At 37.7% G+C, this 137,850-nt stretch overlaps 5 protein-coding genes and 2 long non-coding RNA genes across 12 annotated transcripts in view; 2 read left to right on the forward strand and 5 right to left on the reverse strand.

The window, feature by feature from the left end:
• LOC136848020 (uncharacterized) overlaps positions 1-24,988 on the reverse strand; it is a 27,636-nt gene extending 2,648 nt beyond the window's left edge. The window contains exons 1-19 of the mRNA XM_067120059.1: positions 24,894-24,988; positions 23,661-23,789; positions 22,609-22,766; positions 21,606-21,759; positions 20,667-20,951; positions 18,801-18,947; positions 17,169-17,268; positions 15,452-15,532; positions 15,192-15,252; positions 14,217-14,346; positions 12,337-12,559; positions 12,015-12,124; positions 11,387-11,500; positions 10,281-10,357; positions 8,833-9,055; positions 6,666-6,812; positions 4,144-4,312; positions 3,458-3,590; positions 2,038-2,150 (exon numbers count right to left, since the gene is read on the reverse strand). Of these exons, the coding sequence (XP_066976160.1) occupies positions 2,038-2,150; positions 3,458-3,590; positions 4,144-4,312; positions 6,666-6,812; positions 8,833-9,055; positions 10,281-10,357; positions 11,387-11,500; positions 12,015-12,124; positions 12,337-12,559; positions 14,217-14,346; positions 15,192-15,252; positions 15,452-15,532; positions 17,169-17,268; positions 18,801-18,947; positions 20,667-20,951; positions 21,606-21,759; positions 22,609-22,766; positions 23,661-23,789; positions 24,894-24,914 (2,575 nt within the window). The 5' untranslated portion in view covers positions 24,915-24,988. The remainder of the gene's footprint in view (positions 1-2,037; positions 2,151-3,457; positions 3,591-4,143; positions 4,313-6,665; positions 6,813-8,832; positions 9,056-10,280; positions 10,358-11,386; positions 11,501-12,014; positions 12,125-12,336; positions 12,560-14,216; positions 14,347-15,191; positions 15,253-15,451; positions 15,533-17,168; positions 17,269-18,800; positions 18,948-20,666; positions 20,952-21,605; positions 21,760-22,608; positions 22,767-23,660; positions 23,790-24,893) is intronic.
• An 8,798-nt stretch (positions 24,989-33,786) lies between these two features.
• pix (ATP-binding cassette sub-family E member 1 pix) lies at positions 33,787-41,645 on the forward strand. Its single transcript, XM_067120060.1, has 2 exons — positions 33,787-33,896; positions 38,375-41,645. Exon 2 carries the CDS (start codon positions 38,394-38,396, stop codon positions 40,257-40,259), a length of 1,866 nt encoding a protein of 621 aa, XP_066976161.1. The 5' UTR covers positions 33,787-33,896; positions 38,375-38,393; the 3' UTR covers positions 40,260-41,645.
• Positions 41,646-47,724: 6,079 nt separating this feature from the next.
• Positions 47,725-83,534, forward strand: LOC136848024 (uncharacterized). Of its 5 annotated transcripts, none has more exons than XR_010855907.1 (5): positions 47,752-47,842; positions 56,911-56,978; positions 68,439-68,518; positions 72,775-72,864; positions 82,780-83,534. It is a non-coding gene; the product is annotated as an uncharacterized lncRNA (long non-coding RNA). The 5 variants fall into 5 exon arrangements; XR_010855903.1 differs by lacking the exon at positions 82,780-83,534 and adding an exon at positions 74,523-74,841; XR_010855905.1 differs by lacking the exons at positions 56,911-56,978; positions 82,780-83,534 and adding an exon at positions 74,523-74,841 and having other exon boundaries at positions 47,725-47,842.
• mRpL13 (mitochondrial ribosomal protein L13) lies at positions 54,413-64,991 on the reverse strand. Its single transcript, XM_067120063.1, has 5 exons — positions 64,866-64,991; positions 64,085-64,208; positions 61,177-61,331; positions 57,879-57,968; positions 54,413-54,636 (listed from the first exon to the last, which is right to left on the reverse strand). Exons 1-5 carry the CDS (start codon positions 64,887-64,889, stop codon positions 54,493-54,495), a joined length of 537 nt encoding a protein of 178 aa, XP_066976164.1. The 5' UTR covers positions 64,890-64,991; the 3' UTR covers positions 54,413-54,492.
• Positions 69,198-72,550, reverse strand: LOC136848025 (uncharacterized). Its single transcript, XR_010855908.1, has 2 exons — positions 72,416-72,550; positions 69,198-72,339 (listed from the first exon to the last, which is right to left on the reverse strand). It is a non-coding gene; the product is annotated as an uncharacterized lncRNA (long non-coding RNA).
• Positions 75,144-119,453, reverse strand: LOC136848022 (uncharacterized). 2 transcript variants are annotated; one of them, XM_067120062.1, is made up of 16 exons: positions 119,278-119,453; positions 113,985-114,194; positions 111,950-112,086; positions 109,413-109,654; positions 106,344-106,547; positions 105,916-106,031; positions 103,077-103,205; positions 102,734-102,834; positions 97,073-97,190; positions 96,195-96,290; positions 85,344-85,516; positions 83,604-83,791; positions 82,829-82,885; positions 80,595-80,698; positions 78,287-78,393; positions 75,144-75,223 (listed from the first exon to the last, which is right to left on the reverse strand). In XM_067120062.1, the coding sequence occupies exons 2-15, from the start codon at positions 114,177-114,179 to the stop codon at positions 78,319-78,321; spliced, it is 1,935 nt and encodes a 644-aa protein (XP_066976163.1). In that variant the 5' UTR covers positions 114,180-114,194; positions 119,278-119,453; the 3' UTR covers positions 75,144-75,223; positions 78,287-78,318. The 2 variants fall into 2 exon arrangements, with proteins under 2 accessions (XP_066976163.1, XP_066976162.1); XM_067120061.1 differs by having other exon boundaries at positions 75,144-78,393; positions 119,278-119,428.
• An 11,168-nt stretch (positions 119,454-130,621) lies between these two features.
• Positions 130,622-137,850, reverse strand: part of LOC136847935 (rRNA-processing protein UTP23 homolog) — a 33,767-nt gene continuing 26,538 nt past the window's right edge. Inside the window, exons 4-7 of the mRNA XM_067119953.1 lie at positions 136,653-136,761; positions 136,364-136,490; positions 135,755-135,901; positions 130,622-130,980 (exon numbers count right to left, since the gene is read on the reverse strand). Of these exons, the coding sequence (XP_066976054.1) occupies positions 130,737-130,980; positions 135,755-135,901; positions 136,364-136,490; positions 136,653-136,761 (627 nt within the window). The 3' untranslated portion in view covers positions 130,622-130,736. The remainder of the gene's footprint in view (positions 130,981-135,754; positions 135,902-136,363; positions 136,491-136,652; positions 136,762-137,850) is intronic.

The following is a 137,850-nucleotide window of genomic DNA, read 5'->3' on the forward strand; positions in this document are numbered from 1 at the left end:
TAGGTAACAGTTCCAAACAAAGCGTCGGGGTTTTACTAGTAAACAATCTCGAATTGTTATGTAGTTTTGGTTCAAGTGAGTTGAAGTGATATCATAGTGCTTTGTGACGCATTTCCTTTTCGGATTTTCGTACCGTACAGTGCATTCAAGCAATTCCATTGCCATAAGCAAGAGAAGTACCACTCTTATGAGGGAGAAATTTGAACGATTGAGTCTCGTGAGTTTGTTACAAGAGAGGGACGAAAGCAAACGGGATAGCAACAACACCAGAACGCCCATATCTAAGTAAGGGATTTGTTTTCCTGTATTAGTGATATTCAGATTAGTGGCATTCTAATTAGTGATTGCTCTGTTTCATAATATATTAGGTAATTATAAAAGTCCACGAAGCTTGATTTTACTGCAGTGAGTTGTCGTCTGACTTGTGTAGGCTTGGTTGTCCAGCGTTTGTTTACTTTATCCTCGCGGATGTTTGTTTATTTGCCTCTCCAATATCTGAGCGGAAAACATGTACAGCAGTGGTAACTTATATAGGTTATGTAGAAAATGTGTATTGATAGCATATACTTTTATAGGTTATGAAGAAAACTTTAGGGTGAGTGTGAAACGATGAGAACAAACCTTGCCTAGAATACCATGTCCTGGCCTAACCTCGTTAGAGCATTTATTTTTATAATTTATTTATTACGAAAAAATTCGCAGTGATAGCATATAGCCTACAATTTTTTATAAGTAGCATATACTGTTTTTAATAGGTTATGGAGAAAACATTATATTGATAGCATATATTAATGAATTTTTTATTTTGATATGAAAAAACTTTTGCACTGATAAATATTATATATATATATATATATATATATATATATATATATATATATATATATATATATATATATATATATATAAAATACCATAATACAACAGTATAATATGAATATAAAAAGGGCCCATAAAACACTATTTGAACGTTACTACCATATATATCGAGCACTTCCTTCTGTGCCCCTGTTCACCGGTGAAATATGGGGAGGTGATACGTTACAAGAGTATATATACTGCCACACCTGCATACCTGTGTATATATACTCTTGTAACCCATCATGTGTCCATATTTTACCAGTGAATAGGGCCACAGAAGGAAGTGCTCAAAATATATGGTTGCAAAGTTCAAACAGTGTTTTATGGGCCTTTTTATCATATATATACATACATACATACATATACTGTACATATATATATTATATATATGTATATTATATATATATATTATATATATATATATATATATATATATATATATATATGTTTATATTATATATAGTATATATATATATATATATATATATATATATATGTTTATATTATATATATAATTTTATATATATTATATATATATATATATATATATATATATATATATATATATATATATATATATATATATATATATATATATATATATATATATATATATATATATATATTGTGTGTGTATGCAGATTTTGAGTAACATACAGTATAAATCAAGAGAGAGCACATTTCATTTGATTATATTGAAAATTTCAGGGCATATTTCTTATATGAAAAATAGTTGTTGTGCAAAAATCAGCCTTCTAACTGTCATAGTTTCAAAATAAAGTTATTTTTTCTTTGGCAAAAATAAAAATAAAAGCTTACAACTCCAAGAAGACTGAATCAAATTTGATCAAACTTTTACAGAGTGTAGTATAACTATAGGCTATATATATCTTGATTTTGTATACAGGAAATTTATTTTAGAGTGAAAAATTTTCTGTGCATATTATTTTTGCCAAATTAACTTAGAAGTCGAATTTCTAAATTTCCCACGTAGGAAATTTTAATTATTAGTTGAAGATTAAGTGGTAAAAATTTGAAGTAAATCCCTTCATTCATAAGGAAGCTATAAGCACTTACTTTATAATGGGGCCTTATGGAGTCAGCGCTCCCCTTAACAATGATAAACACTGATGAAATCAGCAGAGCGAAGCCTGCCCGGTAGATAATCTGACTTACGTTCGAAATGGTCGCAGAGTGCGAGGGAATGGTTGATCTTCTCATCCGGGATATCGATGGACCTTTCCTCGTAGAGGTAGCAGGTGACAGTATCATAACAAATGTCAAACGACCTGTACACATTTACACAGGAGCATTAGTATTAGTTTTTGTGCAGTGGCCAAGAGTTTATATTCCTGGTAATAAAGATACTTAATAAACACAAAAGCATAACAGTAACTAGATCAATATGCACGCGCAAATGTAGCAAGCAAAAGCAAGGTGAATGAAAACGTCCAACGCTTTCGGTCGTAAATCCTTTCCAGCCCTGGGAATTTACTCCCATCCAATCCTGCGACGAAGCGAGTTCAAATGAATTCCAGTAGGATTGGATAATTCTGGAAGTGCTTGTCGATATTCGCTTTCATAGGATAGTCTGCTTCTAAACGATGATTTGACATCCATTACTGATTTACTCACGTTTCTGTCAAGATGCATTTGATACGCACAACTTTTATCGTTCTTAAAGATAAGTTGTATTCTTTTAATCTGAATTTTAAAAAATACATCTTGAGCTCTGCTATATTGCTTTTGAGTTTGTTCATCGCTTATTCAAATTAATTTTTTGTCATAACAGAAATCACTTTTATCCACTATTAGAACACAGTGATTTTGGGTTTGGTGGTGATTATTTCTCGTTAATAAGAAATTATGCCATGGCTTTATGTATACAGTATAATATCCCAAACCCATCGTTTTTACTGTCAGACTCAGAATTTCTTTTTTTTTTTTTACTAAATGCCGAAGTGGCTAAATGAACTGAATTATTATAAGTTGTTTGGTGTTGCAAGCAAAGTGGTTGTTGTAGTGGTAGATGACGCAGAGGACAGTGCTCCTTGTCAGGGTCCATGGACCCCAAGCATGCCAAACTGAGGTCCAGAATGCTATTGAAAAGCTACAGAGCCCTTGGCGGACAAGGTGGTCGCCGCTTGCCGCCAGGTTTCCATTAAGGCCAAGTTCCTCATGTTCCCAAACACGGCCGGGAGTGTTAATGGACCGGTGTTTCACGTGTTCTGCAGCAGAGATCTGCCGCTCTCTTGAGGGCAGCAAGTTGAGAGTCAATGCAAAGATTGTTTCACTTTTCAAAGTGGACTGCTGCCACTGATGCGCCACTTCTGCTGAACTGCAGGGACATGTTTCTCTGTGCAGTGCTTTTGAGGGATTGCTTAGTCAAGAACTTGGTCAGTTTTCCTGTTGTGAAGTCTATCGACTTTGAATTTAACGTTACCCTTGGTGTGTTGCATCGTTTTTACTACAGTCACGTAGTATTAGTTATCTTTGACGTAAGACAAGGTAACGCTAAATAAAAAGGTTTTGTTTATTGTCATATGTATAACACCATATCTTTCACGCAAAGAGAGAGGGGGGAGTTAAGAATTACCTGCACATGAAATCAGTGGAATTATCGCAAAGGAAAGCACACTGTTCTCCACTTCTGACCTTCGGGATCGTTTGTTTCGGATCACTCTGGTAGAATGCGCCTTCCAGACGCGTGTAGTCAGAGGTGTGTTTACCTGAAAGAAAAGGAAAACTGTCAACTGGTTTTCTGTTACACACAGTCAGAATTAACGCGACAAAGAAAATATGGGAATCAAGCATACCACATTACTTTGTACAAACACAAAATTATCTTTAATGTACTAAAACGTTCATTATACATAGAATCCTGTTGCACAACAAAGGAAAAGAGATTGAAAATAAGGTCGATGTTCAACTCATCTCCTTCATAACTCAAATGACTGGCCAAAGTTATACAAAGTCGTGAATCAATTATGGAGAGTTTTCAAATGAAGAGAGAGAGAGAGAGAGAGAGAGAGAGAGAGAGAGAGAGAGAGAGAGAGAGAGAGAGAGAGAGAGAGAGAGAGACACTTATATTGCTACTCCGAATCGAGATATTTCATATATTAAAGTTACAAGGAAGGACAGGCATCCGAATCGGAAGGCGCACATGCACACAAATAGGCCTATAGGGAAACAAAGGAAAAGATGTGCTTATCCATTTTTTGTGTTGTTGTTCTAGCCTTTATTTTCCTCCTATTTTAAGAAGCACCGTCATATACAACTTACGAGCCACAACGACACAGTCCCCTTGAGCTACAACCTTGTGAAGGTCAATGGGGGAGTCCACAACCTCTCTGGACAGAAAACAGTTCTGAGAGCTGTAGCAGTAAGAGAAGGTCTGACAGTCGAATCCTCTGGCAGTGTCGCATCCCAGGAGGCATTCGTCGTAGCTTCCCTGAAAGGAGAAACGGGAGAAGAAGTCAACGGACAATTTCCTCCAATAGTTTTGAGCTCTGAAGACTTTCAACAATCACTGGTTCAGAAGGATACATTCTTACCGCTTCAGTTGGACTGAAAGAATTCGCGCTTCTAAGGAAAAGCTGGGTGCCATGTGTAATTTACGCGCAAGAAATCACAACCGTAGAACAGAGGAAGAGCGTGAACATTGCACCAAGAACCTCATTTTGCTTCAGTAAGGTCGTAACTCACCTAAACTTTCGCTATGCTTTCTACGAACTAGACGAACTGTAGGAGACCTCACTGCGAGTGGACCACAGACCACAGTTAGTAATCTATGAACGGACGGGATTTGAAATAACCATTGAAATACAAGTATTGAGGCTCAGTTTTCAGGTTGATAATTCAACGTTACTTTATAAGCCTACGTAGAGCTTCATTAACAAGATGTTTCATTATTATTATGCATTCAGTTTCTTCCTACAAATCAAAATCGCTCTCTGCCACCACTGATTTTCTGCCACTGCGGCCTTTTGCGGACCTCTTTGCTGACAACTGCTTGAACTTCAGGTTTAGTGAATGCTCCATTTTGACCCGCAAGACTTCTCTATCTTTTTTAACGACCAGGTCATGGTACGAGGTAAAACGTTATAATTTCCGGTTAACGTTATTATCATTATTCAGACGATGAACACTATTCATATGAAACAATTCCACGGGGGCCATTGACTTGAAATACAAGTTACCAATGAATATGGTGCTCAGTAGGAAGTAAGAAAAGTTAAAAGGAGATACACAGTGAGGATATCTCACTTATTAAAAAGAAAACAATACATTAATAGATTAATAAATAGATAAAAATGTATTAAAACGCAAGAAGAAGAGTATTAAGATAGTAGCGCATTGCATCTTCGCTTGAAATTCTGTAGTACCAATTGCCCGACATCTTCAATGACGCTGCTCCACAGAAGGACCTCTGGAACTGGGAAGTTCGACAGCGAGGCACATTTACCGCATAGGCTATTGGTGCTGCTGTTCAGCTAATCTGGTTGCTCTCTCTCGGCGGGAAACGGCGATCAGGGATCAGTCGTGAATATGAAAGATTTCTATTCAAATACAACTTATGAAAAAGTGATAAATAAGAGACCATCCGTCGATGGTCCAAGTTATAACTGGTGATATTAGGAAACAGAAACCTACCACCACGAACTCTATCTAAAAGAGATAAATCTCTGGCAGAAGCAGACAGCCACATCGGAGATCAGTATTCTAGTAAAGGAAGCACGAATGACCTAAAACAGGCGTCGACGACAAAGTTGAAGTTGAGGAAGTTTTGTTCTGGTGACTGTCGAGGTTACAGAGCTGTTTAGCTGATATATGATAATTAATTAACTGCATATTCTTGGAGAGAAAAAGATTTAAGATAGAGCGGTGTAAGTAACAGGCAATTCAGCCATGTGTAATGGTGAGGAAGTACAGTAGTTTAAATGTTTAAGGGAGATGACATTGATGCAAAGATTCTAAAAGGGAGATGACAGTTTCCTGATGTGAAGATTCTAAAAGGAGATGACAGTTTCCTGATATAAAGATTCTAAAAGGGAGATGACACTTTCTGATGTAAAGATTCTAAAAGAAGATGACGGTTTCCTGAAAGGCAAAAGTATGTGGTTTGAGAAAGTATCCTGAAATGATGGTATAGAATATTAGTTTTGAATGAATTTGAACTCTTTCCTATGGGTGAAAATTCTTCTAATTCCAAAGTGCAGTTAGCGCGATGACTGACACCCGTATGGGACTCGATGCGGACTTTCAGTAAGCGCTAAGTAGACTCGACATGATGGACAAGTATATCTATAAACACCATTACATAATGGTATAGACAAACATGCCATTTCAGAGGTGAATTTTGGGGATTAAACGTATGTCAAACATATTTTGACAAACTGATTTACAAAAGTTCAAAACACTTCCAAAACTACATGACTTCAAAAATAAAAAAGCAAGATTTAAGTTGTTAATTATATCACGTAGCAAGCCAAATCAAATCAAAACCTTTGTAGACGAAAAAAAGAATGGCATAGATTCCGGCAGTGACGAAATTTGCAAAACAAGTAGACAAAAAGGAGTTCTTTGAAAGATGTCCCTCTCCACGACGATTAGGGCCACTCATCGCAAGATACTGTAGTACTTCTGCTTGACATGTGAGCCTCTCAGTCTGATCTAGGCGAACGTTTATCTTGGCACTGGTTTTCTCTGGATCACATTCCGTTGAGATCTAATTCACTTGACTTGCAACGTGTTTAATTACCTAGTTTGTGTTGGATACGGGAGGAAAATTGGTAAATACTCACAACTATCGACAGCTGGGAGTAGCTGCTATCCAGCATCATATGGGTAGCGATGAGACGATATTGGTCGACTAGGAAATCGACGAAGACAGGATCGTCTGCGCTGATTTCATCCGTGACTTTGATTCCCTTGAAAGTGCCTTCTTGTTTCTGCGTAAGAACAAGTAACTTGTTATAAAGCTTCAAAAACCACTCCACTATACTCTAAGAAACTCGGGAGGACATGCAACGCACACGACACGGTAAAATAAACAAGTCATCCCATAAAATCATACATAGAATAATAGATATAAAATGAAAAGGTGAACAAATATAACGATGAATAGTGAAAGATAATCCGTATGATTTCCAATAGGTGTCAGAATACCCAGAGAATGACTATAAAACCCAGGTATTATTTGAAATTCCTTACATGCGCGAACGTGTTCACAGCAAGACGAGAAAATATCCTGTAAATGTTTTATCTTATACACTTTGTAAAAACCTTATCACGTATAAAATACCATGTAAATACCTTATTATATAAACATGTCATAAATATAATATATATATATATATATATATATATATATATATATATATATATATATATATATATATATATATATATATATATATATATATATATATATACTATATATATGTGGATGATAATTTTGCCTATTTAAACATTCGTGGCAATGTCAATCTTTTCTAGATTACGTTAACTCTAGACATCCCAACATTAGATTTACTATTGAGCAGGAGACTGAGAATACACTATTTTTAGACGTAAAAATCACCCGCTTTGACCATAATTTTAGTACATCAGTTTTAGAAAAAGTACTTATACAGGCCTTGGATAACTTTTTATAGTTCGTGTTTCTTTTCTTTTTAAAATTAATGCCATAACGACTCTAGTTTTTAGAGTGTTTAAAATCTAGCTGGGCAAATTTCCACTCCGAAATTTAATTTTTACTGGAATATTTTACCAAAAATTCATATCCACAAAGACTTTTTATAACATAGTTAACAAGATTGTATTCTAACTTTTCTGATTCTAGGAAATGTAATGTTCCTAAATTGACTATATACGCTACGATACCATTTACACTCCGACTTTCAGATGTCAAACAAATCATTGAAAAAGAGTTTGGGCAAAACTCAATTTAATACCTATGAATCCACTAAAGATTGGCGGCTTTTTTAATTATAAGGACAAGCTACAGACCTTTATGAAGTCCAATATTATTTACAAATTTGAATGCCAAGATGTCGTTCTCATCAAAGAAATCGCAGACTTATTATAATTAGGTCTGAGCTGAACTGGCTCAGTCAACTAATCCCGATTTTCTAGTATGTACCAATCATGCCGTTAAATGACAGTTAATATAGATAAAAACATTTTTCCATCCTGGGAACTACCAAACAATCGGTTTTAACGACCCTTGAGTCTTTGTTTATTAACTCACGAAACCTCTTTTAAACCCCAACGTTCAATTTCCTCTGCACTTGGCCTAAGTATACTCTGGGCATGCGTGAAGGTCTCCTTCAGGAACAGGTAGAGAAAAAAAAAATCTCCTTTCTTTTTATTTTTATGTATGTTGTAATTTTAAAGAATTTTTTTTTTAATTTAGCTTTTATTTTAAATTAGAGAATAATGTAACAATTTTACAGACAAATGTGTTTAAGTAAAACGAAACGTTTCTTAATAAATATGCAACTCATTTCATGATGTCGAAATGCGCCTTGTTCTTATATATATATATATTTATATAAACATTCGTATATATATTTCTTATATATATATATATATATATATACTCTGAAACCATCTTAGCCTATATGCTGTTGCGATATATATATCTTCATATATATATATATATATATCTCTATATCTCTATCTCTCTCTCTCTCTCTCTATCTCTCTATCTCTATATATCTATATATATATATATACCCCCTTTGGTGTCATATCTATATGATATATATATATATGTATATTATATATATACAGTATTCTTTTCCAGATAGTAATATCATATATATATTCCATAAATTAGTGTATGATAAATACCTCTGTCAAGTTACTAAGTTTTAATGCTGTTATTCTAACAGACATGAATCACGCAGCCATGTTTGGAACACATGAGAAGGGGATGAAGTTCGGCAGCCACTCAGGGAGACTTACCAGGCCAACTTCATCCTTGTACTCGAATTTGAAGAGGAACCTCCCGGCCAGTATATCGTTCTTCAAGAAATCGTAGACTTCGTAATTAGGAAACTGGAAGTAGTCACCATTGGTTGTCACCACGTAGTGCTGACAGTCTGTGATGTTTCGGGGGGGCGTTTTGACTTCTTTGTACGAACTCACAAAACAGTTCAATTTTTGGCCGGTGCACTTGTAGAAGGACCTTCAGGCAAAGAGAAAAATCGCGGTTATTCTGATGCATGTTTTAAAGATTTTTTGTTTTTATGTGTGATAAGACTGGAGTATGTAACAGTCATCAAACGACAAAAGTATAAGTAACTCATTTCATGATGTAGAAATGCGCCGCGCATAGATTTGCAAACATTCGTGCTGTTTCTTCTCGTGCCACACTCTGAAACCATCTTAGCCTGACGATGCTGTTGCGAGGGTCTTCACATAAAGTAGCACCTCTCTCTCTCTCTCTCTCTCTCTCTCTCTCTCTCTCTCTCTCTCTCTCTCTCTCTCTCTCTCTCTCCAACTTTGGTTTCAAATGTCTTACCCCACAGATGAATTTTCCAGATAGTAAGTCAGAAATATTCCGAAATTAGGTATGATAAATCGAACAAGTCTAACATCAGCCCCGCTCTGGCAGAACGCCCTTTTAAAGGGAAGCCCTGGTGCCAGTGATGTTACCCCACAGTGTTCTTTTTCAGATAGTAAAATGTTTACCAAGTTTGTTTGAAATTGATGCATTTCAGAGTGTATATGAAACATACGCACACACACACACACACATACATCCATTTACGAATAATATATATATATATATTATTGTCCCATATATATAAATATATAATGCGCCTATATATTCATTAATTCCGTATAAATATGTTTATGCAAATATATATTTTGCGTGGAACAGGTCAAATGCATCTGTCAGTTTCCTGGGCATTTGCAGGATTTTTTTTCGTATAAAACATGCATATTTTATATATATTGGATTTATAAGTCATTTTTATTTTATCGATAATGTAATTTTTATAAGCTTTTTTAAACAATTAATAAAAAGACTGTGTGGAAGAACCAACGAATATCTCATTCGAACAACTTTGTGAAACCATGATGAATTTCCAGCACAAAAATATAACAACGATAAAAAACGCAGTTTAGAGGGATGGTATAACGCTATCCAAAATTCAGTCACTAATCAAAACCCCCTTTGTTTGGCAAATTGATGCTCTGAAGAGGATATTTGTGCCACAAGAAAGAAAAGTGATTATAAGGCGGGATTATTGTCCCATCAGGAAATAAGAATGCGCCTTCGTTCATTAATTCCGTGTTACAATCCTATTTGACCGGGACACGGCTCTTGTCCACCGGAGCGCAAATGCCCTAGAACCATCGGCCGTATTTCAAGTATGATAGACGATGGAAGCCCATATACTCACAAACAATTAAAGCCAATATTGAAGTGGAAGAGACAAAGTGCTGCACAGCTCTCGGCGTCATTAATGCTGTATTCGATCTGAAAAATAAGTAAATAATTAAAACGGGGAAGAATCGATTACAGCAACCTTGTCTGTGCTTACCAAAAGGTGCACAATAAAGACAAACGATTCTTGGACCCGTCTTCATCAGATCACTGAACGTATCTTCAACTGATTTTGCCTGGGGTTTCAGCGCTATTTTCTAGACAAAGAAAATGCGAATTTTTTATATTTAATTCATTAATACAGGGGTTAATAGGTTTAATTAAGCACAAACTGAAACACATTCAAATGTTGAAGAATGTACAAATTGCGAAGAGGATCATTTTCAACCACTGACGAGTAAGGAATCTAAAAGAGACGGTCTTGAACCTGAGTGAAGATGAATAACATTTTTACTACATTTTGTTCGACGAATTTTACTCAACTATACTAGCTATCACCTAGAGACTACAGAAGTATTTGAAAAGTAAGAAAGATACTGAGTAGGAAAGGAATATTACTGAACGTGTTTACGTCATGTAATATTGTACACGATGCAAACGGAACGGGAAAACAGCTCAAGGGGATTTATAAGCACAACAACATTGAACTAAGTCCGAAACGAGTATTGTGAACCATGGCGCAGGTGCTGGACGTCGTTTCCCGTCTAATGCAAGACGGTGTTATATAAAAAAGCAGAGTGCTGGAGTGTAAAATTATCTTAAAGGGCAGGTACTGTATGCTTGAGGAGGTTTGTTTCTGAACGGACCAAGAAGCGTAGTTTCGATAGTAGCAGTAGAAATATTTGCATTCAGTTTTGTTAAAAAATATAAATATATATCTTCTTCTCCTTCTTCTTCTTTTAACGTGCTTTTTTCCCATTTGTATGGGGGTAAGCAAGCTGGGAAGAAGAAGAATGGGGCTAAGCACGATGCCTTCTTTTGAAGGACTTTGATTTGGCTTTGGGGTATATTAAGAACTATAAAACACAACGCATAAAAGTTACTTTGGCATCATGGCCATTGACAGAGTGAAACAAAGAGAGCTACCTGAAGGTGTGGCACGTACGCAAACACAACACAAACCTGGGTGTCTGATTTCCACGGGATCGCTGCTTCGGGTTGCTGGAACTGAAGAAGGTAGTCAGCTGGCTCAAGCACGAGGACGTGGGCATACACAAAGAGTTCGTCGTGACTTAGCTGCAAAGAAGAAACCCAAGAAAAGAGAAGCGTTGAAAGCGTGACCAGAAAGTAACTATCAGGGAGCTACGCGAGCAAGGAGAAATGTCAGTCAAAAGGAATCTAGTAAAATATGTGTATCAAGCAAAAAGAGCTTATCTGCAGTCCTGGCATGTTTCTTCCTCATCAAGTTTTCGTCTCAAGAAGTCACTGACTGAAATAAGGTATTCCGAAAGAAAAGCCCTGGATCTAAGTACAAAGAGCTGCTTCAGTGCTGGAAAACCCAGTTCTCAGCAAGATGTCATCCTGCGATTGAAACAACGGCGCCTTTAACAAGATAGCGTTTCACCACAAGTACGAATTGTACAAAAATCAATTGATACCAAATGTTTACAAAGACATTACTTACTCTGCGGACGAGGCACATTCCCCTGATGATTGTCTGGAAAGATTCAGGGCTTACCAAGTGCAATTCACATTTCAGGGTGTGATAGAAATATACATAGATATAGCTATACAGATAGAGAGAAATTACCTCTATTTTAGGCAGCCTGACATACGAGACCTTCCCGTCTTCGTTCATCTTCTGTAGGATCTGCCGCTTGAACTCGTCTTGATTTTGAGAGGCCCCTTTGTCCCAGCTACCTGGAGAAGTCAGTAAGAAAGGCAGCGCGTGATGAAACCCATTACCTGCACCCTTTAGTTAGGCTAACAGTCATTTAATTTTACAATGGTGGAGCAAATAACTCCAACAAGGGATACATCATTGCTCTTTACTTTACATTGTCGTTTTTTTAATATCAACAAAAAACTTTTTGGTAAATGCCGAGAACTCCCCCCCATAAGAAAAAGCTTACCTTCAAAGAAGATCTTATACCAATTCCTCGAAGTGGGCAGGTTGAAACACTCGCCGACGTCGAAAGGATTCAGTTCGTACGTTTCGAAGGAAGATTGGAACTGAAGGAGGTTCACTCTCTGCACCTCGTCGATCTCGTTCAGGTTTTTGTCGTTGTAGACGGTGATCTCAATCTTCACAGGAAGAGGGGTAGTCGTATACTCCCCTATGTCATCCACGTATTTCTGAAAGCGCAACGCCGGGGAAATAATAACCGAAGGATTTAGAGCAAAAGATGGCTTAAAATATTAAAAAAAAAGATTTAGTGATCTTACTATCCATATGGGAAATTTATCACGAAGCTACAACTGAAGTTTTAACCAAGAGTATAACTGCGCGTGAAGGCCTTTCTTCCCGCCAATTTTAACTGAAGTACTTTGCTTCAGGCGCGCATGAGTCGCGATGGCATCTTAAGTGACAGACACGCAGGCAGACAAACGAAATGAAAGACGATGATCCACTCACCCCCCCCCACCAGCTAGTTGTCGGTAGTTGACTAATAAATTAAGAAATTCGTTCCTAGACCACGAAGGCTTGAGTATCCTCACGCGCAGCACCTCCGATTTACTCGCCAGCAGAATAAGGAACGTTCAGAAAGGTAAAAATATGCACAAAAAGTTTAAATGTATGCTATGTAAGTGTACGTACATACCAATATAATCAACAAACAATGAGCAAAAGAAATTTTACATCACATGCGCATAACAAAGGGGAGGAATGCGTGTTAATACATAATACAATAGACAATAAAAATGCTGGTTTTATCTCGATATCGTGTAGAACGCCCCCACCCTTCCCTCCCAGGGTTTTACCTTTAGGAGAGTAGCATTAAACTGTCAACATCGTTTAGCCATTGCCTTTTCATCTTTTACATTTACAAAATACAGCCGCCACGTGCCCATACATACGCACGCGAGCACGCATGCGCAGACACAGGCGCGCTGGCTGGACCGACAGAGTGCCTTTAAAACGCCTGGAGGGGATGCACTGGCGACTGAGAATGCGGTAACGACCCCGTGACTTTTGTTATGATGGCCCCTTAATATATATATATATATATATATATATATATATATATATATATATATATATATATATATATATATATATATATATATATATATATATATATATATGTGTGTGTGTGTGTGTGTGTGTGTGTGTGTTGTTTATTCAGTTGTATTCCATATGGGAAAATTTAAGGTTTTGTCTGTTAGAATATGCCCAACAGTTTTGTTCTCCAATGGACCTCGTCTTGGACAGCCATTACGTCCGTACACATATGTGTGTGTGTGTATGAATTTGTGTTTTTGTATTTATCACAAACATGAAACTACCAGTGCCGTTTAACATAAAATTTACTCAACCTCTGAAGACCATACACCGAAGGGGAATTTATAAGTGATTATAAGTGATAAGCGATCTGTTCCCGGGGGGAATCAAACTACCGAATAGTTTGGGAACGACGACCGTTCAGTGACGATAGCGGAGAAAATCTACTTTATTTCGACCCAGAATTTCAACTTTTGTCAAATTTATTAAGGCAAGAATGTCAGTGTGCCGTTACGGACAGCCCCAGAAGCAAGAGCCCGTGGTGGCACGAGGCCCGCGCAATCTACAAAACACACATCTCACGAAAAACAGTCAGGCGGAAAGTTTCTCTTCAAACATTTATGCAAAAATCTTCCACCTTCGCACGGAGTTTGAAATCTGGATTCAGGATGACTAAGTAAGCGTGACGTTCGCACTGAACGACAGTCAGACAAACGGAGGGGAAAATTTGATACCAAGCTTGATTATAAAGTGGGCGCCTCAGAACTAAAGATAAAAAATTGAACTTACCGACAAAAAATGGTAATCCACGACCACTTTTCTGTGATTATGTCCTTCTGAATTGGGGATGTCATTGCGCGTAGCACTCCATCGGCTGGTCAGTAAACCACGCTCTTCATCATATCCAGTGAAGATATACCTTTGGAGATGACAAATACTTTTATATGCATATACACACGCAAACACACACGCACACATATAGGCCTATATGTGTGTATGTATGTATGTAAATGTTTGTGTGCATGTATGTCACATTCTTATTTCAACTGCTAAATAGTGGATGAAAACCCATGAAAAAAACTTACGCAGGATGAGCCATTTCATTCACCTTTTCAAAAAGTTCACAATTGCACATTAAACACCTTTCCAATACCCTCTCACGGCTTCGGTCCATTCGCCTATGCTAACCTTTTTGCCACCTCAGTGTATCTTCACATTTCTCAAATTTTCAATTTTTCTTGTGCTCCGTATACTACGTTAAACAGTTCACCTTAAGACCTCAAAGCATTCTTACCCTAGGCCCCATTCCATAAAAATGATGTTGGGTCAAAAAACCCTTCGTACATTCCAACCTTAGATTTCAGAGACTCTGGAAGTTAGTCTCTTCACAACCATTTACATACCATACCTGCTACCTTCTCTTCTCGCTCTATTATGTGACTCATCTTCTCTCTCATCCTAACAGCACCTGTTATATAGAATCCTTCATGGTGGATCAATTCCTTCCCCCGTTCCAACCGATGCATGCATCTCTAAAGCGCAATTCTGGTGCCTTCCTGAGGTCCGACAACAACGAAACTTCAGAAGCACCCCTAAGACAAACTTCACCATCCTGTTTTTAATTTTTCAAGTTAAACGATCTTGATTTAATGAAATAAGGTAGAGTGGAAGTTCGTCGATCATACTGGACAGAATCACAGAAATGTTGCTCACGGGAGTTACAGATACGGGCAAAGATTATCTTCCACTATAACAGCGACTTACTTGCTGTCCAACGCAAACAGGTGTGCAGGATCGGCTCGCATGACGCCAGCAATTTCAGGACCTGATAAGATGCAAAGAAAATGATGTATTTCTCATTCGTAAAACAATTATATTCAAACTTTCTCTCTCTCTTTTCAGTTATTAAATGAAGTAATGTTTGCATCACTGTCAATATAATACAGTAATTTTTAACCATTTGGTATTTGGTGAAGTCAAGTGTTTACTGGTCTTCGTTGATGTACTGACTCGAGAAGACTTACCAACCAGATTGCCCAAAGATTCCTGCGACCATCTGGTCGTCGTGCAGCTTCCTGTCCACTCGTCGATGGAGTACTGTATACCTAGAGCGCGTATTTATAGAGAGAGTTAGTACTGGGTTGAAAATCTGAAAATGCTATGTTATTCACGAAACGAAAAACGTCGACGTAACAAATATGATGCTGTGAAGTGATGTTGAGTTGAGTTTAAAAACATTTGCACTGAAAGATCAATGAATGATTGAAATGGGAGTTAAACCCAAAGAATTCTTGTCTCTCTTCCAGAACACTGTTAAAAGCACAAATGAATAAGAACTAAGGAGTAATAGGCGTTATATTTGCAAGAAAATCTCCGCAATTTGCTCTCACAGACTGAGGTTGCCCGCCCATTAGATTCGTATGCAAGCTTTTCGTTTGTTCTACTCACAAGAAGAAAAGTCTAGCGTAATCGTATATAATGACAGACTATAGGACTTGTATGCAACGGGAAAATAATTGTCGTCACTCATAGTTCTTTGGTTGGTATGCCTTAATGGTTTAATGGCTTGTGACGATAACCACAGATTGTTCAATCAACTCTTGCCCCCCAGTGCACAGTACAGCCAGTAACAGGACTGCTTCTGCAATATCTGTGACTTCCATCCTCTTCTGTTTGTTCTGCGGACGCATAAATATTTAATGAAGCCTCTTTGTATTCTTTTATGTCATTCTAACATTCTGAGTCTTCGTTTTTCAAATAACCTTTCCAGTTTCTCTGGATAATATTTTTTCTCCTTCATCATCGTCACCTTGCTCTTTCGAGGTCTAGACTTAACCTTACACTTGTTCTTCATCCAGAAGATAAACCGTGACAGATCATTTTCCCGCAGGAAAAAACTTGTTGGACGAAAGTTCATAAGAGCGAACGATAGCAGCGTCTTATCTGAGCTCATATGAGTTCATATTTGCAACTGCCCACGTCATTAGAAATTGATGACCAAGGTTCTTAACAAATTATAGAAAATAAAATATCATCCTCATCATCATTAGTCTGCTTATCATCGTAACTCCTAATACAGTGACAAGTTCTGTTGTTGTTATCACTACTAAAGATTAATATACCGATAGACACAGTAGGCCTGTTCTCATTTCTTCGACCTACGAAACATCGACTATTCGTGAGAAAAAACACTACTTCGAACGAAGTTCTGGTGTACTAGATTCATTGTTTCCTTAGGTCCAGTTTATTTATTAGGACTGCCTTTAGAGTAACAGACAAGAAATATGATTCTCCTTAGTACTTAGCCCTTGAATAACCTAGACATAAAAAAAAAATGTTTTAAACCTCGCAACCCGTTCCTAATTTCCGGTGCTAAAACCAAAATAAAATGTATCTCACTCCCCTCTAGTAAAAACCACTAAATTTTAAGTATACCGAGTTCTAGCTAAAAACAAAATAAAAATGTATCTCAAAATTTAAATAGCAAAGTCAGTTCTAGTAAAACAATCAGTCCTTTCCCCGCAGGCTTAGTCGAAGAAAACGCTTACCAAAACTCCTTCAGAAACTTTTAAATGTTCTTTAATTTCTGTTATCATCTCCTGGCCGTTACATATTCATTAAAATAAGAACTTTTTAGATTAATCAAGACTTTAAAACACTTGATACTAAGACTCTCTTTTTAAAAAGTGAAAAACAGCCCCAGGAATTAAGTGACCCCAAGGAATATAGAGAAGTTCTTACCAGCATACATATCTTGAATGTTCCTTACAGGGGCGATATGGTCCTCCTCGCTTCCGTCAATATCCATCCTCATGAGCTGACGAAACGCATCATAATACAGCTGAAAAAAAACAAAAAAAACTGTACACATCAGTTTTAACCGAGAGGATGCCCGGTCTGGAGGGAACATTGAAAAGTGAACGGAAAACCTGAGGAAATAACATTCTGTAACAGATAATGATTGATAAGACTGGTTGAATTAGCGGTCGTGATTCCATTACTAAGCTAGGGCCCTTTTTATTAACCTTCTGACTCTTGTATATGTAAAATTTAACATAGTAATTGGAAATAAAAAAAGCACCGACTGAGATCCCTCAGAATAGGCAAGTCACAATCGTACTGTATCAAACCTAAACGTCATTGGTTGGAATTGGAAGAAGAGAAGACAATACAATGACTTGAAGACATTTGCTGCTAGTTCTAGGAAACTGGATATGTGCTCAACTGAATGAATTCTATAGACCGAAAGCGTATTTTTACTCTTACCCGGACGGGACAGAAAGCTGCCATCTGAATGCAGCTTATACCTAAAAAAAAAAAAGTTAATAAAGAAGAAGGAATTGGTAAAAATGAGTAGGATCTGTCCACAGTGAAAGCAACAGTTCCATTTACGTAGAAATTCCAAATATCAGAGACAGTGAGAGGAGGAACGACAACCGCACATAGTGATCCTGACTGAGGAGGCAGGTGGACTCAAGGTCTAAAGACCGTGGGTGGGCTGACAGTCTTCCATTGTCTGAGAGGAGGCACAATAACCGAACGGAGAGAACAAAACCATCTTAAATTAGAGGAAAAGTCGGATTGGGTTTGAAGTGATTATAAGGTTCGTGGAACACACAAATCGCCTTTGCTTCGGCCATGTCTTGAACATAACAGAAGTTGGACCATACCAAATATTGAGGTTCTGCTCAAAACGTAGATACATGAGGCCAGTATGAAACTGATATTCTTGAGGAAATGACGTCAGACAAAGAAATACAACGTGTTTTTAATTAGAGTTAAGTCACCTCTTCAAGACAAATGCTGAAGGTTACTGTAATTCTTAGAAGAAAAGATAGATTCCATTAAATAAAATTCCCCAGTACTTCCGTAAATGTTTTTCAGTTTTTGTTGCGAGCAATTTGAAACAATCTTTTTGGCACCGTTATGGACGATGACTCATAAATTTAAAAGAAACCTATTTGGCTTTTGTATGGGAACGTGCGCACATAATAATAATAATAATAATAATAATAATAATAATAATAATAATAATAATAATAAGAAGAAGAAGAAGAAGAAGAAGAAGAATACCAATTGTAATTTTAAAGAGAATTAGATAATATCTTTCTTTTTTGTCTACATTTGCAATATATCAAATAAAATTAAGTATGGAATCAGTGTTGAACACTTCAAAGTCCTAGTTTTAGAATAAATTATAGAGACAAGTAGAATCCTGAAAGACAACGAAATGTGAATCTCCTCTGACAGTTCTCTGTCTTTTAAAAGAAAGCAAACACCACGACGTATCTAAAACCCAACACCACAGACTTCAATAGCATCGAAAAAGAAGGCCTCTGCAGTGCACTGGACCTACAGCCACCATCAACTTACCCAAGCGCTGAAAACAATTCCCAGATGACCCTCGGTCCTGTTTGTTATGGATTCCATGTAAACCTTGATGTCTGGTACTGGATCCGGTGGAGTGGTCTGCTTGGGGTCCATGGTCTTCCTTTTTGGGCAGTCAAGACCACCTTCAACCTTCAGGTGCAAAGAAGTTGATTTAAAGAATTGCAGGTGATGCAACATCGTATGATATGCACAGAGTAATGAAGGGCTTGCGAAAATGGTAATTGATGTGATTCAAAAACAACTACAAAGTCTCTCATTTTATTCAGCTAGAAATTTTAATGACACCAAATAATGGACAATTCACAGGTCGCAAATCAAGAAACATGTTCTTATAAATTGGTATAAATAAATAAAAAATAAATTTAGGTTCCTTGAAAACTTTTTTAGGCTGAAGCAGTTTCTTTCGGTAAGATTACGACTTTTGTGACATACGCCATGGAATTTTTTTATATTTACCAACAGTTGAATTTTGTAATAATCTGGGTTATGGGACTAAGGAGTTTAGAGGTTCCGTGTCGGTATCCGGATACGCGTTTTGCTTTTTCTTGCTTACTTAAGCATCAGAAAATGTACACTGGTTAACTACACCGCAGAATTTGTCACACTCAGGACCCACTAAGACTGTAAGCATAACCTCCGCCAGCGGAGACTGACTGACTGACTGACGGAGGTTACGCATTCTCTTGAAGGATGGCTCTTTCTCTTCAGGATAAAAACAACCCTTCGCAGATGCCGACATTCCGATATATATGTGTTAGGTCACGGCACTATTTTAAGATGCTTCAGCAATGGGCATGCAAAGAAAATGTCTAAAACCTTTCCAATAAAAAGATTATAACCATGCCAAAACCTATTTCTGAAGCGACACAATAGATTACTGATGTTTTGGACAACTCCCCGTGATAATACACTGCAGATCTCGTGCAACTCGAACACGCCTTCGTCCTTTTCCTGTTTCCTGCTTCTGGTACAGTACCTGAATGCGTACGACGATTGTTCTCTGTATGTGAACAAAAAGATCGGTAGACGTATTTTGTGAATTTAGAGGAAGGACCAAACTAGAGAAATGCTGGAATGATGCAGTTCTAAAAAGTAAAAAAAAAAAAAAAATAGAAGTGGCCTTAGGGTCCATAGAAAAGTAAAAATTTATATAAAAGAGAGTGACATAACCATGTAGCATGGTAACTTAACATACTATAAAGAGCTAAGAGTGTATACCTCCGCCAGAGGTAGACAACCCGAACATTAACTGTAGATCATCTTAAAACCCTAATTACTTCACTCTTAGGTAACAGCACACCCGTGCAGGCAGTCATGCAAACAAGCAAACAAGCAAACGCAGGTGGTACATTCGCTATCCGAGGTAGTAAGTCTACAGGATACCTGTATCTGGAACAGAATTTCAGCAGTGGATGTCTGTGCGTTGGAATTCAGTCCTTATTGCCGTTTTATTGACCTCTGACGCCAAACAATTTTCATGTGAAGCCCTTGTGCCCTAAAATTTCATATAACATGTGTATGTGTGTGTGTGTTTAGAGAGAGAGAGAGAGAGAGAGAGAGAGAGCAGTGGAGTTCCTGAGGGGGAGGGACCTGTTTGAAATCGCCCCCGGCCCCAAAGTGAGGCGGGGGGCCAAAATGCAAAATTCAACCATGACAGGACAAGCTAAACTTCTGAAATTTGCATTTACAAGTGCCTTTAAAATGATCCTACAATTGCTCATATTCTGAAAATTCCCCCAACCCCAGCTGCTTTGGCTCGCTTCGTTCGTCTCCCACCCCATAAGAGGAGCCCCAAGTGGGACTGTGCCCCTGAGAGAGAGAGAGAGAGAGAGAGAGAGGTTCACTTACCATGAAAGCCCTGAAGTCTTCTGGTAGGACATATGGTTTGAACTCCAGATAGTCGTAGTAAACAGACTGATTTTTCTTTTGTTCCTCTGGGTTCCAGGGATTTCCCTCCAGTCCAGTGACCACGACCTGAACTGGGTATTTCAAATCGACCCCTAAAATCTTTTGTCCATAAGGCATGACCCATTCATCGGCAGCAAAGTAATATTCAATCGTGTATCCATCGTCCATATACAGTTGCCAGTGATCGCAGGGAATGCTTCGAATGTTGCTTTGTCCTTGATATGTCTTTGGGGAAATACAGAAATTCATATTGTCAGAAAATAAGTGAAATTTTTCACTGGGTTCAGCAAAGTACATCTTCGTACACACACACATATATATATATCACTACATATGTATTTCATATAATCTCATAATCATTTCCTTGAATAGTTGTTGAGTAAACAACATTATCTGCCTTTGCAATCATGATTTGTACGAATGCATGTATGTCAGATAACACAACCCCTGGAGAAGGATGTGCAGGTTTTATAGCAAGTTTTTAGTCCTAAAGAAATCTTTTAAAAAAGATTTTCCTGTCTGTAATTCTTTTAAATGATTTTGTAAAGATAATGAAATGTTTCATCATTACGGTAAAAGAAAAAAAACAGCGTAGGTCCTTTAGAATTCTGTTTTCCAACAGTTTGCAAGTTTACACAGCAAAACGATCTGCACTTGACATGATTTGGGTCGGCATATGTGGCGCTACTTCGTGGTTCAGCTCAGTCTCTGAGTCTCAAGCGGGAAAATTCCTTCGACATGAGCTTACGTTCTGTTCAGTCCCTCGTCATGACTGCAGTCAGCTCCATATTTAGGCCCTGTTTCCTGTTAGGTATGAGTGATCGTTCATAACGCTGCACCCGATTTTCAATTGCCATCTTACAAGAGAAAGTGACTTACAATATCTTCACGGAATTCTTCAGTCATCTTGAGCAGAGCAGAAGGACCAAAGACAAAGTTGTCGATGGGTTCATCACGTAGCCTCTTCTTGTGGCCGCCATTGCCACTTGTGTAGTACCACCCGAAAAAGGAATATCCCGGGTGGTCCAGCAGACTGCAAAGAAACAGAAAATAGAAGTGAAAATGTCCAACTGGAATAAGACGGGTTTAAAGAGGAGGAAACGCACATTATGTAAAGCCCAGGTTAGATGAGAACAGCTGTCTACAAAATGGTTTGGCTTCAGAATCCTCTAGGCTGTCGTGATTAAAATGGCCCCGGCTTCAAACGATGTTTTTTTTACGTGATTTAAATTTTTTGATTCTCACTCTTTAATCAGCAGATAAACTGCAACTATGTCGATGAATATGATCAGCGTGACGAGCAAATGCTTTTAGAGTACTAGAAGATGGAGATGACTCCATGGAAATAAAATGGCAAACTCGACTTGAAAATCTCACAGAGCACTCAAAATTTTGCGCTTAAACTAGTCAGTGGATGCTAAGAAGAAAAGTTTCAACTTTTACCAAACCGTAAGGAAGAACCGTTTAGTTACCGTGACAAAGATGTTAAACTGTTGTTGTATTTCAAGAGGATTATGGGAACTGAATCATGATTACAAGCTTGAATTAGTGTTTTACTAGCAAGGAGTCTTACGCCCCCCCCACCCCAACACCTCCTTTAAGTAAAAGGGCTAGCCGATAAAGACTTGTAACAGCCTTGCTGCAGAGAAATAACAGATGAGATAGTCTTTTTAGTTAAGTAATAATTTTCAATAAAAAAAATTGTATGGAGTCGTCATCGCCTGTATGCAAGATAAACGACTTTACAACTACAACAACTGGTCCTGGATTCTTAACTACAACTAAAACAACTGATCTTGGATTCTTAACTATACAGAATATCCGTCTACAGCAGCCATTGTCCTATTAAATTCTTCAGAACTGTTCGCAATTATATACTCACGTGCCGACAGAGCATTTCGTCCCTTGTATCAAAAACGACTGGTCGGTGGCTGAATCATAAACAAACTTCATATACTGGCCGTGATCAAGTATTCCTAGTGATCCCATTTGGCCAGTTATTTTGTAGCGTTCATCGACAAGGAAGGCCGCTCCTGGATTCTAGAATATGTGAGAAATGAGTCTTTACAGACGAATAAATGTTGACAGATAGGCTTCTGAAAAATGGGTCTTTACAGACAAATAAATGTTGACAGATAGGCTTCTGAAAATTGGTTCTGTACAGACGAATAAATGTTGACAGATAGGCTTCTGAAAAAATAAATAAATGTTGACAGATATAGGCTTCTGAAAAATGAGTCTTTACAGACGAATAAATGTTGACAGATATAGGCTTCTGAAAAATGGGTCTTTACAGACAAATAAATGTTGACAGATAGGCTTCTGAAAAAATGAGTCTTTACAGACAAATAAATGTTGACAGATAGGCTTCTAAGAAATGCCAGATAGTAATTCTACAAATTATGAAAAACAAACACTTTAATAAAGTGTGTGGAACATTCCTCTCTCCTTTCAGCTGCACGCTATCATGCATAACACCAGAGGCATACTGCTGACCACGATTCTTTACAAATTCTTCCGAAACTCTGTGTGAAGTTGAGCTGAGTATTTTTTCTCCTGTGACCCTCATTTTCGTCAACAAATTCCATGACTCAAACATTCGTATTCTTTCGCATATCCTCAGGGTCCTTCCGCCACAGCGAGCGCCGTGCCATTCCTTATATATCTCTCTGCACACCTGACTCAGCTGCTCAGTCCGACCCACCCTTCACTTTCACTTGGCTTGACCAAAGTTACAGGCATGCAGCTTTCTTTCCTCAAACCCTCTTTCGGCCATTCTTTATTTTCAGTTGCAAAGCCACGCAATAGGAAAAAAAAAAACTCAAAACTTAAAATCTCCGTCAATCACTGTGTAATCCCGACAGCGGTGCAGTATCAGTATGTAGGGTGCGAAGATGCGCGATTCGGTTAAAATGAAGGACGAAACCAACTCACCAAATCTGGCATAGTGACCATGACGTCAGAGTCAAAAGAATCTTTCACAGCATTCCAGATCTCAGGAATTGGTGGATCATCCGCAGTTGCAGTTGATCCAACAGCTATGACAGAGAACCACCATAATTTCTGTTGGAAAGAGAAAATACGAGGAACGGGTAGTTGCATCAGATTATAATTAAAAACAACCTCTATACTTTTGCTTAAATTAATAAGAATGAGAAAAAAACTGTGGTTGCGGTGTAAAACGATAAATGCTGCTCCGTTAAATCGAAAATAACAACACAGATGTATGCATCGAATCTTACGTGAAGGTATTTTGATGGTCAGGAACAAAAGAAAATTCAACCCAGAGTGGTTATTACATACATTAAACACAATATATATATATATATATATATATATATATATATATATATATATATATATATATATATATATATATATATATATATATATATATATATATATATATACACACATATATATATATATATATATATATATATATATATATATATATATGTATATATATATATATATATATATATATATATATATATATATATATATATATATATATATATATATATATATATATATATATATATATATTATATATATATAAGCAGATTAAGGGCAGGAATACGATGAGATGCGGATTTTTACGGATAAGACGAAACTGAACTAATATTTCCACTTGATCAGTCATCTTCCTTTCCTCCTCTAAGAGGAAGAAGAAGAAGTTTTTCGGAAGGATAGCTTTAGAAAATACAAGAAAAGTAGGCGTCATGGCGGCAACTTAACCCCTGAAGTACAAGTTGGTAAAGGGAAAGACAGTAAGCGAGGGTTTCAATCTGGCTGGCCTGTACAGGAGGTCTTGGACTGAAGATAACTCAGGAATACTATGGAATCAGGGGCCTGTAGATTGATAATGTCAGACCTATTTCCTTTGGTCATCGATTAAGCGAACAACCAATCTGAGACTTGAATGTTTTCGATATTTCCTTCATTTTATAGAAAAGAGATTATTTTACAGGTTGGCTATACATAGAACAGACAGAGATTGCTTTAATAAACCGCTTTTTAGGCTGTGCATATGAGTTCCTTCGCCTGATTTGTTTGCTTAACATTGGAATCGATAAACAATTTACTCGATGTAAGAGGTAGTGTGATTTTGTTTCTTTTGCCTTATATGAAACGGATGTTGCCACAACAGATTCCAATACTCACGGTTACTGGCGACAGGACCATGTTGCGCGTTCAGAGGGTCGATTGGCACTGCTTGCAACGGAAGCCTTCAAAATCGATCCGGATCGCTGAGACTTTATCTGTCAAACCTTATCATCAACATTCGTCACTGCTTGGTGCCTTGCTCAGTCAGATTTCACGCACAGTTTATTTTGTCACAGAGCAGGACAAATGGCTGGACCTAAGAGCATCTGAACATCATATATTTTTTCTTAAGATTCCTTTAGTGTAGTTGTTGTTATAACCTTTATTTGAAAATTGTAAAGGACAGAGAAACTAAAAATGTATATATAACAAGCCAGTCTACCACTTAGTAGGTCTTCCCATAGTTTCCATATGCTGAATTTCTTCTGGAGTTCTGATAACGTTAGCGTACTATAAATATTTACTGTCACAATTCACATTCTTCATCCTGAATACTCAACTCAGGGAGGATTTTCGAGTGATTCTCCCAAAGTGTCAAGCTGCAGTTCTTCGTTGGATGAGTCGGTAGAGTTGTCGGCTAGCACTCTGCTAGGCCCGAGTTCGAGTCTCCGGCCGGCCAATGAAGAATTAGAGGAATTTATTTCTGGTGATAGAAATTCATTTCTCGGTACAATGTGGTTCGGATTCCACAATAAGCCGCAGGTCCCGTTGGTAGGTAACCAGTTGGTTCTTAACCACGTAAAATAAGTCTAATCCTTCGGGCCAGCCCTAGGAGAGCTGTTAACCAGCTCAGTGGTCTGGTTAAACCGAGGTGTACTTAACTTAGTGCCTTCCCTCGACTTTCTAGGAAAATAAACAGCAAGACACATTGACGAGTACTGCATTTTGCAATTGCATCCAAAAGATCTGTCCTCTCAATTTTTCTATCTCTTTGCCAATATCTGGGTAGGTAGCCCCACTAAGTCTAGCAGTTCGCTTGGAAATTAATAGTGAGACACAATATTCATTATCAATCTTTAATTTAGCTCTTTGGGGTGACAACCATGTTCTGGACCGAATAAGAATTTACCAATTTTGAGCAAACTCCGGTACACCACAGAAAGAAATACCGTATGATTTCAGTGTTATACTCCCTGCACAGTGAAATTAGTAAACTGCGCAAAGTTAATGAATTCTCTATATCCACTGTGTCTGTGTACTGCCTTCTGTCTGTGTCTGTTTCTGTAGACCTTGCTACCTTGAACTTTAGCATCATCACTTCACTATACTGTATTAAATATTTGTGAATTCAGGTTCCACCAATATACATATCTACGAAGGACATTTGCAATTCGTTTACGCTGGTCACTTTGAACAAAGGTTTGATCTACTGTGCTGTATTTTTTCTACCAAATAAATTGCAATCTCTTTCTGTAGACCTTGCTGCCTTGAACTTTAGCATCATCACTTCACTATACTGTATTAAATATTTGTGAATTCAGGTTCCATCAATACACGTATCTACGAAGGACATCTGCAGTTCGTTTACGCTGGTCACTTTGAACAAAGGTTTGATCTACTGTACTGTATTTTTACTACCAAATAAATTGCAATTCTTTTCAGATAAATCGAATACCCCAAATCGAATCAGGGATCTCGATAACGTGAGCGAGCCCAATGTCCTGCAACTGAGAGCGTTGCACTTTGGCCACTGAAAAGCTCAACATTTGCAAAATATAAAAATATAAAAAAAAAACACTTTTTTAACACGGTTTTATTAAAATTCTCTAAAAAGTAAAAAATAATTTTTTTTGAGACTCCAGGATTTTCTCACAATTAATCATGTCTACAAAAATGAACGTTGGCGCCAAACATGGAAGGAAATGCTACAAGAAATAAAAACATATTTTTTATTCTTGTGGCATTTTCTTCCATGTTTGGCGTCCACACTTTTATTTTTGTAGACATGATTAACTGTGAGAAAATCCTGGTGTGTCTCAAAAAATTATTTTTTTACTTTTTAGAGCATTTTAATAAAACCGTGTAAAAAAAGTGTTTTTTTATATTTTATTTTGTACTTTTAAATTTTAACAGAAACTGTCACCAGTTTGTGGTTGTAGCTAACGAAATTGAACGTAATATCCTGTCGAGCCAAAGAGGTTTTCAAAAATCCTTATTCTACCGACTCAAAGAAGGTATGAAAAATCCGGAGATTTTCATACAAATCTTGAGGTACTGGGAGAGGTCACTGTAGGGTCACTAGAGGTCACTGCTGACCTACTGATCATGTAAGGTTGTATTGTCACTGGGACTGAGTAACTATGCAAAAATTTCAACTCCACCGGACGAAGGGAACAGTTCAAAATTGGGTTACAAGTTTTGATCCAAACAGACAGAAGTTGAGTCAAATAAAAGCATTTAAAAAAAGGGGGTTACTTGAAGCAGAACTTTGGTCTTCATCGTGTTAGGAAGGCCCACCATACTTTCTTATTCTTATTGTTAAAGTAGAAAATGTTTCTCTCTCTCTCTCATATATATATATATATATATATATATATATATATATATATATATATATATATATATAATATATATATATATATATATATATATATATATATATATATATATATATATATATATATATATATATATATATATATATATATATATATATATATATATATATATATATATATAAACAATATATATATAAAACAACGGTAAAATAACAACGCTAGCAGCAAAGATAGCCAATTTAGCGACATAGCATCGAGTAGGGCCAGAGGAGCGTGGGTATCGCCCAGTCCACGGTAAAGAGTCGAGAAACTCCCAATGCCCATTTCGGAGGAGACTTCAAAATCCGATTAAAATGAGAAGCAACATTTATTTCTTTTTTTCGCAAGGCCGCAAATCTCTGCTGAGAATAATATATCTAATGGAAAGGTTAGTCCTGGAACAAAAAAAATTAATGTTGGACGTCTAGTTCCTTCATTGCGTGAAGATATCAAAAATCCACTCAATAATTTGAGTAAAACATTCCCGTAATTACACACACCGGATCAAAGAATGCTTCATGTAAAGCTTCTAAAAATAGCATTAAACAAACTGTTCTATAAGCAAAATAAGAAGGGGAAGACAGAGAGAGAAAGAGAGAGAGAGAGAGAGAGAGGGGGGTGTGATGGGAGAGGGAGATATAGCAAGTCCGTACCTCACGCTAACAAACAATAGCCTGTTATCAGAGCACAATGGGTGAGCTCATAGCGAAAGCTAATCGCGCAGAGATTAGGGTCAGTTTTCAAACACCATCGGTGATACAAAACAGAGATGACAATGGCTTAAACTTGATTATCTTCTATATAATAATCATTTCAGTCCGCATACTAGGAGGCGTAACCATCCATTGTTATTACTCTCCCTCTCTGAGCCTAGGTTATTGTTATTATTATTATTATTATTATTATTCTCTCTCTCTCTCTCTCTCTCTCTCTCTCTCTCTCTCTCTCTCTCTCATTAGCAAGTTTTGCCTATCAGTTATCATTTTTGTTTCCCAATTTCAGTATGCGCATGCATTTAATTCTGCACGACGACCCATATACTTTCTGCCACCAATTCAGTCCGGTGGTGTCTGCCTAGGCAAAAAGGCCTTCATCTGACCTTCCTGAACAAGGCTTTTACCTTTCAGTGATAACCATTCAAGCAGATCTAAGATCTTGTATTTTGATAATTTCTTCGGTGCTCTGTCCTTACCTTGCGACGTAATAGGCCTTCCATGTAAATCGTGATTGACAGACCAACTAGCAGACAGGGGCTTACCTTTTTTGGTCATAGTTTAAGTCTTTATAAGTGAATGTTACTACAAAGCATGGTTCCTACTTTACATTGTGCAATATGCGTTTACAACGCAAAGAATACAGGTAATAAAATCAAACTACAGAATAGGAACGCGTCAAGCAAATTAGTGCCAGGTTGCATTCAAAGAAAAACTGGTCTGTCTCGAGCAGTGCCGTATTGGTGATAACAAAATTAGGGATGAACTTCGGTCAGAACGTAATCTTTTCAATGCCTGAAAACAGACTACAAGTAAAGCGAGCAGTTACTACTCAGAAATATTGCTTTTATATCTATTGTTAGAGGGTTGAATGATGAGCAAATTGTAGGATTACTAACTTAAAGAAAAAAAGATGGGTAGAATGGACTAGCACTGATCAGGCGAGCAAAGGCCATGCTCCAAGTATTTTTCTTTTTAAACCTGCTAACGTATTAATTCATTTCTCGTCATAATGTGGTCCGGATTCCACAATAAGCTGTAGGTCCCGTTGCTAGGTAACCAGCTGGTTCTTAGCCACGTAAAATAAAGCTAATCCTTCGGGCCAGCCCTAGGAGAGCTGTTAATCAGCTCAGTGGTCTGGTTAAGCCATAAGGTATACTTAACTTTCTATGGTCAGTGCAATTTTTATATTTTATCCTTTGTTTTGTGTTCTCACTGTACCATTTTTAAAGTCAAAGGTTACTACCACCATAAAGCCCCCTTTCATAGCGGTGCAATATCTTTTAAAGAAAAACAAGTTGTTGAAATGATACCGGCTACCGCATACTGTAGCGCAGAAAAAAAAAGGACATGTGATTTCAAAAGCAGTCACCACTTAAAAAAGAGAAAGTTTTTCGAGAAAACCTGAGCCTCAACTGACGAATAAGATTCCTGCCAGATCAAACAGGGTTTCCAAAAATAATCGCTATTTATGCACAGTGAAGGAAGTGGTACTTTAGCAGAAAATCATTTTATATCTTCGAGCCTTCTGGACTTGACGCGTTTACCTTTCCGAAAGATCAGAAGTCTGAAGGCAAAACAATCTAGACAGTTTTAATATAATTTTGAGACCAGCTGCCAGTTTGCTCTAACTCAACTTCGGTCACATACCTTGACATCCTGGTATCAGAGATTAAATAATCATTCTATCCAAATCAGTGCTAATAAATGTTCTTTTTGATACGACGACATCAGAGGTGTTGCGAATATCCCGCCAAAGAAACCAAACACGAAGAAAAGTGACATGAAAGTTTCACTTTCCATTCCAGAGTCTACTGGCCTCTAGGCGGAATTAATAATAAGTTGACGTTTTTTATTGTTCTTTATTTGTTTTTATTGGGTTTCCTATGGGGTGTTTATAAAGCTCGATGGTTAGGTGGGAGATATCGCCTTTGCATCGGCACTATGTGCGCAATCCGCACTTTCTCACACATGTAGATATGAAAAATAAAACGTAAATAGCGATTCCCGCCACATTTCCCTCGGTTGTTACACATTGACTATCATACGTTTTCTACCATATGTCATGTACGTCGTTATTTTTACGAGCGCGGTTACTTGCGAGTTTTTATTACTTTTATATATATTTAAGGTAACCATAGTACTTGTCTCCCATGTGGTAGAGCTGCGGTTTATCTTTAAAATACTGAAATCAGACCATATAGTCCGGAACCTCCCTTCAAGCTTCCTGGTAATGGTTCCGAATGGCCGTGGATCAAGTCACTCAAATTAATAACCGGTAGCTCCATTTCTTCAAGTTTTATGCATTACCGAAGTGACTTGGTCCTCCTCAGCTAAGGAAAGTCACCCTGTTGTGCACTTTTCAGGGAATGAGTCACTGTTAACTTTTAGAACTCTTCAGTGGTAAACGCTGCTCTATAAATACATATTCTCTCTCTCTCTCTCTCTCTCAACACAAATTGCACCAGAGGATTGCGCGGAACGGTGATTTTACAAGGTATGAAAGGTTTTTTTTTTGCTGTGTTTTGTTAATAAAAGTTGTTCTAAATATTCATGAAATAATTCTTGAAAATCAACCAAAAATTTAATAAATTTGCTGGAATTAAAATCTACTTCAGAATGGTAATCGGTTCTATTCCATCCACTTTAATATATATATATATATATATATATATATATATATATATATATATATATATATATATATATATATATATATATATATATATATATATATATATATATATATATATATATATATATATATGGTATGCAAACTTTCCCTTTGCTTTCAAACGTTTCATTCATTTGTTTCAGACTAATTATACAAATCGAAAATTCTCTTCTCGTATGAATGCTCACTGATTTCGTGTTGTCGTAAAAAAATGTGATCTTATCAGTTTGGAATTGCAACATTTTTTAATAATAATGATTAGATTTTTAGTTGTATATAGTAACCTTAGGATTTCTGTTGTCTGTGTCCGTGTGTATTTAAATAACAGGATGAAGTCAAAACAGGAATAATCATGAAGTTGCATCTCCGTTGGTGGTCCGAGTACCCATGTCAGCGGCATGCTTCTTATTCACTCCAAAACGTGCGAGGGATCGTCGATGGTTGACAAAAGACCGGCTCGGTCTCCGCCACCAACTGAAAGTTGTGCTGTGTAGAGACTTGGCATCAAGTAATGAGATTAGAGGTCTAAATGCTCTTGGCGCCTTCTACGGCTTTGAAGAAGAGGAAGACAAACTTTTGACGGATCTGTGGGTATCACTCATTCTACTCAGTACCAAAAAATTCTTTGACCCGCCCTCAGTTACTTAAAGTGAAAACGATGCCTATCTAGTCTTCCCAGTTATGAATGAGTTCTGAAATTATGTGCCTATACTTTTCAGGCAACATCAGGATAATGCAATGTTCCTCTTCCAAGCTCCAGTTAGTGCGGAGCCTACTTGGGAAATGGAGAATGGTCTCATGCTGTTTTTCGTCAAACTATATGTTAAACTATTTGATTCCCCAGAGGCTAGTAATAAACAAGGCGAAACAGTGACTCACCTACACTGTTTTGCCGTGTTTAGTACTAGCCCCTGAGGGGTCAAATGTAGAAAATGTATGGTAGATATCATACTATAGTAGCATATTATAATATACATATATATATATGTATATATATATGTGTATATATATATTATACACACACACACACACACACACACACATATATATATATATATATATATATATATATATATATATATATATATATATATATAAGTGAATGTCTGTATATTTGTTTAGATTCTATAGAGATCCGAACCGCTTGACAGACCCAGACAAAATTTTGCACACGGCTTCTGTGTCACCCCGGAAAGGTTTATAACTCGAAATTAAACCCTTACCGCATGACAAACATACAAACACAGACAAAACAAATGAAATTTTTGTTTTTACAGCACCTTTTCCTTCAGTTTTCTGGGTTGATTCTCATTTTCCACTGCCCCTCCACCTTTTATTCCAGGCACTGTCAGACGTATGATTTAATTAAACTCCTCCTGCTGCAAACCCCATCATCAGTTTAGTGAATCCAAAAAATTAAAAAGATGTGTTTGACTGTATTAGGATTACTTTCATTCAGTCATAAAACAACGAAATTCAAAATATAACTTCCACCACCACACCAGTCAAACCTTACAATTCTCGTACGGAAAAAGTACTAACAGACCAGATGTTGCTGTCACAGGCTTACCCGTAATTGAAAAACTACTCGCATCGAAATTACAATATTTTTTACAATGTTCATCTAAAGCCAAACGTATCTTAATCATAACCTGCCAATAAAATACAAATTCTTAAGTACCTTGTGGTATTACCATCATCATATCTAAGTACTTAATCCATGAAAACAAAAATTGTAGTTATTGGGCATAACTTTTGAGATCAGAACTAATTCAATGCCATCCGCGCAAGCGTATTGGCAGACTAAATGCTTCTGTGACAAACCCCCATTAAAAATTTACTCACAATGGAATCACCATATTTTTTTCAGTGTTCATCTTAAGCCAAATTTATCTTAATTATACCTTGCCAGTAAAATACAAATTCTTAAGTACCTTGAGGTACCACCATCATCATATCTAAGTACTTAATCCGCTTAAAAATCACCATACATCGACAACTTCTGTCAGGGCTGGTGCTAGGAACTGCGTGGCCCAATTAGAAAATTCAAACTCAGCGATATTCCGTTTTCTTTAACCTGAAACGGCAACAACTGCTATGGTATATGTTTCACAATTGTAATCATTATTTAGAAACTAAGACTTTTTTATGTAATATAAATATTATTTTCCAAATGATAATTTTCTGTTAATATAGTATGCATAATAATGTGGGGAATAATGCTTCCTCATTCTTCATTTTCCCTTGGCCTCCCCCTACCTCTATCTCTTCCTTCTTCCTTGCCCTGCCCCCTACCCTCTCCTCCCATTCACCCTTCCATACGCCTCCCCTCCCCTCCACCTTACTCTTCAGCTTCCTCAACCTTTCCCCTTCCCCATTCTCCCTCCGCCTCTGTCTTCTTACTTCTTTCCCCTTTCAGAGTTTTTCCAGGCAGTGCTGGGTTGATCAGCTAGTATATATATATATATATATATATATATATATATATATATATATATATATATATATATATATATATATATATATATATCTTATGGTAAAGCAGATTCAATTCACTAAAGGTGTTAGAGTGCCTTATTTTTGTTTTCTGTTCATAATGTACTTGCCTTTTAAAAATCAGTGCAAGGCACTGAGTGAGAGAGAAGAGGCTTTCTTATGGTACATAATACGCATGTAACGTTTTTATCTAACCTGTATATCACTAGAAATTATAGAAAGTGAGAAGTCCGGTACACCAGTACACCAACATTTTGGATTCCATTAGAAGAAGATCATCACCAAATTTATAAGATAGTACAGTGTTTAGATATTAAATCACATTCTACACATGCATTAAATGACACGGTAATTTGAACATTCCCATAGGTTTGTTTTTACGAACGCTTTAAACGTAAAGGAAGACAGTAATCAATAGCATTCGTGGAATAAACAAAAAATAATTTTTAAATGTAAATTTAAACCTCAAAAACTGATTGAGTACATAGGAGTTACTCAATAATACCACTTTCACATTTTACTTAGGAAAAGTCACAGCAAACGACTCCAGCAAACAGCTTTTAATGCAGGTACAAGAACCCGTTCCTTTCGCTGGCGGCTTAGTGACGAAATAGCCAACCAGATCACACAACAGTCAAAGGTGCGAATTTCTAACTAAAAGTGACTATTTTCAGTGCGTGATCGTTTTGCAACTGCATTATGAATTAACCAGGTACAGGTATTGGCGATGAACGAGGTCGCCGAGTGGCTGGGTAACCAGATGTGAGGCGTCATGTGGAATGGCCGATGACAGCTGCTGTAGGTGGAAGTGTAAAGTGGGTTCTGCTGCAGAAGAGGATGGAATTTAACCTTCGTGCGTCTGTGCAGCTTCGGTGACTGGATTGCGAGTCAGTCCTCGCCAAGAATTGTGTTTCCATTCAGGGGCAATGGCCCCCACTTTAGCCACTACCCTACGATGGTTAGGTTAACGAAGGCTAAACCACTTTCTTCTTTTTTTTCTGCTCGTATGCTACGTATTATCGTAAAATTTTACTTTAAACGATTATTACTCTTTGGACTCGAAGATATTTTCCTGTGCTTTAGTGTCTGTGCGCTTTGAACATTTCTGACGTTTCGTTTCGTTGGCAAAAAACCTAACCACTTGCATGTAACCTAACCTGGTGTATAAGGTTATTACTCAATGATATCAGTTTGAAAGAATTCCATGAACTTCTTTCCTCAGTCTGAGTGAGAGTTGCCTGGGGGGTTATTCTGAGGAAGAGCTCTGCTAAAAAAAAAAAAAAAGTTTGTTCCTACATGATTTACAAACCATCAGTCCTCTAGGTATTTCTAAGTATTAGCTCTGCGCCTGTTTTTACCTTGGAAATTGGTTTTTCCTATACTTTTAGGGCCGTTGATAGAGGAGACGCATTTGTTTTTGTCGGCCATTGGTTATTTGCCCCCTAACTCTACCCAACAGCAAAGGGGGACTGGGAATTCGGGGTTTTTCTGACACGATATACAAACTGTCGGTCCTTTACATTAGGAATTAATTTTAGCGTAGGCTGGAAATGGCCGTTAAACTCTTAAGCTAGGTGGTTAGGCAGTAACTACCGCCAGGTAGGCGGGAATACCCGTCTGCCCGGGTGTAAATATTCCAGTTTGCTTTTGGCTGTCATGCGTTTTAGATGTGGTTTCAGATCTCTTTGCCTGACTGTCGTTAAGCCCTTTATTATCCCGGTGGGATTTTAATGTATTTTTGTTTATATATTACGTGTTTTTGGTATTTATTGATACAAACCTGCAATTTGTGATAACCTTGCATAAGCCATCGTGCCCCTGCGCTGTGTCTTGGGTTTGACAGCCAAGGGCGTATATAGAGGGACGTAACCGAGTGGTAATGCTTCTCTTCCAGTAGCCCTTTATTTAGTTACTGAAGGCATTCCCCTACATTGATCGGGACGTAAGATTTCGCTTCCTTTCTTGGGCTCCCGCCTCCGTGTACAAGGGCATGACTACTTCCTTCCTGGATGAAATGATACTTATCGAGTCTCTGGAGCTGGCAGCGACATTGCTGAGACCTGGGAATGGATTCCTTCAGGAGAAGTATCTATTTCCTTAGGGCCTTGGCAATTCTTTTCATCAAACTTCCATCCTGCTTCCTCTCCTGTGCTCCCAATTTGGGAAATGCCAGCCCGGCTAGAGCTAATTGTCTCGGTATTCTGTCATCTTGCAGAAGCTTCCCCATGGTGGAGAATGGAGGTCTGCTTCCATTCCTCTGTCCTTCTTTCCTCTTCGAAGTATGTGAAAAGAGTTAGGCTAATGCGTGATTGAAGGAACCTTCAAATATGCTTGCATATTCCCCTCACATCGTGTGTCTACTTACGATTCACCAATTGAGGAATAAGTGCACACTGGTAAGACTGTGTCTTGAAGGTGGGTGACCAAGACGATTAGTACCTTCTCGTCACCATCCTGGACTCAAGGCAGCCTTTTGGCCTTCCGAGAATTCAGAATGAGTTTTGCGACACTCAGTGGTTTTGTTGAACAACAAAAGCACTGTAGTGGCATTTGTCAACAAACAAGAGGGAATCTTTTTTTCCTCCTGTTCCATCTGTCGACATTTGCAGGTACTTGAGTGTTCTATAGCACGCTCAACAGCTCAATTAGCCAGATACAGTAAATCCCCTGTATTCGCAGGGGATGCATACCGCACCCTCCTGCGAATAGCTAAAATCCATGAATACAGGCAGTCCCCAGTTTACGACAGGTCCGGCTTACGGCATTCCGAGGTTACAACACTTTTCGAATATATTCATCAGAAATTATTTCCCGGTTTACAACACATGTTCCGGGGTTACGATGCGTCGTACACCGATCCCACGGAAGAAATATGGCTCCAAAATGCAGAATAATCAAAATTTGGAGGCTCTTTTGATGAAAAACTCAATAAAAATGCAGGTTACAACGTTTTCAATGCACCCAAAGCATTAAAAGTAAGGTTTTCTTAGGATTTTTGACGATTTTCGACGAATTTTCGGTTTACGACAATTTTCAGTTTACGACGCGGCGCAAAAACAGAACCCCATCGTAAATCAGGGACTGCCTGTACTTAAAACCCTTCTAAAAACACTTAGAACTGCCTATTTTGATAGTGTAAACACAAGAAAAACCCTTTAAAAATGCTTATACCTGTTTGTTCATGAAAAAGCATTTCAGAACAAAGAGAAAGAGACATAGAATAAAGAAGTTATTAAAAAGAGGTTGAGAACACTTCTAAAAATAGATCAGTCAGAAGGGGAGAGAGACAGAAATTCTCTTCCAGCTCTATTTTTATGTCAACCATTTACTTCTTTTTTTAAGGGTAATGTATTCAAGCTAACTTTTAAGTGAAATTACAGTAACTTTAATTTCATTTAAAAGTTAACTTAATAATTTGGGAGCATGATTTGGATCATATTTAGTGTTTAAACTTTAGAAATAAGCATTTGTTAGCATTTTTAGAGACCGTGCCAAACTTACGCGAAAATTCACCTTGCGCTAGGTTTTCTGGAACCTAACCTCGCGTAAGTTCAGGGTATGACTGTATAAGCTAACTTTAACGGTAGGTAAGTATCCAGATAATTAATTTTTATCATGAAAATTCTCATATTATATTAAAATGTATTATTTTTGTCCATTAAAGGTTTTATACTGACATCATTACTAGGATCCACGTAAATACTGTTCATTGCTTTGTATTATCTTTTTGTTTCCTGGTCTAGCATGTCATCTTGTTGGGCTTGAAGACAAATCAGTCTGTTTCTCATAGTTTGTTCCGACACAATTTACAAACCGTCAGTTCTTTACATTAGGAATTACTTTCAGCGAAGCTGGAAACTGCTGTTGAACTTTGGAACAAGGTGGTTAGGCAGCTAACTACCGTCCAGTAAGCGCCTGCCTGGATGTAAACATTCCAATTTGCTTTCAGCCGTCTTGTTGGTTCCTCAGGTATTGAAAGCAGGGGTGTGGTCCCAACAGACCACTTTCACTTCTTTCTACCTTCGGGTTATTGCCTACAAGTCCTTGGACACTTTTTCTTGGGACCTGTGGTGACTGCTCAACAAGTTGTGTAGCTTATCCGGCTCCTTTAACAGGACAAGGTTGCATCTCGCCTAAGGTGTGCGGTTGTGGATGTGAGAATGAGTGTGGCAGTGACTGGCGGCCTCTCCTTCTCTTCCCCTGGCTCTCTTCTTGCGAGCAGAGAGCGAATGTGCTGTTACATAATGGATCTGGCGGTTGATGCAGGTAAGCATCCTCTTTGAGCTTCCGTTCTATTTCCTTTCAGGATCATAGAAGCGAACCCATTCCTTCCTCTAGCAAGGGGAGGAAGAAGACCATGACACTAAGACAAACCCAATAGTGCTTGTATTTGCCTTACTGTGGCTGACTTTTTATAGTTCATCTTAGCATGTTTCTTATGAAACAACGTGTTCCTCATTCATACGGAAAAAAAAACCAGAAGTCTGACAATTGATCTCGTGTTTCCTACAACCTGACCACTTTGTCAGAGGCAGGTTTTCCCTTCCTCGCTGTATCGACCAGGAAGGGAATACAAGGTGTAGCAAACTCCTGTCAGTTCATAGAGACTCACTCAGATTCCTCCCTCCACCCAGCGAGTCTTCCTAATGTAAAGGACTGATGGTTTGTGCATCGTGTTGGAACAAATCACAATTTTTTGAAGTAAGTTGAATTTTTCCTAACTATACAAACCTGAGGGCCTTTACATTACATTTTCATGCCCACCTCATGCCACCCCTCAATCTGAAACCTGAGCCGAAAAGCAAATTGGAACATTTACATCCGGGCAGGCGGGACTCCTGCCCACCGGACAGTAGTTAACTGCCTAACCACCTTGTTCGAAAGTTCAATGGTCGTTTCCAGCTTTGCTGAAAGTAGTTCCTAATGTAAAGGACCTCAGGTTTGTATATTGGGAAAAATATAATTTACTTTAAAAAATTATGATTTCAATGCTCCAGTCATGAAAGTATGCTTTTTCAATGTTTAATGAAACTCTAATTTTTAAAACCTTTATGTTCTGTAATGTGGTTTTATTTATGTCAAAACTTTTTTTAATTACTGTACTTTCATCTCTTTCAGTGACTGAATTTTTGCCAAGATGCCTCCAAGGAAGAAGCAAGAAGATACTGATAAGCAGACAAGGATTGCTATTGTCAATTCAGAAAAATGCAAACCTAAGCGTTGCCGTCAGGAGTGTAAAAAATCATGCCCCGTCGTACGCATGGGTAAACTGTGCATCGAAGTGACACCTAATGATCGTATGGCTGCAATAAGTGAGGAGCTTTGTATAGGGTGTGGTATTTGTGTTAAAAAATGTCCATTTGAAGCCATTATGATCATCAATTTACCCAGCAATCTGGAGAAGGAAACTGTACACAGATACAACAAGAATTCGTTCAAATTGCATCGTCTCCCAGTACCAAGAAGAGGTGAAGTTTTAGGTCTGGTTGGAACCAATGGAATTGGGAAGTCAACAGCTTTAAAGATCCTTGCTGGTAAAGTCAAACCAAATCTTGGCCGTTTTGCTGATCCTCCTGATTGGACAGAAATTCTTGCCTACTTCCGAGGAAATGAACTGCAGAATTATTTCACTCGCATTTTAGAGGATGATTTAAAAGCCATTGTTAAACCTCAGTATGTAGATCAGTTTCCCAAGGCTGTTAAGGGTTCAGTGCAAGATCTTCTCAAAAAGAAAAGTGACCTTGACAACTTTGAGGAAATGTTGGATATATTGGACTTGCGAAATGTTCTTGGACGCAACATTGAGGACCTGTCTGGAGGAGAGCTCCAGCGGTTTGCAATTGCAATGGTTTGCATTCAGCGTGCCAATATCTACATGTATGATGAACCTTCTTCTTACCTTGATGTGAAGCAGCGCCTCAATGCCTCAAGGGCAATTCGTTCAATGGTCATGGCAGACAACTATGTGGTTGTTGTAGAGCATGACTTGGCCGTATTGGATTATCTGTCAGACTTTATCTGTTGCCTGTACGGACAGCCAGGTGCCTATGGGGTGGTCACTGTCCCATTCTCAGTTAGGGAAGGTATTAATGTGTTCTTGGATGGCTTTGTTCCCACTGAGAACTTGAGGTTTAGAGAAGAGTCTTTAACTTTCAAAGTCTCTGAAACGCTGAGTGAAGAGGAAATCAAGAGAATGTGCCGATTCAAGTACCCACAGATGACCAAAAAAATGGGTGAGTTTACTCTAACTGTGAATGGAGGCAATTTCACAGATTCTGAGATAATGGTGTTGCTTGGAGAAAATGGTACTGGCAAGACTACCTTCATCAGGATGCTTGCTGGTCGATTAGAGCCAGATGAAGGGAAATCTGAGCTGCCTGAACTTCATATATCCTACAAGCCGCAGAAGATCAGTCCTAAAAGTCAGACCACAGTTCGCCAACTACTACATGACAAGATCCGTGATGCATACGTTCATCCCCAGTTTCTCTCGGATGTAATAAAACCACTGAAAATTGAGGAACTGTATGATCAGGAGGTTCAGCATTTATCTGGAGGAGAATTACAGCGTGTGGCACTCACCATTTGCTTGGGCTTACCTGCCGAGGTGTATCTCATTGATGAACCTTCAGCCTACCTAGATTCTGAACAGCGTCTTGCTGCTGCAAAGGTTATTAAACGGTTCATCATGCACGCCAAGAAGACCGCATTTGTCGTGGAGCATGACTTCATAATGGCCACATATTTAGCAGACAGAGTGATTGTATTTGAAGGATCTCCATCTGTGAAAACCACTGCCAACGCTCCTCAGACATTAGTCTCTGGAATGAATAAATTCTTGGAAATGCTCGGCATCACCTTCAGACGTGATCCTAACAACTTCAGACCAAGGATAAACAAGGATAGTAGTCAGAAAGATAATGAACAAAAGAGCTCTGGCAACTATTTCTTCTTAGACACGGAGGGAAAAACGGATGGAAAGCCAGAGAAAAAACAGAACTGAAGTTACCTCGGTGGTGATTGTTGAAAAATCTGAATTGCAGCTCCGGCCCCGGACCATAAATTTTGAGCCACTTTGGCCCAGTGCTTTAGAATATGAACAAGGAGGAGAAGGAGGAAGGTTCTTTAGGTGCATGAAACTACTGTTCATCTATCTCATATTGGTTAGGCTGGGAGGAAAAATGTTGGGGTTCAGAAAATCAGCTGCTGCATCTTTCTGCATATTAACCTGCAGACATATTGACCTATCATGCATTCTATTTTTTTATTACAAAGTAGATCAGATATCTTGTACAGTACTTGTATGATTGTGTCATTAAAAAAGCTAGAGCATTTGTGGAAATTACATTGCTTACTAACGTGTGAAATTGGAAGTACTGTCATTTAAAGTGATTTTCAGGTGCTTGTTTTGAATTATTCTTAAACGATCACAGTGGAATTGTTTATAATTTTGATCTCCTATGTGCATTAGTTTAAAGGCTCAGCTTGGTCAGGGGACCAATGGTGCAGCAGCTGAAAGATCAACTGTGCCCTCCCAGCTAAAGCCATCTTCAACTCCATCGCAACCTGTGGCTGTACTGTGTGTGTTGCATGCCTAATATAGCCATGACAAAGGATACACAGTTGGTATTGAACATTGTTACTTTTCAGTGGGTTAATTGTTATTTTTGTTTAATTTGGCATAAGGTGTACCAGCTTAATGAGTATTCAAATTTGAGAAAGTGACTTATTGCTTGCTTTTTGGTGAATATCAGAATCTCATGCAGGGTTCCAAAGTAAAGTACTGTATTGTATACAAAAGATATTTATGCAGCAGTGGGTTCAAAAGTTAATGATGTAGATTTACACCTAAGGTACAAACAAACATTTCACCAGCAGAAATTACAAAACCTTGTTGATTGTCATTTTTACCAATTATATGTAAATATGTAACTGACTTGTATTCAGTATTTTTTAATTTTTTTTATTTTGCCTCATTCCTAAAAGTACACATTAAGAAAAAATTTTGTGATTCTGTAATATAGTGTACAGTTGAATTATAGTAATATTGTATGATTGCCTACATTTTTATACAAAATTGGATTTTGTCAACCATTGCTACCATTGGTTGACAATGTACAGTCTTTGTCCCAGTTTTAATAGCACAATTGAGAAAACAGTACTACATCTTTTATAATCTGATTTAATACCATTCTTTGTTATCACAGTACCTGTGGTTCCTAGTTATGTTTATGGATAGGGTATCTGATGCACGTTATAGCAGTCAGGGGCACAGAGGGCTGCATCATTTTCTCATCTCATCACAGTCGAACATCATTTATTTTTTATGTGGTCCAAACCTTGTTGTTATATTTATACTGAGAGGTCAATATGAAGTATGCAGTTAAAAGATTTTTTTTATTCCCCCTTTTATACTGTTCAAAACTGCTTTCACTAAGCATTATAGTTATGCAACACACTGTAAACCCCCCGTATTCGCGATCTCACTCTGTGGAACATATCTACCCATTATTTGCGGAAAATTCGAAAATTCGCCAATTCGCAGTATTTTTCACTGAGAAATATTCACTAATTACTGTATTTTCATCATTTTCATGAATAAATGCACTTTTTGTGATAAAACTATTAAAATACTCAGGTGTAAGCATTTTTACAGGGTTTTTCTTGTCTTTAAACTATCAAAATGGGCTGTTTTTAGAGGGGTTTTAAGTATTCGTGGATTTTAACTATTGGTTGGGGGGTGTGGTATGCATCCCCTGCGAATACAGGGGGTTCACTGTACCTTAAAAATTTTAACACATGAATATCATGGACGTAGTGATAGTTTTGTATGTGCAAAGGTGATGAAGCATCATGTTTTAATCTGATGCAAGACTACTGGAAGAGGCTGGATTATTTTGTGCTTTTATGGCATGATAACAGCATTCAATCTTAAGGTAGAACTTTTCTCAGAAACCAAAATGAATTCAAAGCTAATCTTTCTTGCCATCAGCATTGAAACAATTACAGCATTATATTTGACAATGTAAGGGGCTCTTTAAACTGTGCAAAATGAGCTCAGATCATGTATAAAGGTGAGCTATCTGTTTTATGTCCATACATTATGCCGACCTCTTGATTTTTTATGTTCTGCCAATAACGTGTTGCTAGCCGAGAGAGTTGTCAATAGACAAAAATAGTGAGTCGTTTGTGGAGTATCCCATATCACTCAATTGTGGGAGCCCACTCATCTGTCCATTATGTCAATATGCCATAATTGGCACAGTATTCTTTGTTGCTTTAGGGGTAAAGGCAATGTTCATTATCATTAATGCTTTCAGGTCAGTTTTCGTATCACTAATGCGTTCAGGTCAGTTTTCCCAACTACAGTGTTAGACATTTAAGAGTTGTCTTCATTCTGGCACGAATGCTGTTTACTTTGTCTATGCCATTTTTCCATATTTCTTATACCTTTGTACAGATTTCTGTCCTGCTGCTTCCTTATCAACATTTGTAACTATTTCTCATCCATTCTTACTGCATACCCAAACTATCTTGAGTGTTTGAGATCTATATTTTCCAGTCACTGTGTACTACAACTGTAACACTCATTTACAATGTGATATTCCCACCACATTCTGGCTGTGAATCTTGGCATTCCCTACTCACAATTGTTCAAGATCATTTTTGTCAGCATCCATTTCCTTGCAAAATAAGGTAGTACAGATTGTTTGAGTGTATACAGCCACTAGTACTGTAGTAGTTATAAAATTATCTTTTAGAGCCACAAAATTTTGTGTATCAGCACCCTATGTTGTTTGGGATAATTTTACATTTGTCTTTTACTGGACTGAGGTATATGAGTTGTAAAAGATGTATCAAATATCATACCTAAAAACTTTGCAGTGCAGTTGATGGCTATCAAATTCCCAATCATTATTAGTTTGATTTCATAGTTTTACTTCCATCTAATATCTTCATAGAACTTGATGTCTTTTGTTTTCAGTACTGAGAATTGAAAGCATAATAAGGAAGTGCATGCAACAACTTCCAGATGAGGCAGTGTTCATAATTCTGTAGGCATGCTGTGTAAAATGTACAAAAAGTCTTCCTGTCAGCCAATATTTAACAAAAGTAGATAATTTTTAGGTACAGTAATATCAAAACAGTTTGATACAAAGAACGCTACTGTGAACTCCATATTCCCACTCATATGCCTTAAATAAATCATTATTAATGACGACACCTCTCCCATTAATGCACAGTTGGGATAGCTGTTTTTATGAGCTTACTTTAGCTGTTTCTGTCATAAACAGCTTATTTCATAAATGTATTTGACAATTGTTTTACAGACATATTCCCTTGCTGATTCTACCCTCCATATGTATCCAGGCTTGGGACCAGCACGGAGTTAGGCTGGCTTGCCCCAGTGGCTAGGATAGAGTAACCATTGTCATGATGTTCCTAGAGATTATCATTCTTGTCTTGACGACAAAGAAAGTGGTGTAGCTACCACTATTGTAAAAGCTTGTGCGCCATTGACAGTAGATAGTGACTTATCACATTATTGCATCATGCCTCAGGACTGTAAACATCAGTGCAACATCATCTCCAGCCTTACTTGGCAGTTTGGATACTAAGATTTCTTTTGTGATTACCTGTAATTCTTTTCAACTCTTTCATTGTTTATTGTATGTAAAGTATTAGTGTACTGTACTTTTTTCTTTGACTTTGCATAGTTTTCAGTTCATTTTGTACAGTCTTAATTTGACCCAAATGTCAATTCCGGTTCCTTGTTACCTGCAATGTTTTGATATTTGGATGCAGAATAACAGCCATTGTGGATGTCATAAGAATAACCAATATGCCAAGGTTTCCCTGGTAGTATGCTACATCATGCCCTTGCTCGAGATGGACCTTCACCTGCTGCACTTATGTGCTGAGGCCAACACTACTTCCCTAGCCTTATCTGTGCTGTTTGTCAGGGTTGGTATGCCAGTCGATGGACTCATTACAAAACTGGTGATCATACTGGGCAAGAAAGAAATATCCTGCTTCTTAATCTTCACTCTTGCCTGCTTTGGAGTCCTGATCAGCTTCTGCATCTTTGGCCACTCTTGCCAAGTAATGGAGAGCTTGTCCTTGAGTTATATGCCACTGGCTGCTATTTGGCATGTCTGCTTTGGCTGATGACTGGCCCATTCCTTCTGTAACTGGATATCTCAAGCACTTGCTCTGCCTGCTGTTTCAGTACAGCTTCTTGCATACTAGGTTCCTGTTACTTCATTCAGTTACCAATGTCAGATTCAGCCTATGCTCATTTGCAGGAGAATATTCGTGCCAATGAAGTATACAAATCTTCATCTTTTATACAACAGTATTCTTTAGCATAAATCTGGTTTGATCGTTAAGTTTTAGCACCAGAGTAGCTACAGGTGGAAGCTAGTGGGTGAATGGTGAATACCACCACTTGCCTGACCAATATAGACTGACTTTTGCTTTGATGGCTGCTGAAGAAATATGTGACTGTTCTGCAGTCACTTTTTAAACCTTAGGTTGAATGTTTCTTCACTTTGGTGATATGTTCCTCTTGTTTTTTAATACCTCTTGCAAGTACACATAGTCCAGTACAGGTGAAAGAACTGACTTGTTGATTCCAAAGTTGTGTTTCATTTGTGCAAGTGGTTCATGTTCCCAGTGATGTTGATCCTCTCCTGATTTGTGCTCTTTACAGGGGTCACAATCATACCAAGGGTTTGCCTTGTAAAGAGTGCAGATAATGAGAGTCAACTCTGTGAAAAAGATATTTGTTAAAAAGGGGGTGAGTACCAAGAAGACTTCTTTGGTGTTGTTTACAGGCAACACACCTCCCTTCACCCCCAAGGTCCTTTTGGTACAGAACCTACTGTGGATGTCACTGCTCTTCCTGGGACCATTCTATAATTAAAAGAACTATCAGTTTAACTTAAAAGTAAAATACTGCCCTGATTCCTTAGTCTTCCTGTCCCCGAGTCCATTGTGTCAAGATTGCCAGCTGGAATGATTTTTTATCAAGAAGTTAGTGGTGTTTCAGAATCTCATTGATACCTTAGAGTTAGTAATGGAATGGCAGGTTAGTGAGCAGAGTAAGCTTTTTGAGGCTTTGTTCAGCAGTTCCTGAAGAAAGACAACTATTTAGGGTTCTAGTTGAGAAAAACTGGTAAGAACTAGGTCAAAACAATGCAGCTTCCAGGTAGGGTTACAGCTTTCGAGTTGTTGGCAGCTTCTAAACTGCTCTAAATGGAAATCTGAGTGCATTTTGGTGCCATTTAATAGTACAGTAGTGTATTGTAATCCATCACTGACTTGTCCTCAAAGAATTCACTGCCAGAGCCTGCCTGAAGTACATTTTAACCCGCTATTAGAGCTCAGGAATTATTACATTCTGCCAACAGTTGTACAACAATTGTTGCTTGTAAGTCTGGTGCAGAAGGCCCAGCCAGTGATCTTAAGGAAATGTTGATTGATGAGCCAGTAGTTCAGTACTTGCTAAAGCTACACCTTTAGTGCCCAGCTGCCTGCCTACATGTCAACATCCTGCAGTGGGCCCTGTAATTTTGGTTAGTGAATCTATGTTAGCTTGGAAGAGTCTGATGCCAGGGTAAGGGGGCAGTTCGTGGGGCAAGGTAACTGTTGTGTGTGCCCCAATACCTTCCTCTCATCTTTAGACCTTGCTGTCACCTGTCTCGATCGGTTAATTGTTTGGCGCACTTGTCAAAAGATCGGTTTGGAAGTGTAATGCCCGCATCACACATCGGCGATTCAAGACCACAATCATCGTAATTTGCTCATTACAACGCGGTTGGCGACTGATCGGCATCAGTCATGGGCCTCAAAAAAAAAAAAAGAAAAGAAAAATCAGCTGATTACAACACCACGACGTCATATACAATGAACATTTATGACAGCAGTGCGCACGTTGAGATGAGATTGCGAACGTGCATAGTTGTACACAACAGTCGCCAATGATTCAGGCCATGCCCACGTTTAATGGTTTTGACAGAAGAGCGATGTCCATGAATGACGATGAACAGTTACGTCCCGTGCCGACAGACGCAGCGCCATGTGTTGTGCACATGGATGCCACCATATTTAAACTGCCAGGTGAACTGGCACCCACCATTCTTGTTCCAGCTGCAGGCAGAGCAAGATGAACGACACGGATTTGTTGAGCCTCATACCAAGAACCTGTATGATCTGGAATCACAGTATTAGAATGTAATCTGGATTAGCACGATGCCTTGTTGCAGTTAAGAATTGTTAAGTGCCTGCAGGAACGAAAATGCAAGAAGAAAAGCAAGAAGGTGCTGGGTTTGGCCTTACTTATAAAGAAGAGAGAAGAAAGGTTATTATGAGAACTTGATGAGAGAATTGGCAAATGAAACTGCAGAACTATACCGGAATTTTAACAGGATTATGGAGGAGCTTTTCAATGAAATTCTGGAAAGGGACACTCCCTACATAAAGAAGACCCTCACATTCTGGAGAAGACCCATTGAACCAGGCCTGTGCCTTACATTTCCTTGCGACTGGAGGATCCTACAAGAGCCTGTCCTACCAATGCTGAGTAGCTCCCAACACGATCAGGGGTATTGTGGGACTTATTGGGCCATTAGACTTACGGAGATGAGGTCATGCAGGTACCCAGAACCAAGCAATGGTTAACCCTTTTGAGCAACGGGACCTACAGCCCTTGGAGCAATAGATGGGAAACACATTAAATCCAGAAATGAATTTCTGTCACCAGAAATAAATTCCTCCGATTTTCATTAGCCAGCTGGAGACTGATTAACAGCTCTGGTGAGTGCTAGCCCACAACTCTACCGACGTGGCTAAGAACCAATGAGGAACTCATCCTTTGGAGGAACTCAATTTTAATTATATAAGAAATGTTCTACTCACCAGAAATAATTCTACTAGGAGTTGATAACGCTGAGTACGTGGATGTAGGTGTCTTTCCCAAGACAAAGCTGTGCAAAATGCTTGATTGACATGAAACGAGGCACTCATCCTTTACAAAATTATGCAAAATGCTTGTATCATGTCCCAAAAAAAGCATGTTAACATTGATAGCTCTGTGGAATATGCTGATTTACTGTATATATATATATATATATATATATATATATATATATATCATGTCCCCAACAATATATATATATTAATATTGATAGCTCTGAAATATGCGCCATTTACTGTATATATATATATATATATATATATATATATATATATATATATATATATATATATATATATATATATATATATATATATATATACACACAGTATATATAAATATGCATATATACATCTTTTAATGTGCTTTCGTTCCGACACGATATACAAACCGTCGGTCCTTTACATTAGGAATTACTTTCAGCGTAGGCTGGAAACGGCCGTTTAACTCTGGACAAGGTGGTTAGGCAGTAACTACTACCAGGTAGGAGAGAATGCCTGCCTGGCGCCTGCCCGTATGCAAACATTCCAGTTTCCTTTCGGCCGCCATGCGTGCGCGACAGGTTTCCGGATCTCTCTGCCTGACTTCGTTAAGCTGTTATCACCCCGGTGGGTTCTTAATGTATTTTTCTGTATATATTACGTGTGTTTGTTATTTATTAATACAAACCCACGATTTGTGATAACCTTGCATAAGCCTTCCTTCGTTTCCCCTGCGCTGTCTTGGGTTTGACGGCCAAGGGCGTATTTAGAGAAGCGTAACAGCGTGGCAATGCTTCTCTGCCAGTAGCCCTTATTTAGATAATGAAGGCATTCCTCCGTACAAGCAGAAATATTAGGTTGGGACGTAATATCATCGCTCCCCTACACTGATCGGGACGTAAGAGATCGCTTCCCTTATTGGGCTCCCGCTCCGTGTACGATCGGGAGTTCGCGTCCCTTCTTGGGCTCCCGCCCTCCGTGTACAAGGGGCATGACTACTTCCTTCATACTTATCTCCGACTGCGCTCAGAGAGCTGCGGGGCAGGTGGGAAATTGCGGTCGTCGTCTGTAAGTTCCGCTTCCACGGCGCCCTTGGTGGCCTCCCCGCCGTCCTTTTCTCTCCCTGTAGGTTCTTCCTCATCCCTCCTTCGGTAGAGATCTCTCTCCATCGCTCGCTCGTCGGGCGAAGACCGCGAGGCCGGGACGGTTGGGCGACCTTTTCTAGGGTACCTCAGCCCAAACTCCAAAGTCTAATAAAAGACTTATCTTTCATTAGACTTTGTGTTCGATGGTTTGTGACGTAAGCAACGGTAGTCCGAGCGAGGACTACCTTACCAGACGAAAGAAATGTAAACAAAACGTCACTAAAATAGACCATTTGTTGTTTACCAGTCATGGTAATAATTAATTTCCTTATTTTTCTCGTCTACACTAATTTGTGTACACAAAATAACACTAACTCGAAACACAGGTTATGAGGTTAATATAAAGTACTGAAACAAAACAATTAATTTACATTTACAATAAAGTATATAACGAAGTACCAACATCTTTATCGTTATCTTACAAAAATATTTATACGTAAATAGTGTTAACGTGAAATTACATCACGGCAGTGCGAAAAATGGTTTAATTTAATATATGTGAATGAAATAACTCTATTATCATTTACATTTAGCCATTATTTCGTGGTTAGTTTCTAACTTTCCCAGTTTAGTGAGTTTTTTTGTTGGCAACAATGGTGTTATTTTCTTCCGAACAATAATTATTCAATAAAACGTTAGTTGACGCCCATATTATTAATTTTGCTATCTTTTCTGTACCACGACCTTCATCGCAAAAATAATTTTGAAATAAGGCTTCGTCATCAGCAAGAGCATTATATATTACCGTCGATGCCAAATTTCTCTGATCACTTGATGTTTTGAATTTAGGCGTTTGTGTTAATTTATTAATGATGATATAACTATACGTTACCATATTTGCTGATGTTTTGAATTTAGGCGTTTGTGTTAATTTATTAATGATGATATAACTATACGTTACCATATTTTCTGTAATATCATCTGGGCATAATAACGAACCCCTACTGATACCAACAAGGTAATTGTGGTTCTCTGATAAATTCTCATTATCTGGACATATCAAATTTTTACAAGCGGTGCATTTTTCTTTTTCTGAAAACTGCGTAACAACAATAGCCCGCCAAATAAATTATTATAGGAAAAACCTCCTTGCAAGTATCATTATTATTTTGTGTTACTTTCAAAGATATATCATATATACAAAACTCCTCCTGTCTATAACTGGTACTCTCTAAATCGTTCCACTTCAAATTATCAAAACTTCTCAGCCTTACATTTTTATTGTGGAAAGGTAATTCTTGCTTAACACAGACATCATCCTAAGCTTGCTTGTCACATTCAAACACGACGTACGGAAATATTGTACTGACCACCTGCAGGTTGACGGTATTGACCAAACCTTGCCTCTAGATTATCTGTTTGAAATTTTCCTGTCAACACGTAACTCATTTTCGATTCAGATATACAATGTTCCGTTATTTTTAATACTGCACAAGTTGTATGTTTCAGTGCTGTGAATATTTCCTTTGTTAGCGTTCCACCAAATTCTTTCACGTCGTCCCACTTTTGTAGCCATTCGTAGAAATAGTTGAGAAATTGACATTTTAACATTTTATGTCATGAGCGTTATTACTTATTGGAGTAGCATATTTATTATTTAACCTCTGACCTTTTTAGGGGGATTTAACATACATTATTATCCACCAAATGTAAAAGAAAATTGATATTCTGCAACTTCTGAATTAAAAGGCACACTGATTTTTTCCAAGAGTTAATAAATCTTGGATGAGATACTCATTGAATGTTTGTGAAGCCAAATGACCATTTTGTTTCTCAAAGGTGGAGGGGATAACGCTTTTAATGACAGTTTATAAGAATGTCTCAAAAGTAAACCATCTTCTATCTCATGAATTTTTTTTACAAAGAGCTGAATGGTGCATGAAGAATTTCAATTTCTAAAATATTACTTTCATCAAAGGAGAATCGAGGGAACTTCATTGTTTTATTTACATCTCGCTGACCAAGCCAATTAATCCTGATACATTTCAGCAAGTATATTGAATCATACACGAAAAATAGGGGCCTGATACTCTGAAATGGGCGGGGATACACTATAGGCAGTTATGGAGGACTGGCAAAATAAGACACTGCTTTCCCATTGATAGCATTGTTATGTTACAACGCAAAACACGGTGAAACCTATTTATTCTAAGCCTATAATTATCTTCTTCAGTGTGCAGTGCAGAACATCAGCTTTCATGCATTTAGTGGGAATGGTATGCGCTACTTTGAATTTGGACTTTACATTGTTCAACATAAAAACGAAAGCACTTGTTGCAGCTTCACTACTGTCAAAGGCTGAACCGACAATATTTCCCCCTTTATAGTCAAAATATGGTTTCAAGTTAATCTCATCCACCATTAATATCACTGTTTTGTCGTTGGATAGTAACGATCTGCATTTATTCTTGATGTACATCAGAAAATTTGAGTCATTTTGTAATGCTGATGGGCTGAACTGTTTGGAAAAACACTCTCTCCTGATGGTAGAGTAACTAGGCAATATTAGGAATCGCTTATCTCTCAAGAGTCTGTAACTTTGAGGGGAACAATAATATAAGAAGACAATATTACCAGCTCTGATAAATAATCAAATTTATTCAGAGTCATTAACTGCAGTTGTTCAAATACGAATTTCAACACAGGCAAGTGTTTGAATGACTGATCATCTAAAATTATTGCCAAAAATGAAATAAATAATTTTATAACAGCAATACTATTGCAGGTTTTAGAAATACATTCAGCAATGTCGGCTTTCTGCAAGTTCTCCAATACCTGCTCAGTGATATTCGTATCATGAGCCTCTGTAGGAATGTTGAAATCTCCTAAGCAACGTAGCCTACTTGAACGTCATGAACAAATGTACTGCGCCGTTAGTCTTAATCATTAATGGCACTATTATTCTAGGACAAGGGGATTGTACATCACGACAAATTAAGAGAGATTCATCTTGTACTACTGTCCAACATTGTCTGTCAAGAAACTGAAGCTTTTCCAATAGTTCTGTGACAGAATTAAATTAGTACAACATTGTCTGTCAAGAAACTGAAGCTTTTCCAATAGTTCTGTGACAGAATTAAATTCTCGCGCTTCTCTATATGAAATATCTTCTTCGAAGCTTGCTACTAATGCAGCCTGCATTGCTGACTCTTCTCTCCGGCCTTTCTTCATCAAATCTTCGATATGATGAAGTAGATAAGTACGAAGGACAATTAGGAAACTGGGATGGAATGTCCCCATCACGAAGCTGCACCACTGTCAGCTTTGCCTGAAGAGTCGTCCCTGTTTTTTCATCAAAATACGGAGTTTCCCACCAAATGTCCTCGGGTACAAAATGCAGGCAGCAAACCTGATAAAAGATTTGCAAAATTTCAACTAGTGCCCAGTGGCAAGTGTTATAATAACACAATTATATTCATACAGCGGTTATAGTGATGAAAATTAAAGGAGCAGATTATGAAGTTCTCTCCCTTGAAATCCAGTGAACTTCCCCAACATTTTAACCACTAAAGATATGTCGCACATAAAACTACATGATATATGATACTCACTCTGCTGTATTTTGTTGGCGGGTATTATTATTATTATTATTATTATTATTATTATTATTATTATTATTATTATTATTATTATTATTATTGTTTAATCTTATTTGAAAATTAGTATGTACTTATTATTAGGTAAATCATTTATATATCAACAAAAATAAACATACATGTAACCATAACAATTCTCTCATGTCAGTAAGAGACGAGAGAATTTTTATGGTTACAAGTACAGTATGTTTATTTGTTTTGTATAAAAAATTGACTTATCTAATAATAAGTATTAATTTTCAGATATTAATTAGATTAAGTAATAATAATAATAATATAACTAATTACAGAATTTATATATTTCTATAGTAAGTTATGTGATATTTTAAACATCATTTCCCGATCTTTAGTGAAACTGCATATCAAAGTTCTGGAGTTCAAAGCAACCTTCCTGGCACTTCAGGAGTTTCAAGGAAGGGTGACAGGGCACTCAGTAGTTCTAATATCGGACAACACTACAGTGGTAGCCTACATAAACAAATGGGCAGCTAGTGTCGCACCAACTTCACTCACTGACGGTACTCCTGCACCTGTGGATGACAGATCACAGTAGACTTCTCAGCCAGGTATATCCAAGGCAAGAGGAATGTATGGCTGACAAGCTAAGTCGTCAGGGTCAGGTCTTTAGGGAAGATCGGTCTCTGCATCAGGACATAGCAGACAGGCTCTTCCAACTATGTATGGGGAAGGCCCATGATAGACCCACTCACTACAAGGTTCAACAGGAAACTAGAGGTGTATGTTCAGTGGTTCCAAACTCCTTCACTGTGGCGGAGGATGCCATTCAACATCTTTGGGACAATCTGGAAGTTTACGCCTTTCCCCACTTTTGCCAGATCTGTCAAGTCTTGAACAGGTTAATGATTTCCAAGAATCTCAGGATGACCTTCGTGGCTCCCATGTGGCCCCATGCAGAGCGGTTCCCAGATTTGCTGACCTTTCTGTCAGCAGTCCAGAGAGAAATTCCCCCATGGCACAGTCTTCTCTGGCAGCTTCACATTGAGAGATTTTACCAGTTGGTAGGATCCCTATCTCTTCATGGTTGGAGACTATCCAGCATCTTCTGTGAGCAAGAGGGATTTCTCGCAGAGTAGCAACAGAGATACCTGGCTATCTCAGATCTTCCTCAGCCGTGTACTGGGGAAAATGGGCGGTCTACTGTGATTTGTGTTGCTGACGGGGTTTCTCTCTGGTTGGAACTTCTATTCAGCAGGTAGCTGACTTCCTTATTTTTCTCTGTAGGGAGAAACGCCTTTCTGTGTCTGCCATCAAAGACTACAGAGCTGCTTCGGGTATCGTCCTGTGTTTGAAAGATGTAGACCTGTCTTCATGGGAAATCTCAATGCTGCTCAAAAGTTTTGAACAGTCTTGTTCTCCTGGAGAACTTAAACCACCTAACTGGGACGTGACTGATACTAAGCAGTCTCACTCGTGATCCATATAAACCTTTACAATGATCATCAGACAGGAACTTGACCCTCAAGACAGTCCTCTTACTGGCCTTGGCTTCATCAAAGAGAGTGGGTGAACTTTATGGTCTCTCTTTTAGTGTTAAAACACATGAGGGGTTTGGGGGTCAGTAGCCTTCAGATGTCCTGGAATTCGTAGCTAAGACTCAAAATCCCTCACCTCTTGAGTCTATCCTTACGTTAAGACCCAGGTTTGTTCTGCATATGAACAAATGGACAAATTTTTTATTAATTTGTATTTTCATCGCTAACAAACCTTGAACAAATGGACAAATTTTTTATTAATTTGTATTTTTCATAGCTAACAAACCTGCAGTCTTACTGCAGACTGCCCACCTCTGCCACCCCTCAATCTGGTTACCTGGGCTGGAAGAAACAAAGCGTCATGGCATCATGAGGTGAGAGGAGTTCGACGTTGCCTCTGCTCTCATCCCATTGCCACCAATTCCTTGTTCTAAAATTTTATATGATTTTTACCGGTTTCCAGCTAGCGCTAGAAGAATTTATCTTTATGTCAAGACTGCAGGTTTGTTAGTTATGAAAAACACAAATTAATTCAAAATTTGTCTTTATTTTTATACTTTTATGTTGCATGAAATTATTTCTGGCAAAATGTATAGTAAACAAGAACAGAGTTGAGAAAGTAGCTAGAACACAATACTGTAATTTTATCGTGAAATTTAGCACACGCCAAAATGAAAATAAGCATGGAAGTTTTAAACTTCACAAAAATCAAGAAATAAGAACAAAAACACCTCGGGAAAATGTGACAAATTGATTAGAAGAATCTATAAAAAAATGTACATGAGCACCTCAGTATGTGAGATAAGGATGTCAAGCAACTTGAGGGGACTCTCTTGCCATCAAGGTTGCTTGTTGTAGAGATATCTATTGGTCTGCAAAATGACAGTACTCTATTGAAGAGATTTTCAAAACTGTTCAACAACATACCAGTGTTAAACCCTTAAAGGCACTTAAAATAAGGAATAATCAAAAGTAAATTTATTATTATTGCATACTGATACAATATTTACAATGCTGCATTGTGACAGAAAAGGTGGTGAAAATTACTGAATTACATAATCTTCAGGCCAATCAAAAACGCGTGGAAAACTCTTTACTTCTTCCTCAGGGATATGATCTAGACGTGTTGGTACTTGACGTAACTGACGAATCTGGCCAGATATATTTTCCAGTATGCTGTCAGGAATCTGGAACAAATACAAGTGTAATTAAATTAACCTAGTTAACTTTTATATTCATGTTACTAAATTTGAATATATCCATTGCCTCAATTTCTATTTTAAGAAGCATTATGAACAACCAGTGGCATCATTTCAGAAGCCACAGAGAAAAGAAGCAACTGCCAAGTCATACACATAATACTGTATTGTGAGTTTAGACATTTCCACAAAAGTTAATAAATTTTGACATTTTCATGCTTTCCTACAAACAATCTCTTCTATGGACTTTTACCTGCTCATGGCAGACAATTTACATTTAAAATCTGCCTCAAGCTACCACTAATTGTTACTGAGTGTGGGTGTGATACCATTCTTAGCCATGTAGTGAATTTAAGATGAAAGTTTGGTAAAATTAATTTTTTTCATACACAACCATCAATTGTACTGGGTCCAGGCATGCAAATTTTGAACTCATGGACAAAAGAAGCAGACTAGCTAAGAGCAACTGGACATGCACGTGCCTCTAAATCACCTCATAAACAGGATGGGCGGTGACCTGGGACAGACTGAGACAAGAACTGAAGTGTCTCATTTTCATGGGTTGTTGTAATTGTCTAAATAGCCTAGCAAGTAATGCAGACAGTTTGTACTTTTTCCATGGCATTTGGTTACAGATGTGGTCAGAAACCAAGTGTCCAAGTACCCCAAAAGTACAAGAGCATATGTACTTTGGCATGTAAAAGAAGAAGCATTTAATCTTTGAAAGTTACATCTTCTCAGACAATGGCAGATGAAAAAGAGATAAGATAACTAACAGCGCCAACGACCATCCCTTGTGCATAATATCCCAAGGGTACAAAGGTGGCAAAAGTTGAGTGCCATCATGTTCTTGCATAATCATGGTGGCCTAAATCATTGTGTTTTTGAAAGTTATTGAAATTAAGAGGGCTCACTTAAACCTGACCAGCCTTGCCTCTGAAACTGACATTATACCTCTTTCCTCCATTGTCCCAGATTTCAAAGGCTGTAACAATCTACTTACTTCCAAGGGAACCGAATTGGCCAAACAATCATTTTGCTTCAACAACTGCCAAGAGAATAGATTCCATTACCACCCACTGTTCTATCCTAGACTAAAGAGGGAAAGTTGACTACACATCCTCCTTTCTGAGCCATGACATTCACATGTTGATTCTTAAAATCTATTCTACCGTAAAGATTATCTACCTAACATTGCTAGATGCCTAGTGCAAAAAACTACGGGCTTCATCTTTCCAAAATACCAGTCTTTATGGAAAATGCAGTTAGATTACTTCCAAGCTGAGAGTTCAGTTCAAATCTGTTGAAACAGTTTTACATTTTATTATTTATCATTTGAGGACAAATGCCTTGCTATTACAACAATCATGGCATGCAAAGCAACATTGTTGGAACCCTTGCCTTATGGTTTTGGAATTGAGTTTAATATGGATATTGTTAATTCCATTTTCCAGTCCTTTAGAGGAGGAGTTCTGTTTACTTCAACATGTCCATTACACCAAAACAAACAATCATATACACAAAAAAATCAAGCAGAGAGTTTCAATGGAAACTCAAATCAGGAACCGGGCAGCAGGATGTCTGTACTTGACAGCAGCTACAGAAAAAGTGCTGGATAATGGCAGGTGATTTGGGAATTCTGGCCACTCGCCCACGTACCACCAGTTAAACTACTGTGTAACTCCAGCTTGTGCTGAGTACTCCTCCTGAATAAAAGGTGATGGTTTGTAATTCCCATAAGAACAAACACTTTCTCACTACATAGGCTACCAGTGCAATAAGTGCACCTCACCAATGACTGTGAGAGGCAATGATCCCTTAGTTTGCAATGATGACCACCTGGTTTGTATAACATCATCATGTAAGCACCTTGCCGCAGGAAGCTAATTGTTACCAGGAGCACAGAGTTGATAGTCAACCTTATGCAATGATAACTGTAAAATATATGAATGTGTGATGACTAAACAACCTTGGGTGTGATTTAGTGACTTTAGTCTGCTTTTGGAAATGATGGCTAATTGGAGAATTGTCACTGTAATGTTTATGCACCCAAATTTTCAACTTGCTTTTTCCATTCATGGAGTTTGCAACTCCCAATTTTATTCTCATTAGTTCACAAAAACATATAATGAAAGGTTGTACATACTTCCTATTACAAAAATGTTAGCCAGCTAGAAGTAAGATAGTAGCTTCTATGATACAGGATGTGGATATTTACTGTCAGCTCTCAAAAACATACTATAATTGATGGTTCTTCCACAGGGCTGGTTGATGCATCATCCAAGTTCTCCTAGGGATCACATTCTACTCCACCTATCATGCATGCTATGGTGAGATATTTGTGGTCTGGTTCATTATTAAATGTGTAGCATATAGTTGCCCAGCTTGAATGCATAGTAGACAAGTTATTACGCTGCCACAGAGTCACAATGATGCTCCTTCCTGAGTACTGGACCGATGTCTTTAGGTGATATACAGTAATACAAAAGTCTGTATTACTTTAGCATGTTCAGTAGAAAGAACCACATCCAACAATGATGGTTTAGCATGGAACAACTGGGGTTTAATGAAGGAGAAAATTTATTACACAATTTTGTGCCATAAATCTGCTTCACTAATTGGGGCAGGCCTTACCACATCTCTCATAACCAAACCACTGACATTTTAAGTGTAAACTCCTTATCCATGCACCATGATAGGCTACTGGGCTTCCTGCGCAGAGTACACTTACCTCAATGAAGGCTATCATTCCTTGCCTTCTGTTCCTCCCAGCTGGCTGGAATCCAAAGTGTAGGCAAACGAACTGCCGAACATTTTCACTGGATATCAAGCTCTTGACGAGTGTAGTTCTTGAAATGAAAAGGCAGAAGCTGGCAACATGACTTGAACATCAGGACCAGTATTTTAGCTTTTTCTGTCAGGTACACTTATAACTGTCTGCACAAATCACTCACATGATATTGGAGTAAGCATTTATTAATGCTGCACAGTATGTTAATACTGCAGAGCAGAGCAAAACATGTGAAGGCAGTGGATGCTGAGATATGCACTAGTTCATGTCACTTTCAACTTGTGGACACATGAGATCAGTACACTGTACAAACTCATAAAGATTTGTATCTAGGTAGGAACAAACACATTAATAAAGCAAATTTTGAACTATAGTAAAGGATTTATTACTTGAACGTATACTTTGCACTCGACCCAATATCTAATTTTAATTACATTACCTTATCATCAGGAAATATATGAAGTCTGGCCATAGCTCCTCGCCTCAAGAGATTTTTGTCTAGTTTGTTGTAAACAGTTTTACGCAGAAGCTGAAATGGCAGATAAATCTCTGTTAAAATGGAGTAACATACCAAATAAGGCATAATATGCAGTGTGTAGCACCTAATTTTCTTAACTGTACTGAAACTGACTGGACAAGCTCACGTTAACCAAAATGATTCCCAACTCTCTACAATAGTGGGTCTTAACCTTTTTTATTACCATGCCCCCTCCAAGAGTTGGTCCTTCCCTCCACGCCCCCCCTTGCATCTATGAGTAAAATTCCCTCACAGATTTCAAGAAAAATAAAAAAAAAGAGAAAGAAGAGGGGTGTTTTTATTCTTTTGGGAATGAATTAGTGAGATACTTGACACTGCCTGCTTCTCAGCAACTCTTGTTAAAAGAATAACAAATACAATTAAAGTTTCTTATTTTTCCATAGGGCGACAACCGAAAATCTGCGATAATAGCGCCGATCCTCTGTTATCGGCGCCAGTATACGGTTATCAGCATCGATGACCAGGGATCAGCGCCACCGATAACCGAAGATCAGCGCCGATAACCAGAGATTGGCGCCGATAACTGGGAACTGGTGTTAAAAATCCAGTTATCGTCGTCGCTAGACAAGCGCCATAAAACCAGATCGCCGATACCTGAGGCAGCCGATAACCGGGGACTGCCTGTACTAATTTTCAAATAATAATAATATAATAATAATAATATAATAATGATAATATAATAATAATAATAATATACTGTACTGTAATTACAATATTTATGCACTTCTATAGTAAGTTATGAAAGAAAAGTTTTAATCAAACAAATTTCAACCACATCTTTCCTGAGATTTTGAGCTTGGGGCGAGGGTGAACTGTCAAATATGTCAAATTGCTCTAGATGTTGCCACAACATCATCAAATCAATTTCTTTTTTTTTCCCTTCCTTTCTCTCTCTCTCTCTCGCCAAAGGGTAGAATGTGAGAAATAAATAGATAAATAGATACTTGGTTCAGCCTCTTCCGCTCTCAGGAAAAGATAACATGCAAATTCAGTAAAGAGAAATGTATTAACATTCTCAAGAGATTAAAGAGGCTGGCTGAATTTGTCGTAGTCATAACACTCTCTTTCTGATTTGGCTGGAAGGCTTAGAAGTATGTATGTATATATTTTTAAGGGTATTAATGTTTAAGATAATTTTGAAATTATATTAATATAATTTCAAAGATAATACAGTAATAAGATAATAATTTAAGGTATATTTGATGTAGGATGATACTTTAAGTATACATTTGGTATTTGAACTTTTAAGATAGGCAGCTATAAGCATTTTTAGAGGGGTTCAAGTTTCTAAGTTTTAACCACTGTATGGGGGGGAGGTCTGGAACACATCCCCCACAAATATGGGGGTTTACTGTACAGCTATATAAAATAAATTATCAAAACCATATCATCTATAAGTCTTTCAAGTACTCTAAGAGAAGGAATTTGTGAGTTATCAAATGTCTCATTGTTTTGATTAAAGTTTTGACTTGGTAGAGCCTTCTCAAGTGGAATCTTATAAAAAATATATTTATTCACTTAAAGTTAAAATAAAAAACATCTCTGATTTCACACATTTCCATCACTAACAATTATTTTCATAGAAACAAAAGAGATATGGCAAATTTTTGCTGTCAAGAAGTTGTAAACACATGGTGCTGCCCTCGTGGCCGTGCAATGAATTAATGGCAGGCGATTCAAAATCAAACCGAACCACAGGAGTTCCCGGACCACAGAATGCCAGTTTTAAGAGGTTCAACAGTACCACTAACAAATCTTACTTTAATATATCGCTTAGATAAGAATGAATTTATGAATAATAACATTCTCCTCTTATAAAGAACGAATTTATGAACGATAACATTTCTCCTCTGAGACCTATTTTGTGGAGTTGCCTGAAAATGCCAAAACACCAAGCAGTATCATATACCTTCTCAAGGTCAAAGGAGACTCCAATAGTTTGACACTGCTTGGCACAACCCTGCTGGATTCAACTGGTAACTTCATCATGGGATCAAGGGTACTCATAATTTTATGGAGACTAAACTGATTAGGAGAAGAAAGGTTATTGCTTCCCAAGAGTCATACCAATGATTTATGAATCCTTGTTTTCATTAGTTTATAGCTAGTTTTCTGAAAGGCATCCTTATCTGGTTTCTTGATAGGAATAACTAATACTGCCTTCCAACTCTGCAGAAGAATCCTATTTTCCCATATTTAATTCATTACTTCCAGTAAGAATTCTTTAGCTGTTTCAGAAAGGTTTTTTAACGTGGGCTGGGACCCAGCAGAAACGTGGCATTGAACATAGTCTTTCTGGAATTTCAGGCTTCCACTCCTCAATTATCCAAAAATACAGTGGAGATCATGTCAACAATCCTACCATGGTGGTTTATCTGCAAAACGAGGGAGGGTCTAGTCTCTGTTTATGATTCTTAGGCATTAAGATCTTTCAATGGAAAGAAAAACAAATGTGATGTTAGCACCCACAGAGATTCAATACAGAAGCAAACACCTGCAGCATTAGAAACAGAATCCTTGCTACCATGTGGTCACTAAATCGAAAGATTTTCAAGAAAATGTGGAGGTTGAAAGGCACTCCTCTGGTGGACCTGTTCATGACCAACTTGAACCACACTCATTCACCAAAACCCAGCAGACTGAGGAACCAAAGCCTCCATGATCATCTGAGAAAATCTAAAAGTATCCTCCTTTCTTCCTCATTTGGAAAGTCACCGACAAGCTGCTCTAGTCTCTTAACATGTCACCGAGCTTAATAGCACCTCTCAGACCATAGAAATAATACTGCAGCTGGTAATTCTAAAGGACTTGTTCAGGCATCTTCCAAACTGGAAGGCCTTACGCCACCACACTCATTTTCATTGGTTTCATAACCTGAGCCTCCTCAATGTGCATGCTTAAAGGCTATTAAGTGATGCCTCATTAGGAGTGGCTTTCTAAGTAGGTCACCACTCACCCTGGAAAGGAATTGACTTACAGACTATGCCATTCACAGTGGCATGCTTTTCATACTTAGTACAGTAGGAGGGGTTTCAAACCGAAGTATTAAGACTATCTAAAGAAATGGTCTGCCTACAGTACAAATATGCAGTATTTTGCAAAGGTTAGATAGGAGCAAAATTTTAACCATTAATTTATAAGCATTTACAAAAGTCATGATAGATTACATTACCTATACCAAGAGTAAAACTATACATACCAGGGTGGGATCTTTCTGATGTAGCTGCCAGGCTAAAGTCCACGATGCACCGCCTGGGTAGCCAGTGTGGTGGAAATACACACGTTTCTCCCACTCTACACCAGGTAGAGCAATGTCTCTTGAATTCATAATTACTACATGATCACCACAATTACCTGAAAATAAAAAACACTAATAATTTTGGCATTAAAACTCACCACTGTGTGTCAGCTCCTTTTCCAGACATACTCATAAAAAGAGTGTTATCTGGATTTATCATAAGTGCAATCATGACTTTTTCTTACCTAACTTTATATCTTCATGGAATTTTTGTGACAGAATTATGATGCAGTACTATATTTGATTTTGAACTGTAGTTTAGTAACTTGAGCCCTCATAAAGTGAATAGTTAAGCATTTGTAATAACACTTCAATTGAATTAACTGACTTATTGGACTCATCACAGTCAGGTAAAAGTGGAAATAATATTTTGTGCTAAAACAGAAAAATACAGTAGGTATACTACATTCATCAGATGCTGAAATGAATGTGAGTCATGTTTCATGCCTGACTGAATAATCTAGTGATTCCAGTAAGTAGGGTACATTTATCAGATGCTAAAATAAACCCATTACTCTCTCGGAGGAAGTTAGAGAGGATTTAGACTGGTGGATAGATGACAGGAACCTCTTAATAGGTGTATCCCTGCACACACCCCCTCCCGACATGCTTCTGTTCTCAGGTGCACCGATCGAGGGATGGGGCGTACACCTGGAGGAGTTGGGGACTTCGGGAGTGTGGAACTGAGATGACAAGTACCTCCACATCAGTATCCTGGAACTCAAGGCGGCCTTTCTGGCCCTGGCCCTCCAAGAGTTTCAGGGTTGAGTGATGGGACACTGTGGTGTTGATGAGCGAAAACATCACAATAGTTGCATATGTCAACAAGCAGGGGGATCCTGTGTCCTTTCTGCTTCACCAGTTGACAATGTGGGTGCAGGAGTGGGCGGTAGCTCACCTGGTAGAGCTGTCAGCCAGATGCATCCCAGGCAAGAGGGATGTAGTGGCAGACAAGCTCAGCCACCAGAATCAAGTGGTCCCCTCACTCGGACATCACGGAGAGGTTGTTCGAACTGTGGGGGCACCCAGCCATCGATCTTTTCGCCATCTGGCACAACAGAAAACTTCAGGTCTTCTGTTCCGTTGTGCCAGAACCATGAGCCGCTGCAGAGAACACATTCCAACACCCGTGGGACAACCTCGACGTCTGTTAGGTATGTATTGGTACTAATAACCAATTATCAGCGCCGATAAACGGAAATCAGCAATTATTGGCGCCAAAAATTGCCGATTTTTGTCGCTAGACAAGAGCCGTAAAACCGGATCACCATTAACCGAACCCGCCATTAACCAAGGACTGCCTGTACTGGCTCGTCCAAGAAAGAAGTGTCCAAGAACAAGATTTCTTTCTGGCTTCCTGAGACAATCAGGAGGGCTCACTCTGCTGCTGGCGAAGACAACACCAGTACCTTCTGCCCGAGAGCTCATGAAGTTGGGCATTGGTCCAACCCTTGCATTCCAGAAGAATCTGTCGGTTCCTCAGGTGCTAAAAGCAGGGGTGTGGTCTCGTCAGACCACCTTCACCACCTCCTACCTTGCAAAGCATTGCAGTCACAAATGGAGTATGGCAGTGACCTTTGCCTAGGAGCGTCGGTGGGATGGGTAGCCACGCCCTCCACAAACACATCACTCGAACACTTTGCACTGAATTTGTCCACGAGGATATGCATTGAATCACCCAACTGTGCCACTGTGTTAGCAAGAAAATCAAACTTCTTATCAAGTTTTGATTCAAGACTGGCATAGCGATCCGCGTCGGGAGCAAGGGAACCAGGAGCAGAGATTGTTGGTGCAGGAGGGAGGCTGGAAGTACAGTAGGAGGAATCACTTTAACAGGAGAAGGGAGAGAAGGAATATTAACCTCACTAGATTCCTGAGTCATGTCTCGAGTTGCTAATTTAACCTCAGCTATAGCAGCTGCTTTTCTCTTACGATCCCTTTCTAACTTGGATAGGTGAGAAGCTTAAGTCTTCCATTTTCTTTCGTCCCATTCACAGCATTCCTCAAAAGTCAAGTCAACTGAACAAATTTGTCCTCTGCATGTCGTACATAAAGTGTGTGAATTGTAACATTCCTTGGTCATGCAAGTATTGCAGCCTCTGCTGCAATACCTAATATTCAATGCGCTTGTGTCTGACATCGCTGCTAGCTAACAGAGTCAAAAAAATAAGTAAATCTCCTAAGAGAACAATAGCCAAAATCAGGGAAAAAACAATAAATGTCAGTTAAACAGTACAAATCCGAAGGCTACCGAGCCAAAAATACATCACCAAAAGGTAAGAATCTCAAACCGAAAACCAAAATCAAGCTGCTTTCTTAACACAGTGTTGCTGTTAAGCCAGAAGAAACAAAAGTAAAACTCTTGGCTTAGTTGTTTCTCTCTCTCACCCCAAAAGTGGGCGGGGTTAGTCACCGACATAAACAGAAGACTAACACTACCGCAAATTTCAAAATTGAAGCTGCCGTCGAGTTAGAAACTCTTGGCTAAGTAATTACTGGGTAAGTTGCTTACATAAAATTTGATATTTCTTGTATTGATGCATTATTACTTGAAAGTTTCACTGAAAATACAGTAGCAAATTTATACAGCTTGGATTTTAACAATAATTTTTTTTTATCTCACTATCTTCTCTTTTACTTAAACTTTGATTCTTACTTATTATATAAAAAGAAACTATTATTTGGGTATGTACATTATCCTATTTCTTAAGACTTCTACATTACAGTGCAAACTGATTTTGCAAAATTTGATTGCATGGAAGTCTGAAACACAAAAGTCTGTAATCTTCACAGATCACTCACTACTTACTTAATGGATGATATATTGGTTTGTGAGATCCTGACAAATATATCTTAACCTTGTCAGCACTGTCCAGTGGATTTTGCCATTTTGCATCATACAAATACCACATTCTCCCAAATGTTGCCCATTGCTGAAAAGGAAAAATAAGAAATATGGTATTTTCATGATAAAATTAAGTTTCATATATACTTAACAAGTAATTACATAGCTATAATTTCTATGCAATCTGCAGTTAAAAATTTGAAGTTCATAGTAGCGATTCACTTGTTATAAGTGTAGGTAACGACCCCGCCCTCTCGGGGAACGATAGGTGCAACAAAACGGAGAAAATCAATTCTTTTGTCCTTAATGCCCATCAGAGAGGAGGAGGGAGGACTCTGATCTGTAACTTCTTGGGTTCCTCATCAGCTAGCAATCTGACGGGTGGGTAATCAGTCCTCAGCTAGCAATCTGTTGGCCCAATGCTTCCCGATAATCAATAACTCTGCCAGCCCTGGGAGAGCTGTTAATCAGCTCCTCAGTGGTCTGGTTAGACTAAGGTATACATAACATTACACTGTGTATGTGATATATATATATTATATATATATTACTCTATGTAATTTATATTAATTAATAAATAAAAAAAATAGGAAAACACGAAAAATAGTCTCGAGATTTACCCAGCCTCAGCCTGGCTACGGTAGCTTAGCCTACTCTTAGCTTTCCATGGGTAAGATAAGCTGTTATATTATCCTAGCCCTGTCACAATACAATGAAAATAAGTATATGCATTTAACAGCATTACCTGTGCCCGTCTTGCAACCGACATTATTTAGTGGAAACACCTTTTGCACTCTGGCCAGTTGTGGTCGTAGTAGTAGTAGTAGTAGTGAGGGGAATGTACCTTTGAAACGGCTCCCTTGCTTGTTTTATTCCTCCTTTAAGATTTTGTTTCTGCAAAATCACAATTTTTAAAAGTGTATTTTTCCTAACTATACAAACCTGAGGTCCTTTACATTAGGAATTACTTACGGGGATGCTGGACATGTCGTGAAAAAATGGGATCCGTTTTTTCTTGACAATCCTTCACAACGTTTAGGACAAGCGAGGCGGCAGAGTTTGTGGTTCACTTTTTTTTGTAAATATGTTCGAGTGTTATTTGTGTCAGGCGAATTTTTTTTTTTTTTTTTTTTACATTTAATAATTTTTTATTCAGGTCTTTTATTTAGTGCTTATCCTCATCACTTTCATCACTGCTGCTGAGTGGCTCAGTTCAATTGAAAATGACGCAAACATCTGTTCAAAGGCAATGTCTTTTTTAATGTTCTTTGCACATTATCAATAGCTTTTAGTGTCAGTTCTTCAACCTTTTTCATGAATTGTTTGTCATTTGAATTTTTTTATTTCTTGTTTGATTTGAGCCTGTATTAGTTCAACTGAGTTAAACTGGCAATAGTATGGTGGTAGTCGGTGTATTTCATGACCTGCAACAGCAGGAAGTTCTTCGATTTCACAGCGCAGCTTGGTTTTCTTTGAAGCTGTACAAGTTGATATAGTTGTACTTAAAGACGTTAAGGACAATGTTCCTAGCTTGGCTGAAGAGTCTGGCTGTTCCCGCTGTTTGAGTACTTTTTCCTCTCACTGGAAGATCTATATTTCGTTGAGTACTTATTCCTTTTTACTGGAAAATCTCTACTTCGTTGAGTACTTATTCCTTTTCACTGGAAAATGTCTGTTTCGTTGAGTACTTATTCCTTTTCACTGGAAAATCTCTATTTCGTTGAGTACTTGTTCCTTTTCACTGGAAAATCTCTATTTAGTTGAGTACTTTTGCCTTTTACTGGAAAATCTCTCATTTCGTTGAGTACTTTTTTCTTTCACTGGAAAATCTCTATTTCGTTGAGTACTTGTTCCTTTTCACTGGAAAATCTCCATTTCGTTGAGTACTTATTTCTTATTGCTGGAAAACCTCTGTTTCCTTCTTACTGGAAAATCTCTCTTTAGTTGAGTACTTATTCCTTTTCACAGGAAAATCTCAATTTCGTTGATTTCTTATTCCTTTTCAATGTAAAATCTCTATTTCATGAAGTACTGATTGCTTTTCAATGAAAAATCTGTATTTCGTTGAATACTTATTTCTTTTCGCTGGAAAATCTGTTTCCTTCTCATTGGAAAATCTCGGTTTCGTTGAGTACTTACTCCGTTTCATTGGCAAATCTCTATTTCGTTGAGCACTTATTCTTTTTTACTGGAAAATCTCTCTTTCTTTTGCTATTCTTGGTGCCCATGTCCTACTCGATTGTAATGCCAGTTGATTAACCAGTAAATCAATGAATTTCAATGCTACTAATCTAGAGATTTGAGGCATTATGGAGGGTGATGCGTCACAAGAAAGTCTGCTTCATAGGATTCCACTGTAGAAATACTCACAACTAAAAATTTGTATGTTGTCAGAAATCTTCTATATGCCAGACAGCTTGTCGACCAGCTGCTTTCACAAGATATATAAAGGTGCTACCACATTGCAATGTCACAAACACATGTCAGCAACTTGTCACACACACACACAAAGAAAAGATTAATTACAAATCAACGACTTCATGGTTGCTCTGTCCAGTGCTTCATACGGCTACCCCCAACAGTTGCCTAGGTTAGTTCTCTACTTACGGTCATTGGCTTGTTTTTAACCTGTTTGTGATATGCAATCAGATGTCGACTTGTGTTTATGACGTGTTATACTGTAGTGATGACCCACCTTAATATTGCCTTAATTTAGAAACCCTTTCGATAAAATGTACCTTTTCAAAGACCATTTTTGGTGTTATGGTGTTGCTTTGATAACATCCGAGTGCATAACCATACTAGAGACAGATTCCGGGTTAGCAGCCTGCATAATATTATAAAAAAAATCTGGGTAAGCAGACATTCCACATATATTATTGCATGGTTTTTTTATATACTTTATAAATCAAGTTTATAGAATGCTATTTTAGTCTTTTCTAGGCTGGGATTTTTAATTAGAACAATTGGAATTATCCAAGTTGATATCATTCGGAGTTTTTATGTAGGTGCTTAGCTTGGAGTAAAAAGTGGAATAGAAATTAACCAGCCACACTACTCCACATTTCTACGATCATATCAGTCTGGATTTTCTTCGAGTAGTCAGTTAATTGGTGTGTGGATTTTGTTTTTTTCTTGCTTGTTAGGGCAGTGATCACAGAGTTCTCATTATATTTCTAATCTGGCAACCCATTCTTATATACTTCCAGTGGAGGTATGGCTGTATCTCATCATCAGCCAGTAGGCTCCATTTTTCTGTTTCAGGGAAAAGTCCATTTGACCCCCAAAAAACACTCAAGGCTATAACCTTTTTGGGAACCCCTGCATTAGCATTCAGTTGTGCAAATGTGGCCAATTTCCATGCATAATGATCAATTGCTTGCCATTAGGCAACATTTTTCTGTTTCAGGGAAAAGTCCGTTTGACCCCCAAAAATCACTCAAGGGTATAACCTTACCTTTCGGGCCATTTTTGGGCTCCCCTGCAATATGACTGAATTGTATTTATTTGTGCAAATGTGGCCATTTTCCATGCATAGTGATCAATTGCTTGCCAATAGGCTGCATTTTTCTCCGTTTCAGGTTATTCATTGCTGGAATGAAGTATGCTTAGTAGATAAAAGTTTTTAATTAATTACTAATAAGCTAGCAAAAGATCAAAATGGTTGAGTATAATAAAAAGTGTCAATTATTTTTAAAAAGTCCATGATGTTAAGATCATTGTCATCATTAACAACCCCTTCTATGGGACCTGAAATTTGAGGTTGCCTCCACTCATCTACATATTTGGAATAGTCCACCAATATGTGCTCCATAGTGAGGGGGATGTCACCAAGTCCAAACATTGGTGGCCTGTCGTCCTCTATGATGATTTTGTGGGTTAAATGGGTATGACTTATCTTTAGTCTACTCAGCCTGCCGATAGACAGATTTTTTGATATTGTTAATTCTCAGGGAAAGAATTCTATTTCTTTTTCCATTATTGTTTGTTGATAGGTTATTTCACGTCATTACAAGTTGTTTACATCAAAGTCTGACACCTCTGCAGTCCCACTGCAAAATGTCTGCCAGTATTGGTAGGAGAAAATTTGAGTTTCCATTCTGACCTTTGACTGAGAAGTTCTACTTACTGTTCCTCTAGCTAACTTACTTTCCGATATAAGCATACAGGGCTGCTCTGGAGACACTGGAATGCTGCACTGACTTTATCTGTATTCATTTGTCTGATTGGAGAGTGTGAATGGGCCCAATTTGAATTATTTTGATATCTTGAAGCTCTTAACAGAGGTGTAACTCATTTACAACTTTCTTATTTTCAGGGGTTGGCGTCCCCAGCGGGGAGAGCATAAGCCATTATTGCCTTTGGAAGAAACTGGACATGCTCTCTTGTACCCCTGTGGTAAGCAAAAACCATCTTTATCAATTAATGAATGTTGGTGAGGTTTATATTGCACTCTATATTCACATAATATTGTATTATACAAACATCAACATAACAAATATGCATCTTTTCCATTGATCTTTTAAAATGTTATGCTTTAATTCACTGTGTCCAATAATATTGTATAATTGCTTTTGTATCATACATTGCAATCATAGCGATCAATGTTTTGGCTTGGAAATCGATTACTCGGTTATTTAGAGGACAGATGAAACCCTCTTTGAGGATCATCAGTCTGTTTAGATAGGACCCAGCTTTAGGAGCAGAACTTGACATCAAACTTTCCCCTTACTCAACCCCTTTGGCTACTTGAATTTTACAAGGAAGGAGGTATACCTTCCAACCTCATCCTCCTCCATGCTTTGTGAGCGACCAAAAACTTCCAAAGCTGTGTGACAGGTAAAAAAATTTGATCTAATTTAGTTCAGTGAAACTACTTAAGACCAATTTAAGAGCTGATTCCAAGTAGTTGCTCTCCAAAGTCCCTACATAACAAGATGCTAGGAGTCTGGGGGAGTTGCTCTCTCAAGTCCCCATGTAACAAGATGCTAAGAATACGGGGGAGTTTTATCCGAAGTCCTGACCAAACCACACGGGAAGAGGAGTCTGGGGATTTGCAATAAATCAAACAATACAATAACAAAGTCAACTTTAATCATGCAAAAAATAAAGGCACTAATATTTATCAGCAACACTTATTTTTAAAATTAAAATGCTGGGAAAAAAGTAATAAAGTGGTCTTTTATATAAAAGTTTATATAATGGTAACAGAAATGTAACTGAATGCTTGTTTAATTTGTTACACTGGTCACTTCACAATATTTTTTTAAAATCTTCATGCTAAAACACTATGAAGTACCAAAGTCAAGTAAAACAAAAGTTCATCATAAATATCCATATTATGCAGCATTCAGAATTTGATTACCCAACAAAAATAAAAGTAAAAAATCTCCTACTTATGTTTAAACATAACCGCTAGAAGAATGCTGATTTAATGTATGCAAATGCCATTCAAACAGCATTTAATTACATTATCCAGATAAGCAAACACTGGTCTAGCATAAATCTTATTTACTATACTAGGCTCTTCCCATCAACAGCAATACAATGATTGTTTTAAGATACTAAATACTATGATAAACAGTCTTGCCTGGAATGTCAGGTAAAATTAATGAAAAATACATTTTTTCCCAATATGATTTGGAAAACTGGTGAATTAACAGTATTTCTCCACATTCACTTACATTGTAAGATCAACTGAAATACATTTATCTATCTGAATAAGACAGATCAAAATGTTAGCTATAATTGTACATTCTAATACAAATACTGTTTTTTTTTATACATTATCACAGGTCAAAAATTAAAATAAGTGTAGGAAACGAACCCAAAATCCCAAAGGAAAAATCTAATCTATAACTCAATCATTTTCAACATCACTTGTTGTGCTATATAGTAAAATAACTTAGCACTCAAACCGCCATTCTTATCAAGGTATTAACGTTTCTAAATGAAGGTAGTAGTCACGATAAAAGTATAACTTGAAATCCAAATGGTGAGGATGAAGAAAAATGGCACACACATGTAGCACAATACAAAATAAGAATAAAAACCTGGCTTGAAGTTTGAAAAACTTTTTCAAAAAGTTCACAGTCCTGTACATCAAATATTCCGAGTGACTATAATGCAATCAGAGACCCGAGTAAAGGCTACCATGGTTGTGAAAGTTTCGGCTCTGAGATTGAGATGAAAGATTCTGTGCATGAAAAAAAAAAAAAAAAAAAAAAAAAAGGAACTGGTAATTGTAACTATGTCCCTGAAGGTCAGTGGAAATCAGCAGGTCCTTTCTGATGTCTGAGAGACTACAGAGACCATTTCCCTTTAGATTGGTGTTGCCTGGTCAATGACTGGTCTTCACCTACACAAGGACTTTTATACCATGCACATCCAACTGCAGGCAACCCGATTCTATTGCAAATTTCTCCAACATGACAATACAATATAAAATTTTTTTTATACAAGACCCCAGAAAAAGCAAAAGTCTTTCACAGAGGATATCCTACACTGGCACTACTGTTTATGATTTGAACTACCCAAGAGGCTAGAACTTCAGTAGAGACATCTTACAAGGAGTTGCAAAAACTGCAGTGGTCTTTTGATGTCACTTTCTAGATGATACCATCACTGCTGAGGGCTCCTTTCTTCTGTTTGGGAAACTTTGCTCAAATCAAGTAAGAGACTTGACTTCTACAAGTGAGAGGCAAGTACTTTCGGTGCCTTAACTAACAATGAAGGCGGAATCTGAAGAGAGCAAATTGTGAATATGACAACTTGTGACAAAGAGAGGAACCATGATTTTCATGAGATCAGGTTTTCTTACCATGTCACATCCAATTATAATAAAGAGTATTACTGGCTGGGACAGTGCTCTCTGGATGAAGGCAGCCATCAGTCTCAAACAGGGAGTAGCGAGCCTGAGATTACTGCTTCCATAAATAAAAAGTTTGACCAGACCTCTGCTGACTTGAAGGGTTTGTTCTTGTTACATACATCAGATATTATTCAATATAAATATATTATGACCCCTAACAATGTAATGCTTAGATAAAATGAAAATGTCTAAGATTCTGAAAGTTTCTTTTTAGGATTTGTTTCCAATTATAACACACACTGTGAGTTGAAGCCTGACAGTTGCAAAAAAAGACAAAAAAAGTTTTAGTGCATTATTCCTCAAATACCCTCATGTCAATCATAAGTATGACCAATTACATAAGACATTAATTCAATGTGACATTCATTTTGGAATGAGCAACACCATAACCCATCATTGGTTTAAACTGTTTTAATGGTTACTACTATAGTCATTATTCCACAGCACATGCAATTTATTAATGATGATGGTTTTTACAGAAAGTAAATCACAAGAATAGGTATATTTAGTCTTGTCATAGTGGCAGGTTTGGATGATTTATCATCTTCATATTCTTTAAAGGTTATATGGAGAGAGACACCATATAACATTGTACCATCTTCATAAAATTTGTCATTAATGAAATCTTACTGTCTGAAAAAAATAATTGTAAGATGTGATAATTCTGAAAGGCTTCTATAACAAGATTACAATCATTACAGATTTGTTATATTTTAAATAATTTTATCTATTGACCATGCTCCTGTCAGTTCTGCCGTAAATAAAGAAGCATAGTTATAATAAAAATGGGTTTGTTCATTACATAACATTGCAGCAAAGCTTACCCCATAAGGAGATTTTGTCTTCAGTAAATATTACACAGCATTGAGCCTTTATGTCTTAATATGTTCTGGCGGGTGAAGCTTATGATTGTCAAGGATGTAAACAATTTTTATATATAGTAAAAATGTTTACAGATTTGTTCTTGACGAATAATCCAAGTACAGGCAGTCCCCGGTTAACGGCGGGGGTTCCGTTCCTGGGCGAGCGCCGATTACCAAAAATCGTCATTAAAGGGAACATCACAACAATTACTGTAATAAATGGCGCTTACGATGCTGCAAGTGCCAATAAACCACTTATTGGCGCCATTAGCTGGTTATTGGCACCGACTAACCGCTTACTGATGCCGATAAACTGCTGACCAGTGGCGAAAATCTGGTTAACAATGTTGTTAGCTGAAACACATTTTTGGCTTCCATAATCAATTCAATTCAGTTTGTCATCTTCAACAAAAATGAGAACTATACAAGGCTGTTTGAGAAAGAATCAGATGTTTTAACCAAACTGTCTGAACACCACCTGAGACCTGCAACAGTAGGACTTCCTAATCAATGGAAATATCTGTTCACTAAGCAATTTTATACCAAGACACCTCCTGAGACCTGCAACAGTAGGACTTCCTAATCAATGGAAATATCTGTTCACTAAGCAATTTTATACCAAGACAAGATATTATGGTAGGTTATTCCCACAAGTCTTGGAAACCCAGGGTTGAAATATTTCTGCTAGATTATTCAAGAGCCTTTTGATAGAAGGTAATTACTGCATGGAGAATGTTACCTATATGACCAAAAGATGAAAATCCAAATTTTGACAAAGCCAAGATGAGAATTAATGTAAGGGAAAAGGGTGGGAAAATGAGGAGGAAGTCAAAGAAGAGCAAAAGAAAACTCTTGATTGGTAATTAGGAAAGAATTAGTAGGAGCAGAAGTATAGAAATAATGTTTCTCTCTCACAACAGTCTGACTAAATGGAAGTGAGCTCAATTCAAAGAGGGGAGATGAAAAACACTGCTTCAAAACACTTCCTTCTTTCTGCTGTGATGACTGTAGTAAGTATATGTAGATTAAGGTTACATTTACTTATCTGTTTCATCATTCCATATTTTGCCATTTACTTCTTGTAACAGACTACAGTGACATATGAATAACTTATGAACATTTTTAAGTTTGATCTAGTAATGTCTGTTGCAGACTCGGTTCCTTTATCTGCATCGTCATTTCCTTTTATGCCTATGTGAGCAAGGACTCAGGATAGTCAAAATTTTTGCCAGCCTCATGAACAAGGACCTATTTTAAAGTAATTTTCATGGTTTCTATAGCACATGCTGAATTACTGACACAAACATATTGGAGGGTATAGTTCCAATAATCTCAACAGCAGACTACTGGAGGGATTGTTCCAATTAGTACTTCAACAGCAGAAAAGATTGCAGACAATTCTGGTGTGAAAACACTATATATTAATTAAAATTGAGTTTTACATAGGGAAATTTGCAGCAAATATCACACCCATGTGAAATTTGGAGACATCTGTGTTTTCTTTATAGTGAGAATTTTTTTTTACAAGTCATGTTCCAATGTATGTTGTTTATGATGTGCTGGCTTTAAGTGAGATTACATTAGGATGTCAAGCATCACCCAAAGACAAGTTTTATTGTCAGAGTGATGGTTACATTTAGATTCTGTCTTAATTAGACAATTGCCTCATATGGGACACAGTGAGGAATGATTATATATGAAAACATCCTGACATCCCTCTTAAAATAATTAACATTAACTTTCTGGTATGCAAATTAAACAGTAAATTGTAAAAACAGAACAAAAACAAAATGCACTACAAATATCCTTCATGAATATCTTTCCTCAATTTGTTCAGAACCAAAGTAAATGAGAAAAGAAAAAAAAATAAAGATTAAAAAATAAAGATTTTAAGAGAAAAGATTAGCTTATTCGAATTTTATCAGCAAAAGATTTTCAGCATGTTCTTGACCAAGATATGAAGATCCTGATGGGACATAAGATGTCAAAAAAAGCAAGAACTAATTAAAGAATAAGGTGACATGAACACTATTATAAAACAAAGGTGGTAGAAAGACAGGCACGAATAAGGTGACATGAACACTGTTATAAAACATAAGTGGTCAGAAAGACTGACATGTACATAAAAAAAAAGGTAAATTAAATGTTAGCAAATAAAAAAACAAGCCTTCATCACATACTACAGTTCTGTAATTAATAGGGGGCCAGAGAATTCAAGGGTTACCTTGCAAAAGCAAGATAAGAATCTCATCTCGGGATAGCAAGATCTTGGTATGGAGTTTAGTCGTTGTCCCTTCATATTGACAGAGTAAGTTATAATAATCCAATGGTTTAGAAATCTGCAGTAAACATCACTTAACAATTTGTCAAAAACACTTGCTTAAACAAACCCAATTTTACTCGGAAGTAACCATTTAGAGAAACATTCCATAGCCATTTACAAAGAACAGGAAGATCTAGCATCCACATAAGTAACAATACAAACACTCTTCACTTAATGACATACCTGTCTAACGACCGTACAGACTTACGGACAGTTATTATAGTACACAAGAACATTGCATAAGGTCAAGCAGTTTACAGTGAGTTTGAATGGTGTAAGGATTTTATAAATTTTCATATGCTGTACCACATAAATATATTTCTTTTGTTTTTCCATGGAGAGCAGCCAATTCTACTACCCCTCCTGTATGAGTAGATTAAGTTGACCTTAAGCCCACATGGGCTCATGATAACAGCGTCACCTCAGCCACTGAAATCTCCTCAACCTTCAACCTCCACTACTCAAGAGTCCTTCCACTATGATGACAATGATTTTACAAGAGCTTAATTTTGCACACAAAATGGAAGCAAAAAATCAAATAGCCAGTTAATAAGAAAATTTTCAAGTTTGTGTTTAAAAATATTTAGAAAGTTAAATTAGATAATTCTGTACATGATTGTGTTTTAAATCAATATTAAGTCACATCAAATTGTTCTGTAAATGACCAGGTCTTTGTATCAAGCCTATATGTAGGCCTAGCCTACATGTGCACATGCACTGCATTAAGATGAACTATGCACTTACTTGCAGTTGCTTGCTCAAAATTCTTAAATGAAAATATAAAAAATATAAAAGATTTCTGAGAGACAGAGTGCGAGTGAGTTAGCAAAGGCACAGGAAGTACACAATGTCAGTGTCTATAGCATCAATGTATGGATTTACACACTCTTTATAATACCATTGGAGTTAGGTGTGCAAAGGATGTTCAGTTTAAGATGCTAGGAATTATTCAATAATAAAACTGACAAATAAGTATCGTTTATTGATGAACGACGAAATATTGGTCGGGGAGGCTCCTCACTTATCAACACAATTTGCTTCATGACCTAGTTGGAGGAACAAAACTAAAGTCATTAAATGAAGAATGTCTGTATAAACTTAGCAATACACAATGAAAAGACATTTGTTTTAATAAGAAATGACTATGGTCAACTTTATAGAAAGAAAGAAATGTTGAGATTAAAACAAGTCCTTCCACGAATTTACTTCTGATTTACAAATAGCTGTTTGGTGAAACTGCAATGGTCACACAAAATATAAGTTAGCTCTGGGAATTTAGTCTTTCCTTTCTACTTGGGAATTTTGTATGGAGAATGTTCATCAAATAATCCTCAGTTAAGCAAGCATGAAAAAGTTTCATTTATACCGAAGCTGAATGGATGTAACATCTGATTTCCTCCATTCCTCAGTGGTCTGAAACACTTTCTTGTTACAGCCTCATCATATTTCATGAAATGAGTAACCTCAAGGCCCAATTCCCCAAAATGAAAATCCAAGCCACACCTCCTCCTCTCTACCTTAATTAATTACACCGAATAGAATATCAAGGACCAAAATACAAAAAATAATATAAGGGAACCAACTAATATTAGAACAAATCAGAAAAGACCTAAGTAGGTATGACATGTGGCAACATAAAAATGAAGTAAAGTGTGCCAAAACTTTTTGAAGCTTTGAGGGACACCCCACAACTCCCACAGACTGAAGTGTATGATTTGTATTTGGTCAGTACAATATACTTTGTTAAAATACATTAAAATATACTTTATTGAAAAAATATCAAAATTCAGAAATGGCACCTTTTCTCCACTGATACTACACAGTAAAGACAGAAGCAAGCTCCTTAGCCTTAAAACCTTGGTCAGTCAAGATAACACTATGAAACATCAGCCCATAGTCAGGCAGCTCCAATATTTGAAGTCATCTCAAAACATAATTTACGGTAAATAATTTTTTTTACTGTGACAGTAAAATACTCCAATGAAAAAATGACTTTCTGGCATCACAATAACTATAATAATGACATTCATTTGCATATCACAATATCTTTGTACCATATTAATTTTATTCATGGAGATAAATTAAGATAGTTGGGGTAGGCATTTAGTTTTTTGAAACGGCAAAAACTGGACTTTTTTTTGGCTAAAACTGATGCATGTAACATATCCAAATAAATATGAAGACTTTAACCGCCCTGCCCCAGCAGGCCCCTTAAGTTTGGAAAAATAATTATTAAGATTATATAAATAGAAAAACTTTTTTATATCACTTGCAGTCAAGAACATCCAACAGAATGAATGTGACAAACCAACTACTATTATTTTAGGGTTACTCTTTGTACTTGTTTTCATACTGAAGAATACTGAAAATATACAATTAAAACAATATACATTCTTGCAGTTATATGTTCTACAGTAATTAATCTGATGGTGAAAGAGAGCAAAGTTAAATGAATTTTAAAAACCAAGTTTTACCATTCAAGGACAATAACAAACATTAAATGGAAGTCAACTAATGAAATTCCCAGTAACTGGCACTAATTGATCATTAATGACATCAGAATATTATTACCGTATTTTCTGCCTTTAAATGTGAAATGGTCCCTGTGATCATGAAATAATTTAGAGCCAACAGCAGCTTAACTTACACTTTCTTTTCTTACCATACCAAGAATTAAACTCAAATTTTTGTCACATTTTGTCAAGCATAAGAAGCTACTTTAGTATGGTATATTATAAAATAAAAAATGTAGAAATAAATTTGAAACAGAATGAACCTTCAGGGCAGACAACAGCCACCACTGCACAACCCACAGCCTATTTGATTACCAATACCTAAACCAAGGTCATTACAGAACACAACTGCATTATTTTTCTACTAAGTTTGCAAGAAAATAATTTTTATTCTTTTAAAATATAGATAAAAGTACACAGTTTGATGGAAATAATGATTTTGTTAGTATGCATATATCAAAATAATTATTTTCTATGTATGCACGTATCTTCTGTTTTATGTAGAAAAAAATATTTCTAAACTGACAAATATTTCAGTAATATCATGCTTGAAACTCGGCTACATGCTTCTTTACGCATATTTTCCACCAATAAGGTAATATTAAAAGAAATTCCACTGAATATAATGTACAACTCTGAGAAATTATTTGCCACATGCAAAAAGATGAAAAAAATATATAACCTGATTATTTAGAAAATGCACATTAACAGAGAGAAAATCTCACCACTTAAAAGTTAGCTCTTCATATAAACTTCATTCATATACTTTCACTGCAATACATCACACTGCACTTCAATCAGTAGTTTTATTTTCTAGAATACGTGTTGGAAAATCCACTCCAACCCAATAAATTCAATCTTTCTTCTCATGCCTCAGTATGGTACTGCACTTGAGATATGCTTGCATATACAGTATAAGTGCACTTAAGAATCAAATATTAAAGTTCAAAATGGAGATGTAAAAAATATACCAAACCTCTGAATCCCTTGTACAAAATAAAACGTCCTAGTCATTGCTTTTCAAACCAGTGTTTGAATTTATCTGGCACAGAAAATTTCTTTACATTTGCTGAAAAGCTGTTGACGCAAGTGTCAAATAGTTCTGCTATTTTTCTTGACAAACAAAAATTATTCCATAAGCTGTACTAAACAAGTGATTAATCATATCGGTACAGTACTGGAGCTTGGAGATTTTATTTAATCAATAGAATTGAAAAAGTGAATAAAAATAAAAATCTATTTCAAGTGCTATTTATAATTACTCCCTCCGAACCAAAATCATGTTACAGTTGTGAAAAACCGCCTTCAATATCCAGAATGCAAGAGATTCATGTAAAATACTTGACATCCCACAAAAGTTTTATATTGCTCTCGAGACATTCCAAACAATATAAAAAATGACAAAGTTTTCTAATAAACAATCGACAACTTATGATCTTCGATACACATTTTTTTTATACAAGAGATCTGTAAAATCTATAAATTCCATTAAATCATCCATTCTAAAAACATAAAAAAACCACTTTCAGAGGAACTGATGACATGGGTGACTTGAGAAAGATAGAGTAAAATGTTCCTGAGTGCAGCCAAACTTACCAAAAGAACATTTCCCTTTTTATTTAAATGATTCAATCAAATAAATAAGGGTAAAAATCTTCATCCAAACCAAGTTCAAATACACCAAGGTGACGTTCAAGGAAATCCTGAAAAAACAACATTAACATTAATGAATGTGTTAAATTACATATTTCACAACTACAGTATTCAAAATGAGCAAACTGGAGGAGATCTACAGTATAAGGCAATTGCCTTAACAGAAACAACCAAGTAGATAATTAACTAATCAACAATAAGAGTTATGAATTATTTTTAATGCTACTTTACTATTTTTAATGTTATAATCAATAGCAACCACTAATATTATTAAAAACATTTCATTTGAATATTTACTTCTCAATTAATTCTAAGGTCCCATGCAACTTTAATTTTTTTTCTTAGTGGAAAAGGTATCATGCAAATATAATTCTATATAGCTATAATACAAGAATGTGAAATTTAATTAATAAATGGAACTGTAAAATAGTACAAAAATAAAAACTAATGATTAGTACAAAAATAAATGATACATAACTATAGTAATAACAAAAAGTGAATGTTTCACTGATCACAAAAAAATTAAATCTCAAATCACTACTGATAACAAACATGCAAACTCCTACAAATCAAGGAGTTACAATTATCCCTCTATACTGCTCCCACCCCTCCCCCCTCCAGGAGATGTGAGGAATAACCAGTCCTGTTACTACAACATACATCACCTGGAGACCAAGCGCTCACAGAGTGGACGGGTAGCGCATGCTCGCTCCCTTGCAACTCCTCAGTGATGCAGGAGGGGGTGCTACCTGAGCTGCAACAGGCACCTAGTCAAAAACAAACCTGGTGGGGGTAGAGTAAGGGGGATGTGCAGATCCATCCCAGTGTGAGCCCAAGGCTGCCCAGGGGGAAGGGGAGTGAGCAATCCTCTCGTCTAAGTGGGTAAGTGAGTAGGCGACGGCTTTGTTCAAAGGTGCAATGATCATGGGCCACTGATCTAGTACCTATGGTCACCTTCAATGAGGAAGAGTGTTTTGGGGGAAGTCTTCTTGGACGTCTTACATGAAGCCTTGAACTTCCCCCTTTTTTCTCCTGAGCGGAGGAAGCAAGTCCGGGGACACAAACAACAGAGATGAGTTCAAAGGTGACAACAATAATGAGGAAGGGGGTAAAGAGGAAGACGGTGTCTTCCTTTTTCCCCAGAATGCCTTGCTTATCTCCAACTGGAGGATACCCTTTCTTGAAGCAGATGGAGAAGCTAAGGAGTTACAGAAACTGCAGAAATAGCAGCTTTATCAGAAGAAGGGTTGGTCATCTTATTTTCTGCTAAGATTTTGAGGAATACAACCAACAGTGGACTAACTTGGTATATTAAAAAGTATAACATCTTTTACAGATGCTAATATGACGACAACTGCTGTATGTCATAATTCCTTGTCTTGTTGCTGAGATATAAAAAGGTTTGCTACATTTTTGGTTAGAAAGAGAACTGGAGGGGCCTGGTAACACATCAGAAGCTGGTGAATGCCCTCTGTCCTTCCTCCTCTTACCAAACTACCAAACTTCTTCCACAGGAGAGAGGACCAGGTTACATGTACATCAGAAAAGAAATATCGAGTACATTCTTAATAAAGAAAAAAAAAAGCAATATTTAAGTGGGTGTACTGACAGGGAGACTTGAAACAACCAGGTGACTGCCCAAATCCCTCACATTGGCCTTGGTAATGATTTTTCTCCAAGAGAAACTAGACCATTTTGAAATAAATTATAAAATAAGTATATGGCACAAAGAGAACCCAAAGCAATCGTAAAGAAACAAGGGTGGCAAGCTACTCGTTTGTCTGGTTCAATGAGCACACAGGAAGAATGCAGGGAATCATGTCCTCACTGTCTGATGGCCAAAGAAAAAGTTGCTAGTGTTAGTAGCTGAGTGAGGGATATTACCCATTCACCTCTCTTGACCATGAGTTAACAAGTTCAAAGACCATTCCAGCTCATGCCAAAGGATACTTCTATTATAATAGGCAATGGTTTGTATTCCTGTAGGAACAAAAAGTTACAAAAGACAGACGGAACTGAATGTTGTCTCCTAACCTGAACTGCATACTACAAAAGGGAACTGACTAAATGGCTCCCACACTAATTATTCCTTGCCACTTGCACAAAATTTCTACATCAATGTTACCTTATTATATCCAGGACACAGTATGCTTGAGGTTCAGGAATTTTTCTGTTAAGCATGCACGATAGAGCTGCTCGGAAGAATCACAAAGAGAAGAATACTGAAATAAATTGTATCAAGTATACTTACAAAATGGTCTTGATAGACAAAGTCATCCTGAAGACTGTTGTCACTGCCATAACCATACATCCAGTATTCATCATCTAAACTATCTCCAGAGAAAATTGAATCAGCTGAAAAGAAACCTATGCGTTAGGAAAGTAAAATATTTAAAGGTCAAATCTTGAAAAATAATAAAACTTATAAAACAAACATTGCCACCAACTACTGAAACAGGACACATTTTTAAAGTAACTTTGATGAGTGTGTCACACTACCTAGATAAATACATAACACTGTAGCAAAACATAATCTTGAGGGTTAATTAAAGAAATAAAGGTGTATGGCTAAAACATCATACTCCTATGACACCCAATTTTCAAAAACAAACTGCAACCGCAAAGCCCTACGAAGCATTAAATATACAGTTTCTTCTCATCTTACCAGTCATGAGCATATAAAATGGGAAGAGAATAAAGAATGTAAATTGACTGTGAATGCATAGCTTTTTCACCACATCCTCATAACATATGTATCAAAGCCTATTTCAATACATTTAAAGGGCCTGCTAACACCCTGAGACCTTGGTAATCTAACCTCGGAGTCATACGGATCTGCTTCAAAATTTTACATCATTACTCTACCACAGTAGTCACTCAAGCTTGGATTATTCTTAGAATAATCCTTATCATATTTGTCATGACTAGTTTGGCAACAAATGGTCACACATGACACATAAAGGTGAGGAAAAGCTGACAAAGCCCTTACTAATTTTGTTTAGAGCAACTACTTGCATCCATACAGTAATAATCAAATATGATCAAGAAAATGTTAAGTCAGTATTGACAGAATGGCAATATGCAGAAGGCAGAAACATCAGTGGCAATCCCACTGGACTACTATTTATATGAAGTATCATGTGGCAACTATTCCTAATACCACCATTATCTAGAGAATTCTTGACACAAACATAATAGATATAAAACAAATCCAACATTACAACAAGTGGGCCGTAAAAAGAGCACTATATCAGTTATGTCTTTTTCATATATACAGTAAACCCCCCGTATTCGTGGGGATGTGTTCCAGACAACCCCCGGAACAGTTAAAATCTGCATGAATACTTAGGACCCCCTCTAAAATGCTTGTAACTGCCTATCTTGGAAGTTCAAATACCAAATGTATACTTATAGTATCATCCTACATCAAATATACCTTAAATTATTATCCTATTACTGCATTAATCTTTGAAATTATATTATTAATATAATTTCAAAGTCATCTTTAACATTAGTAACCTTGAAAATATATACACATGACTTATAACCCTTCCAGCCAAATCAGAGAGAGAGAGTTTATCTCTTTAATCTCTTGAGGAATGTTAATCCATTTCTCTTTACAAAATTTATGTTTGTTTTTATCTTCCAAAGATGTATTAAATACACATTTTTTAAACATTATGAACACACACACACTGTGCATAACATATGTTTTAATACCAATTGGTTAAATAGACTCAAATTAGCAGTATCTTTTCCTGAGAGAGAGAGAGAGATTTTTGACCACTTAATTAGCAACACTGACCACCCAACCCTTGCTGTCAGGTTACATGACATATCAGACAGGATCACCCTTCCCCTCCTCTCTCCCAGTCTTAAGCAAAAGATTAGGGGTCGGTACGTATTCCTTTAAAATTTTACATAATTTATTATTTTATAAACTAAAATCTTACTAATTCACTATATTATTTTCTTTAATGAATTGATATTATTGCTGTTTACATTAATATCATTTATTTATCATACAAAATAAATAAACATACATCTCAGTAAAAGAGAGAGAGAGAAATTATTTATATTTGTTATTATTTAATCTTAATATTAACATTCAAAAATTAGTATTGTAAATCTTTATTTTATTATAAAATGTATATGTAGATACAGTACAGTATTGAGTCATGAAAATAATATAAAAATACAGAATACTGCTCGACGAAAAAATCTGCGAATGGGTGAATGTCCTGCGAATAATTTATAGATAGGTTCCACAGAAAATTCTGTGAATTCCCAAGTCCACGAATTGTGAGAACGGAAAAAATTATTAGGCAGTCAAAACAAACAACCAACTAGCATCAAAGAGAATAGAGATACCTTTCTGATAATAAAAATACATAATTATATAACTAACCCAAAGTATTCTGTCCTTATTTTTACAGATACATGAACTCAAAACTAATGAAGAACAACTGAACTCATCATACTCACTATCATAGTCATCGAGGTCATCGTAATCACTCTCTTCTGACAGCTGAAGGAAGTGAGCTATCAAAGAGATAAAAAAATGTTAGTCTGGGAAGTAATAAATTTATAATATCAAATAATTACAATAATGCATTTCATTAAAACAACTTGACATACTGTGTACAACTTTTTAAAATATTTATGCATAACAATATTTTTTAGGCCAAGGGCACCATGAATGTTGTATATTTAAATCTTGAAACTAAAACAAAACCTGTTGCCACTTGATCTTCTACAAACTGCAGCTCCCACTGGCCTCTTTTTGCATCCCTTTGTTATTTCTGTTACTTGCTTAGTGTTGATCCTTAATGAAAATTCTATATTTATCTAGATTTTGTCAGTCAAATATTACTTGACAGTCTTTTCAATCTAAAATCTGTGTTATAGTCACTTCAATAGGTTGATTAATCTTTTTTGGTAATTCAGATTCTATGATATCCATCTACTTGCTGTCCCTGACTTGTATTCTCGAATACCTTATCACAATTTATAAAGAGCATTTTCTTCTTGATTTCTTTGGCATTTCCAAATTGAGAATATTTTCATACTTTAAAAATTGGTTTTTAAACTCTTATTACCAATTAAATTCCTTTACTGTTTTTAAATATTCTGTTCACCTTAACAATGACTGGTTTTTAGTTGGTTTTAGCAAATTATACTGGAAAATATGATGAAGTAAAAATAAAACAAATTACAACAGCATTTGATTAAACTTATATATATATATACTGTAACTTACTCAGGCGCTCCAATTTTATTTTTTGGCTGTCGTATGAGTCTGCTTCAATACCCCAGTCTAAATACATTGCCAGTGTTATTGGGCCTGCTCTCCCTTTCATTATGTCATTGACAGATTTAACAATATCTGAAGTCAATGTCATACTTAAAGATGAAAAGACCTTGAGTTCTGGGCATCCACGAAGCATACTGAAATGAAAATATTGAACAGAAAGATAGCAAAATAATTTTTATCAATGTACTTTTTTAATTTTTTAAAGGAAGCACAGATGAACCATGACCACATAGCTTATGAGTTCCTGAAAGTCTTCTAAAACTATTTTTCACAAAGTTTTTCAAGATGAAAACTAACAGATACATGAATAGAGTTTCTTTATTTTAGAGTTGCTTTTCTTAAAAGTCCTAAAACCTACAGGAACTTTGTTAGAAATAAAAAAGGGAAGACTAGTTTTCATTTTTCCTGCTATTAATGGAATTATTGTGAAATTTAGCTGATTAAGAGTTATTCAACAATACTACTACACAAAGTTTTTCCATTACAAAACTATCAAAAGTGAAACATGAATCTCCTAGAGTTTCATAGTTTAAAATCCTATCTCCTACAGATTTCCAGAGATCACAAACCTTTTTTAATGGAATGGGAAAAATTATACAGTCACCACCTTACTTATGAACATTCAGAACAAACTGTTCACATTAACTCAAATTTTGATTATGCGCCTATTCTGCTGGTAAAAATCTTTGCAAAAAACATAACACAAGGAAGAAGAACCTGTTCCTTTAACTCCTTCCCTGATTATCCCAAGTATTTTTGTGATTAACTACCATATATTCTTCCAACAATCACAAAGATACTCATTTATACTAGTAAAATATTCCTACTCAATTCTATCTTCCCGATTTAACTCATTCTTTGATGAATTCCCATTTTCTATATTTCCTCTCCCCAAAAGGAAACATGTAGTATGTATTTCTGTCAATAGATGGCAGTACTTTGTGAACTTCAAATGTCAGATGCTGCTCCAGTGAAATTCTCTACAATATCATAACTTTCCAAACATGGAAAGAGACTGCTGAACTACTCATGAATATGAACATCCCATTAGTAAAAAGAGCAAAATTTGTGATGACTGTCTAAGAACTAAACTACTAGTCTACACAGCAGAACCATATGCTGAAAAAGCAGGAGATTTTTGTGTAATGCAACTACAGAATGCTATGATTCACAGTCAGAGTGCATGAGAATATCACAATATGAAAGAGGAAGTGACCTTGTGATGAGGTATCCAGCAATTGAAAATTAGGCCAAGATCTCAAAGAATGAGATGGTCTATACAGGTGATGAGAGAGGCTGAAGAATAGTTAATCAGAATACATAAGATATGGAAGACACAAAGGTCACGAAATCATGAGGAAATGGCAGACACGGATATTTATCAGAGGGGAATTTAGGCACAAAATGCACAAGAGAGAAGACAGATAAACAATTCTTATTTAATATTCAACCCTGTAAAGGGAAAATCTGGCAGCATTAATGATGATGATGATGATAACTCGCCCTATAAAATATTATTAGTAGGGCAGTGCTTGTAAATTGCAAACAAATTGAACATTTTATCTAAACACAAACATGTGGAAGGAAAACCTCATATTACAAGTCAACTAACAAACAACATTAAGCCAAAAACTTATATCAAGATAAAGAATCTGACTTAAAACAAGAATGCAAAGAAAAACTTACTTCAAAAACATGTCCGTTTCTAAATGGATACCATTCAGTAAATGTATAACTTTGAGTTTGTTGCACTTGGATAGGGTCTTCAGAGATTCTGCACTAATGCCTATACGCGACAAGCTCACTTCCCTCAGGTTTTTGAATGCATTAAAATTAAATTTTGTCTCCTGAGTAAGATTCTGAAACAATAAATTTGTCTTAAAATGTATTTTGGATTAACAGTAAATTACAACAATTACTCGATTTAATTTCTTCATAAACATTTCATCAGGATGAAAGTTTTCAATTAACTTGTAAATACATGTACACTTTACCTAAAATATTTGCACTACATAAATCAATTGGTTGGGGTTATTACCATCACTAAGTAGCTTCCCCCTACCATGAAGCCAGAATACTTTAGACTCACATATGGTTGGCCTTACTGGTGGTGACATCATCATATTTGATGACTGGGAAAACCTCTATCCCTATCACAATAATCCGACTATAGAAACTTTACACAATACAAATTACATTTGCAGACTTCATATGAAGATGTTCCTCTCTTCATTATGTTTCAACATGATTTTTCACCATGTCAATTTTATGATTAACTGTAAAAGGTACATACTGCATACTCTTCCTTACTGTTTAAGAACTTATAATTCAAGTCAAGAAAACTGCCTGTTCAAAAAGTCATGGTTAATTCTAATCACTAAGATGTGAGATAAATACTTTGAAGCTTTATTGTTACCCATACTAAAATAGATATTACATATGAACAAAATACATTTTTTTTTTACTAATTTAACTGCACCTAGGCTACTACCTGAGATTTCTTAGGTCTAATACTATAAAACTTCAACTGTTATTACCCATACTACAATTGATATTACGTATGAACAAAATGCTGTTCCATGTTAATTTAACTCCACTTAAGCCACTATCTGACATTTCTTAGGTCTGAAGTAGATCTCTCAGCTGAGAGTACTACTAAATACTATACGGTAATCACCATATCCCATTATTTGCACCTATTTAGGCTACTATCTTCAGTGTGCAATTCCCTTAAGTATTATGGAGGGCAACCTTTCATGACAAATGGAACTCTGAAAAAGCTACAAAGTTAAAATATGATATATTTTAGATAAATAAAGTCATACATACACTTACTCCTGGCAGATATACTTAGCTATAGTCTCCGACGCTCCCGACAGAAATTCAAATTTCAGCGCACATACAGGTAGGTCAGTGATCTACCATACCCGCTGGGTGGCGGGAATAGGAAATCACCCTGCTATATCAGATTTTCTTCCACCTGTCTCCTGAGGGAGATGGAGGGTTATTATCAGATATATCTGTTGGCATGTACAACTTTATTTTATCATAAAATATCATTTTGTACACAACTTCACTGCTGATATACTTATTGATTGGCACCCTGAGAGGGCAAGACACACAACTAAAAACGGGAAACAAATATATGTTTTGTAGGAATAAACAAAAACCATGGTTCTTACCTGATTGGGCAGAAGACTTCATGGATACTGTCTATGGTGCCCGTATGCCCCAAAGGTTTCCAGCGTAGAAGTGACCTACACTGACAGCCCTTCTGGATCATATCAATGGGAAAACCGAATTTGGTTGGGCTGACAGAGCCTGTTATGGATTGTGTCAATGGGGATTAACCCACTTACAAGACAGAGCCTCTACCTGGAATCATATCAATGGGGCTATCCCTCTTAAGACAGAGCTAGGTAATAAAACTACAAGGAGCTAACAATCAAAACCCGATCACTCCAGAGACCAAGCCTAACCTTGTTAGGTATTGTGTGATGAAAGAGAGGACTCCAACACTTTTCAGCCTAATATAAAAATACACAACAAATCATTAAAAGTAACAAACTAAAACTAGATTAAAAATAGATTAGCTTCAGCCTTTGACCCAGCAATCGAACCAGATACGCAAGCTCCTAAAGGCAGCTAACTTCTCATATGTAACACTTAACATCTCTAAATAATGAGAAGCAACACTGAGTTACATCTCCAGTAACGAGTCCACACAGACTGGAGGGACCAGAGACTCAGGAAAGCCAGAGAAGCAAGCTATGGCTCACCTCATGAGCATTCACTCCAGGAGCTGGAAACAAACCGTCCTGTGCTATGATGTATTCCTGATAGGTAACATCCTTAATGCAAGGAAAGCCTGGGCATTCTTGAAATTGCTCTGAATAGGATCCATTAGAGCACCAAAGACTTTCAGTGTTACCCAGCTAGTTTCTTTCTCCAGATAATATCTAAGACTTCTTACTGACAGAGTGTGTGTTCTAGCCCTGTCCTGAAAGATCGAGAGTCCTTGACCTCAAACTCCTAGGCCAAGATTTTGAAGGGTTCTGTTTCTTTGCCAAGAAGAGAGGCTGGAAAGGAGCAGATCGTATCCTTCTAAAGCCTACAGAACCTCCAAAGCCCAGACTGTTAGCTTCACTTTAAGAGAAAGAGAGCTTAAAAAAGAAACAACGATTTTCTGGTTAAATCCCCCGGAAAGAGGCAGATCGAGGAGGCTCAAACTTATCAGACATTAAGAGAATTTTAGGACCACGCCCAAAATCTCCAGCTGGGAGGTCTAGGGACTTGTTTTAGAAGTTTCTAAAAGACCTATGAAATAAAGAAGGCCTTATTATCAGAGATAAACTAGATTCCTCTGTGTTCAAACACTGAGGACAAAGATGCCCTATACCCCTTGATGGTGGAAACCAAGCAGGTTACACTTGCCCTTTACATAAGAAAGGAAATCACTATCTCATTATAGAGGTACTGAAGAGTGACACTTTCTTAGTTCGACCATCTCCTAAAAGACTTCCCACTCGACTGGTAGAGGCATGCAAAGGTAGAAGATCTTCTGCTCATGAGAATCCCTTGGCCTTATGCTGAATCCTCGTCAACTGTCCTTCACAGTCTGAAGGCAGTTAGGTTTAGAGTGGGAAGGTTCTGTGATATCTGTCGGCGTGGGGCTGTTTGGAGGAAGATCATTTCCTGAGAGGGAGAGACTGGGAAAGTCTATCACTATTCTGGTACCTCTGTGAACTAAACTGGATGCCAAAGGGAGCGATCAGGTGAGCTTGGTGCCCGAAGAAACGAACTCTTATTACTTCCCTAGAATCTTGAATAAACGGAGAAAAGTATATATTGGTTTGCTAGACCATCTCCAACTAGAGAAGGTCATTGCTACTGCTCTGGGGTCCAAGATTGGGGAGCAGTAGTTCTCCAACCTCTGTTCCAATGGGGTGGCGAAGAGGTCGATAAGGAGGTCTCCCACAGGAACCACAGCCTTCTCGCAGAAACCTCTGAGCGCGAAGAGACCATTCGTAAAGGAACCTGGTCTTTCCTGGGTTGAGCAGATCCGCCTCCTCACATCTCTTTTCTCCTGAACAAATCTGGTGAGAGTAGTTCATGTTCTCTCTCTCCGCTCACAAATAGAAGGCTCCTTGCTGGCTGCAGAGAAGGAATGAAACCTCCTGCTTCCCAGACATGCTTGCAGCTGTGGTGTTGTCGGAATTGATAAGAACTACTGATCCCTGACCAGAACTGACCGGGCAAGAGTTGATGAATGTATTACTAGCTCTTTCATGTTGATGCCAGGACCTCTGATCCGAACCAGGCCTGACACTTCTTCCGAGCCCAGTGTCGCCTCCCTTAACCCGATCCGACGCTGCCTGAGAACAACACCAGCGAGGGTCTGGCAAGTTGCAGAGGGAATTCCTAGACCCAGCTCTCTGTGGTCTAATCCACCAACGGAGATGTTCCTTTACTGACATGAGATCTGGTGTGAGTCTTACACAACTCTTGGGAATTTCCGATCCCAAGATCTTCAGGAAGAACTGTAGAGAGGTCTGAGGTGAAGCCTTCCTAGAGAAACAACTGTTCCAGCGAGGGAAATGGTCCCCAGACTCCATCCATTCCTCGCCTAACATCTGTCTTTCTAGAAAGTCTGTCACTCTGAAGGCAGCGCTCCTTCTTTCCAGGAGGGAAACGCTCAAAACCCCGAGAATCCATCCAATCTCTCAGGTGACAATTTCCTGCTGAGGAATCATCTGAGACTTCTCGAGGTTCACAAGAAGTCCTAGAGACTGACCAGGTTTAACGACGAAAGGTCCTCTGTAGACAACGGTTCTTCCGACTAACCACCAGCCAGTCGCCGAGATATGCGAAATCCTCACCCCCTCCAAATGGCAAACTGAGTGAGCTACATTCCTGAGAATGGTCAGAACACTTGGGGAGCTGTAAAGTCCAAGCACAGAGCCCTGAACTGAAAGTTCTGCCTTACCATGAACCTTAGAATCGAGAGGGATGGATGGGGACGTGGGAAGTAAGCATCCTGAAGGTCCAGGGGAACACCATCTGACCTCCTGACGAAGAGACGACAGAACTGGAAGACGCCACCGACAGAGAACTTTCGCGACGAACGAGTTCAGGAGCTCACGCCCAAGACGTCTCCACCTCCCAAGATTTTGGCACAAGAAAAAGCCGCTGTAAAATCCCGGGAGAAGATCTTGTAAATCGTTCTATGGCAGCCTTTTTCAGCATTTGTTCGATTTGCTAGCAGAAGGGCTTGCTCTCCGCACAGGATCCTTAGAGCGCCGATAATCCCTCGGAGTTGTTGTCAAGGGAGGTTTGAAGAAGGGAATGAGGTACCCCTTCCTCAAAACAGGAGGGGACTATCTGGCCCGCTCTCTTCAGCCCAGGCTCATAACTTTGTGAAGTCTGCACCTACTGGAGTCTGGAGGACTGTTTCACTCTGAGGCCCCTGAAGGAGTCCCAAGGTCTGATCTTCTTCAGGCCTGTCGCCTGATAGACCTGGATCCTCTAAAGGCTCCTGAAAGGGGGCTCCTCCTTCTTAGCAAGTGATAGTAGGTCTCATCCTCTTAGACGACTGAGGCCAGCAGATCCTGAGCAGTTTTCTCAGACAAAGAACGACCCCTTCACAGTCTCTTGCGGGAAAGATGGCGACATTAAAGGAGCTGCAGAAAGAGGGAAGACCTCTGGATAGGTGGAGAGACCATTTGAGAGAGGAAAGCACTGAATACTGACCTCTTCTTAAGCAGGCCAGTGCCGACAGGGAAGCTGATCATGAGGTTGTTTGGTCAGCCTTGTTCAAGCAAGACAACACTGCTGAGGTCTCTGCTGATTGAATCCTCTTCAAGACTTTAGCTAAGGCCCCGAGAATTCGTAGTCCATGAAGTTAAAAACTTCCAGCACGCCGGAAAAGGCCCTGAGGGGAAATGGTCCACCTACAAAGTCCCCAAGAAGCCTTGGCCGACTAAGGGAGAGTCTTCTGAAGAATCAATGCTGTACAGGTCTGAGCTTAGCTGGAAGATGGGAGAGGCTGACCGCTATCTGGCCTTAGTCTCGCATCACATTCCCGCTCTTCCCAAAAGCCTAGAGGGAGGCAAGGAAGACAGTCTTACTGCATCCTTCTCGAAGAGACACCAAACCTTTAAGCGCTTTCTGGAGATCGAGGACGATCTAACTGTAAAGAGGAAGATTTCGAGGCCTTGGTGCTCGAGAGCATGGAACCAGGAGAAGAGAGAAGCAGGTCGAGGGACACCCCATACCCTGAACCAGTAAAGCTAAGCCAACCTCTTGTGGATCAGAAATGGTGATATGTCTAGGGATCTGTCTCCGCAGTCTTCTCCAGGCCAGAAGGAGGAGGAAAGAACGCCTGAAGAGAAGGTCACTTGCCAGAAGAAGAGCGCTCTAGAAAGAGAGGATTTTTTGTCCTGGAGAACGCATTTGATCCGGAGAGCAGCGCCTAAAAGATGACTGGCGCCTGACAGGAGAAGAGGCCTGAACGGAAGAGAGCCTTTGCTGGGAGAGGGGCCAACAGACGAGGGAGGCTGGAGGAACTTCTACGAGGCGGGTGAACAGAGTGATCGAGCAGAGTTGATCAGGAGAAAGTATTCCACAGAAGACCGATGATTTAACGAGGGAAGCGCAGCGCCTAGTGGAGGCGCATCCCTCTGACGAAGAGCGCCATGGAGAGAAGCGCCATAAAGGGGGAGAGAGCTCACCAGAGAGTAGGTTTCTTCTCAGTCAGAGAGCGCTGCAAGGAGGAGCGCTACCAGGAGAGTGGAGCGCCTGACGAGAGGAGCGCCTGGATCAGAGAGGAGCGCCTGCAAGAGAGAGAGAGCGCCTACCAGAGAGAGGAGAGCCTGAAGGAGAGGATGCCTGCTGCTGAGGGGCGCTTAACAGGAGAAGAACGCCTACAGAAGACGATTTGCTGGGAGAAGATAGAGTGCCTCGGAGGACTGACTGGAAGAGTAGGCATCCTTCCGACGCAGAGGAGCTTTGATAAAAGAGCCAAAAAGAGCAGCGCAGCTGAGCCTGAGGCCTACCAGATCTGCTTTGTACCCTGACCACTCAGAAGTAGCAGGAGGAGATCTTCTAGTTTCTTTGCAACAGGAGAACTCTTCTGTGGAAGCAGCCACGGCTAGAATCCAAAAGGTCTCTCTAGGGGGAGCCTTCACACGCCCCTCTTCAAAGGCGAATCTCAGCAGAACTCCAACCACGCTTTAGGAGAAGAAGAGAAGACGAAACACTTCTTAAGATCCCTTCATACGGCACCCAGCCTGGGATTACAACAGGAGCTGCCAAGGGACGCCGACCTGGGAGCTCATCCCCTTATGCTGTCGAGCATTCTCCTCCACTGGGCCTGGAGTTTGAAGAGAACGAGGCCAGGAGCCATGCGAGCCGGCCGACGCCTCCACTGCTATTTTGGGAGACACTACACACACTACTATTACGCTTGCTTTCTAAAGTACGATCTGCACCCGTATCTTGGATCAGAGTTTCATTACAGCAGCTATCTCCGACGACGAATCCACAGGTTCGACGAAGGGTGAAGGAGCTGAAACAACTGGAGTGACAGGCGAATCTGGAAGAGTGTTAGGTTCTAAATCTACCTCCTTGGAAAGAGACCTACTTGAGCTTCTAGAAGAAGCCTTCCTATCTCTGGTTCTTCCACTATATGCATAAGAGTTCAACGCTTCCATTCCAGATCAGTGAACCCAGATTCAACACACGGTTCTCAATTGAGCAACTATCTCTCTATACCTCGAAACACAACAGTATGAGGATCTACCGGCTTTGGGGAACTCACCTACAATCAGACCAACACACATACACGAAACACAGGTGCAACACTCTGATCAGACATTCTTACAGAAAATACCAAAGCCAAAATCAAAAACAGTCCACAAAAGCGCGATGCCAAGCCAAAGATCCAATACGTCACCAAAGGTCAGTCCAAAATAATCCTCAGCAAGTGAAAAATGAAAGTCTAAGCAGAAGGAACCAACAACAGATGTTGCGGAACCAGCGACAGAGAAAATCTGATATGAAAACGGGAATGGTTCCTATTCCCGCCACCCAGCGGCGGGTATGGTAGATCACCTGACCTACCTGTCGCGTGCCGCGAAATTTGAATTTCTGTTGGGAACGTCGGAGACTATAGCTAAGTATATATCTGACGGGTAAGTTGCATGTACAAAAACAAACTTTTATGCTGTAATCCGTCAATTGTCCAGATTAACAGAGCCAAGGTTCTGTTGGATAATGGCAAAATCTGGATAACAATCAGTATAAAAATCTATGGGGGTGCAAGGGTACCTCCGTACCCTTGCTGACCTTACCTTGTCAATACTGCACAGCCATAAACACTAAATATGCTTATAAACAACAACCATCACACTTTAAACTGAAAACTTTATGACAAAATAAACTCCTTAAATACACTTGAAAACAAAAAAGCAACCCCCTTCCTTTTCTCTCATAAGCGACACATATTTTGGTAAGCTACAAGTTTTTCATTTGCACCAAGCACTGTAAAATACATCATACTGTTCACAAAAAAAGTAAACACTTTTTTCTCTTGTATGCAACACAATATAAGTTTACCAATTTTATAAAAATAATTCTAATACAGTAAATCTGTATAAAAATACTTGCTTACCTGTAGGCACTGTTCTTTGTGCTTATGATGGCTGGACGACTTAAAAACTTAGGCTTTGATGTAAACATACCTCAGTTATTTTCTCTCTCTCTCTCTCTATACCATTTACCATGTACATATCCTAATAAAATATGAATTACTGTGTCATAAACATAAAAATACAAAACCACAAAAGCTCCAGGAAGTTCACTGATGTCATCAAATGAGTGTGCGCATACATACGTACCCTACACACACACACACACACACACAATGGTATTTATCTTTTGGTTTGTAATGAAAAAATTAGAAAGTACAGTAAAAGTATAAATGAGAATACTGTAGCATAAAACATAAATAAAGTATTGTATCTCACTGTACATACCCTAAAATAACATGTGAATTACTGTGTCATCAACATACATACACCACACAGGCTCTATCAAGTCACCCATTCAACACTGCATCCCCACCCCACCCCCCAGCCAGAGAAACTGTTCCCCAGCTCCACCCATCTTCCTAAACAACCCCTTCTCAGGCTCCTCTACACAGCCTTACTGCCCCTCCTTTCCCACGGCTCCCAGCCATTTGCAACACCCCCCAAAAATTCTCCAGGCCTGTGCCAGCCCTGAAACCCCTTTTTCAGTTTGTTTATGAGTTTAAGCAGTGTTACCCACATTTTCTGGAGGCCATGCAGCATTGCCAACCATTGGAGAATGGTTTTTTCATATTTTTAAAATCTATAGATACAGGTAGTCCTCGAGTTATGATGCCGATACCAGTAAGATATTTTCGAAGTTATGATGGTGATACCGATAACACAAATATTTTAAATCTCACATGATGGGCTCAGGCAGCAGCATACAGTACGATACGTTGCTTTGAGAGACTGGGATGTGTAAAATTTCTCGCCCTGACCAGTCCCTCATTCGCACTCGCTGTCTACAGAGTAAAGTTGTGTCAGTGTTAGTGTGTGATTTTTGTCCATTTTAAACTATTTAAAACGCAAATTTGTTTAAGATCAGCAGGTCTTCCAAACGGCCAAGTGAGTCTCCTGCTGGTGGTGTGATGAAGAAGAGGCATTCCAATCACTTTAGAGCAGAAAATTAAAATTATCAACCAGTATGCCGCGGAAAAGTAGGTCACGGCCATTACATGTGACGAGCACCTACTGCAGTTAACAGTATCCACTATCATTAAGGACAAGAAACAGATAATGGACATTGTAATGACATCTGCTCCAAGTCATTCGATGATTATAACAAAGAAGAGGTCAAGCCCTTTGGAAGAACTGAAGCAGTTACTGGTCATGTGGATGGAGGACCAGATACAAAAACGTATGCCACTGAGCCTCTTGACCATTCAAACAAAGGCGCGCTTGCTTTTCAAGGAACTAAAGAAAAACTACGATGATACCCACAACAAAGGTTTTGTAGCAAGTCATGGACGGCATCAGCACTACCAAAACCACCATAATTTTCATAAGTGTTAAAATCAGCGGTGAAGCAGCAAGCTCTAATGCTAAAGGCCCCGCTAAATTTAAGGATACTTTGCATAAGCTCATCGTTGATGAAGGGTACATGCCGGATCAAATCGTCAATGTTGACGAAACAGGACTGTACTGGAAGCGGATGCCTGAACGTCCTACATCCACAATGAGGCAAAAACGATACCCAGGTTTAAGGCATACAAAGGTCGACTGCTTGGGGGGAATGTGGCTGGGTATAAACTCAAGCCATTCATGATTTCTCACTCTGCAAACCTGGGGGCATTAGCAAGAATCTGAAAACATTCCCTTCCTGTGCATTACTGGCATGATAAGAAAGCATGGATGACTGCATTCCTATTCAAAGACTGGTTTGTGCATTGCTTTCTTCCGGAAGTGAAGGAATATTGTAAGGAAAACCACATCCTCTTCAAAATTCTGCCGATTCCTGACATTGCTCTCGGCCACCCTCGGCACACTGGAGATGTTCATGAGAATGTAAAACTTGTGTTTCTACCACCAAACACAACTTCTCTCATACAACGATAACTGGGAATCGGTGTCGAAAATCCGGTTATTGTCGTTGCTAGATAAGCGCTGTAAAGCTGGATTGCCGATAACCGGGGACTGCCTGTAATGCAAAATGCCTAAAGAAACACTAACTTCAACTACAAAATGTTTTCTATTTTCATTTTGTCAATTATCTGAACATTACATTACTGTAACTTTTGTACCCACCTAACACATGACAGTTTACTGGCACATCCAAATTTGTTACTGTGCATTATGAAGGAATAATTGGATATATCAAAATAAGGGTGATGGGAGGAAACTCTGAACAGGGTGCAGGGTGAAGAGGGAGTCACTCATGAAATCCTTACACCAAAGGGCTTCTCTACACATTTCACGAGCTATGAAGCTTCTGGGTCAGAGCAAATACTACAGGAAACCAGGCAACCAATAAAGAGCAGATGTATATAGCAGCACCATCATTGCACTAAATGGATAATAATGAGTAGACTATACAGTTTTGAAAATCATTAAGTGGGGTGTTTCAACTCCTGAAAACAATTATCTTGGTTGATTTGTAGTTGATTTTTCCTTCGGGCATCATGGTAATACTGTGTACTGGTAGTTCTAAACAGCAATTTATCAAAATTTGTCAAAACAATTTAAAATCAGTTTTTCCAAAGTGAAAAGTTTATTAAAACATTACTTATAAATAGGGGATGCCAAAAAGGATTTTCCCAAAGGATTTTTGGACTTGCCAGTGGCAAACACTCTTTATTACAAGTCTCTATTGGGAGAATATTTCTGAGATCCGTGTTTTCCTAAAACAGTGCTAACCAAAAAAATCTAAATTAATGAAAGAGAGCAAGAGAGAATGAGAGAGAGGCCTTACCTCATATCCACCTCTTACAGTTAACTCCTCCAACTCTTTCAGATGTTCTATGGCAGTGAAGAGCTCAAAGGAACATTCTGCATCTATATCTAAGCTCTGAAACGTAAGAAACTAATTAACACTGGTTTTTTTTGTAAATGTAAGCCACATAAAACTAAACTACAAAGGAAATTTTATTAGATTTTATGAAGCAGAATCACAATTAACTATAATTTACCTCATCTTAAAAATTTATATAAATACCGTGTGGTGAACCCATATAAATCATTTTCTTGCACATGTTGTTAAAGAAAAGAGAAAAACATCTATTGTTCCACTACCCTGATATTTTCCACCTTCCAAAGATCTTTTGTGTTGTTCTAACCACTGAATTACAACACAAGAAACTTATGATAAACAGATTCATGTAAAATAATATTCCCACAACAAAACACATTCTTTTTTTTTAAAAACCATAAATCACAATTTCAATGCAATCATTCCTTTCCCACAATCTTCAAGGTGAAGGTTACCAAAGGATTGATGCTCTGCCTTCCAAAACAGTGGAGCCCAGTCTGTGCATGCACAATTGAGTATTTCCCCTTACAAAAGTTAAGTATATCTTAGTTTTACCAGACCACTGAGCTGATTAACAGCTCTCCTAGGGCTGGCCCGAAGGATTAGATTTATTTTACGTGGCTAAGAACCAATTGGTTACTTAGCAACGGGACCTACAGCTTATTGTGGAAAGCCGGCGTGGCTGGGGGCCATTTTTATGGAATAAGGCTATTTATGATTGATGAGGTTTTATGAAAACTTGCTTTATGATCACACATTAGTTTTATACTATTACAAAAATGAATTTTACAACTGACTCAAGCTATTATATGACCATGTACCTTTAAATTTTTGAAGCATGTAAGAGCTTCTGCAGTACCCCGAGATGTTATGGATAACTTCAGCTCCTTTAACTCTGGGCAGTTTGTTCCTATGTGTTCCAATACTGGTTTGAGGACTCTGTAAGAGAAATTTTGTATCTTCAATATAAAATTCCTTGAAATCTTAGATACCTAATTCAGACAAAAAATAAAAAAAAATTATGGCTACAACATTTCTGATAGCATAGTCGCTTGTTTCATCCTCAAGGATTTACCTTCCATGGGTCTGTCAGCACTCCATGGTGACCAAACTAATATCAAAGAATTCCCTTTTAGTCGGTCTCATGGCCAGGTATTATGTCGTAATGATAAACACTATACAGTCGACAAGAACCTCTAAAGAAATATCCTATTATGGGCCTATGCAGTAGCCTAGCCTTGACCAAGGACCTAGGAATAAAGAACAGCAATACAATGGGCAAAATAAAATGGTAGCCTAGCTTCATGGCTACACATTAGTAAAATTTTTCCTTTTACATAGCCTATACACTTATGTGTGATCTAAATAACACAGATTAAGCAGTACCTATATTAGGTTAAGTGATAAACTTTTATGAAACATCCCATTATTTAAGTAGCCTAGGCCTAAATGAAACAGTAATTTGGGCTAAATGAAATGGTAGCCTAGTTTTAAAGCTACACATACATATTAACCCTTTCATATCTGCATAGTTATCACATCACTGAGGCACATGAGCCCCGATGTGTCTGGGAGCGCCGACAGTGAAAAAAAATAATTATTTCGGAAAATTCAGCAAAAATAGAAATTTTATGCCAACAACGTTCATTTTGCTGTCCTTTTTTCTAAATGTTTATATTTTATGGTGGAATAGTCAGAATAAGAGTCCCAGCCCCTAAATACAAAAAAATGTGAGTTATTTCACGAAAAAAAAAAATCTTTACTTATTTTCATATTTTCGTTCAGTAACCCAAAAAATATGAATGTCAGGCGAATGAATGATTTTTTTATGAGAAAGCCAATAAAATTCTCTAAATATCGACATATAAAAGAATGGAAAACGAATAATTCCAGTTGGTGAAAAAATTGATAGAAAAAGGGCAAGAAACAGAGCGCTCTGCCCGCGTATGGTGAGAATTATCGCTAGAAAAAGATTTTTGAAGAGCCCTATCTCGGTTATTTTTCATAGAAATTACTTTGTAAATATACGAAAATGTAGAGGAAAAGTTTAAGAATAATGTGAGAGTCAAGAAAAATGGCTTTTGGTAACGGCAACAGTTTCATTTTGACGTTATAAATTGATTGAAACGAAAAAATGTTACCTTGTCAACATTATCGTTCGTAGCTCAAAAGCTATAACAGTTAGGCGAATGAATAATTTTTTATGAGAAAGCCAACAAAATTCTCTAAATATTGATATATAAAACAATGAAAACGGATAAGTCCAGTTGGTGAAAAAATTTATAGAAAAGAGGGTAAGAAACAGAGCGATTTGCCCGTTCGTATGGTGAGAATTATCGCTAGAAAAAGGTTTTTTTTGAAGAGCCCTATCTCGGTTATTTTTCATAGAGATTACTTTGTAAATATACGAAAATGTAGAGGAAAAGATGTAGAATAAAGTGAGAGCCAAGAAAAATGGCTTTGGTAACGGCAACAGTTTCATTTTGACGTTATAAATTGATTGAAACGAAAAAAAAATGTTACCGTTAGTCAACATTATCGTCAGAGCTCAAAAGCTATAACAGTTAGGCGAATGCATTATTTTTTATGAGAAAGCCAATAAAATTCTCTAAATATTGATATATAAAACAATGAAAAACGAATAAGTCCAGTTGGTGAAACAATTTATAGAAAAGAGGGTAAGAAACAGAGCGATTTGCCCGGCGTATGGTGAGAATTATCGCTAGAAAAAAGTTTTTTTTGAAGAGCCCTATCTCGGTTATTTTTCATAGAAATTACTTTGTAAATATACGAAAATGTAGAGGAAAAGATGTAGAATAAAGTGAGAGTCAAGAAAATGGCTTTGGTACAGGCAGCAGTTTCATTTTGACGTTATAATTTGATTGAAACGAAAAAAATGTTACCATTGTCAACATTATCGTCAGAGCTCAAAAGCTATAACAGTTAGGCGAATGAATAATTTTTTATGAGAAAGCCAATAAAATTCCTAAATATTGACATATAAAAATGGAAAACGAATAAGTCCAGTTGGTGAAAAATTGATAGAAAAGAGGGTGAGAAACAGAGCGCTCTGCCCGGCGTATGGTGAGAATTATCGCTAGAAATTTTTTTTTTTAAGAGCCCTATCTCGGTTATTTTTCATAGAAATTACTTTGTAAATATACGAAAAAGTAGAGGAAAAGTTGAAGAATAAAGGAAAGTCAAGAAAAATGGCTTTGGTAACGGCAACAGTTTCATTTTGACGTTATAAATTGATCGAAACGAAAAAAGTTACCGTTGTCAACATTATTGTTCAGTAGCTCAAAAACTATAACAGTTAGCGAATGAATTATTTTTTATGAGAAAGCCAAGAAAATTCTCTAAATATCGACATATAAAATAATGAAAAACGAATCAGCCCAGTTGGTGAAAAATTGATAGAAAAGTGGGTAAGAAACAGAGCGGCATTAGCCAGGCATACGTGAGAATTATCGCTGGACATTTTTTTTTTGAAGAGCTCTACCTCGGATTTTTTCATAGAAATCACTTTGTAAATATACAAAAATGTAGAGGAAAGGTTGAGGAATAAAGTGAGAGTCAAGAAAAATGGCTTTGGTAAGAGCAACAGTTTCATTTGACGTTATAAGCTGTTCGAAAACGAAAAAAAATGTTACCGTTGTCAACATTATCGTTAAGTAGCTCAAAAGCTATAACAGTTGGGTGAATGAATTATTTTTATGAGAAAGCCAACAAAATTCTCTAAATATCGATATATATGATAATGAAAAATGAGATTCAGAGCCCTGCCTAAAATCCAGACGTCTCTATGTGATGCACTAACAAATTTCCGCTAGTTTTACCACAAAAACTTTGCGAAAGCATGTTGAAACTGTTCTCGATTGACGTCGCTGTATGTAAACAGCCACACGTGTTTACCCAGCCTCGTGACGCATGGTCTCTGACAGAAGTGTGGCCTGCCAGGCCTGCGTGGTGCGATCAGCTGATGTCATTGTGAGAATTTTACTACGCCATGGATTTGCGCATGCACAGTAGAGGAACTAAAAATTTATAGAAAATAGAGGATACCAAACAGAGTGTTTCAATAATGTAATCCTACATTTTATAAAAAAATGTAAGATACGAGAGAAAACGTGGTAGGATCAGCTGATTTCATTGTGGGAAATTTACTATGCCAGGAGTTGCGCATGCGCAGTATAGGCACTGCTTGCCTGGCGATCGATGCCTGAGTTACACGGTCCAAGGTATGCTTTAGCCTATGGAAACCACCAACTGTCCGAAAATAAAAAAAATTTACCCTACCACATGTACGAAAAAATGTCGGTAAATTTTACGTTCAATTACGTCAGTCAGACAAGAAGGGGGGTAGGGGGTTATTGCGTAATATGACGTCAATTGGGCAGGAAAGGGTTAAGAGTAATTTTGTCTTACGTAACCCAAAAATAAAATACACTGTTTATGAAAACAGAATACACAAAACAAACGCCAATATCAAGAGAAAGTCTCCGAAAACTTATGCAGACTTCGTAGCAAGAATAAGCAATATCATTATACAGATACAGAAAAACATATTGGAATGTTTCAATATATCAATATATACCCTAAGTATTAACAAAAAATATAAACAGTATATATTATAAATTCCAACACAGAAGAGAAAGCCGAATGGCAGGACAGAGAAAGGAACGCATTTCTCAATGAGACTGCGGTCAAAAGTTAACTGCATAGAACTGAATGTACAACGATTGGGTGGGCGGTGCTTCCACCCCTACCATCAGTAACTGTTACCATAACCTACCTTGCAAAAGTCTAACGGCCAGACTTCCAGCCTGCTGAAAGTTAATCCCATATGTAAAGACGGAGGGTTTGTATTCATGTAAGAACAAACAAATTATGGGATACATTGAGCAAAATCTGATAGCTTAAAAAATATAAACAAATAAGAACTATGTAGTTGTTAGCATATCCAGTTAATCAAAAATAAGAAAATTACCAAAGCCAATAAAAAGTAAAAAATCACATAAAACTGAACTTTAAAATACATAAAACACACTGCAAATTCATAATATACATTAGCTTACCAATAAAAACAAATAAAAACTATGTTGTTATTAGCATCTCCTGTTGTAACTTGTTTTTATTTACAGGATGTTCAGTGCTATAAAAATAAGAAAACTGCCTACAACCAAAAAAGTATAAAATCACCAAAAAGTATAAAATCACAAAGTTGAACATTAAAAAAATATAAAAATACACTATCATGTAAAATCAATTAAGAACTTTAGAATTATAAGCTAGTACACTTATATACATGACGTTCAGTGTTCCAGCTTTCAAATGCTTGCTATCATTGCTAATGTTTATGAGGTTCAATTATGTGAACTTGCAGTAAGTTGCAGTATCTTTTGTGTGCTTTGCTTGCAGTAGGTGGCTGCATCTTTCTGTCCTTACAGGTCTTCTTATGACATAGCTTTCAACAAAATTCCTGTTGCTAACGCTGCAAAGCATCACACCACTTCGAAGAAAGATAAGGATGATCTGATAAGACAGCATGAAAAAAAATAAGAAGGTTGTTGCTACAGCCCATGCAAATGGCTTGAGTCAGACGAGTGTCGACAACTGTCCACAGCAAAGAGAAGATTGCAACCCATGTCAAAAAGGACTTCATCCTCAAGAAAAGAGGCAAGCTCTTTGAAAAATTAGAAAAGCTTCTCTGTGAACTGAACAGCAGAACTGCAGACTCATCAGCATAACCCCATAAGCCAGAATTTGATTAAAGAGAAAGCACTGTCTTTGTTTCAAGACCTGAAGAAGCATCCCAAGGAGAAAGACACTAAATTCAAGTGAAGTTCAGGAAGGTTTATGGAATTCAGGCAGCTACACAGTCTTCATAACCTTAAGATTCAAAGAAGTGCACTGGCAGGCAAAGTAGCAGCAGCCAAATATCCACCAACATCAAAAATGATAATTAAGGTGAACTGCTTTCTTGTTGAACAAATATTCAACATTGATGAGATGGGACCTTCCAAGAGGAGAACACCGGACCAGTCACTCATAGCCTAGTCTGCCCAGCTTCACGGTCAAAGAAGATTTTTTGACCCCTCTGTTGGGATGAAATGTTTGGCGGCTTTAAAGTTACAGCTGCTGCTGGTATATACCATCCAGGATCCTCAAGAGCTGAGGAACATCACCAAGGCCTCACTCACAGTTACACAAATGTCATTTCCCAGGGCTTGGGTGACGGTCATTATTTTTGTAGACTGGTTCTTCAACCAGTTCAACTTAGCAGTGCAGATATAAATCGAGGACAAGGGCATCCCATTCTAGATCATCCTAGTTTTAGACATCACTCCTGGTCATCCACAAAACACTGTCAATTTCTATACTAATGAATCTCTCAAAGTTAAAATCATCTAGGTGCATGTACATATGTAAGTAATATATACACTAACCAATATAATTCACCACTTTAAATGAGGACTTACCTTATCTGATACACATTGAGTACTTCCAAGTTTGGACATCTGTCTCCTACTACTTTAAGGTTTTCAGGTTCGATACTGTGGCAAATAGAGAGCCTCAACACCTGAAAATGACCAAAAATCCTGATTATAAAAAGTCCAGCAAAATTATAACTTATAAGCTTTATTCAAATCAATCCATACAGCATTCAAAAAGCTTCATAAGTAACAGGTTTCATTAGGGAATTTTATATTTAATGCAAACCTAATAAGTTAGACCTACCATCAGTTTCCTCTTGTGATATATCTACAGTACTTCAAACATGCTCATATACATAACCTGTTTTGCTGGATTCAAATACTGTACCTTCAATGTAGAAGGAAGGAGAGAAAAATATTTGCCTCCAGCAATATATCCACCAATGTTTAGATGCCGCAATTCTGGATAACTCTGTAGAACTTCTCTGAGAGAACGATCATCAAAATCTGGACATTTCTGTAGTGGAAAAATTTCCTGTCAATATTAGTTTTGCATACACTTGATAACAAATAGGTAAAAATATAATAGATCATTTAAGTACAAGGTGAATTGTTTTAGGGTAGTAATGCATTGCATCTTTGCTTGAAGTTATGAAATTCTAATGGCAAAAAATCATAAGGGAGACTGTTCCACAGTCCAAAGGTGTGAGGAATAAGAGACCTCTAGAGCTAAAAAGTTTGAAAGTGTGGCACATTTACTCCATACGATGTTGCTGTTGATGGTCCAAGTCAGTTAATAAAACAGAAACCTACCACCATGAACCATACTATCCAAAAGAGATACTGTAAATCTCTGGTAGAAGCAGACATCCCCATCGAAGAGACACCATCTAGTAAAGGAAGGACAAATGAACTAAAGCAGATTGCCTTGATTTTATTATTGTTACAAATATATGAGACCATATAGTACCTAACTTCTGTGAAGCAATTGCTTATGTTTTCATTAGTTATTTCTCCAAAACAGGTTTTGACGTACGAAAAACTTACTTCTGGTAGCGCTGTAAGTCCTCAAAAGAGTTACATTCATGATCCCCAGGGCTCTATAAGACAGACCAACCAATTACAGTACTACCCCACTTTTACACACTTCACTTTTTCATGTTTCATTTTGTTGCGGATTTTTGTGGAACGTATCTTTCAATTTTACGCGGGAACTTCCACCAACTCGCGAATTTTTCTATGGATTGTATTGCTAAAATTATCACTAATTCACTTTTTTTCCGTAGAGAAACACTGTGTATAGAGAGAGAGAGACATTCCGTCATCAGAGAATTTGCTATTAGATTTTTGAGTGCCTACTTATGAAATTAGGATTTTAAATATTTTTATGGTCATTAGATCAATACAGTATAAATGGATTCTGTAAGTGAAATAACATTTTACTGATATTTTGCTGTGTTTTCTCATTAAAGAATAAGTGAGAGAGAGAGAGAGAGAGAGAGAGAGAGAGAGAGAGAGAGAGAGAGAGAGAGAGAGAGAGAGAGAGAGAGAGAGAGAACAACGGAACAAGAATTTTTTAATAAATTTATGGGAGGGCTGCACGTGTCCCATCAACAATCAAGTGGTGGAAGCTGACACAAGAGGATGCCGCAAGGCAGGAATTTAAGTGATAAACAGACTGGGTGGAGAGGTGTTGGGAAAGACATCTGGAGAGTAACCTCCTGACGACAAGGAAACCTGGTGGTGGAATGATGAAGTGAAAGAGGGGGTGAAAGCCAAAAAAAGATGCAAAAAAGATCTGGGAAAGGTATGGACAACAAGAGGATTAGGAGAGGTACCAAAGTCATAAGAAACAAGTAAAGAATTCTCCTGTTAGTGAATGTTCAGCGTTCATTTTCCTTAATAGATGGCGGTGTGCTATGTTTACGTTTTGACGGCCAAGTGTCAAAAAACACAGAGTGATCACCAAAATTCATTCTTTATTTTTGTCATTTCATTACCCTCTACAATCAAAATAAAAGATGAAAAAACTAATAGTGATAATTATGAAGATATTATATATATGAGTGATAGAATGATAAAAAGTGGTGTCAGAACTTAGCCATGTAGTAAGCTAAGTTGGCAACTAGGCTCCTTGCATATGAAATTAGCTTGCAAGACAATGTTTACATAGGGGCTTCATTTTTATGGGTGTATTCTATATTCCAGGGCTATCTGTGGTCCGGCAATGGCCTGGTCCCAAAGTTCTGGGATTTAAGAGGTTGGATTGTACTTTTTTTGTGTGTACTGCATGAAGTATTTTACAATGTTTTGAGCAAAAGGAAAACATTGCGTAGCCTACCGAACTACTGTGTTGCATACAAGAGAATATGAAAAGGTTTGCATTTTTTTTTTGTATATTGGGGAAAAGTATAACACTGTTTGTGTAACTACTGTATTGTGTTGCACATGTGAGAAAAAAAGGGGATTTACTTTTTTATGAGTCAAATACTTGAGGCAAATGAAAAACATCATGTAGCCTGCCATACTGTGTGTCGCATACAAGAAAAAAAGAAGGGGTTTGCTTTTTTTTAAGTGTATTAATGGAGTTTACTCTGTTACAATTATAGAAAAATAAGGTAGATAATTGCTTTTAGCATAAAGTTTTCAGTTTCAGGTGTGGAGGTTTTTGTTCATAAGCACATTTCATGTTTACAGCTACGCAGTATTGACAAGGTTACGTGAGGAAGGGTACAGAGTTGCCCTTGCACCTTCATAGATTTTTTACTTGCTGTTATATGTATTTTGTCACTATCCAATGGGGACTCGGCTCTAGTAATCCGGATAACTGAGGGATTATTACCCCACATTTCTGCTGAGCTAAACTGTGCAGTACTGTAATGCATGTATTTTTGGAAGAAATTTATTTTGCAGATATTTCTGTGAAATGGAATGTCAAGTAAATTAATATTTTAAAATGAATAAAAATCATAAAACACTAAATGGAACAGGATATTAATCAATTTTTAATTTATATGGAACTGCTGCACACTATATGCCAAGCAAGTTGCTCCAGAGTGCTGCATTGTGTAGGCCATATGCCAACATTCATTACTTTAAGGACCTCATTACTTACGATGAGGAGTCAGACCCCAAACTCTTCACTGAGTTGTAACTGTCAATGCAGGCAAAATATTTCCCATGAGTTACAGAGCTTATATAATCAATACTCAATCAAAAATACGTACCTCTGCTATAAATGTCTTCAGCTTTCTGCATCCCTTTGTTAGAAATTTCAAATTTGAGAAATTGATCCCCAAAGCTTGTGTGACGTCTAGGCTCTCCAGCTCTGGACAAAGCTGTGCTGCAATTCAAGTTAAAAGAAACAATTGTCAAACACTCATCTTCATAAATACTGTAGTACAGTACTTTGACTTTCTGTTGAACCAGATGGAATCAATTTACTCATAATTCATATGAAAGGAAAAAACCTACGTTGAAAAAATAAAACAGCACGATAATAATTCAGTTCAGCCATGTACAACATTACTTTAAATTCATGTTACAACCAACAAGTACATTACAGTAAATGTGGTTAGGGTAATAAAGCTCTTGGACAAAAACTATGAGGTATCCTAAGAATCACAGAAACAAAGAAAAACTAAAATGATCTTACCTATCATTCTTAGGATATTATGTCGTGTACTGTAGTCAATATTTTGCACTTTGAGTTCTTTGAGAGTTGGTCCTGATAAAATTAGAAGCTTAGCCACTATACTTCGTGATAATGGACCACATAATCCTACAGTCTCTCTACACAAATTCAAACTTGTGCGTCTTGCAAACAACTTGAATATCAGCATCTGCCATCTTCTACAAACTGAAAGGGTAAAATGGTGATCTATATGCTATGATACTATTGTGCCACATTGAGGATTTCATTAAATAAACTCTATTACTGTCAGATAGATTTAAAAAACTAATAACTAAGCAACTTACAATACCCCAAAATACTTATCAATAATTGAATTATAACAATTATAAAACATAAGGAATTACAAATAGATAACAGAATAGTTACCCATGAAAACCTAAAGTTTCCTATGTACTGGAAGTTGTACCTGTAGTAGTATGCATAAAAATACCAAATTTACAAAAACAATTTTATTTTTCCCAGGATAAGAACCTACACTTTCATAAATATAGTTGCTTGCACAAGGTGTGCTGAGGCTGTCACTGACTTGACTAATAAAACAAAATCCCATCAAATGGGCCTATGAGTACTCATGACCTCTAGCAGCCTCGCTCTTCCATTTTGAGAATCAGCCTTCAGCCTGCCCGTGGTCTCACTCACCTCCATTACTGGAAGATCCGGGCCACAAGGGGTGGCAGAGGAAGGTAAACTTCCCCATGAAAACATAGGTTCGTATCCTAGGAAAAATAAAAATTACTTCTTAAAGGCTGGTGTTTGTTCTGACGGGAATACGAACCTAGTCTTTCCCAAACTGTGGAAAGATGTCAGATGTCTTGTGCGACCGCAGAATCAACATAAAGGTTAAAGAAAGAGTGTATAGGACAGCAGTGAGACCAGCTTTGATGTATGGAGTAGAAACATGGCCGGTAAAGAGAGTGGAAGAGAAGAAATTGGATGCGGTAGAGATGAAAATGTTCAGGTGGATGTGTGGAGTAACAAAAGTGGACAGGGTCAAAAATAAAATAATAAGAGGAACTACTAAAGTCATAGAACTATTAAAGCAGGCCCAGAAAAGAAGACTGCAGTGGTTTGGCCATGTGATGAGAAGGGATGAGACATGTAGGGAGGAGAGTGATGCAGACAGAGGTGCATCCACACAGAAGTGGGAAAAGATGCTGAGAAAGAAGTTATCACAGACTTAAAGAGGTTTAATTCTTCCAGGTCAGACATCTTAGCCTATAATTTACCAACACCAAATATATAAGTTCTTAATACTGAAAGAGTGTACAAACTGCCAGCTCCAAAAAATATATATACTGCATTAGAAAATATATCTAAAAGTTGGCTACACCACTTCAAATTAATCAATGGTAGATTACTAATGGTTATGTTATATATGTGTGCTCTTGACTACACATACATATACACACTGTACAACATAGGGTTTTATTTCAAATTAAATTTCACTTAAGTATCTCAAAACTTACCTTACACTTCAAAAAATATCAATTCTATATTAATATTTCCTCCCCATTACCTTGCAATTTACAAAGAAGGAAAAAATAAAACAATTTACGAAGTGGAAACGTGTCAACCAACATTCATCTAGCCTAACTTAACCTAATTTCTGGGTTGGCGTGAGCACAACCTGGTATTTACCAATCCTGACTGAAAGCGTAAGCATCTGCTGCTTCACATAAGTGACTCGCCAGCGTCTTATAACTATCATATTGAAAATGCACTCTATCACCAGCAAAGTCTCTTTCTACAAACTGATTGAAAAGAAACCAAGACAACCCCCTATGGTACAAGAAAACTGCATCTTTTGCTGCCCAAAAAGAACTTCTTCCCTCCTGAGCCCAGAATGAAGACCACGGGAGGAGGTAGAATTGCCCCAAAGTGCATTGATAGAAAGAAGAAGAAGAGGGGACTTCCCTCAGTGGACTGGGAAAAGAGGAAAAAGTACTAATTCGGTCTTCTGTAGCTAACTTGTTGTCTATTCCTTCCCAAAAGGTGAGCTGAGACATGAGCAAATTCACCTATCCCCCCCCCCCACCAACTACAAACTAAGGGTTGCTAGTGACAGAAGCAGGCGTGATGCCATGCACGCTAGCAGGAATGAAGACTTGCGTTAGCAGGCGTGGCACCTCTGCCCTGGCCGGCACGGTGCCTTGCATGCTGGAAGAACTCGCAACCGAACGCGATCGGTTATCTGGCTCAATTTAATTGTCCATGGAGGACTGAAAGCAAAGGCAGGAGACAGGGGGCACAGTCCTTGAACATTCTGGGATGCTAGTCCTCGTCTGGAAACACCCAAAACTACCAGGCCTGTCGGCAAGTGGAGCCAATGGGACAGGGTAAGGCTGCGTCTGCAGAGTGGCCAAATGAACAAGGGGACACTGTCCCTGCCTATGCAATGGACACATACATGTAACAACTCAAATAGTTACAATTCAATTCTAGATTTAACCAAATCCATGTCATAAATTAAATCTAGCCTACTACTCGAGCTGATATTTGGGATATTTGGGTGTAGACGGATCTATATCTACTAAGATGAACTGCAGACTTATCTCTAACTTCTTGACCAAGTGTCAATTCTACAGAAAACCTACATTCAAGGCTGTTCCTTTACATTCTCGTAAGTCTAACTTTTTCTTCTAATTTGGCAATTTATTCTCCTTAACTCTTCCAAAGACCAAACCTTGCAATGATCACGAAGGTTTCAGAAACGTAAATTATCTCTTGATGATCCATGCAAGTTTGTGTGTATGTATGTCAATTACTCCATGTGCACATCAATTACCAATCTTACCAATATTGTATCATATGAAATATCTTCCTAATACCAGGTCTACATGAATTATTGCTGTGAATGCGACACTTGGTAAATATAAGGGGTGTGTGGTGGGTGGCAGAAAGTAATAAAAAGATTTTACTTTATATGCACTCATTAAACTACATAAAAATTAATTATAAGGCTAGGGTCAAATATCAATGTTTTTGTTATAATTTTCAGGAAAATACACAACCAGTTTATAAGAAAAATACCTCTTTCCACTCCAATTAAATTCCTCAGTGGCAAAAATTCAAATATCTTGAAGATGACATCATCAACCAAGATGTGCATACAAGGTGCTGATGGGTCCTCAGCTTCCAGATCATACAGTCTATCAGATAATGGGACTCTGACGTAATCATAATCACCAGGTAGAATTGACTTTTTTTTGGCGGGCTGGATGACTGCACGTTGACCAAAAATATATTTGTCTCCGTCCCTTAATGAAAGTAGTCTGAAAAATCGACAACTGTTGAACAGGGGCCAAGTGCATGGGTAATATGAAGAATGTTTACAAATATTTTAACAAAAATTATCAACAGTATTACCAGTACCAATGATAATGGCCATCAAATTTCTACAGTAACATGATCCCAAACGTAAACATAACAGAGATCACATACAAAGTAATAACATTTACAAACTTTTTTTTAAAGGTAAACACAATACTAAATACCTAAGGGTATTACGCAAATTTACGGTTGTTGGGACTCATGAATCATTTATATACACCTTCTAAACATGCTATTATATTAGTTTTTATTAATTTATTTGCATTTTTCCATAAAATTGTCTGTCTTCTGTCGGCAAGCACGAACTTATTCAAAATTTAGGAAGCCTAAGACTGTTTGAGAGGTTACTTCATCATAATAAATTTCATGTACTGTAAACTTTAAGAAGTGGACTTTTTTACACTATAATTTACATACTCTGCAATATTGTAAAGATCTTTTCAACCATCACATCTTTAGAAGTAAACCTCACCATTAAAAGCCAAGATAACCTACGCTTGAATCTTTATGTTTTTCTGTCGAGGAATTCTTGTTCAATTTCATGGTATTCACAAGCCTTATAAAATTAGTTTCTTCTAGACTTCCCTAACATTCACGTAGCTGAAAGTTTCCAGCCACAGGCTCACTCATCAGTTAAGAACAAATAAAACAATGTACCTGGTTTACTGGTCTATCTCATCTTTCCACTCACCTTTCCTACCGTAGGCATGGATAAAGTGACTCCGTTTTCTATGCCTCAGTTAGTTTTTTGCAAACTGGATTATGAGGAGGCTGGGTGGGTACTATGAGTGTTAAATAAGTGGAGATTTAAGCCATTTTATTAAGATAATTAATATTATGGCCCCATTATCTATGGGTAATGCATTCCCAGACACCCACACAACCCAGAAATTGTGCATCATCGCAAAAGCCTTATGAACCATACACATGCAAACAAAAAACCTGTTTCTGCCCATACAATTCCCAATTGCCTCTTAAAAACCATTACTGGTTATTCAATGTTAAGAATATTAACAAAATTCTTGGATACAGTATTTCTTATGCAGTACAGTATTAAGAAAAAAAACAAACTGAACAAATTAACAATCTATGATTGCATGTTTTATTTTTTCATATTTTTTATGCACCAAAAGATAAAAAATGAGAAATGGCAGAGGAGAAAGGAAGATGTGTTTGTACCATACAGGTATGCTGGGGTTTCTTAATGCAGTATGTCTCTCTGAGGAAGGTATGTTTGTACAGTACAGGTATGTTGGGGAGTTTCTTAGAGCAGTACATGGTCCCTGGGTTACAACGGGCTTAGCTTATGACGTTCCAAGTTTACTGTGCTCTTCAAATATACTTATTAAAAATTATTTCCCAGGTTACAATGCTTGTTCCAGGTTTATGACACAGATCCAATGGAAGAAATATGGATCCTAAATGGCAGAATGGTCAAAATTTGGAGGTTTTTTAGTGAAAAACTCAATAAAAATGCATGTTATGTCATTTAAAAGCCACCCAAAGGATTAAAAGTAAGGTTTTCTTACGATTTTCTACTATATTTCAGACGACACCAATCCAATCAGAAAACATATGGATCCAAAATGGCAGAATGGTCAAAATTTTGAAGTACAGTAAACACCCATATTTGCGGGGATGTGTTCCAGACACCCCCGCGAAGTTAAAATCCATTAAACACTTGCTATCCCTCCCCTCTAAAAAAAGGCTTATTATAACTGCCTATCTTGAAAGTTCAAATACCAAATGTATACTTAAAGTATCATCCTACATCAAATATACCTTAAATTATTATCTTATTACTGCATTAATATTTGAAATTATATTATTAATATAATGGTTAATACAGTGTGTCACTGACTTACGGCAGATTTGATCTTACGGTGCCTTTTCAGCGCCCTAACTTGCTGCGTCAATTTGCGGTGCCATAAGCGCCACTGACTGCACGAATGGCAAGAATAGGCATCAAGTTAACGGTGCTGTAACTTGATGCAGCATCAAGTTATGGTGCTAAACATCAAGTTACAGTGTCGAAAACGGTGAAAAACCAACTGACGGTGAAAACCAACTTATGGCAGGGCGCTGGAATGGATCCTCCGCCGTATGTTGGTGACACACTGTAATCCTTTTTCTTTTTATATTCAAACTGTTCAAAGACTTAGAAAGCATTAAAAAGAGCTGCTATTCAAAACCCAGTTTTCAATTCACTCGTAATAAAGGACAGCAAATCAACTTACTTTTGTACATCTTCTGGAGTTGCAACTTGGACAAATCCAAAACCTCTGCTCTTATGAGTATGCTTGTCTCTAACTACGAAAGCATTCACTACTGTGGCATAGTGAGAGAAGACATTTCGTAATTCAATATCAGTAACCTGAAAAATAATAGGCATGTATAATTAGTAGCAACACAGGATCAGACTCAATGACTTCAAATCACTTTACCAAATAAGAGGCATGTATAATTAGTAGCAACATAGATCAGTCTCAGTGACTTCAAATCACTTTACCATATAATAGGCATGTATAATTAGTTGCAACACATACAGAGAATCACTTGTTCCAAGAGGCATGATTAGTAGCAACATAGATCAGGCTCAGTGATAAATTTTTATTAAATAAGAGAAATGTATAATTAGTATGAAATCAGACTCATGACTTGCAAACACTTTACCACAGATATATTCACATATGAGCTAAATGATATGACATTTTTTTAATAAAATATAGTTTTATTTAGATGAAATGGTCATATTATAAACATTTCTACAGATATATTCACATATGGCTACATGATATGACATTTTTATAATTTACGAATCGAAAATTTGCAGTAGCCCTCTTTTGTTTTGGTGCAGGCAAGTGCCCTGCCCACTTTCGGGGAAGGATAGGTACATCGTAACTAAAGAGCTCCATTCATTTATGCTCTATCCCCATGTACGGGGATGAGGGATGGGCTCTGTTCATGTAATTACTTGGTAAGTATATATAAAACTTGCAATTTCTCTTTCAATTTCCCAATTGTTTCCTTTAAAAATCCTTCACTTCCTCGATAGCATAAACCATCTACATGTGTACATAAAATACCATTCAATTTATTGTCTTTCCTCCGAAATAATATATTAGGTTCTAATTTACTTCGCTCGCCTTTAAGCTCCACCACTTTTACCACCTTACAATACCATGCCTTTGCTGCATCCTTGAGTCCATGAACAGTTTTCTTCAATTTCCATAATCCACTCTAACCATCTTCACTAGGTTTCCCCTATGGACCGTAAAAAGAAAATGGGACAGCTTAAATACCATCAGAAAATGGATGTGTGAATCTAGGATAACTTTATTAGTTTTCACACTTTGCTATAAGCCATATATTTTTAAGGGTAGTGCCTGAATTTAGGGGTAACTTTATTAGTTCTCACACTTAGCTATAAGCCATATATTTTTTAGGGTAATGTTGTAAGATGACTTTGAAATTATATTAAAGTGTTTTAGGATAAGAGTTTAAGGCACATTTGGTGTTTTAACTATTAAAATAGGCAGTTATAAGCATTTTCAGAGTGGTCTTTGGTGTTTTAACTATTAAAATACACAGTTATATGCATTTCTTGAGGGGGGTTCCAATATACCGCAGATTTTCAGTATTCGCGGGTGGTTGCAGTACCCAACCCGCCACGAAAACGGGGGTTGACTGTACTGGGTAGTGGGATAGGAATGGAAGGTGAGAGAAAAAAGCTGAAAGGATTCGGGGGCATCACCTGGGGTGGAATACACCCTCCACTGATGAAACCATGTGACTACTTCTTCTTGTTCTTCTCTGCTTAACAAACTTTGCCCACTGCAGCAAACCTAAACCAGCACACTCCCTACAAGGAGATGCTGTACTGCAGGACTTCCCTAAAAGTAGCACAGTGAGTGAGTTAACCCTTGTGAGGTGGATGAACCGCTCACAAGGATGTTTGTACTCCTTGCAACAATGTTGTTCATGTTTTTTCTTCACCCCCCACCCCCAACAAAAAGCAGACTTTTCATCCAAGTTTCTCATGTGGAGTCAGGACAGCCAAGAGTAGCACATCTGTACTACTACATGCTGATCCATCTCCACCAGCTAACTGCCTTGGTACCAAGTTTCAACAAACAATTCCAGCTTGTGCTTAGGGAAACTCCTATACTATATAAAATACAAATGTTTGTATTTCTGTAGGAACAAACACGAATTAACATTAACAAACTGCAAACAGACTTTATAAGATTCTAATTATATTACTGTACTTACTGATGCTCTCAAATTTCCAACATATACTTTCAGAGGCTCTATTTGATCCTCTGATATCGTTTTGGACTCTTGCGTTTTACCCATAGCCCCTTGCGTTTTACCCATGGCCCCCCAGTATCTTCCTCCTCCTCCTCCTCCTCTTCCACGTCGTCCTCCACTTTTTCGTTGACAGCTCTCCACAAAATATGTTGCCATTCTGAATTAATCTTTCTGGAATAAAAATAAACAACAGTAATTATAATTGTGGCAGAATAACTTATGGTAAAATAAACAGCAAGAATGCACTAAAATTACCATCAGCATATAAACTATGCCTAGGGAAGGAACAGCCATAGGCTATGCCTATTGAACAGTGTACCAGACTTTTTCGTTGGGAAATATTCACTAATTAGTGTATTTTGAGGTTATTTTCATGACTAGATACATTTTTTATAAAAATAATTATTTACTAATTTTCAAATATTATTTAGAGTAATCAATAATAATGATAATAATAATACTATAATATAATAATAATAATAATAATAATATAATAATAATACTGTAAGATGAAATAATACGTAAAAGAAAAAGAGAGGTGCTCAATGGTTTTCTTACCTCCATTCAGGAGCAAGTGTTGGTTCTAGTCCCATTCCTCCCATTAAGAGCAAAGATAGATGCTCAGAATTGATACTCATTGAAATATCAAGATTATACTGAATGTAACTGTCCTTGAAATTATATTACAATGATATAGCCACCACAGAACCAAGGTCCTTCCACTTAAAGACCAGAGGGACAAGAGTGTGGTCAGCACCACATCTTGCTAGACCGTTGAAACTTTCCCACCATAGGCTGTGTTTCGCGTGGATTGTGCAGTTATAATGGTGCCATACCTGCAGAGTTGCATCAGGTCACAGAAGCCAAGAGAAAAGATGTGTTAACTTGATGCCTTTTCTTTCTGTTAGCGCTTCAACATCCAGGTTACAGATGTAACCTTTCAGTTGATGCAACATCATTCCCTAACAGGACAAAGTAACAATTGATCTGGATCATCAGACACTGAAAAGCCCCTGGCAGCTGTAAGACTGAATCACTGTATAAGTGTTTGAGGATGATAGTATAGGCATTTTTAGATGGGAGTAGAATTCCTTATGAACCTGTCTGGCTCCCAGCTCCTGAAAACCATGGTGGAAGGAACCTCTCAATAACGGAAACCTCAAGGCCATAGACCTCTTCCTCTTGCATGATGTGGGTGGGGCCTTCAAACAACAGGGGGGAAGTGGAGGGGGCATCACCCAGAGATGATGTATATCCTGGGACCCCTGGCTGCATGGGTCCTGCAGTACCAGTGACACACCACAGATGCCGCTTCATGGGTTACCAAGAAGTAGGAGCAGTTCTACAGCTGGCGGATACCGTGACTGGTAGTCATCACAGTCACGGTCGAAGCAGATGCCAGAAGGCCCCTCATAGCCTATGAGTGATCAATATGTTTCGAAAAACATGGCTCCCCCGAGACCTAGAGAGGGTCTTAACTCACTAAGTCTCTCAGCCTCCACACCACCACAAATAGAAACCCCTCATAGCCTAGGTTGTTTTTCAAAAACATTACACTCCATGACTAGAGAGGGTCTTAACAGTGTAACCTCAATAGGAGAGAGAGAGAAAAAAAGCAAAGTTGTTCAGCATGCCGAAATCTACCCAGAAAGTAACTTACCTGGCCAGTTTGCTTGATTTGCTGAACGACAATTTTTTCAGCGTAGCACAACTTTTTCTAATTACCAAGTTGACGTGAACGGTGTAGTGCAGCACCACGTTCCCGTAGTTCTGAAGATGGCCGAAGTGTGGCGCTCCTCTCACCCCGTAGTTCCTAAGGCTGCTGACGTATGTCACCCCAACCTGATCGCGGATAATTTAATTCCGTCCAATCGTATCCCAGGCAGACCCAGGTCATTCCCTAGTGTCCCACAGATTAAATACATCAAACAATCAGATTTTGTCTGATCGATATGAGTCTTAGGCCCATGCCCTGACCACAGTCACCCTTTCTTTCATTCTGTAACCGCCTATGCTGAAAGTAATTCATAATGTAAAGGACCGACAGTTTGTATGTCGTTTCACAACAAATGAGCATTAAAAAAGTAGTGTCACCCACATTGTTGAGTTATGTTGAGGTCGTGAGCCTGAGAGGCAGTCCAGGTGTAAAGTATAATTGTACCCACAATATTTCTAATGTAGGTAGGGAGTAGCCTAACCGATGTTTCTTATGTAGGCTACAAGTAGCCTAGGCTAGCGGTGTCCGTAGGTGCATCAGGGTAGACTACCTGAATGTTGTAGCCTGTTGTAAACAGAGTGGCGGGGCAACATTTTGTGTGCGGAGTATCGGGTCAGCCTCATGTATGTAGTGTAGCAGGCCAGCCTCTTGTATGCAGACTAGCAGGTCAGAAAATTGGGAATTCTGTACTGTTACAGGTGGCGTAAAACCTGTCTGTTGCTTCCCCCCACCCAAAACCCCAGTTCCCAACAGGGTTACCCTTACCATTAGTAGTTTTCCTGTTGCTTTTTTTTTTGTTGCGCCACTGAATACAGCAGTGATTTTTTTTACAAATATCAAACACATTAGAAGCTATTTTCATTGCGTTTTTCCTATAGCGTTTTTTTGGCGGCAAATTGCCCATACTGCGGACGTTCACACACTCCAAAAAGCTACAGTGAAAGGTTTTTGCATATATCAAAACAAAAAACAATCACACACTATATTTCAACCGAAAAAAAAAAACACACAACAGTACGAGAGGTGGGCGGGGATTTCCCCTACCCATCGATAGTTAAAGACCTTGTCTGAAAGTTAAACGATTCTTCCAGCTCGGGTCTGCAAGCTAAATTCTATGTAAAGAACGAAGGTTTGTATTTGTGTAGGAACAAAAGGAAATGACCAAGCTGCAACAAGAGCCACAATGGGACATAGTCCTTAACATCTGCACAGCAGGGTTGCCGCAGAAAATGTAGCCCTGAATAGGCTTACTGTGTGGGTGTGTGGTTCCATCATTAGGCCTAGTTAACTAACTCCAATGACTGACCAGCTTTCACCAGAGGTATAACAAAAAAGAGAAGGTAGAACTAAGGAAAAGCTCTGCATTGGGTATTAACTTGGAAATTGATTTTTTCCTATGGTATTTTGGTTGCTTATTAAGAATTTAGTAATTTTTTTGTTGGTTGAGTGTAATTAACCTCAGAAGTTGTAAATTGGCTATCCTGGAATGCTATTACGCATGCGCAGTGTTGTAGGGGAGCTTTTGGTAAAAAGTGGAGTTTCCTTTGCTGGGGATGCACACCTGCTAGGTTAGGATATGTTAGGTCAGTATAATTCCTTTTATAATAGGTTTCCTTGGCCAACCCCTTGATATTTCTAAGTAAGAGCTCCGCACAGACTGTTACCCTGGAAATTGATTTTTCCTACACCTTTAGTGTTGCTGATAAAGGTGGTGGTGTTGTTTATTGTCGGTCAATTATTATTAACCTCATATCTACCCAACATGGTTGGGGACCCTTTGGGAATGCGCGGTTTTGGAAACGGCAGAAAGACCGGACGGCCACGTTGTTGTTATGGAACGATTCCGCGCATTTGCAGGTCATTAGGGAGCCATATCTAAGAAGGTAGAAATAAGCATTAGCTCCGCGTCGGGTATTTCCTTTAAAATCAACTTTTCCTACAGTATTTTGGTTGCTTATCAAGAATTTAGAGTTATTATTTGTCGGTCAACCATAATTAACCTGTAATTAACCTCAGAACCGATTATGATTTTATATGCTGGCTAACCTGGAATGCTATTGGTATAAAAGTGGTTTCCTTTACTGGGGAGGGTAAAACTTTACTTTTAGATGCGCGGCCTGATTCGCACCGGCCGTTGACCAGGGCAGGTTCCTCACACATAAATAGATGTGACCTTTCCTATAATGCTGGGTCCTGACCTAAACAGATCTTACCTACCTAATGAATATGTGCCCTGACCTGGACAGGGGGTATGGTTCCTTTTGTAATAGATTAGCAAAATAGATTTCCTTGGCTAACCCCTTCTCGAACACACGGCTCCCTAATGTCTCTCGAGTTCACGGAATCGTTCAACACACTCCGCGCACAGCTAATACTTAGGAATACCAAGCTAGTGAGCTTCGCCTACCCCACACACTGCGAGTATTCCTGGTTAGCCGAGAGGAAGAAGAGCTTATTCTGGCCTATTGCGGTGTTACAAAGTGTCAGCAAGAAATTAACTGGTAGATGTAAGTAGTAGCTCCGCGGCAGCGATTTCCTTCCAACTTGACTTTTTCTGCAGTTTTTTAAAGCTAATTATGGATTTACCTTCATTTTTGTCGCACGAATGTAATTAACCTGTAATTAACCCCTGGAGTCCACCCAACAAGGGGTTTCCATACGCGATCTTCACAAGATAGAGCACGGGTATATATGGGTGTTTGGAACGGTTCATATCCTGTCAAGGCAAGTGCAATAACTTGTTAATGTATGGGTACCCCACTGGGCCAGTACTAAACACGGCGAAATGCATTCAACTCCCTCCTGTTGGCGAATGGCTCCCTCTCGTTCTTCCCCTTCCCCCAAACAGGGCGCCTCCCCAACATAAACATGTCCACTCCATTTCTGTTCTCTCCCCCTGGACCCAAAACCCCGAATTCCCACAGTCCCCCTTTACTGCTGAGTAGAGTTAGGGGGCAAATAACAATTAGCTGACAACAAACAAACTCACTGCCATTATTAGAAGCCCTAAAAGTAGAAAAAACCAGTTTCCAAGATAAGAACAAGCGCGGAGCCAGTACTTAGAACTACCTTACAAAGTTTGAGCAAGAAATGAACTCGCCTTCAGTATTACCTACTGTGGCCGTAAATTCCACCACCCAAATTTGCCTACAGAGATAAGAATAGGTTTGGTTGATGGATTTTAACCAAGGAATAGGAATAGACCTACACCACCGAAGGTCTGGGCGAAGAGTCTAGGCCTATCGGCTCGAGCAACAAGCACAAGACCATAGGCCTAGCCCCATCAAGGGGGCTACCGTAAGAGAATTCGATTTAAATTAACCATAAAACAGAAAGAACAAGGAATCACTCGCTGTCATTATCAAAGGCACAGCCCGCCAGAAGGTGTGGCGTCAGAACAAAGTCGAGCTTAGGCCTATGAGCCTCGCCTAAGTAGCCACGGAACTCGAGAGTCGAATTGCCGACATAACGACTCGAAAAACGGCCCGGAATCGATCCCATTTGCACGAACCACACTGTTTAAGAGAGGCGATTTACCTGGCAGGCGAGGGAAGGAACATATGCGCAAAATAAAGGCGACTGGCGACGGGTTTCGGTCGGGGAACCGCGACGATATCGACGACGACAACAACAGGAGCGACGGAGACAGAGAATGTCCGACGACTGACGAGCTCGAGAACTCTTCCAAAGAATGGTTTTTCTTCCTTCGTTTCTGGAAATGGAACGTTTCTATAACAAAGTAAAGTTGTGAAACTTATTTATACGGTTCTTTTGTATATATAAAATTATAGAGTCTTCTGCGAATAACGACGTTGTGGGGTAAAACAAGAAAATCGTAACAGGAACCTTTATGCGATTACCCCAAGATAATTCCGATAACCAGAACATTCTTTTAGTTTTCCTCTTAGGTTTCAAATAGTCGATTTTCTTCTGGGTTTGCGGAAAAATCAATCTGAACTATACTTGAAATTATTCTTAACGAAGGATGAAACAGCTGGCAATTAATAAATAACCGAAAAAATGTCCATCGATGGAAATAACCGTTTCGACCCTTAGGCCTATCACAATTCTCATTATGATTCACAGGTAACGTGATGGAAGCTTCTAGGAGATTCGTGTGGTCAAGAATAGAGCTGGGTTTTCTTATTCAACTCTCTGTGAACAGCATAGTTTGTTTCATAATCAGAATACGGTAGTCGTGCTTCAAATTATCTGCACGACCATAAAAATTATTAAAACTAAAATATAAAAGTTTTAACTAAGACGACGAATGTGAAACTCTGAAAGAGAACAAAGAAACTTCCAATTTAACGTAATAAAAACAGTAAAATAATAATGGTGAGCTGTAGCGAGATAATGAAGTGTCAAAATATTAATAAAATGCAGACGGTGGTCAGTGGATCCTCTTATGATACAGAACTGACACATTAGAGGATGGAACTGAATGTAAAGTTTGTAATCAGCGGTGTCAGACGTACCGTAATTAAACATCAGCACTATTAGTTAGTTACAAAAGAATATCATAAGCAATTAAAGGCAAAGACAGGAACCAATAAAGATACCTAGACAGGAAGCAATAAGAAAAACAAAAGTCTGTAGTGTTACGAGCTGCTGAAGAGCAAGAGCCGTGCCAGAGGTTGGGTGACAAATATAGGGGTATATTTGTGGCATGTGATCAATAGCTGAAAATCTAATGAGGATTCAGTCTCTCTCAATATCGATATTTAAAAAATATAATGAAGAGGTTCCCCGAGACGAAGAAAAAAGAGGATGGCTGCAATGAGTAAACACCGTGGAGGTATTTCAAATCTTCACATCACAAGAGCGTTTACAAGTCTGTTTCAAAATGTGAAGGTGGTCTATCTTACATCAGCCATCTTCACACATTTAACTGCATTTATTCCGGTATCCTGTGTACGCCGAGTCTCGTATGAATTCTAGCTTTTCCTTAATCTCCAGGAACCATAAATATCACATAAAATTAAATTAATTTCCGCTGTTTTATCAATTTTATACGGAAAGGGTTTTATGTGTTGTGGGGGTATTATAGCAAAAGACTGGCGACAGGTCAGTCATATAAAAGTTCATTTTAATGTTGTAAATACGCACAATTAGTAGAAATACCGCAAAAAGTAAGATATGTAACGGCTCCTCTAAAGGAGTAATACAGTTCAATAAAGTTTTCGGTCGATGCTTGTCTTTGTAACGGCACCTAAGTGCTTGTGTGGTGTTGCCTATTATAGTTTTGAAAATACTTTCTTTTTTTATTTTCTTTTGTCCGTTTCTCAACACATGATAAAAGATTTCCTTATGTTTTCAATTTTGTTTTCCTCTTCATGTGGTTATTGCAGCTTAACCACTTCACTTTTCTTTTATGTATTCTTGGCAAACTTGCAAAAATGGATTAGATCTTCTACGTTTTTACAGAAATTTTAGCGTATATTTATTCTTCTTTAGTTTCTCCTTCCCGTTTCTTGTATAGCCTATTTTTAAATTCGCGTTGTTTTCTAACTCTCTGTTTCATTTATCGTTATCCCACTTTCTTTTGTTCCCTTTATTTGTCTTTTATAAAATTTATCTCGTGCATATACTTTACTACCGATTTCTATCATAACTGCCTTTTTCTTGAATGTCTATGGTTATCTTTTTCAATATGCCTTTCTTTTTTATTTATACTGTAGCCTGTCATTTACTACCCTTGCAAGGCAAGAATGACACTAGTATTTTGCGCTGCGTATGCAGTAATATAGTTTCAAAGGCCACGGCTTTGTTTGCGCGGAATCGTCATTTTGAAAGTAGACAACTTTTCATAGATGCTCCCATCTCTCCTCTTGGTGTGACAACGGCAGTGTGCTTTCTGTGGCACTTAGTATTTTCCTATATACCCCATTACCAGTCCTTTTGTAAAATTTAAATTTCTAATTATCAGATTTATTTACACATTAGTCAAAGCTGATCGACACTGTGGACATTCCATCACCAAATTTGTTAAGAAATTTAATTTTATTTGGAAATACTTCAGAGAAATTAGAAGTTAAAAATTAAAATGGGGATTCATGATTTTAACAAGAGAAGAATTGAATGGAGCGAATTTTCTTCTTCTTCTTCTTCTTTTAACGTGCTTTTTATGATCTATATAAAGTCTCTAATGACAAATTTTATGAATGTTTATGAATGAGCCAAGGCTCGTCAGATTTATTGCTCAGCAAAATTGAAGAGAGGCTGAATAAACCTGTTAGAAACTTCAGAGAAGGCATTTCTCATGAAGGAAGATGCTTAGAATTCCGCATTTAAAAAAAAAAATGCTGTATCGAGCAGCGAGGTTTAGCAAGATGGCAAATCGCCCGCAAGCGAGATTGTTCATAGGTGTGAAAGGCTACTAAAGGAAATTTGCGAACTATGCCTCTGACCAACTTAGTGAAGAAGGGGCACCCGACAAGGTGGTGTGAAAAGAAACTAAACAAAAGTTATTAGATGGGCTAAAGTAGGCTTTGGGAAATGCACTGATACAATGAGTACCAGACTTCAATAGGAGCTTATCGTGAAGACAGAGGCATACTACTACAGATTTGCTGATGGCATCTTTCTAATTGCTGACGAGAAAGAAACTTAAGAAGAATGAGCACAACTAATGTACCATTTAAAACAATGTCTAGCATTAATATTTAGGCTACAGTCGCGAGATTCCATCTGTGCCTGTTGCTCAACGTTAGCACAAATTAACTCAGAAGACTAATTTCAGTAAAAATTTACATGAAAAATGTTCTTACGTGAGGATGTGTTGTCAAAGCATAATTTATAAGAATTTCATTTTTTTATAGTTTCCTCAATCACTGTTTTCTGTTGTAGTCATAAAGAAGTAAAAGCTATTTTCTCTTACATGCGAGAATAATTAATAAAGCATAATTTGAATTTGTGCACAACCATAGATGCAGAAATGTTTATTGATTTGCGATTCAACTTGAGAGCATGTTAGTACTTGTCTTAGAGGTTTAATGCCCGAGTGGGTAGGAGTCACGTACTTGCTGCCCATTGGTGCGGTACCGAGTAGGCTTAAGGGTTCGAGTGTGGGCTGAAAAACGACTACATATTGCGAAAGAGACAAGACAATAGACAGTATAGCAGACCAAGAGGAGGCAACCTGCCTCGCGTCCCTTTCTGTCGACTCATGAAGAAATAAGAACCCAGAGTTTAGTTCGGCGGATTTTGTTTACCGGCAGCTGAGAGTGAGCATCAGTTTCCGAGATGAAATGAAGAAGAATGTAAACCCGATACTAAACCAGACCTTTTCCACAAGGAATGCACGTCGAAAAGAGAACAGTGCATGATTTTCTTTTACTTTTTATCATTTAGTAAGTGTTTTCTTTATCCTATATAAAGCCAGTAGGCCACTTCCACCACGTATATTTTATATATATATATATATATATATATATATATATATATATATATATATATATATATATATATATATATATATATATATATATATATATATATATATATATATATATATATATATATAATTTACATACAAGAACATATCTATAAATCACATACTGTGACACATTACAACTTGAATCAGAAAATTTTCTGGAATAATCCACTTTTGAATCTTAATTCAATGAGGTGTCCTAATTCATATATGTAGGCAAGGGTAGCATTACGGTACGGTATGGTTGACATTTAGTCTATGTGTACGGCACGATAATTTGACCAAAGTACGGTACAGTACGATTCAGGTAAGGAAAAATGGGCAAAATTCCGTACCGTACAGTACCACCTTGGGCTTGGATACATCACTAATAGTGAAGGTTAGACTCTTCTATACTTGTTTTCTTAATAAGATCCTTGAAAGAGGAAGTCAAGGTTTCAACAATTATTATGCAAAGGCTCATAATACTGGGAAATATTTTGAATACCAGAAAACAATATAGGGAACAAAGAAGTTTCTGTGTTCTTCACCGAAGATTGACGCCAGAGAATCAGAAAAAACTCCGACGATATGAAGATTCCGGCAAAAAACTCATCGATGCCAAAAGCAAAATGAATTGCTTTTAATATGAAAAGAAAAGAAATATATATATATATATATATATATATATATATATATATATATATATATATATATATATATATATATATATATCAGCAATTGCTTTCAAGGAAAAAAAAAATATACATACAATATATATATATATATATATATATATATATATATATATATATATATATATATATATATATATATATATATCAAATATAAAGGAGCCCATAAAAACGCCAAAATGTGGAAAATAAAGGCTATATTTCAGAGACCAAACTGTCTCTCTCCTCAGGCAAATAGTGAATGAGAAAAAGTTACAGAAAAGCGATATTTACACCAGAAGATCCATAGGTCCACCGTTAAGTCACTCCAGTTGACAATTTCTCTTTAATCTTCTTGATCGCTGGTTGGAGGAAGATTTTATCTGTCATATCTGAATCCCAGATATGACAGATGGTGGAATCAGCCCTGATTAAACAAATAAATGCAGTGAATCTCTCAAGAGGCACCTGGGATTCAGATATTATAGATAAAATCTTCCTCCAACCTGCAATCAAGAAGATTTAAGAAAAATTGTCAACTGGAGTGACTTAACGGCAGACCTATGGATCTTCTGGTATAAATACTGCTTTTTTTTTTTTTTTTTTTTTTACTTTTTCGCATTCACTATTTGCCTGAGGAGAGAGACAGTTTGGTCTCTGAAATGTAGCCTTTTTCCCCCACATTTTGGCGTTTTTATGGGCTTCCTTATATTTGATGGCATTCTGTTTTAACAGAAAATATATATATATATATATATATATATTTATATATATATATATATATATATATATATATATATATATATATATATATATAATATACAGCATATATATATATATATCTCTTAGAGAATAAGCACCTCATGATATGTCTAGAGAAAGGTAGTACTACAATTGACACGAGACAAAGGAAAAAATACAATGAAATGCATGAAACAATAAAAATTCAGGAATTTCACTTATTTTTTGGAAGCTACTGATTAGCAGTTCAAGACTATAAAATACCTTTACTAAATTAGTTTGTGCCATTTGAGTGTACTTTGTCGTTCTTATAAATTTGGCTGATCAGAACTGGTGTTTGGAAAGTTTATTTTAAGGTACATATGTTGCACTGGAACTACAGAGTTAACAAAATGAAAAGGCGATCCCCTACCGATCACATGACCTTGGGCGGCCATCTTGAGACAGCCAATCCAGCACATATTCAATCCTTTAATGATGAGATCATAAAGAAGTGCATTGCATTTTCCCCTTCTCATTTGATTATTAAAAGAACATGTTATTTTTTACAGGTAAATTTGTCATTACTGCACAGCATATTTCAAAATATTATTGTTTTTATTTCTGTTATTATTATTTTCTATTTTCCTTATAATTCGCTTTTCGGGTTCAGTGATGTGCTGTTAATCAGCTCAGTGGTCTGGTAAAACTAAGGTATACTTAATTTTTTGGTCAGCAACTGGCCAATCTTTATATTGGAAAAAGGATAGTGTGTGGAATGCGGGAAGTCTTTTATTGAAATATCCAATTAGAAATCCTTCGTCGTCTGGATTCAGGTTCTACTTCAGGTACCGTCAACATGTTTTGACCAGCTCGTTGGTCATCCTCTGGGCGTGGTTGAAAAAGATCTGGAGAAACAAGGTGCTTTTGTTGGTGTTTATAGGGGGGGGTCTTGATCAGTGCTGAATTATGATTGGCTGCCCAGGGCAGGCTATCTCGGCTGGAGCCTTCTCTCCCATGTTGATGTTCGGGGCTCGTCTTGCGTGCGAGCGGTATTGTAGTGCTGGGGATGGATGGGAGAATTTTCGATCCTCATATGCCAAATTTTGATTCGCCTGGATTCGCTATGGGGGTCACTCAGTGCAGGTCTCCTGGAGGTCGGGGGAGGAGAAAGGTTTCCTGCGTAATGTTGAGGTTGGTTTCTCCTTCCCAGGTGCAACGCTTCCAAGAGGCGCAGGCGGCGGTGGTCCGTAGTTTGGTCAATTATTTCCATATTTGTGATTATATCTTTTCTTGCAATTCTTTGGTTATGGGCGGCCCTGGCATGGTTAAAAATGGCTCCCTCTTGGGCGTGGCAGGAAATCCTCTTGGAGAAATGCATGGTGGTCATACCGATGTAAGAACCACGGCATCCTCAGACGGGGCATGAGTACCAGTATACCACGTTGGTTTTCTTCAAGGGGCCCTGCTGAGAGGGCGGCTGGATTGTTACGCATCAACTGGCTGCTCGTCTTCTTGCTCTTGTAACAAATAACCAGATGAATATTCTTGTTGGGGTCAATGGGGCTGATATTATTCTCGATGTGTTCATGGGCTCGAGGCGAGGTTCCTGCTGGTACCATTTATTGATGTTCACCTTGATAGACTCTTCTATATTCCGGTTTGGGTGTCCATTTGTCGACGAAGGTCTGGGCTACATGTTCCATGTCCCCATGTGTGTCATTCCAGGAGGAGCAGTGCGGGAGGGCCCTCCTGGCGTGGCGCGCTGATGGTGGAGCGCTTATACCTCCAGGGCATTTGCCTGCGCAGTTCATACACATGCCCAGGTTCCCACTTCATGTAGACCTTTGTAGAGAAAGAGGCCTCTCTCTGCTCCACAAGGACGTCAGTGAAGGGAGGCAGCGGTTTTGACTATGTTCGATGGTGAAACTGAGGCAGCTATGGTTGTGGAAAGCACGCCTCAGGTTCTCGATCTCCTCTTGTGAATTGGTGCTGACAAAGGTATCGTCGATGTTGTGCACGCCATCCTTGGCTGGTCTATGTCTTGAATAGCCTTTGCTCCACAGTGCCCATATAAAAATTGGTGAAGAGGACTCCAAGGGAAGAACGCATTGCCACCCCATCGATCAGCACCGATCAAGACCCCTCTATAAATACCGACAAAAGCGCCTAGTTTCTCCAGATCTTTTTCAACCACGTCCAGAGGATGACCATCGAGCTGGTCGAAACATGTTGACAGTACCTAAAGTAGAACCTGAATCCAGACGATGAAGGATTTCTGACTGGATATTTCAATAAAAGACTTCCTGCATTCCACATACTATCCTTTTTCCAATATGAATATCGGCCAGTTGCTGACCAACATCCCTGAGCCCGAAAAGCGAATTATAAGGAAAATAGAAAAGATATTGTGTAAGATAAATTTGCATAATACAACCATCCTTTTTATCATTATTATTATTGTTATTATTCAGAAGATGAACCCTACCCATACAGAACAAGCACACGGGGCCACCGATTTGAAATTCAAGCTTTCAAAGAATATGGTGTTCATTAGAAAGAAGTACCAAGAGGTAATGGGAAATATTGAAAGAAGAGATTACTTATTAAAAAAAGTAATTACCAAATTAATAAATAAATACATAACAGTGGAGTAAATTATTAAAATACAAGGAGAATAGTATTAAGGTAGTAATGCATTGCATCTTCGCTTGATCTTCTAAAGCACCAATTGCCCGACATCCTCTGGGAGACTGTTCCACAGTCTAACGTTTTGAGGAATAAGAGACCTCTGGATCTGATATGTTCAGCAACAAAGAATGTTTACTGCATATTGGTGCTGCTGCTCAGCATCTGGTTGCTGTCGGCGGGAAAAGGGGGTCAGGGATCAATTGTGAATGTGAAGGATCCCTGTTAAAAGATAACTCATGAAAAAGTGACAAACAAGAGACCATCCATTGATGGTCCAAGTCATAACTGCTACTATTAGGAAACAGAAACCAACCACCACGAACCACTCTACCTGAAAGAGATAAATCTCTGGCAGAAAAAGACAGCCATACCAGAGAACAGTATTCTAGTAAAGGAAGGTCAAGTGACCTAAAACAGGTTGCACTGATTTTATCACTGTTATAAATACATGAGGCCTTAGGTACAATAACTAACTTTCGTGTGGCATTTGCTGACACTTTCATTAGATGTTTCTAAAAAGTAAGATGGAGTCAAGTTACAACAAGAATGGTTAAAGCTTCAGACTGATTCAGCAGAGTCCCAGCCACCTGATGGGGAGGATGGGATGGAAAATCTGTACGAGATTTGCTAACAAAATAAAGACTGGTAATAGGTACCCTTATGTATGCTAGTCACAGTCCTAATATAGCTAATTTGTTCTTATATTTAGATGAAAATGCATTTTCAGTAATTAATCCTGTTGACAATAGATTAAAATGTACTGACATGTACACCTTTAAATTCACTGACCATGCTGTACCACTGAATAATAAGGAATATTTTGAGACAGATATCAAGGTTACTTATAATACATTTTTAATAACTGAAATCTATGATTAAAAAAGTTACTTTAATTATGACATAGGACCTAAAGCTTTTCAAATTTATCAGCTAGCATGCCTTCTCACATTTCTGCAGCTTTGCTTTCATATGTATGGAAGACAGGGACTTACTGAGCTGTCAACTTCTTAAATAAACTTCATAATGGATTTCTGGTGCAGTTGAGTAACCATTCTGAGGTTTGAATATAAGAAATTACTACATAAAATTTCAAATTCGACAGTGCACTAAAAGCATTTTCTTTAATAGGTTATTCTGTTACTACTACTGTACATAGTTTACATATTGGTACCATATACAAGTATGTAATGATATTTATTAAAAGCTTACCTTTGCAGCCTAACACTACTATATCTATACGACTAGTATAGTTTGATGCTGTGATGCTGGAATACCAAGGACTAGCTATGTTTCTGTAAGTAGTATTTGTGTTATGTTAATAGTACATACTCCCATATATACAATCTGTTTATCGTTGTCTATCCGAAGCAGCCTATATTTTATCCATACACAGTAAATATTAATCTATGCTAAATATTCCACATTCTATAGTTATTTGAGGGGCAGTACTAATTGCTTACGTTCTGCTGCTATTAATTTTACCTTTTGGGGTACTGATATGCATATACAGTAGTTACGTGCACCACTTTCCTTATTAAATATGAACTACTGTTTTTCCACCTATTGCTGAAGTTCCCTTCGTTCATAGTAAATGTAAAAAATTGATAAGTGCATGTGTCAGGGAAAGCCAAGATTTAGGGTCAAATTCAACCCACTTTCTAGTGTGCAGTACTTTTATTTTGTATACAACTTTTTTGTAAACATTTTTATCTTTCTCGAAAGTAGCCATATAACAAAATAAATTGTATGAACTATGAAACAGAAATTAGTCAATAAAATTTATAAGATATACCAATGAATGTTCAGTATTACCTACACTAGTTTTAATGTTATTGTAGAATGAAAAAAGAACTGTGTACAGTACTAAAAGATTTAAATTCATTCATGTGAATCTGGCAGTTTAGTTTTGCTTTGCAGTTCCACAAGCTACTGTTAAGGATACTGTGGTGAAGTGCTATTTTTTGCATTTTTCTTGCAACTTTTATTTATTGTATGCAAAAGGTACAGTACAATAATGTACACCACAATATAAACTTTGGAAGATAAGAAAACATCCTACAAAGTTTAGTCAATACAGTATTCTAATTTACATAGCAATTGATCTCGTAAAAGAACATTACACAAATTTGTAAAGGTCTTGGATAAGAGGACTGTGAAGTCACTGGTAAACACTACTGACTTTCAATTAGTCTTCAGTGACTATTCTAAAAAGATACACCTCTAATTTGGTAGCCATGCTAACACTTTGCTAATGTCAAATATTTAAATAATTTAAAGTTCATATTATGTATGAACTTTAGAGCAGAAGAATGATGGGTAATGTTTATTGTAATCTTCAAGATGAATTCTCTAACATGATGTATTTGCCGGTAGCCGTTTTCATACTTTATGGTATTATACTTAAATGTATACAGAACATATAATGCCTCCAATACTACCTGCTTATATTTCTAATATCTTTATTTACACATATGTACTAAATGCTTTAACTGGTTAAACTATAACATTACTGGAGATTATATTTCTTTTTTTCTGCATTAAATTGTGTTGTACCCTGCAATTTCGATAAACATCTCCAATTAAAGTGACATTTTACAAGCCAATACATGGAGTGAAAGATTGATTTATTGACATTAAGATCTACGTTCAATGCCTCTCGACTTATCAGAAAGATGAAAAACAAGCAGAGAAATCATATTCAAGCACGATACACCCTGTTAGTCAAACTATTTTCAGTACTATGCTTCACTGCCATAGCCACTGAACAAAAAAACTTTGAAGGCACGGATTATCAGTGAGTGATTTGAGGTTGTCCTTACTCACTTTAAGTCACTTACAGGGACAGATTCTTCCCTTGGAGACGCTTGGCTCAACATTAGTCACTGAAAAATTTGTTAGTTACTGTGCATGGGGACAGTAGAAGAGCAAGAACAACTGACTGTAGTTGCTCCCCAATGGCCCCACCTTGACAGGCAGCTAAGTCTGCTCATTGATGTCTCTTCCTCTAGAGGTGCTAAGAGTGTGGGTGGATGTTAAACTGAGAGTTCTCCCTCCTTGTAACTGTCCTCATAATACCTACTAATTACCACATTTGGTTTTCGGAAATCAGCTTTAGAATTTTCTTATTGATTCCAATAATCTTTCACCTTTCTTGAGGGTTAAACACTATTTTTTCCTTTCCTTGTTCCCGATTTGTCCATAGTAGATAAAAATCTTGAGTCATTGGTCCCCTTGGCTTGCACAATAAAAATGAAATCTCAGCTTTTGCTGTTTCAACACACAATAAGCACGTTACAGACATGCAAAAATTAATATCTAATTGAAAGTTGTAATTTAGGAATTCTTCAATCGAGTAAACATAGTATAAATAAACATCCTCACCTTAAAATATGCCTTTTATTTATATATATTCAGAAACCAATGTGTATAATTTCAAGAAACATTCCATTCCAAGTGCTGAAACAATATCAAAGGTGTCATGAAAATTAAATTAACAGTCAACTGGTTGGTGCTTGAAAGAAATTCTTAACGAGATTATTGTTCTTCTTTTTTCTGTGTCTTCCTCTGCCAATTTTTGCCTTATCTTTTTCTTCACCCTGGCTTTGGAAGCCTTTCTTACGAGGGAAATGACGCTTTTTCCTAAGCTTTTTCTTCTGGGGTTCAGGCTGATCACTGTTTTCCTCCCCTAAATACTTTCTCTTCATTGCTTGCAATGTGCTTTCTTCATGACGAGACACAGAACTGTGAAAATGTGAAATATGCATTATAAAACTAACATTACTTCTTGTGGCATTACGAATCCATTACTTCAGATGAGTCAGTCTCTTTTTTCATGCACAAACAAACCAGATAAAGAAGAATGCAGCTGATTGGTTGCAAACGTGGGCTCCCAAGCCCCTCAACTAGCAGGAAATAGTCATATTAAGTATGTCTGCTGGTCTGAACAGACGTCACCGTTGCTCCCCAACACTTGACCAGTTCTTGCTTTTTCTTATTAAATCTTTGCTTCTTCACTGTTTAGCCCAGATTACTCTTCAGTCCTTCATTTTAAAGAAGGTTTTGGCTCATTTATTTATAATCTGAATCCTTCAGGCTTTAAATACGTGTATCAAGTATTACTTATCTGAATTTCCCTCTGAGTCCTACTGTAACTGGTAGTGCTTACTGTGTGCCTCCATTTTTTATTTGAACGGCTGTTCTGTTCACATATTTTCTGTTAGTTAGGAATTTAGCCTTCATAAAGCAATTTCAGTGTATGTATTTAAATTAAAATCATCATGTATAGCTAATCAACTCCATAACATTTTGCTTAAAGTTCTCTGACCTTTGCTGTGCTTATTTCGTATACTCTTTTGTTCTTGGCTTATTGCTGTAATCATGTAATGATTCCTGATTACTGTAACATAATCAATGTTTTTTCTGACCAAACTTCAATCTCCAAGAAATTTTAGCATAGTCGTATTGGTTCTGAGGTATAGTTTAGTGATTTGAGCTCTCTTACAGAGTTCATTTTGGCATTTGTTAAATCATTCATATTGTTCACTATAGATGCATACAGACCTATCGTAGATAGTGGCATAGTCTCATATCTAGCTTAAAGAGGAACCCTGATTTACTGTGTAATACTTGTAAGGTCAAGTTTGTAGCCAGGATGTGTCTTGTGAAAACTGCGTTATGACTGGTCACAACCTCAGTGGCAACAATATGATAGTAAAAAGTGTTGTAAGGCCTGAAGAGCTTTAGGAAGGCTCATTATCATCTGCTGCAGTTATGTCCTTAACCACTTCTGTTTCAGCTTAATCTACCTCTCCAAGGTTTAATCATTCAGTTCCCGAAGCCACCAAGGCTTCCAGATAGGGGAGGTTGAACAGTTAACTTTTAACTTCGTTGCATAACCAACTGGATTTGGGGTTACATTAGCTTTTGGTGAATCTGCCTGATGATCTGCTTCCCCCCCCCTCATAGATCAACTCTCTCTCTCTCTCTCTCTCTCTCATGTCATTTGGTACGTAAACACAAGTACTGTTTAGTAACTCGGCTTTTGTCTTCGTAAAGTTTACCCTTGTCATGTCTTTTCTTTCCTGAAAAACATGCAAAGCATCATACTGTAGCTACCAGTTGGGCAGCAGATAGGTAAAACTGTTAATGCTCAGTGCTTGGCTACGATACTTCCTGCCGTTCCAGACAATAGCTTTTCTTAATGATGGTACATACCGTGCGCAAGTTAAACTGGTTACAAGTTAAAAGCATTTCAGTTCAGTACAGTATAAATGCAGAACAGTATATATAAAATAAAAATATAAATGAAGAGTTTTTTATCTACATTTGGTAAATAAAAAGGAAAACGGTACACGATGAGCAGAGGAACAGTAACTATCTTAAATCGTGGTAGAACATTACGAATTTTAAATCAGCTGACCCTCTTCGGTGTCTGTCTTATCCGGTGTCCGGGCTAATGAGGTCAGGCTTAACCAGGGTCGACTGTATTATCTTAAAAATTTGTGATTTTTCCCACAATACTACCTTCATCTATTATAAGGAAACCCATTCCTTCAGAATGAGGAACTGTCTCATTTAAGAAGAAGACCAGCTTGGGAGGCAGTGTATTATTGCAAAATCCCATATAGATGTTCTACCAACCACCCTTTTATTAAAAAGAGGACAGAGGAAGTCGTATCTACTGGCTAATGAAAGCCAGATTGGGAGCTCGACCTGCATCTGGCCTGACCAGCGAGAATCTGTCCACTGGCTGCTGTGAGGAAGAAGATAGGAAGGAAAGAGTACTTATTGGTGCCAAACATCTGCTACCTCAGTACCTGTGAGGTATGCCAGAGAGGGGCCAATGGCAAACTTTGTGAGCCCTTGCGTGGTATACAAAGTTGTACACTCACTTGATGACTTCCCAAAGCCAGAATGTGATTGTTTCCCTGGATACTTCTCCTTGTGCTTGCTGGTGCTTATATTACTGAACAGTCACTGACACTCAGCTGAAGGTGCTGAATCCAGTGCAAGTAGTAAACTTCACACGGGCCCCAACACCTTATCTTGATTGTTATCAAATAAGGCTTGAAGAGAAGGGATAGAGAAAGCCTGTAACTCATTTTAAGTTTTTGCTACAGTTTGTTCGGGATTGAGCAAAACCGAGAGGGGTCTCCATCCCTCCAAGTGTAGCGCCAAGTAGGAGAGACTATGCAATTTGCCCACCCTATGCCAATGCCATGCAATTTGCCCACGCCAATGCCAAACATCCCTATCCTTTGCCTTCCCCAGGGGTTTGTAAGATTGTAAGATGCCTGGGTGAGACTACAGAGGATGAGTTATATCCCATTCTACAACCCTAAGTTTGCAGAGTGGGCAAGACCATTTGAAGCTTCTTTAGAATATGTAGGCCTCCAGTGAGGTAGAGGGGTCCATGCCCTTAAGCTGGAAGACCTGGGATAGAGCTAATAAGTAGCCCTTAACCAGGGACACTGATTGGGGCTTATCATAATAGAAGTAGACTGGAAACTGTGCAATCTGCTGAACAGTGTTTCTGCCTGAAGAGATGCCTCTTACATGGCAACAACCACAGAAGATGGCCCACTCTGCCTGGTAAACACCTGCCACACATAACCTGAAGGTATCCGACATCTTCCATGCAACCCTGACAGAAAAGCCTTCCTCTTACAAGAGAAGCTGGATAATCTCCAGCCAGTGACTGCATGAACTGATAATAACTGAGCAGATGCGGCTGTTGAAGAAGTGTGAGCCATTTGGTTGTGGTTGCTGGTGTTAAAGCGCCTATCTAGTTCAAGTGAAGAGAGCCCTCAAGGATGCTCCTCTAAGGGATTCTGCATGGAAAACATTTTCCCTAATAAGTTTTCTCAAGCCAGGTTTCTTACATGTATTAGCTTATCCTGTGACTGTTTCATGGCAAAAATGCAGCTTCCTCCCACCCTCAACCAGCACCTTAACTTAGGTTCCATCCTTGAATGTTCTGCTATGGGTCAAGGAGAACCCTATAAGAATCCACTGGAATGCACGACACGTGTCTAAAACATTACTTTGTTCTGGCTACATGAAGTACAGTAAATGGCCCATATTCGCGGGGGATGCTTACCCAACCCCCCGCAAATAGCTAAAATCTGCGAGTACTTAAAACCCCTCTAAAAACACTTATAGCTGCCTATTTGGATAGCTAAAAAAAAAAAAAAAAAAAAAAAAAAAAACTAGAAATGCTTATACCTGAGTATTTTAGCAGTTTTATCACAAAAAGTGCATTCAGTCATGAAAATGATATGAAATACATTAACTAGTGAATATTTTTCAGTGAAAAATACCGCGAATGGGCGAATTTTCTGCGAATAATGTGCATATACATTCCACAGAGAAATCCGCTACGAGGTGAGTCCACGAATCGTGAGAACGCGAATACGGAGGGTTTACTGTAATATAAAGAGCTTATGATGATATTCCCAAACTCACGGTATCCAGCTTAAAGGCCAGGAGTAAGAAACTGGAGCTGCGTTTACATCCCTGGCCTTTAAAAGGAATTCTGGTTTGTGGAGGTTAAGAGATACCTTTCTGAGTTGTTACCTTTGGGTTCTGAATTGGAAATCCTTTGACTTGTTCTCAATTGGAGCTTTGTGGAAACTAGAGATAACTTTGGGCATTGTTACCTTTGGGTTCTGACTCATCAATCCTTTGACTTGTTCTCAACTGCTGGCTAGATCTCTACTCTTTCTTAAAAAGAAGAAAATTCTCTTGACTATGACTCCTCACATCATTCTCATACGCTTAGTACTTGTTGCAAAGTGTTGTCAGCTGGGGTAATCTACTGAAAAGTACTTGTTAGTCCCAAGAACTCCAAGACTCTTGGATAGCGCTGTTCAGAAGTTTACTAGCTCAAAGTCCTGAGAGTCAATGTCTGAATGATAGCTACTCAACCAGTTCTAAAATTATGGGTTTTTTACTTAAAATATTTTTCTGCATGAAAATGGATTTTTTGGTATAAATCCATCCCCTTACAAGATAATTTACCCTCCTGACCCCACACAGCTTGCAGAGTGGTCAGACACCACTTGGAATGACAATTTTATGCCAACTGAGGGATTTGGGAGCCTGGAAAGTTGGATTCTTCTTTTGAGTACTTCCATAATAATGAGATGACACACCTTAGGATAGTCATTGTTGGATTTCTACATATAATATAAATTATATATACAGTATATATATATATATATATATATATATACATATATATATATATATATATATATGTATATATATATATATATATATATATATAATATATATATATATATATATATATATATATATATATATATATATATATATAATATATATATATAAAGGGTTTCAAAAATAGCACTTTCTGCTTTCATTACGGAACTAAAATTTCTTCGGGAATGTAAAACATCCCTGCCTTAATTGATAGCATTTCACTACTTGCCTGTTTACCCAAATAAAATAAGTGACAAATTTGACAAACCTCAACTCCTGAGAATATTTTTACCTGTAGCTTTCCTTCACAATAGTTTGGGATTTGTAGGTAGGTTTTTCAAGAACCGTCGCCTGTTTGTTCAGGCTGATGATTGGTGTCCCTGGAACTGAATTATGTATCTGATGTTTCAACTCTTTATCTTGTAAAGCTACTACATATCTGTGAGGAAGACAGAACAATTATCACTATATTTTGCAAATGAATAACAATTATGAAATGTGTTCAATATACAACAACAATGTTGGGAAAGAAGTAAATAACATTTAAGGCTCTTTAGACAAAATACTTGCGTATTTCAAACTTTACGAAGGTGGCTATAGCTCATTTAAATGACTACCCAAAACTCATTTGTATTATAATTTGTTCCTTGGTAGTTACGAGTATATGCTGATTTGGTTATAAATATGTATTAAATGAAAACAATCTGAACATTAGAAAGAAACTGAAAAGTCACAAAAATAATGTTATTAGTAAATATTATAATGAAACACAACAAAAGAGGGCTATTTCCTAGCTGGTAATATAAAAACCAATCAATGTTGAGCTAAGCATGAATTACTAATAACCCTAACTCTAACAAGATAAGATTATTTGAAAAAATACTACGTTATTCATACATACTTCTTAGGATTATCATCTTTCAAGAGGGACATAATGCACTCAGCAGCAGGTACGGGCTTCCCTTCATGGCCACACTTTACAATTGCAAACTGCTTGACGATTAGCCATGATGCATACAAGACTGATCCTGGAGAGATAAAGAATTTTTAACTGAAAAGTACAACTTCCAAAATTGCCACTTTAAAAGCTAAAATAGCATCCTTCAAAGAATGAGTAAATCAAGATTTGGTTTGTATCTATCATATTGCAAATTTTGTCACAACGAAGAAAAATATGTCACTTTGCTTACTAATTTTGCCAAGTTTCTCCACTTCCATAATAATACACGGTGTGGTGACAATTTTGGTTTTCTTATCATCTAGAAATATGGGAATCTGTTCCTTTATGATAATCCTGGCCTGTAATAATAATAAAATAAACATGTTGAGAGTAACTAGAATACAGTATATGTTTCAAATTGCAATAGTTTGATTTTGTTTCAATATACACCTATCACTTTACAAGAGTCTCACTGTGCATCAGTGCTCATTATTCAGTCTGCGAGGAACACTACCAACTAGCCAGGTATGCATCTAGAACACTCAGCAACCCTTGAGGTACTTAAATCATTCCCAGTGATTCTATTTTAGCAAATATATTCTTGTTTTTTCTCAAATTCATTCTGTATATTTATGCCCTTTATTTCATATTTAACTATTATTGTTATTATTATTATTCAGCTGAATCCTATTCATATGAAACAAGCCCACAGGGGACCACTGACTTGAAATTCGAGCTACTCGTACACTTGCAGTGCCACGTGCTGACACTACTAGCGTCTCCTCAGCTACTTGATCCTCTGTAGGCTTGCTGGATATGCATGCCATCCCTAATTCATACAATCAAGACTCACACAGTATCTGTGCAAATCATGCTAGTAGTTCTGGAAGGATGCACTGCTACTTTTCTGTTACTCAGGTAACTCCTCTTGTGCCACTGATATTAGGGGCTCTTTATCGACTGGGTCTGGACGTAGCTACTCACCTGACTCGAATCCAAGGGTTGCCTTCTAAGCCTGGAATACATGGATTACAGAGGCACCAGTCTCCCTTTCATGAAGGACGACTGGTGCCTCAGTGATCCATGCTTTCCAGGCCCAGAGGGTGACCCTTGGACAGGAGTAGTGAAACAACTGAAGCATGAACTATAAGAGATCAGAGACTTGACAACCTCCATATTTGCTTGTAATTGCGTAAGTAATATTCATTGTGTTACAGATAGTAAATTATTACCTAATATTCCAAAAATGATATTTTTATGATAAAATAAAGTTTGTTCATACTTACCTGGCAGATATATATATAGCTGTATTCTCCGAAAGGGACCGACAGAAATTCAAAACTTACGGCACACGAGATGGGCCAGGTGGTTAGTACCCATTCCCACTGCTGGAGGCGGTATCAGGAACCATTCCCATTTTCTATTCAGATTTTCTAGAAACTAGAACT

Source organism: Macrobrachium rosenbergii, chromosome 18 (genome assembly GCF_040412425.1).
Source record: "Macrobrachium rosenbergii isolate ZJJX-2024 chromosome 18, ASM4041242v1, whole genome shotgun sequence".
In the NCBI taxonomy this organism is placed as follows: Eukaryota; Metazoa; Arthropoda; class Malacostraca; order Decapoda; family Palaemonidae; genus Macrobrachium; species Macrobrachium rosenbergii.

Bases quoted from the DNA above. Each gene is read 5' to 3' on its own strand.
- pix (XM_067120060.1), top strand. From the start codon at position 38,394: ATGCCTCCAAGGAAGAAGCAAGAAGATACTGATAAGCAGACAAGGATT.
- mRpL13 (XM_067120063.1), bottom strand. From the start codon at position 64,889: ATGTCGGTTGCAAGACGGGCACAG. The intron at 64,209-64,865 runs GTAATGCTGTTA...TTTCCTTTTCAG, and splicing joins CGGTTGCAAGACGGGCACAG to CAATGGGCAACATTTGGGAG. The intron at 54,637-57,878 runs GTAATGTAATTA...TATTTGTTCCAG, and splicing joins ATATATTTCCTGATGATAAG to ATTCCTGACAGCATACTGGA.
- LOC136848022 (XM_067120062.1), bottom strand. From the start codon at position 114,179: ATGGCAACATATTTTGTGGAGAGCTGTCAACGAAAAAGTGGAGGACGA. The intron at 106,032-106,343 runs GTAAGATCATTT...CTTGAATTGCAG, and splicing joins TAATATCCTAAGAATGATAG to CACAGCTTTGTCCAGAGCTG. The intron at 78,394-80,594 runs GTAAGTATACTT...TTGTTTTTTCAG, and splicing joins TTGTCTATCAAGACCATTTT to GATTTCCTTGAACGTCACCT.